Source organism: Macrotis lagotis, chromosome 2 (assembly GCF_037893015.1).
Source record: "Macrotis lagotis isolate mMagLag1 chromosome 2, bilby.v1.9.chrom.fasta, whole genome shotgun sequence".
Lineage (NCBI taxonomy): Eukaryota > Metazoa > Chordata > Mammalia > Peramelemorphia > Peramelidae > Macrotis > Macrotis lagotis.
The window spans coordinates 243962747-244106925 of NC_133659.1; the positions used below are offsets into that span (position 1 = coordinate 243962747).

General features: G+C 37.4%; 4 protein-coding genes across 6 annotated transcripts; all 4 read right to left on the reverse strand.

Moving 5' to 3' along the window:
* Positions 1-5761: 5761 nt before the first annotated feature.
* LOC141514624 (uncharacterized) lies at positions 5762-121478 on the reverse strand. 2 transcript variants are annotated; one of them, XM_074225594.1, is made up of 5 exons: positions 120433-121478; positions 119785-119910; positions 114606-115694; positions 61219-61684; positions 5762-22809 (listed from the first exon to the last, which is right to left on the reverse strand). In XM_074225594.1, exons 2-5 carry the CDS (start codon positions 119816-119818, stop codon positions 21162-21164), a joined length of 3237 nt encoding a protein of 1078 aa, XP_074081695.1. In that variant the 5' UTR covers positions 119819-119910; positions 120433-121478; the 3' UTR covers positions 5762-21161. The 2 variants fall into 2 exon arrangements, 1 of the variants encoding a protein (XP_074081695.1); XR_012476069.1 differs by lacking the exons at positions 5762-22809; positions 61219-61684; positions 114606-115694 and adding an exon at positions 115702-119467.
* LOC141514622 (zinc finger and SCAN domain-containing protein 23-like) lies at positions 49997-71917 on the reverse strand. Of its 2 annotated transcripts, XM_074225591.1 has the most exons (4): positions 71298-71915; positions 68100-68582; positions 67166-67304; positions 49997-50084 (listed from the first exon to the last, which is right to left on the reverse strand). In XM_074225591.1, the coding sequence occupies exons 2-4, from the start codon at positions 68505-68507 to the stop codon at positions 50068-50070; spliced, it is 564 nt and encodes a 187-aa protein (XP_074081692.1). In that variant the 5' UTR covers positions 68508-68582; positions 71298-71915; the 3' UTR covers positions 49997-50067. The 2 variants fall into 2 exon arrangements, with proteins under 2 accessions (XP_074081692.1, XP_074081693.1); XM_074225592.1 differs by lacking the exons at positions 49997-50084; positions 67166-67304 and adding an exon at positions 61945-62095 and having other exon boundaries at positions 71298-71917.
* On the reverse strand, positions 78066-81885 carry LOC141514621 (SCAN domain-containing protein 3-like). Its single transcript, XM_074225590.1, has one exon. The coding sequence runs from the start codon at positions 81647-81649 to the stop codon at positions 80201-80203; it is 1449 nt and encodes a 482-aa protein (XP_074081691.1). The 5' UTR covers positions 81650-81885; the 3' UTR covers positions 78066-80200.
* On the reverse strand, positions 91122-93288 carry LOC141514623 (zinc finger and SCAN domain-containing protein 23-like). The gene is made up of 2 exons (XM_074225593.1): positions 93162-93288; positions 91122-92484 (listed from the first exon to the last, which is right to left on the reverse strand). Exon 2 carries the CDS (start codon positions 92387-92389, stop codon positions 91961-91963), a length of 429 nt encoding a protein of 142 aa, XP_074081694.1. The 5' UTR covers positions 92390-92484; positions 93162-93288; the 3' UTR covers positions 91122-91960.
* Positions 121479-144179: the final 22701 nt, after the last annotated feature.

Here is a 144179-nt window from a genome sequence, read left to right on the forward strand (position 1 = left end):
TTTATCCACTACACCACCTAGTTGTCCCCAATAAAAGACAATTCTAAAAGACTTGTGATGGAAAATACCATCCATTTCCAGAGAAGGAACTGTGGATAGGCCTACTATCCTCAATTTTTAAAAGTTGTTGTATGTATAATGTTGTGTTTTTTTTTCTATTTTTTAAAAATTTAATTTGATTCTTCTTTCACAACATGATTAATATGGACCTATGTTTGGCATGGTTAAACATGGATAGTTTGTATTAGATTGCTTTCTTTCAGGGGAGAGAGGAGGTAATGGAGGGAGGAAAGAAAATGTAAAACTCAAAACCTTACCAAAAAAATGATTGTTGAAAACTACCATTGTATGTAGTTGGAAAAATCAACAAATAAAATACTAAAAAAAAAAAAAAAAAAAAAAAAAGTAGTCATTTGGCCTACATTTGGACTGTAAAATCTAACAACCTAGCAAATGTTTAGCTTTGGCATCTTTTACTAGCTACATATTACTGTAGTAATTGAGATCCTTTAACTTCTCACAATGCCATGGGGATATTGGGTAAAAGATAAAGATTTAGGATGATTCCTTATCACAACAAGTCGTAGTTTTTTTTAAGGAAAGAAATATCAATACTAGATATCAATACTAGTTATATCAGAAAAATGACTTGTGGTCCATTTTAAAAATTATTTTAAAAAGAGAATCATTTTTCAGCTAGGGGTTTTTGTTAATTTTAGATGAGGCTAAAGTTAAAAAGAAAAATTATTGCAAATCACTTACTAGACATATACTGATCTGAAGTAATTATCCAATGTGTATATTTATACCATCTCTAAGACTTTGGTTATAATTCAAGTTGATCTGGCAACTTTTAATGAATTTACTTTTGTATAAAATCCATATTCTTAAAAAAAGTATTCTGATATTAGTAGAAACTCACCTTCCAAGTATAAACTGGGGTTTGTTTTTTGTTTTGGGGTGTTGTTTTTAGGTTTTTGTAAGGCAAATGGGGTTAAGTGGGTTGCCCAAGGCCACACAGCTAGGTAATTATTAAGTGTCTGAGACCGGATTTGAACCCAGGTACTCCTGACTCCAGGGCCGGTGCTTTATCCACTACACCACCTAGCCACCCCTTAAACTGGGTTTTAATTGAATAATGAATGCCAAGTATAAAGAACTGAGTTTTCTATGCATATCAGCATGGTAATTGACCAATCAGGGTTGTAGATTCCCTGGTCTGGGAGGTTTCAAATTTTTCTAATAATGGGCCTGATTATTAAAATTTGGGTTGATACCCTTTTACCAGATATCAATATCTCTCCAGCTAACCTGAGCTGTAGGAAATCTCTTTGAGATCAATCCTGAATTGGACATGTCAGGTACACTGATTCAGTTACCAAATGGCTCAATCTTTTTTGAGATTTTTATTCTGTTTCCCTGCATTGCTATTTTTTCCCAGGTTCCTTTTCCTGGGGCTCCTGGCTTTTCTCCTTACTGGCCCCTATCTCAGTCTGGGAGCTAGAATTTAATCTTTCTTGTGAAGTTTATTTCCTCCAGATTACAAGTGATATATCTCAATCTAGTGGCCTAATCAAAATATCATCTTGTACCAGAATCTGGAAGCTACCCTTTGGATGATACCTCTGCTAAATCTTGGATGCTCTTCTGATTCCCTCCTCTAATAGAACTTGCTGGGCAGGGACAGCTCTTTTATCCCCTTTAAAGTTGGAAGTAGCTTCGGAAGTAAAGAGACTTTTGCCTTAACTCCCAAATGAATTTAGTCCTAAATTTTCTGAGTGGGGAATGAAGTAGGGAAAATATTGAACAGATAAATGTTTTATAATTAATCTGTACTCTGTACTGACCATGTATCTTCCCCTACCCTCATCCCACTGTACAAGTTAAAGAGATAAGGTATTGAACTTCTTGTCCCTCCCTGAAACCCTATCAACAAAACAATGGATCCCTGCCCTAGTCAGAAAGGATTACTTCTTTGAGCTCAGCTCTGCTCTCTGAGCTATTTGCTCTCCCATCTAAGTCTCCCTAAAAGCTCATCCTCTACTCAGTTGAGTTTCTTGTCTTCTGGTAAAGCTAGCCTACTCTCGGGGAGCCCAACTCCCCAGGTAACTTTTCATGGTCCTATACCTTTCCTTACTGCTTATCCTCTCATGGTGGCATATATCACTGACGTAACAGCTGCTACTGGCTTCCAGCTGCCTTTATTCTCTTTCCCTTAGTTTCTGTTATAGTATAGATGGATTTACTACAGTAATACTTAAATAAACCTTTTTGTCCCTTAAAAAAAGGTACTATTATTCCATTTCTAGATATGGAAGTTTGAGAAAGAGGTTAAATGATTTGCCCAGGATAGCCAGTTTCCCTGACTCCAGGTCTGGTTCTCTATAAACTGTACTATCTAGCTGCCTAAATTCTGGGTGAGCCAAGGAATACTCAGTTGATGGTTTATCCATTAATAAAAAAAAATCAAATAATACCGTACTTGGTGTGTTAGGACATTTCTAGCTTGGAGAAATGTTCAAACTGGTATGGCTCCCCATGCCCTCCAATATGACTCTCTTCCTCAAGACAATTTTAAATAACAATGATAAGAATCTTCAACAAGATAAAAATCATAATATGTTCAAAGATACTAGCATTCTAGAACTCACTATTCAGTTCCTTAGAAGCAGCTAGTAAGACTTGTGTTCAAGTCTAACCTCTACTAGCTGTGGAACTTCCAGCAAGTCCTTTAATCTCTGTCAATTTCAATTTCCTCAACTGCAAAATAGGAATAATAATAGCTCTCATTTAGTGTTGTTGGGAGGATAAAATGAGATAACATTTATAAAGTGCTTAGATGTTCAATGTAAATTAATAACGTGTGCTTAATTTTAAAGAAGTCAAGAATATGGACTTTGTCATGTAAGGCAGCTGACTGACTGAACATAGCAATTGTGTGGTCCCTTTGTAAGGTAACTTATTGATGAATTGGTGAATAGGATGAATCACAAATTATGACCCCTTCTGGGAAAAATCTGTGGATTCATGCGTAATAACTCATGTTGTTAACTGACTTGAATGCCTGGTTGTTTTCTACTATTGTTTAATTGCATTGGAATCAATAACACATGTTAGAAGTTTAAGGTTGCCTAAGATGTTTTGATTTAAAAGAATTCTGAAAGTAATCATTTGTATTCTGAAGATTGCTAGTAGTTGAAAGTTTTATGTATAGAAGTTTCTAGCTATATATGTAAACTGGGACTAAGCTGGTTATTTGCTTTGAAGGAAAAGCATGAGGAAACATGAGGAAAATAAAATAATGATGATGATTTGAGATTTCTCTGTGGTAGTCTCTAGCCAGTTGTTATGTGAAAAGTCTGGAGATGATGGGCAACCACCTAGACAGGAAATGTTAAGTTATTTTAAACATAGTTAATTACTAAATGGGTTCATTGCAAAAAGTTGATTTTAGGAAAAAATATGAATTTGGATTATTGCATTTTACATCTCAAAATCTGTTTTATTGCATTTCATTTACAGCACTGTCCAGGTATAGGAGCAACAATTGAATTATGTTTTTTTTCCCCCCTGAATACTGAGTTACAGCCTGGCACACTCTTGGTTCTCCTTAGTGCTTAAGTCACATGAAGCTCTGGTTGTAGGTAATTGCTATATTACAACATATTGATCATTGATATGCCTGACATCAGGTATGTTAAAATAAAAAGACAATATGCCAATGAAGCCATTAGCCCTATGGGGTTTGATGGTAAATGCTGCAGATGGAGTAAGTGACCTTTGAAAGATCACCATAGCCTCCTCTGGGGTAAGATTCTTTTAAAGGAATCTCTCACCTGGCTGTTTGAAAAGGATTGTCTGTATGACTTCATAAGGGAACATGTCCTTGTGTCCCTCTCTGCTCTGTAATAGCAAATTGCCATGAACATTCTAGGTGTATCATAATTAAGTATGAGAGTGAGCCAGTGGATCAGGATAATGCCTATTGGCATATTTTTTGACTGCTTTAAAAGAGAGATTCATTGTTCAACTAGAATTTTTGTTCATTCTAAACATGGCTAAAGCAAAATAGAAAATTTTGTTGCAAATTACCTTTTGGACATTTGCAGCTTTAAAATGCTTTTTTAGTACATTTGTTTATACTATTTTTGAGCTTTTGGCTCTGCAACTACATTCTCTCCTTATTGGAAATGGATGGCTGTAAAGGTCAGAAAGTTGACTAATTTCCTATTCCATACCATATATACTGATTTTCCTTTCCCTTAAGAATTTGAGGCCCCACACATACATCATGATAGATTTAGTTCTCTGTGCATTCTTTACAGGGTCCTCAAATCAGGGCCTGGACTCCCTTCATGAGGCCAAAGCTTTGGAAGGAACATTGTAAATAATAATGCATTGCAACCTGGCCCAAGAACCTTCAGGCCATAACTTTAAGGTCAGAAAGTGAGTGAAGTCACTATTAATGGCCCATACCTGGAAATTTAAGAAATTTAGGACCTCAAAGCAGTCATCTGGACCATAAGAAACATCTCAGCCTATTAGACAATCTCAGTCAGTGAAGACAGATTTTTCATAACATGTACACTCTAAATAAAAACATTTATCATTATAGCATTTTGCCATTTGGATAAATCAACTTTATGTTAACAAAATATACACGCACATAAGTGCTGCTCTTAATCTTAAATCAAATAACATTCTTTCTTGAAAAAAGCAAAGCATCTGATGCTTAAAACTACCTTATGTAGTACACCTTATAATTATTCACATTCTACAGATAAGGGTTACCCTAGCAAGTGTTCCCTGGTAGGATTTGAGATAAGGTCTATTGGGATTGAAAGTTCAATGCTAGGATATGATTTCTCTCTCATCACACCCAATTTGGATCAAGGTACAACATGGAAACAAAGTAAAGACTGACAGAGTGCTATCTGTGGGGTGGGGGTGGGGGGAGGGAAGCAAGATTGGGGGAAAATTGTAAAACTCAAATAATATCTTTAATAAAAATTAAAAACAAAAAGAAAGAACAGGAAAAAAAAAGAATAAAGTCCAATGCTGAGTCACCTATCTATTTTTGTCCAGGTGCCTACTTGGTAGAAAAGGTGATTTACAAGAACAATAATAGTGTTGGACTAGTTTCCAACCAAATTTTTTGTCCAGAAAAAACAATACTGCTATGTGAATTTTATTTAGGTCATTAACTAGCCACTACCAATAAGCCAGCCTAAATCTGAGAAAGATTTTACTAATGTTTATTCACTGAGTGTGACACATTTTGCCAGCAATTAATGGATATTCAATCACTAGTATTTATATCAAAGAAAAAAAAAGATGCCTGTTTATTACAGAGAAGCTGATTAAAGAAAAAAAAAGTGTGCTTATTAAAGGAAAATGTTTATCATTAGCTATAGGAAGATTGAGATTAATTATTAGTGTAGCTAGTTACACTAATTCAAAAGGAATTTATATCATTTGTCAGGCAGGATAAGGGAGGTGGACATTCCTTGGGTTTTTGAAGTCCTCCTTTTGTAGCAATTAAGCTTTTTTTTTCTATCAATTAGAGTAGGAAAGAAGACTTTAAGGGAACCAGCTGTTGGCAGCTGATTTTGTAGTTCATGAAGGGGTCAGTCAAAAAATAGAGAATCCAAACAAAATAGACTCCATTATGTCTTCCTCAAAATCCACTTTCTTTCTTTTTTTGCAAGGCAAATGGGGTTAAGTGGCTTGCCCAAGGCCACACAGCTAGGTAATTATTAAGTGTCTGAGGCCAGATTTGAACTCAGGTACTCCTGACTCCAGGGCAGGTGCTCTATCTACTGCGCCACCTAGCTGCCCCTCAAAATCCACTTTCAATAATACCAACACCAATAATTTTCTTTGTTCAAGTGAAATCTGCCAAGGACTGAAAAAAGGCAAGGAATTATAACCTTAATTACAAAAAAACCAAATATTGTAGATTTAGATGTCCTAGAATGGCTAGAAACTGAAAAGAAAAAAATCAAAATCCAACTGCCTGAAGGGTGGGAAAAAAGGCTACAGATAATTTCTAAACATTGTCAGGATGATCTAGTACTTCTCAAAAATTCCTCTCAAGGGGCGGCTAGGTAGCACAGTGGATAGAGCACCTGCCCTGGAGTCAGGAGTACCTGAGTTCAAATCTGACCTCAGACTCTTAATAATTACCTAGCTGTGTGGCCTTGGGTAAGCCACACTTAACCCCACTGCCTAGCAAAAAAAACTAAAAAAAAAAATTCCCCTGAATAAAGTATTACTTACTTATACTGATGAATGTAGGGGAAATACAAAATATAGTACCAAAATTTGTTAATGGACTGATGTAAACAGATTCTCAAAGCCCATTGGTATGGGACTTTCTCTTCATTGATGCAGATCAATGCCTCATGATTGCAGAGAGCAAGGAAGAATTAGGATAGGAGAGCACTCTTCTGTTATTTGAAGTTCGTTCATTCTCTTTGGGTGCTGCAGTCATTTCTGGGTGCTCTAGCTTCCATTTTTGTGAGGGTATTTGAATGATGCCAACCTCACTTCAGGGTGCTGAAGGAAAAGACTAGGTATAAGCTAACATGTGTTAGCTTCTATTATTGTCTTTATTCTCAGCTTATAATACTAGAGACTTGGAGGAGTTACCCTTTGGATAAGATCAAGGATTTTCTCTGGCTGGATAGAGCTTTATTATCTCACTCCCAATGGGAGAGTTCCTTCACTCAGTATTTCCTAGTATATATTCTTATATGTATACTTCCTTTGACTTCTGTTTTGCTACTGAATTGCAAAAATAGATTTCTTTGCTACTTACTATGTGTGTTAACTGTGAAACTGTGGGAAGGAAGTCAAAGTTGCTAATACTGGAGGCATGATAATCAGTAAAGACTCTACAAGCACCAAAGATCTGAGCCAGGGAATAATATATAATTGTTTTCGTTGTTGCTTTGTTTTTTTTTTTTAATAATTTCTGGTAAATTGACTTTCTTTGAGAAGCACCTTTTGAATCCTTTAACCACTTCTTTTAAGTAATGGCTATTATTCTTATATATTTGGATCAATTGTAATTAGGAGTTGAGCAACCACTTTAGTTGCCTGTCTATTGGAGGGTTGGAACACAGAAATAGGTTTGGATGGTCACCAGAAATTACTGGGAGAGGAAGGAGTAATAAAGAATTTTTAATATTTCTGTAATTATTATAAACTTTTACTATAAATTCTTCATAAAGTATAAAGTACCAGGGAAGGTGGTCACACAGTTATCTTTTTTTAAAAATTTCATTACAAACTTAATGAATATAAACAAAAATATTTCAATATGCAAAAAAGGAAAGAGGCTTATATATGATACAACTATAATTACAATTTTAAAAGTGTATTTTAGGGACAGCTACATGGCACAGTGGATCAAGCACCAGCCCAGGAGTCAAGAGGTCCTGAGTTCAAATGTGACCTCAGACATTTAATAATTACCTATAATTACCTAGCTGTGTGACCTTGGGCAAATCACTTAACCCTACTGCCTTGCAAAAACCAAAAATGTGTATTATATATAATATATATATATAATATATATATAAAACAAAACAAGACTGCCCTGTTTGTGTCCCATTCTGAACTTCCTTCTGCTCTCTTCTGGGTGCTTTGAAATGTTTCATTCTTCCCTTTTTTACCTCTGCATCATTATCTCTGCTCATTAACTCTCCATACCTTTCTTTTCTTCCCTAAACAGAAGCCCTCCTTCATAAAGTAAAAAGCATATATTAGTCGTGTCTGAAAATTCTGCACCTCTTGTCTATCACCTCTCTGGTAAGAGAGGAATAATATATCAATATGAGTCTTCCGAAGTGATGGTTGGTCATCTTTTAAATAAAAAAAAAACTTTTCTTAAATAAACACCTTTAAAAGAGAATTGTTTTCCTTTATATTATTTTGTCAATTTTACTCACTTTATCTAAATTCCTAAAGATACCTGGAAAAAGGCATGAATGAATGAGTCACAGTTCAACAGAGAGAAAGTAGAATATGTAAGAGGTTCCTGGGGAGTAAGGCATCTTTCTCTTTAGCTGTAATTTTAATGCCAAAAAGAGTAATGGATTCTGTGGTCACAATTAGATGTTTAGGGGCACTAGAAAATTGTATCACTAAGTACAAAGGACATCCATTCAAAATTCTTAACTGCACCTTAAGGAGCAGGAGACAAAGATACCAGCTCTCAGTGATGGTCATAGAGGTTGTTGCAGAAAGCAACCATCAAGGGTGCAATAGTTAAAGCTGGCATGAACAATACAAAACTGACCCAGGTAATCAAGGGAGACTACAAATAAATTGTGCTAGGGTTGCACCTATGGCTGTAAAGAGCAAAAGTCCCTACCTACTTAGAACTGATTTGGCCAGTCTGGAAGGCAGAACAAATATACAGACAGGGAAAGTAATTAGAGGCAAAATCGTGTTGTATGACCCTAAGCACTGGGAATACAATTATAACCAAGAAAGACAGGAATTTACAATCTAATCAGGAAGATAACATATAATAAGAAGTTGAAAAGGGGATAGGGGATTGATGGAAGTTCTGGGAGGCTTCCACCCCCTCAATGTGAGGAAAGAGCCCCCAAGGGCAGAGGGTACCTATGGGGCAGAGGCCATCCTTACGTCATTTGGGCAGACCTTACTGAAGAGGATCAAGTTGGGCTTGATGGGACACAAGGTCATGGCAACAAACAAGAGGTTTCTGATCACAGGTTCATTCTGGTTATTTTGGGAATAAAACCAAGAATGCAACCAAAGAGAACAAAAAAATATTTTGCTAGTGCTTGGAATGAAATAGGCACATGATTGCTGAATGCTTGAAAGGGGGATCCAGCATCTGGAAATAAACAAGAGTTGGGAACAGTCTCAAGAAGTTAATCTCTGCCTCATAAACCTTTCTTGGATTCTTTCCACATGCAATAGTAACAGTGTAACAGACTATGTAAGAGTAACAGTGAAGACAGAAGAGACACAGAATCTAGTTCAGTCACAGTGGATCCCAAAAAACAATTATAATCCAATATTATGAAAAATGCTGGAGGAGGCTCAGAGGTGGCTCTGGGTCTGGAGTCAGGATGACCTGAGTTCAAATCCAGTCTTACAAATTTCCTAGTTGTGTGATCTTGGGCAAATTACTGCTTGTTACTGAAGAAAGAAATGGCAAACTACTCTAGTCTTTTGCTATAAAAACTTTAGGGAGTCACAAAGAATTGGACATGAATGAACAACAATATCCTATGCGTCTCTGTGAACAGAGTAAGAAAGACTGTCTGTATCTGGGCTATATCACAATAAATTTGGAGCTTCCCAGGTTAAGTTTTAGGAATCATAGAAAAGGCTGACAGTATGGTCATATTATGTCCAAATCTAGGGTGTTGATATTAATTTGGACTCAACTCAAATGGCAGAAGCAATATTATCTACCAGAGTCACTGCCATGGATACTGAGCTAGATTTTCCCAAGAACTTGCCTCCTGCAGGATAGAGTAGTTTTTAGTTAATTTTTTTAAGGGTATTGAAACTGTCTTTTAGATTTGATTGGCTTAGGGGACTAAGGTTTAGACCATTGACATAGCTTCCTGGTACACTCATGAGGAGTTGTACTTGACTGGGAGTCAGTAGAACTGCCCTGATGACCAGACTGTATGTCCTTACTGAATATCTTTTCTATGAGATGGTTAAATAATTTTTTTTTTTGGCAAGGCAAGGGGGTTAAGTGACTTGCCCAAGATCACACAGCTAGGTAATTATAAAGTGTCTTAGGCCACATTTGAACTCAAGTCCTCTTGACTCCAGGGAAGTGCTCTATCCATTGTGACATCCAGAATATATTACGTTCTGTTAATTTATGGTACTGTAATCCTACTCAAACTGAGGCTTAGTTATCAGAATACCTCAACAATTTATTATCCTCCTGCATTCCTGCACAGAAGCTTTGAAGAGGACAGAGGACCATGATGACCAAGAGCCCTGAAGAGACTCAAAGTCTCAAGGTTGAGGCCAGATGCAGAATAGCTCTAATTCAGTGACTCTAGTGCCCTAGGCATAGAAGAAACTCAGCTCAAGGTCAAAGATATTTTCACTGCCTAAGTGTCCAAGGTATGACAAATATGAACTACCTTCATGACTCCTACCCTTTTAAACAGTCCCAAGAAATTCTCAGAAATGAATTAAGAACTTTTTGCACAAATAAAACCAATGGCACTAATACATTGTAGGTGGAGCTGTGAACTCATCCAGCCTTTCTGGAGAGCAATTTGGAATTATGCCCAAAAGGCAACAAAAATATGCATATCCTTTGATCCAGCAATACCACTACTGGGTCTATACCCTGAAGAGATGATGAAAAAGGGTAAAAACATCACTTGTACAAAAATATTCATAGCAGCCCTGTTTGTGGTGGCAAAGAATTGGAAACTGAGGGAATGCCCATCAACTGGGGAATGGTTTAACAAACTGTGGTATATGTATGTGATGGAACACTATTGTTCTATTAGAAACCAGAAAGGATGGAAATTCAGGGAAGCCTGGAAGAATTCAAGAACTGATGCTGAGTGAGATGAGCAGAACCAGAAGAACACTGTACACCCTAACAGCAACATGGGGGTGATGATCAACCTTGATGGACTTGCTCAAACCAACAGGGCAACAATCAGGCACAATTCTGGGATATCTGCAATGGAGAATGTCATCTGTATCCTGAGAAAGAATTGTGGAGTTTGAACAAAGACCAAAGACTTTCTAAGTACCTTTAATTTAATTTTTTAAAAATTGTCTTATTATGTAATTCTGCTATTATCTCATACTATATGTTTCTTCCTTAAGGATATGATTTCTCTCTTCACATTCAATTTAGATCAATGCATACTATGGAAATGATGTAAAGACTAACAAACTGCTTTCTGGGGGGGGGTAGGGGGGAGGGAAGCAAGATTGGGGCAAAAATTATAAAACTGAAAATAAATAAAACCTTTCTAAAATTAAAAAAACAAAAAACAAAAACCAATGTAACCAAGATTATTAGAAAGAATGCAGAAAGATTTTTCAAAGCTAGTATTTCTGACAAAGTACTCATATCTAAAATATAGAGGGAACTGACTCAAATTTAAAAGAATATGTCATTCCACAATTGATAAATTGTCAAAGGATATAAATAGTTTTCACATGAAGAAATTAAAGTTAACTACAGTCATGTAAAAAAATGTTCTATATCATTTGATCAGAGAATAAACTTTGTAAAACAATGTATCAACGGAATCAACAACTGTAAAACAACTCTGAGGTACCACCTCACAACTAACAGACTTATTATGGAAAATGTCATCCATATCTGGAGGGGAAAAAACCGTGAAGTCTAAATGCAGATCAAAGTATACTATTTATAATTTTCTTTATAGTTTTTTCTTTCTCATTTTTTCTTTAGCTCTGATTCTGCTGGCATGGGAAGGAGGGGAAATAAGAAAGGTAAGTTAAAAAATGTTGAATTCAAAATCTTATAAAAAAGACGAGTGTTGAAAACTATCTTTGCACGTAATTAGAAAAAATAAAATAACATTTTAAAGATAAAAAAAAAGAAATGCTATTCACTTCCAGAAAAGAAAAAAAAAACTATGGAGTCTGAATGCAGATTAAAAGCACACATTAAGCAGTGGCTAGGTGGCGTAGTGGATAAAGCACCAGCCCTGGAGTCAGGAGTACCTGGGTTCAAATCCAGTCTCAGACATTTAATAATTACCTAGCTGTGTGGCCTTGGGCAAGCCACTTAACCCCATTTGTCTTGCAAAAAAGTAAATAAATAAATAAACCTAAAAAAAAGCACATTATTTTCAAAAAAGAAAAAAATGAAGGAATTCATTTCTTAAAGGAGATGTTATTTGATGGCATAATTATATATAGTTCATGTTTCACCTATATTGGTATTATGAAAAGACTGGAAAGATTTGAATATTTATAGACTTGGATCATTTAGTATACCATTTCCTTGAGTTCAAGAAATCCTGCACTAACTGTAAGGCAGAAATTTCTAATTGTTAGATCTGAACAATGAATATCACCCATAACAGAGAAAAACAGATAGATAGCTTTCATTTGACCAGTGAAATTCTATTGACTTGAGAACATTTAGAAGACTAAATGCTTGTGAAGAAAGTAGTTATCAATTATGAACTACTTGGAGGTAATTTACCTGGATGGCTTATCATACTTGAGAAGACATACGAAGAGCATGAAGAAAAATTACTGATCTTTTTCCCACTTTCATATGGTTTTATTGGATTACTCTTCCTTACAGCAGACAATTCTAGATGGCTTCCTAATGATGGGTGCATGCTAACACATGTAGTCATAAAACAGGAGAACACTTCTTCTGTCTTTTGTTAACTAGTTTGGCTATTACTCTGCAATTAGCAATTCTCTAGGCCCAACAAAACCATGTTTCTTTTCTTCCCTAGAAGATATGTTATTGAAATAAAAAACTCTAAGCGGTTAACTTTAGAAACACTTAAGTTTATGCAAATCAAAGCATCTCTGAGGTACCACTTCACACCTCTCAGATTGGCCAATATGACCAGAAAGGACAATGATCAATGTTGGAAGGGATGTGGGAAATCTGGGACACTAATACATTGTTGGTGGAGCTGTGAACTCATCCAACCTTGCTGGAGAGCAATTTGTAACTACGCCCAAAGGGCAACAAAAGTGTGCATACCCTTTGATCCAGTAATGTCACTACTGGGTCTATACCCTGAAGAGATGATGAAAAAGGGTAAAAACATCACTTGTACAAAAATGTTCATAGCAGTCCTGTTTGTGGTGGCAAAGAACTGGAAATCAAGTAAATGTCCTTCACAAACTGAGGTATATGTACATATGGACACACTATTGTTCTATTATAAATCAGGAGGGATGGGATTTCAGAGAAACCTGCATGAACTGATGCTGAGTGAGATGAGAACCAGAAGAACATTGTACAACCTAACAGCAACATGGGTTGATGATCAACCTTAATGGACTTGCTCATTCCATCAGTGCAATAATCACGGACAATTTTAGGGTATCTTCATCAGAGAATACCTGTATCCAGAGAAAAGAACTATGGAGTTTAAACAAAGCCTAAAAACAATTACCTTCAGTTTTTTTTTTAAACCTCCACTTATTTTAAAAGGTTGTCTCAAACTCCAGTTGGAATAGAAACTGACAAGGAAAAGTAGATGCCTAGTAAATAAAAAGTTTTTGCTACTGATCATATGGGGGAAAAAAGAGAACTTAAATGAGATGAGCTGGAAACTGCTACTCATCTAAAGCTATCAACAGACAAACACAAGGTCTACTGAACCCCCATCAAATACATGGGATCTCATCATAAGCACCAAACCCAAAGAAAGTAGAAGCCATAAATACAGAATGTACATCTGAATATGAGCATATTAACTAAAACAAAGCCAAGGAATGAGGCACAAGAGACACTGGGATTTGATAGAAGCAGTTAAAATTTATTAGGAATGTTGCCAGAATCTAAGACAGAATGATCTTCCAGAGAAAGGACGCAGGAAAAGGGGTCATGATGATCCAGCAAGAGGCCACCCTTTGATCAAGCACTCATTCCTCCTTGCTTGATGGGATGTTTGAGTAACCCTTATTCTTATTCTTTGCACATGAGGATAACTTGAAAGAGATAAGGGGCCAAGGGATTGATAGAGAGGAGTAAAACTTTGTCCAATTGACTTTTAGTTTCTTATGTCATAGATATGGAGGTGCCAAGGATTGGCAATCCAGATCTAGTTGAGTATTTCATGGGACTGGAGGTTTCCAGCATGAAGGATTCCATGAGTGATATTGATATACCTCAAAAAAGCAATTTTGGACTGCCATAAGAGCTGTTAATACCATCACAGATGTCAACAATCTATCCATAGACATATGCCGAGAACCAGAAGCACTGAAGCAAAAAGTGACACACTAGACAAAATTCCAGGAGTTTTTGGAAATTACTGGGATGAAAAAAGCAATAAGACCTTAATGATCTAAGCTTCACATATGTAAAATGATTGGTCTTTGTCGATCCCTCCGTAGCATAGAAATGGCTTGAAGGCAATTTTGTGTCACAGAGATGGCCACTAAAAGCCTATTGAATTTGCCAGTCAGGGAATCATCTCTGATGATGAAAAATGGAAAATAAAATTCAACAAGCATTTACAAAGTATTTATTTTATCAAGGCACTGTGTTCTAAGTGCTGATTATACAAATTGAAACAAAATACATGGATAACTATTGCATAATTTGAGAAAAGACCAAATGCTAATCAAAAGGGGGATTGAAAAAGATTTTCTGGTTAAGGTGGTGGCTCAGTTAAGCCTTGGGGGATTTGAAGAGCATAAGTGAAGAGGAAATCCACTTTATAACACTACACAGGCTATGCAAAAAAGCATGGAAAGAGGAGTTCAGCTGAGAGCAGGCAAATGACTTAAGACTAGAAAGAAGAGTGTGAAAAATAAGGAAAAGTGCTATACAGAATAAGGTAGGCTAGAGTCCGTGAGTCAGTTACTCAATAATCACTTAAGTGCACATGATATGCCAGATAGTGAGGACACAAAAGGACAACTTAAAATGAAGCAATTTAGGGGGCGGCTAGGTGGCATAACAGATAAAGCACCAGCCTTGGAGTCAGGAGTACCTGGATTCAAATCCGGTCTCAGACACTTAATATTACCTAGCTGTGTGATCTTGGGCAAGCCACTTAACCCCCATTTGCCTTGCAAAAACCTTAAAAAAAATAAAATAAAATGAAGCAATTTAAGATATTAATTTGAGTTTATATTTTGTCCTAGAGGCAATAAAGGAATCATATGATGTCACTGAGAAGCAGAAGTCAACATAGTCAACCTCAGGAAGATGGCTTTGTCAGCTCTATGGAGGACAGATCAGAAGGGAAGAGGTTACATACAGGTAGAAAAGGATGAAGAGATTAAAGGTCTGAACTAGAAGGACATCTGTGTGTTGACAGAAAGGGATGAATTATAGGATTGGTTGAAATAGGCAAGTGACTAAGTATAGGAGAATAAGAAAGAATGAAAAGTTGAGGATGACTTCAATGCTGAGTGACTGAAAGGATGGTGATAGCCTCAAAAGAAATTGGGAAATTAAGAGGATGAGTGGGTTTAAGAAAAAGTGAACATGTTCTATTTAAGATATACTGAGTCTGAGATATCTAATATACAGTGGTGATTCAAGAGTTCAAGAGTTAGACTATAATGGGTTGTGTCAATTTTACACATCATACATTTCATATATATTGTGCCTTTTGTATTTATAAATTCAACTGCCCATTAAAATTTTATTTGTAATGCCAAGATCAGTACTTTGCAGTGATTCCAAACATGCCCCAAGTGGCAAAAAACAAGTTACTGGATGTAATCATTCCAAGCTGGGGTGAAACAAGGAGTCATTTTCACTTGTTTCAGTTTTTGTACTGTAAACAAGTGTTCTGTTTGCCATCTATTTAATGCCATATTTTTCATACTTTTGTGCTTTTTGTGGGTGATTTTGCTCTTTAAAATGGCCCCTCAAAGTAGTGCTTCAGTGTTATCTAGTGCTCCTTAGCACAAAAAGGGAGGATGCATTTTACTAAGAAAATACTTGTGATAGATAAGCTTCTTTCAGGAATGATCTATAGTGCTATTGGTTCTGAATGTTAATGAACCAATAACATGATATATGCAGAAAAAAAGAAGAGGAAATTCACCAATTTGGACCTGAACAGGAGGCTAATCCAGTAAGTATTAAAGTAAATGTAACCAGTGGCTCATTTTCCTTCAGAGAAATTGTTTAGTCTTCACTAATTCTGTGCTCATGCTGACTTTATAAAACATAATACCCACAAATGATAAGAATTAAGTGTAAATATAATAGAGATTATAATGAAACTGAGAGGTTATGATATCGTTGAGAGAGGTTGTAGAAAGAGAAAAGGAGAAGATGGGCTTAGTGAGTACCCTACAAATGAATGATAATCAAAAAAAAAAAGCCTGAGGTAAAGTCACATAATAAAAGAACTGATAATAATGTCATGAAAGCCAAAGCAGGAGAAAATACATCAGAGGAAGTAATCAATAGTATGAAAAGCTGTAGAATATCAAGAAGGTTGATTCAGTAATTAAGAGATCATTAATAACCTTGGTTGGAATTAGATATTGCAAAGAATTGAGAAGTAGCGAATGTGAGGAAGTAAAGATAATGAACTTAAGTGGCTTTTACTAGTAGTTTGGCTATGAAAGGAAGGAAAGGTATATTAAAAATATGGTAGGGTCAAGAAAAGGGTTTTTTTTAGGTAGAAGGGAATGAGCCAGTAGGCTTTTCAATGGGTAGAAGTTGCAAAGAGAAAAATTTAAGCTTGATGTCAAAAGTGATTTCCTTACAATTAGCAGTCAAGAAATGGAATGGGCCACTGCAAAAGGTAATGAATGTGCTTCCCTTCCTTTGAGGTCTTCAAGCAAAGACTGGATGGCCACTAGTCAGTTAAACACAGTAGAAGTTCCTTTCATAACAGGGCTGGACTATACCTGCTGGAACCCTTTCAAACCTCAAAATCTGTGATTGGCATCAAATGAGACATAGTTGGGGTAGCAGTGGGGGAAGTTGATGATGAAAGACACATACTCACAGGGGAGATGGGAGGGCATGGAAGTCAAATACAAGTAGAGGAATTGGCCTTGGAAAGGAAAAGGACCACAACCCTCCATCAGGGATTGAAACAAAGGAAAAGAATGGTGGATGATGATGTAATGGTTTGAAGGCACAAATAGAGGAGAAAAGAGAAATTCATGACCTCAGTAGTAGTAAGGTTGTCTGCTAAAAGAAAGCAAGGATTGGTGTAGAATCCTTGAGGAGAGAAGAGAGGCTCTGAAATATCTGTGATGTGATTTTCAATCAGGAAGCATGAAAGAGCTACTGTGCAGTATGAGGGAGGTGGGGGGGAATCAAACAACAAATTTGTAGTGATCTCAGTACAGTGTTGTGATTATGTTCATTGACTTCAGTTATGTGATGCACAGCATTGTTATTATCTGAAAAGAAATAGGAAATGAAGATGGTGAGAATAAAAGTAGGAGTTAGTAAAATATTAACAGCAAACTAACAAAGGGGACAAAAAGAAAATATCCTATGGTGTTTACTAGATATACTACTTATATGCAGGATCAGTATTCCAAAAGGGAACAAGTGAGTCAATAGTAGTTCTGACAGACTAGGAAAGCTGCAAAGTATAAGAGCTGGATGTTTCAGTGAGTATAAAGCATAGGTTTGGATTTGAGAGGACTTCCCATAGTTCTGGATAGTAGAGGTAGTAATTTTGTGGGAATTATGAGTCAAGGTATGGTTATCCCTGTGGGTATAGCTGAGATGGAATAAAGTTGCAGGTCATGGGAATTCAGGTTGATGAATTTGGCAAGCTGGATATTTTGGAGGATGCCTACTTATCAAAGTTTTCCAAATCTGAAGGTTAGAGAGAAGTAGAATACTTTAACAGGTGTAGAACTTTTTAAGATATAAGGAGATTAATTACAACCAGGGTCTAGATAGGATAATGCACATAAAGTTTACTTTAAATGATAACTGAGTGATAAAAAAGAAAAGGTCTGGAAGTGGTAATATGGAATAACATGGACCAAGATTCTGGTTCAGTGTATTGGAGGCTATAAAAGATGCCCCTAGTACTTGAATTGTGGCTGCAGGTGATTCAGTGTCTTCTAGGAAAGGTAAGACTTTTATTAGGATTAAATGATTAAAAGAAAGGAAGAGAAAGAAGTCTAAGACAAAGGAAACAAAAAAACTGAAGTTTCAGAGGGCTCAATTTAAGAGAACCAAGGAAGATAAGTTTTCACAGTAGAAGATATGGTTTTCACAGTACATAAAAGTCAAATGAATTCTGATAAGGAATAGTGTGGGCTAAGAAAGTTTCATGGCAGACAAGACAGGTAAAATTTAACTAAGAATAAAAGCTTTGAAGGGAAAGAAGATACAGAGCAAGAAAATGGAAACAAGAAAAGTTCAAGTTATGTACAGATATGATAAAGTAGATTAAAATGTCTTGACTGAAAGGCTAGTGGTGTCTAACTGAAGCTAGGTACACAAAAAAACAATGGAGCCAAATTTTCAAATATAATATAATGCCTGACTGAGTTTAGACATTATCTTCTAGGTAATGGGTTAAAAAAAATCTCATATGGAGGGTACTTCAGAATGAATAAAACCCTACCCATGTCTGAAGCAGAAATATTCTATACAAAATTACTAAGTAGTGGTCATTCTTCAAAGAGATGTAGAGCTCTCTAACTCCTGAGGCAGCCCATTCCAACTTTGGATAACTAAGTTTTTGAGTAAATTTTTCCTTATATTGAATCAAAATCTGACTATTACTTATCACCAATTGGCCCTATGTAACATCAACGAGTACAACCCTAATCCTCAACCTCTACTTAATGGCCATTCAAGTAATTTGAAGATTAGTATCTTAAGTCAGGAATCTGCGAAATTTTTTATATTTATAACTATTTCAATATAATTGGTTTCCCTTGTAATCCTATGTATTTTATAATTTTTAAAATATTATTCCAAGAAGGAGTCCATAGCCTTCAGCAGACTGCCAAAAGGGTCCATCACACACACACATACACACACACACACACACACACACACACACACACACACACACAAATTGAGAACCCCCATGCTAAATATTTTCTCCAGGATAAACATTCACAATTTCTTGAAAGGAACATCATATTGTATTTTCCAGTCCTCTTACCAGTCTAGATTATACTTCTCAATGAAGTTTCAGTTTTCCAATAACTCTTTCTAAAATCTGGTGACCATAACTGAATATGGTATAGTCTAACCACTGAAGGAAACAGCAGAATGAATAGTTTCCTTACTCTAGATGTCATACTTTTCTTATTGCTGTGTGGATACTAAACACTTATTATTTAAGATTAAATTAGCTTTTTTTTGTCTGCTGTATCACATTGTTCATTCATATTGATTTTATAGTCCATCAAAAAGTGTACAGACAATTCTCCATATTGGAAGTCTTTTTTACATGCACTTTTTCCTACAAATGCATAATCTATTCCTTGGTAGTTGAATTTTTCACCCCAAATGAAAGAGTTCACATTCTCCCCAACTGCATTTCATCCTATTAGATTTATTTGACTTACTGTTCATATCTGTAGTCTTTGGAACCCATGTCCCTCTTCAAAAATGCTAAAAGCATAGACTGTAACTAAACTGACAGACTGTGTAACTAAACCAGACTGTTGGCAAAGATTGGATGTTTGTATAACTTTCACCTACATAGAGGCAACTCTAAAAGCCTCCAAAGGAGAGTCAGTTCCCCTCTGTGGATCCTAGTTTTTTCCATCTGTAAAATGAAGGGGTCAGATTAGATGATTCCTAATTCTCTTTAGAGCTCTAAGATTCTATGACAAAGTGGGCAGTAGGTTGGAGTTACTGAATCCTAGGATGCCACTTAAATCACTTCTACATAGGAATTTTCCTGCCTACTATTTGATTAGTATTTGTTATAGCAGTCACAAATAAAAAAGTTTAACAAACCAGTCTCTTTCTATTGTGAACATTCTAAATTGTGTGAGGAGTATTAGATTCTCCTTACTCTTAACAGTTCCAGAAGTATTTGCTGATTCCACTTGAAAAAAGGGGTTCCCATCAGTAGCTTTGAATATTGCTTCACAGACCTGGAGAAAAGTCACTGGTTATATTACAATTTGAGATCTTATATTAGTCTTTACTTTTCTCTGGAGTTATTTCCTTTTTGAATAGTGAAGATATCCTCCTGACAAGGAGAGGAAAATAACTAACAAATAGTAGAAAATCCTTACCTCATACAGCATTACAAAACAAAAAACTAGTCTGATATTCAATCTCTATTTCCTTTTCTTGAATTCTATCTACTTTTTTGACAACTGGTTTCTTCAAAGATACTGAAGCAATACAGTATCTCTTGTATGTTAATTTTTATTAAGCTATATACTACTGCAAGTATCTTTACTTCCCCTATTCTACATTAACACAATAAATTCTATTAATAAATGTCAGATTACTTGGCATAAAAAAAAAAAACAATGGAGTAAAATGCTTTCCAGGAAGTATAGCCTGCTTTAGAGCTTTCTTCTTTTCTGAGTATTCATTTTCCTTCACTGACAGAGCTCACATTGACCCAGTTCAATTCAATTCAACAAACATTTATCAAGTGCCTACTATGTGCAAAATATTATGCCAGGCACTAGGGAAACAAATAAAAACATAAAAGTTTCTTCCCTTAAGGAACTTAAATTGTTCTGGGGTGATGATAACATATACAAAGATCAGTAAATTCAGTTTTTATTCAAAATTTTATCAAGCAATTTCAGAAGGGAAAAAGCACTAACTAGGGGATAAAAGAAAAGATCTTGTCTTATGAAGAAACTAAGATGAGCTTTGAAGGAAACTAGAAAATCTAAGAGGCAAGAGATGAAGAGGAATCACATTCTAATCATGGGGGACCTGCAAAAAAGGCCTACAGTGAGATGAAATGTCACACTAAAGGAGTTTGACAGTATGTGAGGGAAGTAATTTTAAATAAGACTGGAAAGATTGATGGTAGTTAGATTGTGTTGGACTTTAAATGCTGAGTAAATAATTTTCTATTTTATTCTAGAGGTAATAGGGAAGAGTTTTGAATAGAGTAATGAAAAGGTCAGATATATGTTTTAGGAATATCAAACTGGCAGAAATGTTGAAGATGGATTTGAGAGAGAGAAGAAATTAGAAGGGAGCCCAATTAGAGGACACTGCAGTAGTTTAGACAAGAAGCAATGAGAGACTAACCTTTAAGAATATAGTTCCCTATATTTCTGACTGCCCTACGGAGATAAAAGTGACATTACCTAATCGATGCCATTTTTTTAAATATGAAATGGATTGAAACAACACTGAAATTTCCACTTCTTAAAATAATTGTTTGGTATCATAAATTTGTTGCACTGAAACATGAAAGCTTATTGAAGACTTTCTCCATGTGAATTCTTCAATATTCAACAGTGTGGTATTAAAAAGTTTTTCCGTATTGATTATGTTAAACTAGTTTCTCTTTAGTATGAATTTTCTGGTGCTTAATAAAAACTGAGCTTCGACTAAAAGATTTACCACATTCATTACACTCATAAGGTTTTTCTTTAGTATGAGTTCGCTGATGTTCAATAAGGTGAAAGATCCGATTGAAAGATTTCCCACATTCATTACATTTACAAGGTTTATCTCCAGTGTGTGTTTTCTGATGGTCATGAAAAGTTGACTTGTGCCTGAAGGCTTTCCCACATTCATGGCATTTGAAAGGTTTTTCTTCAGTATGGATTCTCTGATGTTGAACAAGATGCTTTCTCAGACTGAAAGCTTTGCCACATTGATCACATATATAGGGCTTCTCTTTGGTATGAATTATCTGGTGTTTAATAAAAAGTGCACTTCGACTAAAAGCTTTCCCACATTCACTACATTCAAAGGGTTTCTCACCAGTATGAATTCTCTGATGTTCAACAAGACGGAAACGTCGACTGTATGATTTCCCACATTCATTACATTTGTAGGGTTTCTCTTTAGAATGAATTACCTGATGTCCAGTGAGATATGACTTTTTACAGAAAGCTTTCCCACATTCATTACATTTATAAGGTTTCTCTGTAGTATGTATTCTCTCATGCTCAATGAGGCATGAGCTATTGCTAAATGCTTTTCCACACTGATTACATTCATATGGTTTTTCTCCAGTGTGTATTTTCAGGTGACGTAAAAGGCCTGAATTCCTAGTAAAGGATTTTCCACACTGATTACATTCATAGTGCTTTTCCCCAGTGTGAGTTCTCATATGTTCAAGAAGTTGTGAACGGTGACTAAAACTCTTCATACACTTATCACATTCATATGGTTTTTCTCCAGTATGAATTCTTTGATGATCAATAAGGCGTGATTTGCGCCTGAAAGCCATACCACATTCATTACAGTCAAAGGGTTTCCCTCCACTATGGATTCTTTGATGATGAAAAAGACTTGAGCTATTCTTGAAAGCTTTTCCACACTCAGTACACCTATAGGATTTCTCTGAGTTGTGACTTCTCTGATGCTCAGTAAGGTTCCAGGACCGTCTAAAAGCTTTCCCACATTCTTTACATACATATGGTCTCTCTCCAGTATGAATTCTTTTATGTTCAACAAGGTATGAATTACAAATAAAACCTTTTCCACAATCATTACATTTATATGGTTTCTCTCCAGTATGAATTTTCAAATGCTGAAAAAAGCTCAAGCTATTACTCAGAATTTTACCACATTCCTCACATTTATGGAGTTTTCCTCCTTTGTGAATATTATGATGTCGAAGGAGACTTGAGCTATTTATGAAAGCTTTCCCACATTCATCACATTTGTAGGGCTTTTCTCCAGTGTGTGCAATCTGATGCTGAAGAAGGCTAGAACTATTACTGAAAGCCTTTTCACATTCATTACATTTGTAGGGTTTCTCAATGGTATGAATTTTCTGATGTTCAATTAGGCCTGTGTTCTGCCGAAAGGCTCTTCCACATTTGTTACATCTATAAGGTTTCTCTCCAGTATGAATATTCTGGTGTTCAAGAAGTGTCGATTTTCGCTTAAAGGTTTTTCCACATTCATTACAGGAGAAGGGTCTCTCTCCAGTATGAATAACTTGATGTCGAATTAGATCATAACTCCGGTTAAATCTTTTCCCACATTCATAACATTCATAGCGACCTGGTCCAGTGTGAAGGCTCTGGTGTTGAGTAAGATGGGCCATTGAAATAAAGTTTTCTCCACACTTCTGACAATCATAAGTTTCTACTTTAGTTTGAAATACTTTAAGTCCAACTATAGCTGAGTTCTGAGTGAAAGAATTTCCATATTCATTACACATGACTGATGGCTGTTCTTCAGTGTGTAATAATTGATAATTATTATCTAAAATTTCCTGCTTCAAAGTTGCCTCTTCATTTCTGGTCCTGGTCTCACCACCTGACATAATAAACAGAAAATACAATGTCACCTAATTCTTGTGCTAAAGTGAAGGAAGGGTCAATAGTCAATTCATAATTTGTAAGGATAGCCAAAGAAGTCTTTTGTATATTAACCTTGATTTAGTCCTACTTCATATCTTACATATGTCCATCAGAGGCCACAGAATTCATAGCTTTTACCTTCATTTGGCAGTCACATATAAAGCTACTTAAAGTAGCTATAAATACACCCACCATCCAAAATTTCTTCAAGATCCCCATAGAGCTTCCTATACTATCTTCCCATGTTACAACTGGCTCAACCAAACACAAATAATGGATGTACAGTTAGAAGTCTTTAGTAGTCATATAGTCTACCCCCTTATTTTATAGAAGAAACTGAGGTCCAGAGAAATTAAGTAACTTTACCAAAACTAAACAGGGATTAAGTGGGAGAGTCAAGATTAAAGATAGCTATATTCGCCTACCTCTTCTCTAGGCTAAACACCCCAAGTTTCTTCAACTCTTCTTCAGTCTTCCCCAAACTGGTTGACTTCCTCTGGTCAACTTGCCAACATTCTCCCTAAAATATGGTGCCAGAACTGAATAATATAATAAATATACCTTCCTACATAGAACTTTGTTTTATGCAGAAGAATATCTGAGGATAAAGGATGATAACAGTATTCTAAATAAGTCTGAGGAACACTCAGTTGATGGATCCCTATTTTGTTTCCAGGTTTTAGCTACTGTAAAGAGTACTTCTTTGAATGTTTTGTGTGTGTGTGTGGGGGGGGTGTATGGGGCTTATGTATAAAAGTATTGAGGTAAATGAGCACAGCAAATGATAAAGGAACCTAAGTCTAGTGGTGGATAGCAGAATAGTGAGTAAAAGAGGAAAGTGAATCAGTTGAAAGACTTCTCTGGGAGTTGGGGACAAGGTTAGACGTGCTGCTCAGACACTAAGGAGAACAAAACTGGTATTAAGAGCCAAGGAGGGGGGCGGAGCCAAGATGGCCACATGAAGGGATCCAGTCTTAGGAGCTCTCTGATAAAAACTCATAAACTAAGGAATCTAACTAAACTTTCGAGAGACAGAACCCACAAAGGGACCCAGTGAGGCAGTTCTCCTACTCAAGGTAACCTGGAAAAGAGCAGAAAGGCTCTGCTCCCCGGGGTCGGAGGGGCGGCCTGCCAGAGGGGTGGCCCACCAGAGCCAAAGAACTTCAGCCTCCCGGAGGCAGCCCCAGGGCACTGGGAGCTGCAGCTCACAGCAGCGGGGGAGTCTCCTGAGCTGCACCCCGGGGAGCACCGGCACAAAGTGGGGGAACAGCAGGGGACCTCTGCCAGAGCAAGCATGTGGAGCACAGCCCTCGGGGCACACAGGGAGCAGCTTGGTCTTTCTGCAGCCCAGAGCAGGAAACAGAAGCAGGCGGGGCCAGTAAGCAGGAGCCTCCAGGGCATGAGCCCATTGAGCTGAGGGAGGGGAGTGAAGAAAGAGACTGCAGAGCTCAGTCCTCTGCCTCTGGAACAGGACTCTGGGGCTCTGACCACATTCAGATCCTCATCCCAGTCTAGGCCCCCCCCCCCCCATAGAACAGGGCCCCCCCCACCCCACCTTGGCCCTGTGTCAGAGGGGGGCGCTTATGTTCATTCACAGACCAGGAGGGAGGACAGAACCTCACACACTGAGACCCTTGTGGGAGTGTCCCAAAAGCTCAGGAAGCACCTCAAAAAAACAGGCTTAGGCTGGGAAAATGAACAAGCAAAGAAATAAGAGGAAGACCACTGAGAAATATTTTGCAAATGAGCCCAAGAAGGATCAAAATACTCAGTCTGAAGATGAGGAAGCACAAGCTCCTACATCTAAAGACTCCAAGAAAAACAGAAATTGGGCTCAGGCTACGATAGAACTCAAAAAAGACTTTGAAAATCAAATGAGGGAGTTGGAAGAAAAACTGGGAAAAGAAAGGAGAGAGATGCAGGAAAAACATGAAAATGAAGTCAGCAGTTTAGTCAAGGAAATCCAAAAAAATGCTGAAGAAAATAGCATGCTAAAAAACAGCTTAGGTCAAATGGATAAAACACTTAAAAAAAGTTATTGAGGAGAAGAATGCTTTAAAAACAAAATTGGCCAGATGGAAAAAGAGATAAGAAAACTGAGGAGAATAAATCCTTCAGACAAAGAGTAGAATTCAGGGAGATTGATGAATTTACCAGAAATCAGGAATCAATACTTCAAAACCAAAAAAATGAAAAATTAGAAGAAAATGTGAAATATCTCATTGAAAAAAACAACTGATATGGAAAACAGACTTAGGAAAGATAATTTGAAAATTATTGGAATACCTGAAAGTCATGATCAGGAAAAGAGCCTTGACATCATTTTCAAAGAATTACTACAGGAAAATTGCCCTGATATTCTAGAAGCAGAGGGCAAAATAGAAATGGAGAGAATCCAACGATCCCCCAGAGAAAGAGATTCCAAAAAACCAACCCCTAGGAATATTATAGCCAAGTTCCAGAACTCCCAAGTCAAAGAGAAAATATTACAAGCAGCCAGAAGGACACAGTCCAAATATCATGGAGCTGCAGTCAGGATCACTCAGGACTTAGCAGCATTTACACTGGAAGCTTGTAGGGCTTGGAATACAATATACCGGAAGGCAAAAGAGCTTAGAATGCAGCCAAGAATGAACTACCCAGCAAGGCTGAATGTCCTCTTCCAGGGAAAAAGATGGACTTTCAATGAACCAGGGGAATTTCAAAGGTTCCTTTTGGAATGGCCAGAGCTGAACAGAAGGTGTGATCTTCAGGTACAGGACTCAGGTGAAGCATGGAGATTGGAGGAGAGGGGGGAAATATGAGGGACTTAATGAGGATGAACTGCATGTATAGAAAAATGATACTGATAATATTCATATGAACCATCTCAGTTAATAGAGCAGGTAGAGGGAGCTTTTATAGTTGAAGCACAGGAGAAAGCTGAATTTGAAGATAAAATATGGTGTAAAAATGGAGTCAATAGGAAAAAAAGGGAAATGTAAAGGGAGAAAGAAAAAGGAGAGGGGGAATAGTCCAAGATATTTCACATAATAAGATTTTTTTTATTACAATGAGCTACTGCAATGATATGGAAGGGGGGAGGCAAGGGGGAATGAGGGAACCTTTGCTCTCATCAGAGATGGCTAGGAGAGGAAACAGCAAATATGCTCAATGGGGTACAGACATCTGGAGTAAGAAGGAGTGGGGAGCAGGGGGAAGGGGTGGGGATGTGAATAAAGGAGGAGAGGATGGACCATGGGGGGACAGTGTTCAGATATAACACATTTTTTTTTACTTCTTGCAAGGGGCTGGGATTGGATGGCCTGCCCAGGACCATAGGGCCAGGTGGATTCTGGGCCTAAGGGGTGGTATGGGGGCTCAGGGCTTCTTGGCCCTAGGACCAGGGATGTGTCTGCTGCACCACTCAGCGACCCTACAGCAGAGTCAGAGTGAAAGGAGAGAGAAAATATAGTACACGGTAGTGGAGAAATAAGAAAGGAGGGAGTTGCGATCAGCAATGGCAATGTTGGAAAAATATGGAAGTAACTTTTGTGATGCACTTATCATAAAGAATGTGATCCACTCACGACAGAGTTGATGGTGTTGGAACAAAGACTGAAGCACATTTTTTGTTATTATTATTTGGGGGAGGGTGCAGGGCAAGTGGGGCTGGGTGGCCTGCCTGGAGCCACATAGCAGAATGATCTTTGGGTGTCTGAGGCCGGATTCGGACCCAGGTGCTCCTGGCTCAAGGACCAATGCTCTGTCTGCCACCCAGCTACCCCTACTATTATTACTATTTTATTTTATTTTGGGTCTTTTTTTTTCCCTTTCTTCTTTTTGGTTTTTGCAGGGCAGTGGGGATCGGGTGGCTTGCATGTCACATGGCTGGGTGATTATTGGGTTTACAAGGCTGGATATGGACTCGGGTGCTCGTGGCTCCAGGGCTGGTGCTTCGTCCATTGCGCCACCTGGCCATACCTACAATTATTACTATTATTTTTTTTAATTTTAATTTTTTTTCTCTCCCCTTTATTTTTTCACCCAAGCAAGTCTATTTATATTCATGGGGGGAGGGGTATTTTGTTTACTTGTAAACAAGTATATTTTATTAATGTAAAAAAAACACATTTATACGAAATGAGAATAAAAAAAAATTAGGAAAAAAAAAGAGCCAAGGAACCAGATGAGAGTTCCTGTTTCCTAGTGGGGTCTGAGAAAGTTAAAATTTAGTTTGAATTAAAGTATAAGCAAGGGGAATAGTAGAGGAAAGATTCTAGTAAAGGAACATGCTGAATCCATGCACATTGATTGGAATTTTGTTAAAACTTCCTCAGTGGGACAAAGCTTGGCTTTGTATATTTTTATGATTCCAAAACTGTATGCAGTTACAATACTGCCTCTGAGCAGCTGTCAGTAACTAAGATTCTTCCTCCATCTTTTTCCTTACTTAGTTTCCTGAAACTTGAGCTAGTTCTCCATCTACAATCCAAACACTGAACCCTCTAGTATTCTTTTACAGTTTCATCTGGGGGTGGGGGGGAGGGAAATGAGTGGAATGGGGAACTGTTATGGAGGAGGAAAGGGGAAAGAGATCAATGACAGTATTTCAAAAACATTATAAAAAGAAACTAAGAATGTGTGAAAGAAGGTAAAATGAAAAATCACACAAAAAGGAAAAGACAATATTTTGATGTACAAATAAATGAACTGATGACAAAGACATTTGTCCTTCATTCCCAAAGAAAACAATGACATCAGAAAGGTGATGCCATGACATCAAGTGAATTGAACTTTAATAAAGAGGAGAAATTCTAAATCATCAGCCTCATATGGGGTTCAGTGGTCAGATATGAATCAGGATGACTGGAGACAGCCCTGGATGTGAAGCAATCAGGATTAAGTGAAGGTCCTAGATCACATAGTGAGGGCCCAAGGTAACACAGCTAGTGAGTGTTAAGTGTCTGAAGTCACATTTGAACTCAGATCTTCCTGACTCTAGGATCAGTGCTCTTTAGACCATGCCAAAGAACTAGTAGAAAATTGTTCTAATAAATAAATTGGTTGAGAGAAAGTCTAAATCTATAAATGTGTTCCAGTTCCTGTTGAGAATTTAGAAATATGAGAGAGAAATGTGATACAGGCAACTAGCTTGGAAATCATCCAGGTAAGACTTCAAGATCTACTGATAGATGCTGATTTAGAATTTTTCTTTAGTAGGATAGCTGATAAAATAGCTCATCTGAGCTATGACTCATTACTTGTATTTCAGTTTCTACCTCAAAAATATGAATTACTCATCCCCCAAAACCCACTTAAACTTCCAATACTCCAATGAGGTCAAACATAGACATATTTAGAAAAATCAGGAAAAAAGTGGGAGGGGGTAATTATACTTACCTGACAACTCCCTATCTCCTGATTTCATCATTCAAAGAATTTTTTTTTATCTAATAAACTATTAGCCCCCAGCAATATGGAACAAAATAAGTTCAGTAAGGCACATATGAGAAATCCCAGCACTTTGGATTTTGAGGCAACTGGTCCAACTAATTTTGTAAATTCTATAAATCAATATTAAATTATGCCCAAAAGTTAAAATCTCCTCATACCTATCAACTTATTTTTTTTAATAAATACCCAAATAGTCTAATAACAGAAAGGTCTTTCTCATTTACATTAATGCTTTTATACATAAGCCACAAACCACACACACACACACACACACACACACACACACACACAAAACATTCAAAGAAGTACTGTTTACAGTAGCTAAAATTTGGAAACAAAATAGGGATCCATCAACTGAGGAATGGTTTAACAAATTGTGGTTTATGAATATGTGGCACACTGTGTCATAAGAAATAATAAATATTCAAAAACATAGGAAGACTTGTATGAAGTAATGGGGCAAAGTGAAGAAAGCAGAACTAACAGATACAAAGATCACAAAAAAAGTAAATGATAACCTTCCAAATCAGCATGAATGATGAATTTTAACAATTGATTGCAGCTCTAGAGAAATGAAATCAGGGAAATACTTCCCTGCTTCCAATAAAGAAGTTAGGACTACAGCTATAAGGTGCCACACATACAGTCAGATGTGGTCATTACGGTTCCACTTAAATTGCTTTTCTTTGTTACAAAGAAGGGTTTAATGGAAGGAGGAATGTGAGGAATATGGGGATGTTTGAGTTCCACAAGAATGCAAAGGGAGAGGCGGAGCCAAGATGGCAACAAGAACAGATGGTGTCTTAGGAGCTCTCTCATAAAACTTATAAGCTAAGGACTAACTAAATTTTCGAGAGACAGAACCCACAGAGGGACCCAATGAGGCAGTTCTTCTAACATTTCCAGGATTCCTTGCCCCTTTCCACTTGAGAGGGGTGTGCCATTTATTAATATGGCTTAATAAAAAAGCCATTTTTAATCATTCTGGATTAACTGTTCACTATTTATAACAAGGAGGTTTAAGGGAGATAACTGCAGTAAAAACATCCAAAACTTCTCAATGAGGGTCCTAGAAAAGGGTTAAAAGACCTATAATAGAACATTTGTATTAGATTATTTTTGAAGAAAGGGTTTAATAATTGTAAAACAAAAACAACTGAATCAACAAAATCTTTTTAAAGATAGTAAAAGTTATTTTAATGGTGTAGGAGGATCATAAAGAAGACTTGGAAATGAGGGTAGGGGAAAGAATAGGTATCAGAGAGAATGTAGTGATAAAGACAACAGAATTTGATAACTGGATGTGTGAAAGAAGAGAAAGAACTTCAGGTTTCAAATATAACCTGGGACATTAAATGTTCTTAGAGTTACTATAAAATATGAAAATATGCAGAATTAAATTTGTTAAAAAAAAAAAAAAAGAGGACATTTTCACAAGGTTACTACTACTGACAGCAGCTGGGTCAAGATCAACTGACAATAATTGACTGTAGTTCTAGTGTTCTACTAGGCAAGGTCTTTTGTGCAAACAATGCTACTTGAGGGATTTCATCAGCAGAGGAACTAAGAATGTGGGAATCTTTCCATCTAACAGAGAGCAGAGAGTTTTAAGACTTAGTATAAGTTGAAAAAAATAACTTGCAAATTTCAAGATCACAGGTTAGTTGTCCCAGTCTTGAAGCCCAGAATTCACTCTACAATGACACTGTTGTAGACAAAACTGGCCATTCTATTTTGATAATTTTTCAAGGATTTTGTGCATGAAGATAAAGCAAATAAAAAGCCAGGAAAAGTTTATCATAGCTGAAGCACAGAGATGAAGCATCTAAGGACCTGATTATCTACTGAGTATGCTTTCACTGATTGACCATCCTTTGGAACCAGAATCAGAGTGAAGTAGGGGAAACTGGACAAAGAAATATTTTATAGTTCTTAACCTATACCCTCTGTACTGTATTACTCTCTGTCCCCCCCCCCCCCATTCCATAGTCCAAGTTAAGAGAGGTCAATGAACTTTTAGTAAAGAATCTAGCCCCTCTCAGAGAAAAGACAAGCCCCTATCAACAAAACAATGGATTCCAGGCTTAGCCTGAAGGATTCATCTCTTCAACCTCTCATCTATATTCCTCTTATTAACTCATCTCTGCTCCCTGAGTTACCAGTTCCTCTCATTTCCACATCTAAGCTCTTTGAGCTACAGTCCTTGATCAAAGTACCTCCTCCCCACCTAAGACCTCCTTATCAGTTCAGTTCATGCCTCAACTGAGATGCTCCTCTGCCTCTGGAGGACAGCATCCTCTGGGGTAGCAACATCCCCCACCACTATTACTCTTCTTTATTATTCATGACAGCTTGCCTTCCTTTGCTCTTCTCTACTATTTATCCCATTTGCTTGTCTTCCTGCAGAATTCTGCTCAGGAGAGAATTATTCTCCAAACTCTCCCACTCTCTTCCTACTTCTACTGAAACTCAATATCTTGTTGCTTTATCCAATAAAATCTAACTGTTGGATCCAGGACCAGTAGAGACCCATTGATTATCCCTTCCTAAGGACACAAATCCTAACCTCCATAGAAACTCCAAACAATGTTCAGTCTCATCTTGGTGACCCCTCCCAAACAAAACACATTACTCATGGAGACCCCCACAGCTCCCATAGAAACCATACCCACCCTGCCTCCTATATCCAATACCTTATAAAAAGACTAGCTCTTTCATTACCCGCTGCAAGAGTCTGCTCAGGCCCAGTCAGCTGTACTTTCCTTCAATTAATAGCTTTGCATTCATTTCCATTTATAGTGCCATCTTCCTTTTTTATCTCTTTTTCCAACTTCAGTCAGACTGAAAAACATCTTGGTTCAGAGAAGTTAAATGAGTTAGTCAACTTCAGTCAGACTGAAAAACATCTTGGTTCAGAGAAGTTAAATGAGTTAGTTAAGGCCATACAAATAACAAAGAGTCTTAATTCAAACCTAGATTCTCAGACTCCATATTGTACAATCTTTACATTGTACCACATGTTCACATTGATGAGATCACATACATACAAGCTGGAGTGTAATTTCTATTCTAGAATAAGCTCTTAATTTTTAAATAAATCAGACCATTCAGAAAACATTTAGTTTAGGTTTAAACTAGGAGTCAGGACTTAATATACAAAGACAGATAAAAGAGTTACACCACTGTTATCAAAGAATAATGCAAGTGCAAAGAAGAATTGTAGGCAAAATTTTGTAAGAAATTAAGAAGAGAGATCACTGTCAGTGAGTTTTGAGAGGTAGTGTGAGAGAAGATGAATGAGGATATCAAGTAATTTAAATTTGATCTTGGAGCTTTAGCTTTTAGTAAAAGATTTTCAATTTCTTCTTGTGATGTTAAATTCTATTTGAATTCACTATCCCCACTGGGGGCAAATTTCTTCTATTAACAGCCATGTCCCACAACAATTCAAGAAGAATAGAAAATGGATTGTAGACTGTGTCTTATGAAAGAGTTCTCAATAATTACAACAAAAGATAAGTTACAGTTTAGAGGTACCTTCCTAAATTACCAATCAATTCATCACTCTAACAGTTTGCCACATAGACTTAACAACTATTATCACTTGAATAACTGTGCGCTACATAGATATGAAGAAACAAAGTTCTACTTGGCTTAGTTTTGAAAAGACAAAGAATGATGAGTAAAAAATTGTTATCTGTATAGCATGTTCTGTCAAGATAGCACCAAACATTTTGAGTTTTAATTTTTTACTTATGATTTTGCCTGAAACTTATGTAGAATCTTTGCAAATTTAGTTGTAAGAATTAATAAATATATCTTGATTTACTGAGAAAAAAAGAAAAAAAAAGAAAAAACATCTTGGTTCCTATTCTACTGATCCCTCTCAATTTTCTAAAGAATTTCATTATCTTATTGTATCCTATGACCTGACCTGAAGAGATCTTTATATTATTTTTTCTACTGGTATGACTACTGATGAGAAGGAAAGGGTCTGGGAAAGCTGCACAGGATCATGCACCTGTGTTACATAGATAGAATCATGCAGACAGTGCTGTAGGGACAACTGCTGTCCCTTGGAAAGACCCCAAATGGAATTACCAACATTCCCAAGATTTCATGCTGGTGATTACATGATTGCTTGCCTGATGGCTGGCCTGCAAACTGCAACTCAGAAAGCTAAAAACTTTGATAAAGTTAAGGATAAAGTTAAGCAAGGCCCCAGTGAAAACCCCACAGCATTCCTTAATAGACTTAAAGAGGTAACTACCAAATATAATAATGTTAATCTTGAATCTCCTGAAGGGATTATTTCTCTAAATATACACTTCATTTCTCATTCAGTCCCTGATATCCATAGAAAACTGAGGAATATGAAGGCTGACCCCCAAACACCTATAAGGAGATCTGGTTAATGCAGCCTTCTCAGTCTTTAATAATGAGAATAAAGAGAAAACTACATCCCAGATCAAATCTCTTCAGTCATTTGCATCTGCCATTAAAAGGTCCCCAAACTCCCAAAGGACAAGACTTAATAATGGCAATGATCACAGAGGTGGTTGTTTTAAATGTGGAAGGTTAGGGACATTGGGCAGCTCAATGCTCAAATCCCAGACCCTTCTCCAAGTTTTGCCCAAGGTGAGGCAAAAAAGGACCCTGGAAGTTGGATTGCACCTCTTTTCCTCAAAAGGGAAGACCTTGGGTGGCTAGGTGGCACAGTAGATAGAGCATTGGCCCTGGAGTCAGGAGTACCTGAGTTCAAATCCAGCCTCAGAGACTTAATAATTAAGCCTTGGGCAAGCCACACTTAACCCCACTGCCTAAAAAAAAAGGGGGGGGAGGATTTGGTCATGGATGACTGGATCTTCCTTGGCCCCTTGAACCCCTCAAGCAAACAAAAACTCAGGTAACTTATAAGTGGCAGGTAAGACAACATCTTTTTTCTAGACACAGGGACCACCTTCTCTGTCCTGTCAGATTATAAAGGACCCACAAAAAATTCATTTATTTCAATTATGATGACTGAGGGACTCGCCTCTAAACCTCTAATTACTCCTCCTTTACTCTGTTCTGTTGGGGTTTTCACTTTACTCATCTCTTTCTGGTAGTTCTAAGTTGTCTACACCTATATTGGGCAGGGATCTCCTCTCCCATTTAAAGGCACAAATCTTAATTCCTTGCCTTCAACAACCATATAAGTATCCTACAGGCATTTTCCTTGTCTCATTTTCTGACTCTCCCATTCATGATATTTTTCATTCTCTTGAACCTCTCTATATAAATCCTCTATGTCCTGTAGTATCTAACCAAAAATACTACTTTGCCTCATTCCCTCTTCTATCATACTATACCCAGTCTTAGATCTTAAAAACAGAAACCCTTGTCCTTCCTTGGCTTGACTGAATAGTTCCAGAACTAGATTCTCAACTTTGGGGTCCTCGTCAAACCCCTCTATGAGACATAAAAAGGACCTCTTTATGAACCACTACCTCCTGAAATTCCCATCTCCACCCCTTTTTACAAGCTCTGGGGCGCCCTTATTACACCCCTGGTCCTTTCCCTTCCTGACCTTAATAAGCCCTTCCTGCTTTATACTGATGAGAGACAAGGTAGATCTTGGTCAAAAGTCCAGACCAGACCTGAAAGTGGTTGCACACCTTTCTAAGCATCTTGACCCAATGGTCTGGAGTTGGCCAACCTGCTTGTGTGCCCTGGCAGCCACTGTCCTTTTGGACAAAGAAACCCAGAAATTAACATATTCTCAACCCATGACTGTGTATTCCTCCCACTCTATAGCAGATTTTATTAATAACCAAGTTGAATGCTTTCTTCACCCCCTCACGTCCACCTGGCCATTCTAAAAAGCTCTCATGTCTCTCTGGCTAGATCTACAGCTCTTAATCCTACCACTCTTCTCCCATTACTCTCTGATTCTTCCCCTCATTCCTGTCCCAAAGTTCTCTCTGATCTTTTCATGCCCTTCCCTCATATTTACAACCTCCTCCCTTCTCAGACCTTGATGATAACTGGTTCATCAATGGGAGTTCCTCAATGGTAAATAGGAAGCAGATAGTGGGGATATGCCACTCTTCCTCCACAGACTTTCTCTAAGGGAACAGAACTCATTGCCTTAATTTGAGTCCTTACTCTAGCAAAAGGGAAATGTATTAACATCTACACAGATTCCTGATATGCTTCTTCATATTTTACATTTTCATGCCTCTAACTGAGCAGAATGATTCTCCTATAAGAAAATGCTAACTTAATCCTTAAACTCCTCCCTGTCATGTCCTTCTCCTCTCCTTTGGTGGCAATGCACTGTAAGGGCCATTCAGGGCATGACCACCTCTATGACTACTGGGAATGAGGTCAACTAGGTAGCCAGAAAGGCTGCACATCAACTCTATACACACACTTTCAATTAATTACCTTGCCTTCCCTGAATCCAGAAAATACACTAGATGAAAAAGAAGCCATTTCTCTAAAGGGGCCATAGGGCAGAAACCCTGGCTAACTCAGAACAACTGCCTTCTCCTTCCCCAAAAGCAAGCAGACACCTTTCTTTCTCACTTTCATGATTCCTTCCATGTAAGACATAAACTCATTCTACAGTTTTCATCCTCACTGATTAAAAACTTCTGCTCTGAAACGTTCCTGAGACTTACCAAAAACTGTTGATTCTGTAACTGTACCTCACCTCAAAGAGGACCTTCAAATCCCCTCTTCTTTCCCAACTCAATGAGTCCATGGGTATGTCCCCATCCAAGACCCATGGCATGCCTAGTCCTCATGGATTCCCTCTTACTTTGGCCCAGGGAGAGGAATGAGTTTGTTCACCTCTTCTCTCTCTCTATCCTGGTATTTGCTTGAAAGGAGATGGGATCTTCTTCCTTTGTTGGAACACTGTATACCTATGTCTTCCCATCAACTGGACAGGTTTTTGTTCACTGGTCTACCTCTTGACTCATTCTGAGGTAGCCCCTAACAACCAGTCCCTTCCTATCACCCTCAAGACAGGCACAAGGTACCACAGAGCTCCTGCTCTCATTCCTTTCTTAGTGGCCATAGGCATCCTTTCTGGAGTGGGCATGGGGATAGGAGGCAGCTATCAAAGACTTTCAGTAAAGTCTTGATGGTATAGCCAAAAGTTTCCTACAAATTCAAGATCAACTGGTTACCCTAGTCACTGTAACCTTACAAAACAGACAGGGTCTGGACCTACCGACCCTCCGAGAAGGGAGGCCTCTGTTTGTTTCTGGATGGTAAGAAGTCTGGAATGATTTAGAATGCTGCTAAAATATTGACTAACAGAGCCTTAACACATTAAGAAAAAAATCAGGGGATACCTGGTCCAGTTGATTTCAGTCCTCCCACATATTCCCATGGTTCTTCCTACATTAATTCCACTAATCATAGTCTTTCTGGAACTCTTTTTAGGTTCTCTTTTCTTCCAGATGCTTACATCCTTCATCCAAAAAACACTGCAACATCTCAGATGGTCAAATCCATGATACTACTTCAGGCCCAAGGATACCAACAGTTCCATCCTTTACCCTTTACTATACCTGATGACATCATCACCCCAACTCAACTAGAAGCAGCTTCAGAAGAACTGACTTCTGACCCCAATCCCCCCTTAGTAAAATTAAAATAAAAAGGCTGGAATGTTGGATCCATCCAGGCCTGAGTTTCATTCTTGCCCAGTAGAAACCTATTGATCATCCCTTTCTAAGGACACAAATTCTAACCTCCATAGAAACTTCCATGTTCAGTCTCACCTTGGTGACCCCCCCCCCAAACAACACACATCCTCCATGGAGACCCCAACAGCTCCCAGTCCCTATAGAAACCATACCACCCTGCCTCCTTTATCCAATACCCTATTAAAAAAAACTTGTTCTCCCTACTACCCACTGTTGGAATCTGCTTGGACCCAGTCAACTGTACTTTCCTTCAATAAACAGTTTTGCATTCATCATCTTCCTTTTTTACCGAGGGTTTACCTTTTAACTTTTCACTAATCTGTGAGCTTTTTTTTGTTACTTGTGAACTTTTTTGTATTAATTTGTGGACTTTATATGGCAAATTGTAAACTATTTGAGCAATCTTTGAATTAAAATTTAAGCTTTCCTTACCTGCCCGAGTCTGAGATATAATGAATTCTTCACAAAACAAACCCACATTTATCATTAAGCCCCCTTTCTCCAAAACCCTACTTTCTCCATCTTCAAGGGGAATACAATTTCCCAGTCTTCCTACTTCTATTGAAACTCACTATCTTGCTGCTGCTCCAAAGAACCTATTTGTAAGCCTTTGTAGTAATTTGTGCAGTTTTTAAGAGTCACCTGTGAAGTTTTTATATTACTTTGTAAATTTTTTGTGGTAAATTGTAAACTGTGCAGCCTGTTAAAGTCTAAGTCTTTGTTTCACTCTTGAGTTTGAGAGATGGTGAGTTCTTCACCCCAAATAAACCTCATAGATCCAATCTTTAAGGCCCCTTTTCTGAACTTCCTTTCTCTGTCTTCAAGAGAAGTTGCAATGTCATCTATGATGGTCTGTACTTATACTATCCACAGGGACTTTATGCTTGTACCTTGTAGAGGGACTTGTGATAAAAATATGGATCCAGTAAATGCTTCACTCCTAAGAATAAGCCTCTCAGAACCATTCCCTGTCCTAAGGGGCTAGTTGTGCTACAAAAAATTCATACAAGTTAAGGGACCTTTAAATAAGAGTCTGGACATCAGCACTCTCTTTTCATGGTGCTTACCTGTTATATCTATATTCACCAGAAAAACAAAATTTCATTACAAGCAATTTAAAGCTTTTATAGGATTTGTTGAAACTATATTTTTAATCATATTTTATTTTGAAAGAGTCAAGATGATATAGTGGAAAGAATTCTATGTTTGGAGCTGGGAATATCTAGGTTCAAAGTCCTGCCTTGTAACCAACCCTAGGCAAGTAATTTAACTTCAACTTCCCTAGGTGAAATTAAATTCTCTCTATCTATCCTAAGTCAGACTGGCTAGTGGAAGGAATTTCCTATCCTAATGAACTCACAGATCCTTCAACTATTCACTTTTAAAGACATTCATTTTGGAGAATATATGATGGAACTTAGAGAATTCTAAGCTCTCTTACAATGTACTGGAAGTCATGAGAACAGGGATCTAGGCTTCTGGCTCAGTCATTAAGTGACTGGGTGACCTAAGGGAATTCATTCAGCAGTTATAAAATTCAATTCCTGTAAAGTAATGTAAAGTGATGGGGTTGAGTACAGTGATCTCACTTGACATTCCTGTCTTTCCTATGTCTTCCAGCCCATTAAAATGCCAGATCAAAACTAGGTGATAATAGTAAAAGTCACCACAATAGGAGCAGCATTCTGATTATAATGCTCTTTGAAGCTTCATTCTTGAGTAATTGTCTCTCTCTAGCTCTGGAATGTGTCTGCTTCCTCTGCTGCATCTTAAATTCTCTTGGACTGATTCTTCAGCTGCTGAATGAAGTTCCTCCTCCTGCTCCTTAATAACACAGAGAAGAGAGGGATTAAAGCTGACTTTATGGGAAAGATGCCTATTCTCAAGCAGTGGGATCTAAATAATGAATTATCCTTGACTGGGGTACTTGAAATCAAGAAAAGGTTCAAAATATTATTTTTTTCTAAAAAGATTTAGATATTTGATTCTTCTGTTTTTTACAGACCTGGTTCACAAACTTTTCAGTTTCACTGTAGGTCCTGACTTCTGTTACAAGCAAGTCACTGGTCTTTGTTATACCTTTTAAACTCCCTGGAGGTAGGATCCATGTTTTATTCATCTTTATGTGCCATGCCCTTCAATCACACAAAATAGACAATTAGTAAATTGCTGTTGATTAAAAGGATATCCCCCCCTTCCAGTTTCCCTTTTTTCTTTCCCTTCTTGAGACCTTAGAAGACTTTTTTCCTTCATATAAGCCACAAATCAAAACAATTGTTTTGATTTGGGAAATTGCTGCCATTTTATTTATCACATCTTTTTATTCAATATTCTCTCCATCTCACCATATTTCCTTTGGTTTTCAGTATTTTTTTTAAAGTTTATGTAGCAGTTATGTGCTTTATTTTCCTATTTTTTTGTCCAAAGAGTACTTTTATCAGATCATAAAATTTTAGAGCTAGGATGTGTCTCACTCCAAACTCAACTTTTTTTTTGCAGATGAAGAAACTAAAGCTCAGAGATCTTAAGTGATTTGCCTAAATTACAGTCCACTCCTCTTTTCTCTACACCAAGTTAGTAATGATGCATAAGACTTAACCTATATGTGCCCTGGGCCTATATTACATTTGCTTAGGTTAATATTAAAATTGTTTCCTAGCTAGGAGAATCACTAGCTGAGGGACAAATCCCTCAACATCTCAGAATCTCAGCATCTCAAGGTAGGCACCACTACTGAAACTTGAGGAAGACCTGAGCCACTGTACAAAGCCAGAAGCCAAACACTGCTCAAGGAACCCCCAGGGCTTAGCCAAGTGAAAATGAATAGGCAGAGGTTCACTTAATTGAATGGGTTTGGGGGGCCTGCCCTGATCTACTGTCCAAAAGCCCAATTCATTTCCCCCTCTTCCCTAGTACTTGAGAGAAAACTGATGCCACAGGTCCCTTGAGAGTGGGAGCCCCAAAGTCAAATAGTGCAATTTCTCTGTTTTTTGGCTGTCTTACCTTAAGGAGTTAAGATTTGCTAGCCAAAAAACAGATAAGTTAATATTAATAACAGTGATTTAATGTTAACAGTTACCTATGGAAAAAAAATCTTCATGTTCTACTACTTCTTTTTTCTCTCCAGGCTTGGCACACTCCTGGGTAGGATCTTCATTTTGTTCTACCCTTCCTTTCTATTTTACCTCTGGAATCCCCATTATATTGTTAAATCTCTGTTTCTTCAACCTCAATGGCCCTGACCTACTACACCTCAGCCAAAAAGAATAACTATAACTTTGATCTTATCATCCCCCATAAGACATCTACTCCTCCGATCCAAAACACTGAAATTTCTCTCATAGCAGTCTCCTATCCTTCCATCTCTCTCTCTGTCTCACTCTTCTTAAACCTGTTTTCCCCTCATTTAAAAGGAATTAAATTAAAAGAGGATAGCAAGATAGATCAAAGACATTCAGTTAAGCTGCACACTCTCTCACCCATACCATATGAAGCCATACACACCACCACCACCATGACCTCTATTTCTTCATTTCCTATCACATTAAAAATGCACTCATGGAGTGGGCTAGGTGGCACAGTGGATAGAGCACTGGCCCTGGAATCAGGAGGACCTGAGTTCAAATCTGGCCTCAGACACTTAATAATTGCCTAGCTGTGTGGCCTTAGGCAAGCCACTTAACCCTATTGCCTTACAAAAAAAAAACCCTAAAAAAAATTCACTCATGTATTTCAAAGCAATTATTAAGAGTCAACTATATGCAAAGCACTGATGTTAAAGATGAAAAACAATCCAATTCAATCCTGGTAGTGATTTCTATTTAAAGACACTGTTATTTCCCAGCAATAGCTTCCAACAACAGAAGAATCTTCCCTTGTAAACAAGTGTTAAGCAAATAAATTAACATTATTCCACATCTCTATGCTACCACCCCTCTGACAAGAGGCAATAGGCAAGTTTCACTGACAGCTGTCTGAAGTCATGAGTGGTCACTGCATTGATCAAAGATCTGAAGTCTTTCACCATGGTTTTCCTTTGCATTATTATTCCCACTCATTCCTTATCCCTTTCAGTCTGGTTTCTGACTCTCACACTTGAATGAGACTGTCTTCTCCCAAAATTACCAGCAACCTCTTTTAATTGCAAAATCTGATGGCCTTTCTCAGTCTTGATGCCTTATAGTCCAAAGAGCACTGGGTCTGAAGTCAGAAGACCTGAGTTCAAATCCAACCTCACACACTCACCATATCCCTGACCTCGGACAATTGACTTAATCTGTTTGGCTCAGTCTTCATAATTGCAAATTAGCACTGACTGCCAAGGGAGAGGTGATAATCAAATGAGATAAAATTTGTAAAAGCATTGGGTAGAACCATAGACAAATGATAGGCATTTAATGAATACTTATTTCTTTCATTTCTCTTTTGGTCCTTATCCTTAAGCAGCTTTTGCATCTTCTGCTTACTCCTAAATACTCTTTTTCAAGGGTCTTTGTGACACTCCCTTTTTGTTCTGGTTTTCTTCCTTTCTATGACTAACTCTCAGTATTTTCTGCTGGATGCCAGTTAACAAAATATAACTCGAATCTCAATGCTCCATTCTGGGACTATTTCTCTCATCATATCTTTTTTTTTAAACATTCAGAACTTTATTTGGCAGCACATAGTATCCAGCATAGACTAATGCTCCATCCCACAGTTCAGACTCAGAGCAAGCTCTATGAACCAAGACACCCCCCCCCACTTTCCACCACAGAAAGACAAAACAATGAACATCTTCTATGTAAATGTTTCCTCAGACTTGAATGATCTTCTTTCTGAGCTCCAATCACCATCAACTAACTTCTGGACATCTCTATCTAGATGTCTTAGGGGTATCTCAAATCAAACAGGATGTTTTCTTCCCCCATCTAAACTCTCCTTTCTTCCAAAGCTCCATTTTTGTTGAAATACACCACCATCCTTCCAGTCACTCAAGTTTGAAATTTAGCAGTCACCCCTGACTCTTTGTCATCCTAATCATCCACCTCAAATATCTAATCAACTTAAAAGTATGGTTGATTCTAACTCAACATCTCTTGTTTCCATCTCCTTCCTCCAAGCTACTATCCTGTTTTGATTATCACTTCTTACCTGGACTACTGAAATAGCTTCCCTCCTTACTGATCTCTAAGCTTCTAATCTCTCCCCTTTCTAATCCACCCTTCACTTAGCTGTCAAAATCTTCTTCTTAAAATACATGTCTGACCATATCATTCCCCTGCTCAAGAAACTTCAATGGTTCTCTATTATCTCTAGAATGTATCAACAGCCTGGTATTCAAAACATTTCACAATCTGTCTCCAGTCTAACTTTTCATATATATTTCACATCATTCTCCTATTCATATGCTGCATTACAGATAAACTGATCTATTTGTTGTTCCTGATTGTACAAGCTATCCAGCATGCATATTCTCCTTTTCTTTGCCAAACAATAATTGAAATTCATAAGTATTTTAAAGTTTACAAAGCACATTTACAAATATCTCATTTAAGCCTCTAAACAACCCTGTAAAATAGAAACCAGAGTTATCGCCCCCCATTTTATAGATCAGAAAATTGAAACTCAAGTGCTAAATGACTCATTTGTGGTTATATAAATGAAAAAAATTCAATGGCAGGATGAGGCCCTCTTTCTGGTCTTCCTGACCTCTCCAGCACTCTTATATCCATTATGCTCACGTTGCCTCACCTCCTAATGTCTATTAGAATTCTCTCCTTCCTCAAAATATCTTGTACTAATTGATCTGTGTTCTTCCTGTATCCTCACCTAGAAGAATGTGATTCCTTAAGGGCATGCCTGTTTTCCATTTGATCTTTGTATCCCCCATCACCTAGCATAGTGTTTACACACAGAAGTCACTTAATAAATGCTTGCTGAATTAATATGTAAGAGAATACTACTATTTTTTCCCCAGAGGTTTCTTGAGAAGAAAGCAATTCATTAACCCTAAAGTGCTATATAAAAGTGAGCTATTTTTTCTAAATAACATACTGGCTGGGAAGTAGATCCAGAAATGATCTAGAATTTAAAACCATAGAAGGACATTAATTTTAGTTTATATTGTAAATTTTCAGCCAACATGAATTCATGATTTAGTTGGCTTTGATGGGGACATGAATGCCCCACACAAAACCTTTGATTTCATCAATATAGGGAACTGAATCAGTGAGGAAATTTTCTCTACAAATACATGTCAGCAAACATTTTGAAATTGCTTGAATCACTGAGAAACTAAATGATTTGCTCAGTCACAAAGCCATTATGTATCAGAGGCAACACCTTGAACTCAGATCTCTCCTCTTACTACCCAGGTAGCCTCTCCTTAGTCAAAATAAATAAAATTTCAAATATTACCTTCTTCATTATCTCTCAAAATAAAAATAAGGAAAAATGAGAAATAACTCCTAATTAGCAATATCAAATTTTAAAGTTAATAATTAGAATTACCTTAGGTAAAATGTATGTTAAAGCTATATGATCTGGTCTAGAACCTACTATATAACTATACCTAGAGACATAGACAGCAGGGAAAAAACCCCTAACAAAATAGATTCTATTTCTCACCATTCTGTAGCAGCAAGTAGGGTTTCAGAATCACACATTCAGACTCATCTGTCACAGGCTGGAGTTGGAATTTCTTTGATTCCCAATCTGTCTGAGTCAAAATCTCTTGTCCAGGTGACAGGTCCAAGGACTGTGGACAATTAACATTACAGAAGAATTAAGCTGAGTTTAGTAGACAATTACCACGGAAGCTTAGAGTTAAAAAAAAAAATCAAAATATCCTTTTCCCTCAGAAATATCATAATCTTGTGTACTTAAAAGGTGACGGATCTGTCATCAGAAAGCCAGGGCCACTCTCTACCTGGGTGGTCCTCAGTAAGTCATTCTACCTCTGAATCTCACTTTCCTTACCCATAAAATGATGGGGTTGAACAAGATGACCTGAGATACTCTTCAGCTCTAAATCCTATAATTCAATAGATTTTATCCTACAGTATGTGTGTGTCTTTCATCTCCAGCAGATCATAAATTCCTTTGAGAACACAGATTATGTTTGAATTATCTCCTTTCTAGTTCCTTCCAGTGTGCTTGATTTGTTTGTTGAGTTTTTTGAAGCCAAAACAAGAAACTCAAATTTGGTCTGTTTTCCAAGGTAACAGGAAAAAAAAATAATATAAAAATCCCTAGACTCTCTCTTAACAAGGCACCGATTAGAGATTAATGTCTGGAGTAACACCATTAGAAGAAAAAAATATATTATTTACCTTATCATAAGGGCAAGAAAAAAACTTGAAATTTCCAGTCCTACTTTGTGATTCCTGACCAATACATAAAACATAGGTGCACTGATACCTTGAAATCAACTTTGGCTTATCTCACCACTTTATCTTTTTTTATCCTTTGGGTTTTGTTCTTTTTTTCCATTTCTGTTGCCATCATTCTAGACTAACTCTATGTCATCTCATTCCTAAATTACTCTTTTGAATCCTAACTAGCCTGCCTGCCTATTTCTAAACCACTGCATATTCCACCACTGCCTTCACATCATTCATCACAAACTTTTAATAGCTCACAAAATACTCAAACAATGTCTAAATTCCTCATTTTGGAGTCCTCAAAAACCAAAAAACTGACTTCATTGTATACATTGTATCATTACTCAACAGAACCTTCTGTTCCATTCCAGGTTTGTTGCTTCACTGTACAACAAAATCACCATAATTATAGCTGTTTCTGTTACTATGCTTATCATATCTTACTTATTATTCTACAACTATTGCCTCCAAAAAGCATACATACACCAGTTTACAATATTCTCTCCACTCTCTGAAATTTGGGGGGGGGGGCTTTTATATATCATATAGCAAAGAATTATATGAAATACTGTATTTATTTTATGAAACTGTCTTGTTTTCATTAATAGAAATTATTGATGATATTATTCTGGTTCCCCTGCCCCCCAGCATGGTACTTAACAAAAGGTATGTATCCTCTACTAATTTATTGGACTTCCTTAGAAATTGAAATTTTATACTGCAGTCAATGCATATACATTAATGAAATTCACCTAAGATGCAAAAGATTTCAGTTGCAAGTTGGTCTGCTGAATATTTTCCCCATCCACTCCTAGAAAAAGGAAGGCAGGAAAAGGAGGAGAAGGGGAGGAGGGGGAAGGTAGGAACCTAAAGAAAAAATAGCTTAAATAGAAAGAGCCATATTACATCAGCTAACACAAGATCACACCTGATAGAATCCTTCCTTCTCTGGATCCAAAGTTTGGGGAACTAGGGTAACCACCTCCCTTGAATTTTCTGCCATCAAGCCTGCTCTGGCTTGGAGTTTGTAATGTGGGAAACCAAACTGAAGTCTCCCCACTGTTTTATCCTGGCGTTTCCAAATGCGCTGGAAATCTGAGAGAGATATGGGTATTAACAAAACTGTCACAGGCACACACAGACACACACACACAGACACACACACACACACACACACACACACACACACACACACAGACACACAAACACAAACCCTCGATCTTTCCAGTCCCCATTACCACCCAGAACAGGATGAGGACAAGGCTTTGCAGCCGAGGCTCAGAATTATCACCCACAGGCCTAAGGACCATGGCCCAAATTGCCACACTGGGGTTTCAGAATTGTGCCCTGCCTTGCCACTTAGGTACTTAGGATCTGCTGTGCCCTGCATTGACCTAAGAATTCCCCCTGTAAGCCACCAGCCCCAACGGTGGGGATGGCAGGTTAGGGGTGAGCCCGGTTGGATGCCAGGGCAAGGAATGAGGAATTCTGAGGGTGCGGTCACGTGGGAAATGCCATCCTTGACTTGGCGGGAGACAAAGATGTAAGTCTGAAAGGGTTGGCGCCCGTCGGGAGCCGAGGCAGGGGCGCTCCGGGCTGCTTGACATTCTTTAGCTACCTCGGCGGGTCTGGAAGTCAGTGCCCCGCCCTCTCCCAATCCGTCCCCGCAGCCCCCCCCCCCCCCCCCCCCCCCCCCTGCAGGGACTGGGCAAAGCTTTCTTCCTCCGGCCCGGGGGCTTCTCTTCCTCGAGCTCCGCGGACCCTCGGAGTCAAGCCACCCCCTCCCCAACTTCCGCCCCCGAGCTTCGCCGCCACAGCGCCCGCCCTCAGGCCCGCCCCCAGCCACTAAAGTTTCCTCCCTACTTGGTCCCCGCAAGTGGACTCGATCCGTAATTCTGGACCCAAGCCACGTGTACCAAGAAAGGCGCTTCAGCCGGAAGTGGGGGCGGGCTCAGCGGCGCGCTCGCGGCTGATAGGGGCCCTCTGCCGGGCACTTCCGGCGCCGCTCTGGGAAGGGGGGAGGGCTCCGCGTATTGGTGGTTTCAGAACGGAACCGAAGGGAAAAGGGGCGGCTGCTTTAAGCGAGCAGCCGGGGGCTCACCCTGCCGCTGCCTCCGACCCGACCGCTCCCCCGTACCCCCGCGTACCCCCTCGTTTGGCCTTGGTTCTGGCCACTTTGTGTTCCAACCCTGGAGGCCTCCGATGCCGGAAGAACTCCCAAGGCAGTAACGGGATTCTCGCTACCTTAAGACTATTCAGAATTAACCGTGTCTAGCGCCTTCTGATGCTTTGCTCGGTTTTTAAAAAAAATATTCTCTTAAATTTGGCAAACATCATCATGAATTTCCTATACCAAAAAACCCCAGAAAGATTTAGAAGGAGAAAAAGGCGGAGGAGGAGAACAAGAACAAAAAGTAACACTTCTATGTCCCTTACTACATGCCAGGTACAACTAAGTACTTCCCAAATTCAGTTGATCCTCACAACCCTGGGAGGTAGATATTATTATTATATACATTTCACAAGTGGGAAACTGAAGCAAACAGAGGTAGTGACTGAATTAAGTGACTCTAACAGCTACTTTAAAAAACATGAAATAATCCACAACTCTGTTCTGTTTCTGTGCTCTTTTGTGTATTTGAATTTTTTTTCATTGTGCATTTAAAAATTTTTTCATCTCTTGCTTTTCATCTTTTTCAATATAACATTACTTCCCCACTTCCCATCCACATAAAATCTCATCTTTTTAACAAGTAGAATCAAACAATCAATTTAGAGTATGTCTAGAATATGTCTCATCTTATGTCTAGTTCATTTCCTCTTTACCAAGAATTAAGAATCATGAATAATTATTAGTCTTCTGGAGTAATGATTAATTATTGCATTTGATCATAGCTCTTGCTTCACTTCACTCTGCATCAATTTATGTAAATCATCCCAGGTGTCTCTGAATCTTTCCCTGTCATAGAATCTTAGTGCTTAGTAATGTTCCAATACGTTGTTATATTATAATTTGTTTAGATAGTCCTCAATTGCATATAGCTTGCTTGTACAAATTTATTTACATGTTATCTTACTCATTAGACTAAGAGTTCCTTGAGAGTAGAGACCATCTTTTCTATTACCAACACAGCACAATGCCTTATGTGTTCACAGTTTATTGACTGATTAATATAATTGTTTCCAGTTCTTTGCTACTAAAAAAGTATTACTTTTCTATAGTGCCCTCTTTCTTTTATTACTTTGGAGAATGTGCAAATTGGTGTATTTTGGATTGTAGTCTTAAATTGCTTCCCAAAATGACTAGACTAACCAAAAGCTCCAAAAAGGCATTAATGTGCCTTTCCTTCCACAATTCCTACAATAAATGTCTTTTTCCTCCATTGTTATCATTGTTAAGTTAATGATTAAGATAGGATCCTCAAAGTTGTTTTAACTTGCAATTTTATTATTAGTTAATGGGGCATTTTTTATATTTGACCTTTTTATGTTGGGAAATGATTCTTGTTCTAATAATATTTGTATCAGTCCCTTATATATCAGAAATCTATCACAAAAAATATTGCTTCAAAGACTTTGCCATTTAACTGTTTGCCTTTTAATTCTCACTTTTGGTTCTCAGATTTTGTTTATGCAAAAACTTTTCATTTTTATATAATCAGAATTTATTTCCTGTGAACTTGTCTCTTATTTGGTCAATATTTCTTCTATTCATATTATAAAAGATAACTTTTATTATTCCTCTAACTTATATAATTTTTTTACATCTAAGTCCCATAGTTTTTTTTTAATAATTAAGTCTATATATATATTTGGGGCATATGGGCGTTCAAGGAGGACTAGCATCTCTGGTGTAAGGGATAATTTTTATACTCTGCTAATTTACTTAAGTTATTGTTTCTATTAATTTTTTGTGAATATCTTAAGGTTCTCTAAAATATGATCTGCAAAAATATAATAGTTAAGTACCTCTTATATACTAAACTGAAGGCTAAATGCTGGAGATTGTTGACAAAAGTGGTAACACTATTCTATTATGGGCAAATAAATATAGTTTTTAAAATTACTTTATTTTAATTCTGGGCAGAGCCAAGATGGCAAAGCAAAGGAAGCATTTCAACTGAACTCTCCCAAATTTCCCATCCAACTTTAAAATAATATGTCAAATAAATTCTGGAGCAGCACCTCTGTGTTGTTGGCACAAGGCTCAGAATAGGATTCTGTTAGATCACTCCATTGCTCAGACTACCCCAAGTATGTGAAGTCTTCCACTGGTGGAATGGGTGGAGAAGAACAATTCATTCCAATGGCCATGAAGTCAGTTGAAGTAGGTCTGTGGAGCACTTAGAGCTTGGTTAGACACTGAAAATAGCAAAGTGAAGACACTGTATCTAGAGCCATCACCAGACTCTGTCTTGCCATGCTGGATCATGCTGACTTTGGAAGAGAGAGTGAGGCGGTTGTCTTCATGCAGCTCCTCTTCACTTAAATCCAATGGATGTAAGAGTGACAAAGGCAATGTGTGGTGCAGAGTACTGGTATAATCACCTACTGAACCTTTCTAATTGAAATATTTACACTCAACCAAAGCGGTAGCCCCAGGGCAAAATGAATCCTAGAAGAATTAATGTCAAGAGATTAAAGTGTCTCTCTAAAAGGGAACAGTTTGTCACTAACTTGGAGAGCAAACTGTGCCAAAACACAGTTGGCAACAGTGGAGCAGAAAAGGAGTGAGCAGCTTTGAGATTTGGTGTTCAGCACTGCATGTGTTCATCTGGGCCAAAACACTAGTAAACACCAAGACTGGGTTGATAAAAATGATGGGGAAATATATAAGCTGCTAAATGAAAAATGAGCACTCCACAGGGTATACCAGCATGATAGTTCATCCATTTCTAAGAAGGCAACATTTAATTCCATCAAAAGTAAAGTACAAGTGAAGCTTAGAGAGATACAGGACTCTTGACTCAGGAAGACAGATGAAATTCAATTTTATGCAAATAGTAACAAACCAAAATGCTTTTATGATGCCCTGAGGATTTTTTATGGGCCAAAGATAATGTGGTGCATGTAGATGGATCCACATTAATTAACAATAGGGATATGATCCTAGTGTTCAGTGTTCTTATCAGACTTATCAGTCTTATCAGACTGACATTAATCAATGCAGAAACCTTTGACCATTTACCTCAAGTTGAAGTCAATCGGTCCCATTGAATGCCATTAAGCTCCTTTCAAGTGACAAAAAAAACCTGGTGCTGATTCTATTCCAGCTGAGATCTACAAGGTGGGGAGTCCATTGCTCATCCAAATATTGACTGAAATTTTCCAGGTTATATGACATGAAGGGGTTATCCCCTAAGAATTCAAGGATGCCTCCATTATCCCTCTCTGTAAAGGTAAAGGGAATAGATTTTCCTGTGACAATCACAGGAGTATTTCTTTTTTAGTCATTGGTGTTAAGATTCTGTTTTGTTTTGTTTTGTTTTTTGCAAGGCAGTGGGGTTAAGTGACTTGCCCAAGATCACACAGTTAGGTAATTATTAAGTGTCTGAGGCCCAATTAGAACTCAGATCCTCTTGACTTCAAGGCTGGTACTCTGTCCACTGTACCACCTAGCTGCCCCTGGTAAGATTCTTGACAGAATAGGCTGATCAATAGGTTGATCCTTCACCTGAATGATGGTCAACCTCCCTGAGAGCCAGTGTGGCTTCAGAAAAGGTTGAGAAACAGTTGATATGGTGTTTGCTGCCCTACAACTCCAGGAAAAATGCAAGGAATAGAACAGAGGTTTATATACAATGTTTGTAGATCTGACCAAGGCCTTTGATACTGTCAGTCATAAGGATTTATGGAAAATTATGTGAAAATTTGGTTGTTCATCAGTATTGTATATCAATTTCATGACAGCATGCATACCTGGGTTCTGGATAGTGGCTGATGCTCTCAAGATTTCCCAGTCACCACTGGAATAAAACAAGGATGTGTCCTTGCTCCCATACTTTTTAGCATGATGTTTTCAGTTATGTTATCAAATGCCTTCAATGAGGATGAACATAGCCTCAAGATCAGCTACTGGACTGTTGGCAAATTCTTCAACAAGACCAAGTGGAGGGAGTGTTGGTGCATGCTTATTTACAGATAGCTATAATTGCAATATCTGAAGCCAAGATGCAACAAAATATGGATCAATTCTCTGCTGCTTGTGCTAATTTTGGTCTAACAATTAACACCAAGAAAACACAAGTGCTCCATCAACCAGCACCACACCATCCATATATGTGGAACCATCTATTACAGCAAATGGAGAAATTTTGAGTACTGTGTTCAAGTTCACTTACTTTGACAGTGTTCTTTCCAAGGAGGTACACATTGATAATGAGGCTGACACACACATTGGCAGAGCTAGTTCAGTATTTGGGAGGCTCTGAAAGAAAGTATTGGAGAGAAGAGGTATTAGATTGACCACCAAATTGAAAGTCTACAGAGCTATTGTGCTGCATTGTTGCTATATGCTTATGAAACCTGGACCATCTACCAGCACCATGTGAGGAAACTGAATCACTTCCATTTAAATTGTCTTAGGAAGATTCTAAAAATTACCTGGCAGAAGAAACCAGACACTGAGGTCCTTTCTTGAGATAAACTGGCTAGCATTCCAACATTACTACAAAAAAATGCATCTATGATGGACTGGACATGTTGTTAGAATGCCAGATGTATGTGTGCCAAAAAAAACCTATTTTATAAAGAATTCACTCATTTTGTGGAGAATTCATTCATTGTTATGGCAAGCACTAACAATGGGGTCAGAAGAAGCAATACAGAGACACCCTGAAGATCTCATTGAAGAATTTTAGAATTGATTGTACAGCTTGGGAGACACTGGCACAGGACTGACCAACATGGCATGCCTTCAATCAATGAGGGTGCTGAAGTCCATGAGGAAGACAGAGTTGAAGCGTCTCAAAGGAAATGTGATGTTCATAAGTTTAGTGTGCCCAACTTGTAGTAGAGCATTCTGAGTTTATCTGATCAGCTACAGTCAGGCGCACTGTAATTTGTCTTATACACAGTAATATCATTTTGGTCTTCTTCAGTAATGAAGGACAAGAATCTACCAACCAATCATTGCTCAGTACTCATCTACAGTTTGCAGTTCTAGGGTGGAAAGGAGTGCTAGTTTTTGTGGTTGCAAGGAAGCAAAGCCCCTCCTTGGCCCTCATCAGAGAGGGGGCTGCACTCTATGAGGAAGGCAGAATTGAAGCAGCTCAAAGGAAACGTGACATTCATAAGTTTATAGTACCCACCCAGGTATTCTCATGAACTATTTGTGTTCAAACTGTGGTAGAGCATTCTGAGTTTGTATTGGTCTTATTTGCCACAGTTGGACACAGATGTGTAATTTATCTCAAACACAGTAATATCATTTTGGTCTTCTTTGAAAATGAAGGACCAACCAACTCAGATCCATGTTGCAATCTGGGAACTTATACTGCCATATTGGAGCAAGGACCCTCCTCACAATTCCAAGGTCAGAGGGGGGTGCTTGTGGTCTACCACAGGCCAGATCACAGGCAAAGCCTCTCATAAGACCTTGAAGGAATTGGGGTGGGGTAGGTGTCCCTGAAAACAGGTGCAAAAACCCTCAAAATCTTGAGAAAGTGTGTCCTCCACTCTGGAAGAACCTTAATAAAGAGTTAAAATCAAGTCATAGGCTGGGGAAATGAGCAAACAACAGAAGAAAAAGAATCTGACCTTAGACAATTGCTTTGGTCCCATGGAAAATCAAAATACACACTCAGAAGATGACAAAGACAAAACTTCTCTATCCAAAGCCTCCAAGAAAAATATGAATTGGTCAAAGACTATAGAAGAGGTTGAAAAAGATTATGAAAATCAAGTAAAGGAGATTGAGGAAAAATTGGGAAGAAAAATAAGAGTGATGTGGGAAAATCATGAAAATCAAGTCAGCAGCTTGGTGAAGAAGATTCCAAAAGATACTGAAGAAAGTAACATCTTAAAAATCAGTTTAGGGGGTAGCAAGGTGGCACAGTGGATAGAGCACCAGCCCTGGAGTCAGGAGTATCTGAGTTCAAATCCAGTCTCAGACGCTTAATAATTTAACTACCTGTGTGGCCTTGGACAAGCCATTTAACCCCACTGCCTTGCAAAAATCTAAAAAAAAAATTCAGTTTAGGTCAAGTGGAAAAAGTAGTTCAAAAGGTCAATGAGGATAAGAATACCTTAAAAAGCAGAATTGGCCAGATGGAAATGGAGATACAAAAGCTCTCTGAAGATAATAATTACTTTAAATATAAAGGAACTAAGGGAAACTGATGACTTTGTGAGAAATAAAGAAACAATAAACAAATAAAACAAAACTAAATGAAAAACTAGAAGAAAACTTAAAATATCCCATTGGAAAAACAACAAACCTAGAAAATAGATCCAAGGGAGATAATTTAAAAATTACTGAGCTACCTGAAAGTCATGACCCGGAAAAGAGCCTAAAATATAAATAAATATAGGATAATGCACCATGATCACATAGGATTTATAGGGGACTTTCCAAGAAATTCTCCAGGAAGATTGCCCTGATATTTTAGAAGCAGAGTGAAAATAGAAATTGAAGGGATCCACCAATCACTCCAAAAAATAATTCCCAGGAATATTATAGCCAAATTCCACAACTCCCAAATCAAGATGAAAATATTACAAGCAGGTAGAAAGAAACAATTCAGATAGCATGAAGCTACAAACAGGATTTAGCAGTGTCACCATGAAGGGTTTGTAGAACTTGGAATATGATTCTGGAAGGCAAAAGAGTTTGAATTTCAACCAAGTATCAATCATCCAACAAAACTGAACATACTCTTTCGGGGGAAAAGATGGATATTCAATGAAATAGGGGGATTTTCAAACTTTCCTGTTGAAAGAGCTGAACAGAAAGTTTGATCTTCAAGTGTAGGACTCAGGTGAAGCATAGAGTGTATGGACAGAAAGGACAAATGATGAGGGATTTAATGATGTTGAACTGCTTGTATTCTTGCAAGAAAAGATAACACTCATAATTCATATGAACCTTCTCATTTATTAGGGCAGTTAGCAGCAGCATATATAGGAGGGAAGTGAATACGAAGGTATAATAAAAAGATGAGTTAATGGGCGAGAAAAAAATATACTGGGGAAAGAAAAAGAAGAGGTAGAATGGCTAAGATATTTCACATAAAAGAGGCAAGAAAAAGCTTTTGCAATGGAGTGGAAGGAGGGGAAAGGTGAGAGGGAAGTAACATACACATTCAAAAGGGTATAGAAATCTGTCTTACCCTTGAGGAAAAAAGGAAAGGGATGAGAGAGGAGAGGTGAGGCAATGTAGGTAACCGAAGAGAGAGAAGTTCATGGAAGAAGGTGATCACTTACAAGACACTTTTGAGGATAGAAAGGGTGAAAGGAGGAGGGAGGGAGGGAGGGAGAGAAAGAGAGAGAGAGAGAGAGAGAGAGAGAGAGAGAGAGAGAGAGAGAGAGAGAGAGAGAGAGAGAGAGACTAGAATAAATGGGGGTGAGGAGAAATAGGATGAGAAAAATAATTTCAAATCAACTTCTCTGATGGATTTATATGATAAAGAATGTGATCCATCCCAAAGACAGAGTTGATGGCATCTGAATACAGACTGAAGCACACTTTTTTTCCTCTCACTTTGTAAAGTCACCCAGAATTATAAGCTTGTTCTTTTTCAGCATATTGATGATGAGGGTTTCATAAAATTTTTCTTTGACTTCATGGGTTTATCATGGTGGGAATATAAACACTGATGTTGGTGGAATGGTGCTTTCTTCGAAGTGGCAATTGCATTTTTATGAGCCTGTCTTTCAGTCCTTTTGGTAGGCATAGAAACTTGTTGACTACATTAATTTTGGTGTTGTTCAATGAAATTTTTTTTGTATTTTAAAATTCTCTCCCTTTATTTTTTCCAATTACATTTAAAGATAGTTTTCAACTACATTCAAAGATACTTTTCAATATTCATCCTTTTGCAGGATTTTGAGTTCCTCATTTTTCTACCACCCTCTCTTTCCTTCCCCTCCCCATGATAGCAAACAATCTAATATAGGTTATACATGTACAATTGTGTTTAATATATTTCCATATTAGGAATATTGTGAAAGAAGAATTAGAACTAAGGGAGAAAAAAGGTCATGAGAGAAAAAACAACTTAAAAGAAGTTTTTTTTCCCCAATTGATATTTTATTTTTCCAATTATATATTATGAAAGTTTTTCAACATTCATCCCCATACATATGCATATTAATAAGTTACATAATTTCCTTCTACCCTTCCTTACCATCCCCCTCCTCTGAGCAGCAAAGAATCTAGGGAACATTTTACATATACATGTATGTTTGTCATGTTTACAGATTAATAATTTTCTGTATGAGGAACTAGGACTAAGGGAAAAGAAAGAAAACCACGAGGTAGAAAGGAAAAACATCAGAGAAATTTTTAAAAAGTGAATGTAATGTTCATTCGGATTCTGTAGGGGTTTTTTGTTTTGTTTTATTTTGTTTTTCTTCCTCTAAATTTGGATAACATCGTTTATAACAGGTCTCCCAGGATTGTCCTAGCTCTCTCAGCTGCTATGAGGAACTGCATCTATCAAGGTTGATCAACTCACAGTGTTGTTATTAATGAGTACAGTGTTCTCTTGATTCTGCTCCCCATGCTCAGCATCAGTTCCTGTAATTCATTCCATGCTTCTCTAGAGTCTGACCATTCAGTTTCTTATGGAACAATAGTACTCCATAACATTTATATACTGTAACTTGTTCAGTCATTCCTCAATTGATGAGCATCCCCTTGATTTCCAACTCTTTGTCAAAACAAAAAGGGCTGCTACGAATATTTTTGAACAAGTGGGTATGATCAGTTTTATTACTCTTTGGACATAGTTCCATATTGCTCTTCAGAATGGTTGAATTAGTTCACACCTCCACCAACAATGCATTTGTGTCCTATTCTACCCACAACCTCTCCAACATTGATTGTTTTCCTTTGCAATTCTCTAATCAGCATTTTTTCATATGATTATATATAGCTTTAACTTCTTTGTTTGAAAACTAACTGTTCACATCCTTTGGTCATTTATCAATTGGGGAATGACTTGTAAGTATAAATTTGATTCAATTCTCTATATATTTTAGAAATGAGACCTTTATCAGAATCTCTAGCTGTGAAAATTATTTTCCAGCTTTTTGTTTTCCTTCTGATCTTGGCAGCATTAGTTTTCTCAGTGAGAAACTTTTAAATTTAATAGTAAAAATCATCCATTTTGTAATTTATAATGTACTATATTTCTTGTTTGGTCATAAGTTTCTCCCCTTTCCATTGATCCAACAGGTCTATTAATTATTCTATGATATTGCCCTTTATCTCTACATCCTATTCCCATTTTTGACCTTATTTTGGTATAGGGTGTGAGATGTTGGTCTTTGACTAGTTTTTGCCACACTGTTTTCCAGTTTTCCCAAGAATTTTTGTCAGATAGTGAATATTCATTTACTATTATTTCTTTTGAATCTTAATCCACTGGTCCATTACTCTATTTCTTGACCAGGCAGTTTTGATGACTGCCACTAATTATTGTATATTTTTAAATCTGGTAGAGCAAGGCTCCTTTTCTTTTTCATCAGTTCCCTTGATATTCTTGACCTTTTGTTGCTCCAGATGAATTTTATTACTATTTTTTTCCCCTAGCTTGTAAAATAGTCATTTGGTAGTTTAATTGGTATGGCACTGAATAAATAATTTGTGTAGAATTGTCCTTTTTATTATATTAGCTTGACCTAACCTTGAACAATTGACATTTTTCCAATTGTTTAGATCTTTGTGTGAAAAGTGCTTTGTAATTGTGTTCATACAATTTCTGAGTTTGTCTTGGGAGATAAAATCCCAGCATTTAATATTATCTGCAGTTACTTTAAATGGAATTCTTTCTATCTCTTGCCCTTGGATTTTGTTGTTCATATATAGAAATGATGATTTATGTGGGTTTATTTTATATCCTTCTAATTTTCTGAATTTATTAATTATTTCAAGTGGTTTTTTTAGATGATTTTCTCAGGTTCTTTTAAGTATACCATCATATCATCTGCAAAGAGTATAAGTTTTCCTTACTCATTGCCAATTCTAATCCCTTCAATTTCTTTTTATTCTCTTATTGCCAAAGCTAACATTTCTAATACTATATTATATAGTAATGGTGATAATGGGCATTCTTGTTTCACCCCTGATCTTATTGGAAGTATTTCTAATTTATCCACATTACATGTATTTGTTGATGGTTTTAAGATAGATACTGCTTATGATTTTTTAAGGAAAACTCCATTTATTTCTGTTCTTTCTAATATTTTTAATAGGAATGGGTGATGTATTTTGTCAAAGGCTTTTTCAGCATCTACTGAGATAATCATGATTTATGATGGCTTTTTTATTGATAATGTTCAATTATATTGAATGTTTTTCTAATATTGAACCATTCCTGCCCTATAAATCTTAAGTGATCATGGTGTATTATCCTAACTTGCTGAAATCTCTTGGCTAAAATTTTATTTAAGATTTTTGCATCAATGTTCATTAGGGAGATTGGTCTATAATCTTCTATGACTGTTTTGGTTCTTCCTGGTTTGGGTATCAGCACCATATTGGTATCATAAAAGGAATTTGACAGAACTCCTCCAATTTTTTTTAAAAGTTTATGTAGAATTGGAATTAATTGTTCTTTAAATGTTCCAAATCCATCTGCATCTGGAGACTTTTTCTTAGGAAGTTTACTGATGGTTTCTTCAATTTCTTTTTCTGAAATGGGATATTTAAGTATTTTATTTCCTTTGATGTTAATCCACACCATTTGTATATTTGTAAATATTCATCCATTTTACTCAGGTTATCAAATTCATTGGCATATAGTTGGGCAAAATAGCTCCAAATTATCTCTTTTTCACCTCATTGGTGGTGAGTTCACCCTTTTCATTTTTGATAATGGTAATTTGGTTTTCTTTTTTATTATCAGATTAACCAAATGTTTATTAATCTTTCCTTTGATTTTCAGAATTTCTAATTTGGTATTTAATGAGGGATCTTTAATATTTTTTAAGATTTTTTAGTTGCATTCCTAATTCATTGATCTCCTCTTTATTTTATTCATATAAGCATTTAGAGATAAAGAATTTCCCCTAAAAGTTGCTTTCTATGCAACCCATAAATTTTGATATGATGTCTCATTATCATTTCTATGATTTGTTACAAGGTGGTATGGGACTCAGTTTTAGGAATGTGGTAAAAGTAAATACAATGAACCTAGGGTGTATACAATCTGAGGGTACAAGGCGGTGCTATACACAAAAGAAATACACTTTTATCTGGGGAAACTAACCACAAGTAAGATGAGCTCTGAAGGAATCTTAAGGTTCTAAGAGATGGAGCTGAGAAAATATTCCAGGCATGGCAGACAGCTTAGACAAAGAGAGATGAAACACCATATGTAGTATTACTGTTTAAGGACAATTTGGTTGGAGAACAGTGCATGAGGTGATGTATCATCATTCTGAAAAAGACAGACTGGGACTAGATCACGTGAAGGGTTTTAAACTCCAAACCAAAGATTTTATATTTAAAGACACTGAAACTTCTTGAAGAGTTGCATGGATAGACTTGCATATTAAGAATATCATTTTGGAAGCTATGTGATGGTTGGATTGAAAGAAGAGAAACTGGATTCAGAACATAATTAGAAATTTATTTTAACAGATCAGTTGGTAAGTGAAGAGATAGCCTAGCACATAGTAGGCATATAATAAATGTTTGGAGACTTCTGACTAACTGACTGGACTAGAGTAGTTATACTTTTTTATTGTTGTTGTTTTTGTATGGCAATGGAGTTAAATGCCTTGCCCAAGGTCAGACAGCTAAGTAATTATTAAGTGTCTGAGGCCATATTTGAACTCAGGTCCTCCTCACTCCAGGGCCGGTGCTCTATCCACTGCACCACCTAGTTGCCCCCTAGTATAATGTTGATAAGAATGATGTTGAGGAGGTAGAAGAGTCAGATTGATTGGATCTGAGTACTGAGGGAGAAAATTGAGGGTGACTCCTAGATTGTGAAAATGAGTGACTAGAAGAATGGTGTGCCTTTGACAAAAATACTTAAGTTAGGAAGTGGGATGGTTTTAGAAAAAAAAGATGGATATATTAAATTTGAAATGCCTATGGAATATCCAGGTGGAGAGGAATAAAACTCAAGAGAGTGATCAGGATTGTATTATCTATATAGATCAATGATAGCTGAATCCATAGAACCATCAAGAGAAGGTATAGAAAGAAAAATGTTAAGAATGAACTTTTGGGGCATACTCAGGCATAGGAAACTGAGAAGGATCAGACTGGAAGTTCAGAAGTAAAGCCTGACAGAAGACTGTCAGAAAAACCATGCAGGTGTGAATATTCAGAAAGAAGAGCATAAGTAACCATCAAATTTGTAAAGCAATAAAGAAGGATGAGGACTGGGAAAAAGGCAATTTTGAAAATAATTTCACTTTTTTCTATCATCTCCTAAGTTATCATCCTCTGTCTTTCTTAGAAAAAGCTCTCTCCATTCAGTTTTCTTGACCTTCTCATCTCACACACCTTTTTTAAAACCATTTTAAACTGGCTTTTAAGAAGTCTAGTTATGTTGGCACCATCCCAACATAAATTGTTCTTGCTAAGAGCAATCCATTGCACCCATCTAGCACCATGAACAGGAGCAAAAAGATCCACTTCAAGAAGCAAATTTTTATTTCTTAATCCTAGGAATTTGTAGATTTGAAAGGAAGAGCTATCCTGGAGATTGACAAGGCACATTTATTATCTTTTTTTTCCCTTAGTTATGCTCTCCACTCTCCCTATTTCTAAATTTTATCCATTTCCTCATGACTTAATCAAGATCATGAGTTTAGTGGCAAAATTGAGGTCTCCTAACTTCCAGTTTAGGATTCCTTTCTGCTCTGCCATTCAGCTTCTCATCTTGTGTCCTACACATGAGTACTTGAATGTTGCTAAGGAAAACTTGGTCCATTTGATGAATCACAAACATTCCTCAAATCATATTACTAGTGAAGGTAAGCCTTTGTAATTTTCAGCTAGGAAGAATGTAGATATATCCATTTCTACCTCTTTGATAGACTTAAGGGCATTTCCTGAGACGGTATTTGTTCACCTATTCATGTCTCATTGAGGATGGTGCCTCAGTGATTATAATTTGATTGACTCTAGTATGGATCTGTATACCAGATGAACAGTATATCAGACCTATAAAATTTATGAGACAGACCTATGTAGATCTCTTTGGAGTTCAAATCTGGCCTCAGACACTTACTAGCTATATGAAGTCTGGGAAAATTACTTAACCATGCCTCGGTTTCCTTATCTGTAAAATGAAGTAGAGAAGGAATACCATTCTAGTATCTTCACAAAGAAAATCCCAAATAGCATCATAAAGAATTGGAAACTGAACATCAAAAAAATGATGAGACTTCCTGCTACTCTGTCGCTAGGGGATTTGAAGCTTCTGTTACTCATAGTCATTCTTCACACACACACAAAAAAATCCCTTGGGGAAAAAAAGGAGGAAAGATGAAACAAAGAAAAGATTGAGGATAATACAGGGACTGGAATTATCTCTTGGTATGCTCAACTCCCTCTATAGAGTTTGCATTTCACTGTCCTTAAAGAATGAAAAGAAAAGCAAGGTTATTATCATGAAGAAATCAGAGAGCAGGTTAGAATATTTCTCTAAACCTTTTATGGGAAAGTGGCTTCCACCCTCATAAGTTCTGTTTTGGTTCCTTTAAAGGAAATCTCTATCACTATGGTTCTCACCTTATAACCTCACAGGGGATCATGAAGGATGTCTAATCTATGAATTCAATGTCATAGAAGAAATCTCCATTCTTTCTACAGGAAGTATCACTTGTGCTACAGTCAGAAACACAGTTCTGGTCTATGGATAGTTCTCTTAGTCTAACACTTAGACAAATATCTTAACATCTATGGACCAACATTCACATAAAGCAATGGAATACTTACTACAAATAAAGTTATTGAAGACGTATATTAAAAACTTTTTTCTTGATTTAATTGAAATATTATTTCTTTTGTTTAAAGTTCTTTCCAGTTTAAATTAGAAGGGAAGTTTATACCACTTAAAACTTCTCAAAAAATAATGCCCTCCACCAAAATTTCTAGGAAAGTGCAAAAAAATTAAGGTCCTGGGCAACAGATTAAGGGAACAATGAAATTAAAGATGAAAACAATTTTTTCTAAAGATATTTGGGTATTAATAAGATGGAAGAAGTCCTTTTAATTACATCAAATCCTCTCTTATTAGATGAGAGAAGAACTCTTGAATGATCAAAAGGGATGAGAAATTTTAGGAGAAATATTGTCTAAGTGACTATTGTTTTATTAGATCAAACACTATAAAGGCAAAACTGTGTTTTATCATGCTATAACATGATTTCAAAACGTTTTTTGGTTTTGGGGGGTTTTACAAGGCAATGGGGTTAAGTGACTTGGCTACAGTCACACAGGTAGATAATTTTTTTACATGTCTGAGGCCAGATTTGAACTGACTTCAGGGCTGGTGCTCTATCTCCTGCACCACCTAGTTGCCCCCAACTTTTTTTTTTGTTAAAAAGATGTCTGAAGGCATTGAGGGGACACTGCTAGTTTTGATATTTCTCTCCAAGAACCATACTTGAATATAGGATGTTAAAACTGTTTTTGGAGAACAGTATTAATATTTAGATAATGAAGCATATTAAAAACTTCCCTTTCAGTTTCTCTAAAAACATTAATACTTCTCTAACCTAAAAACTCTTTCCAGACTTGTCCCACTCGGAAGGTGGGTTAGGTCAAGAACAAAAACAAAAAAGGCCTTTCTTAAGGAAACTAGATAAGAGCAGAAACCCAATTTGGGACAAAAGTTCCTCTTGTCTAGTTTAGTTTATTGCTTTCCCCCATCTCCTGAAAGTGACTGACTGACCAACCCGGGGAAATGCCGTCTTCTTCATTCAGAAAGGATTAAAATATTGATCCATAAAGAGATCAATTCAGTACTTAGGATTTTAGTAGTTCCTGTAAAAGTGTAAATGATTTGTTTTTAAACAAGAATTATATTTGAATATATTGCGATATCCTCCTTGTTCAAGATTCCTATACATCATCTCTCAAATTGTCTTGAGTAAGAGACATGTCTGAGAGCATGTTCAGGGGAACGTTATCAGTTTGAACATTTCTGTAAATAGAAATGCTAATATATTAAATTTAAATCAATAATAGTATTAATTTTTTTCTTGTACACAGACATGGAGATACAAGCAAAAAGTTCATTTTTAAGTTTAGACTCAGCATACTTCCTTTGGAATTAACCAAAGTATTAATCTGTCACCAAAAATTCTTATATGTGTTACATTCAAAAGGTTATTTTCTGGTATGAATTCTCTGGTGTTGAATAAGGCCTGACCTATGCCTAAAAGTCTTTTTACATTCATTACATTCGTAGGGTTTCTCTCCAGTGTGAATTCTCTGGTGCTGAGTAAGGGCTGAGCTCTGATTGAATGCTTTCCCACATTCATTGCATTCATAGGGATTTTCTCCTGTATGTATTCTTTGGTGCCTAATAAGCACTGAGATTTGACTGAAAGATTTCCCACATTCATTACATTCATATGGTTTCTCTCCACTATGAATTCTCTGATGTCTAATAAGCTTTGAACTCTGACTGAAAGCCTTTCCACATTCATTACATTCATAAGGTTTCTCTCCAGTGTGAATCCTCCGATGCTGAATAAGATCTGAGCTCCCCCTGAAGGCTTTACCACATTCATTACATCCATAAGGTTTCTCTCCAGTATGAATCCTCTGGTGTTGAACAAGATGTGAGCTCCACCTGAAGGCTTTTCCACACTCGTGACATTCATAGGATTTTTTTCCATTGTGAATTCTCTGGTGTTGAATAAGGGCTGAATTTTGTTTGAAGGTTTGGTTACATGCATCACATCTATGAAGTCTTTCCCTTTGATGTATAACTAGGGTTGAGTCAAAATCATAGCTTCTTTCACACTCTTTTTGCTCAAAATCTTTCTTAAATGGGGGGATAATGCTGTGAGTAACTGTCACTTGCATGAAATCTTGCTCCTGAAAATCGGAACCATTGAGTCTTTCCCCTACAGGATTTCTATGATGCTTTTCTAAGGTGCTTTCACATTCATGGTCTTTTTCAAAATCAAGTCCCTGGGTTATGCCTCCTTGGGATGTTTCTGATGTTACCCTCAGTGATTCTACTTCAAATATTTTCTGTTTTTGAGCTGGCCATTTATTTTTAGTCTTACTCTGATTACCTGAAATAATAAATAGAACATAATAGATGTCATTTGTTTCTTGTATTTAAATTAAAAAAATTCTCTGTTCTCGAACAGTGTAATCTCATTTTTTTTTTAGGTTTTTTTTGCAAGACAAATGGGGTTAAGTGGCTTGCCCAAGGCCACACAGCTAGGTAATTATTAAGTGTTTGAGACCAGATTTGAACCCAGGTACTCCTGACTCCAGGGTTGGTGCTTTAACCACTATACCACCTAGCCGCCCCGTATAATCTCATTTTGAGATTAATACCTTCTGGGAATAATGAAAAGAGGTAGGAATAAAAATAACACTTTCAGAACTTAAACTATTATGAGCAACAGTCACCAAAACCATCTAATACTGTTTAAAAAATAGGTAAATCACTACAATAGACTAGAGAAGAGAAAATCAGAAACTATGACTCAGTGATCTAGTGATCAATAAACCCAAAAACAAAATATTTAGAAAACAACTCACTATTTCATAGAACTTGCTAGAAAAACTGGAAAATAATGTGACAACAATTAGGCTTAGACAATAATTTCACAGTGGATTCTGAACAGATATGTAACATTAATATTTGTGATCATACCATAAAAAAACCAGGAGAAAAACAGATCATATACCTTTCCCAAGTATACATAGGAAACATATTCTTAACCAATCAAAAAAACAGAACTATGGAAAAGAAAAGAAAATGATTATATGAAACTGAAAAATTTCCATACAAACAAAATTAATGTCTATAAGGATAAGAAAGAAGGTAGTGAATGGGGGGGGCTTTTTTTAAAATCAAATTTCTCTGATATCCAGGATATATAAACCATACATACATATACACACACACACACACACACACACATATATGTATGTATGTATATAACAACAAATACCTCCCAAAAGAAAAATAGTCAAATGATATGAACATGTAATTCTTAAAAGAACTGTGAACTATTAACAACCATATGGAAGAATTTTCCTAATCATTAATAATAAGAGAATTAACTGCAAATCAAATAAATCCTAATGTTTCACCTCAAATCCAGCAAGTTGGAAAAGATGCTTAAAAACAGTTCTCAAGGGGTTGTATATAGGAAGTTAGACAACCTTCAAAGCTACCTCTGCAAACCTGGAAGTCATTGAAAAGAGCTCCCCGTTCCAAACATCAAAGTTGCCCACTATCATTGGTCAGAGGACTGTTCTATTCTGACTCTTCTCTGTTGCGTAACTCAAGTTAGCATTAAGAAAGGTTCAGTGTCTTTATATATAAGAAGTTTTAAGCTCTTCTGTATAACATTTAGTGATTGCCTGTTAGATAACAAAAACAGAACTAGACTGGGGTAGAAGTGTGGTCATAGACAAGATGGGAAAAGGTGGTGAGAGATCTTTTAATTCAATCTTTTGCCTTAAAGTAAATTAATACTGAAATCATTTTGAAATGTTTGTTGAGTTATCCAGGGATCAAGAGTCCACAAACAGCTCCCTTTAAAGGATAAGAAAGATATTTTTGATCCAACTAAAAATTCTATAAATTGAACATCCTCAAAGAGGGCAAAGTAGATTTGCATTTTTCTCATAAAATTCTTCATCAATTTTAATATCCTGCCATGCCTTATCTATCCTTTTGTATTCTAGATCAGTTCCTTTGGACTTTCTCACAGATTTATTTTCTATCCTGATAATAATTTCAGTCAGTCTTTTCTGAGCTTACTCTAGTTTCTCCATATCTTTGTAAAGTACGTGAAAACTAGATTCAATGATCCTTATTAAGGGGCTGACCGAGCCAAGTAGAGAATTAAATACCAAATTATAAATGACTTTCTGCTTTTAATATTTCAGTGTCAGGATGGCCTTTTTACCCCAGTGGTGCTATGCTGCTAACTTACTCATTTTGTAGGCAATTATAACTCCCCCCACCATTCTCCTCCCACCCCCCCCCCAGCAGGATTTTTCTTCTGTGCTTGTTAATTCTTTTTCTATCATGTATGTGTTTTATTAGGCATTCTTCCCTCTACATGCAGAACCTTATTCTTTTTTTTTTTTTTTTTGCAAGGCAAATGGGGTTAAGTGGCTTACCCAAGGCCACACAGCTAGGTAATTATTAAGTGTCTGAGAACGGATTTGAACCCAGGTACTCCTGACTCCAGGGTCGGTGCTTTATCCACTACGCCACCTAGCCGCCCCACACTACGCCACCTAGCCGCCCCACGCAGAACCTTATTCTTATTATATGTCATGGCTTTTTTTATCTGTCAAAAATCATCTTAAAATTCATTCCAGTTTTCTGAAGTATGAACAGCCCTACCTTTGTTATTATTTGGAAACATGTTGAACATGTTGATGACTTTTGACTTCTCAACATTAAAGAACCACAATGTATAGGTATACAGGAATGTTTGGTGGGGTATTCCACCTATTTGTTTATCTACCTTGAAATATTATGAAAATAATATTCAATCCAAAAAAACCCAAAACCAATATTCAAGATATCATTTACCAATTCTTCCTTGTCTATGAGTTTTATGATAACAATAAATTAAATTGATATAGCATAATTTGTTCTTCCCGAAACAAGGTCACCTCATCCATAAAATCTTCTTATATTTCACTGGTTATTAGTGACATCTCTTCTTCCCCTACTTCCAAGACCCCAACTACAGCTGTAATACTGTACACTAAAGCTAGCTGTGTTAGTATTTAATTCCCCTACTATTCTTAAAAGCCACCTCCTCCCATCCCAGTGCCTGATGTTGTGTTCTTTATCAGTAATACATTGCTATGAAATATCTTATGGTTTTTGCAGCTGCAAATTTCTGTACAATTTGCACTTAATACCTTTGCATTTCTCATTATTAAAATTCAGGAATTTTGAAAATCATCCTCTTGTCTTCCACGACAGTACAAAAAATGATGATTAGAAATATGGCAGAATTTGTCAAATATCCTAGACTTCATGCCAGCAGTCCCTGTTGATGTAAATAAATTCAGGTTTTCTAGTTACTCTGTTTCTCTTCCTATTTTAGTACTACTAGTAGTTTGTCAGTTCAGCCGATTAAAACATTGTAGTATTAATGATGACAAGACAATGTTCAATTAACATACAAGCCAGACAGCACTGCACATCTAAGTCGTGGTTTACCAAAAATTTATTTAGTCCCATGGAAGACAGAAAAAGAAAATATAAAATGATCAGCAAAAATCCCCAATACTGGAAAAGCAAAAGGCTAATGGAAGTACATTGGCTGTATCATGTCAAAGATGGTATTATTTTAGTTTGGATTTTCATCCTGTATTGAATCAGGAACATTTCAGAGAACTGTTCACATCTAGAAAGCCTCTAATAATTATTGTCACTGATATTCCTATAGTATTTTAAAGTTTGCAAAGCATTTTACATATATCATTTCATTTGATCCTTCCAACAACCCTATGAGATTTATTATAAGTATAATTAGCTACATATTACAGATCAAGAAACATTAGCTCAGAAAGACGAAGTGATATGGTTAGAGGGAGGATTTGAACTCAGTTCTTTTTGGACTTCTGAGCAAGGCATTCTTTCCACTAATCTCAGTTGTCTTTTTTTTTTTAGGTTTTGTTTTGTTTTGTTTTGTTTTGTTTTGTTTTGTTTTTTGCAAGGCAATGGGGTTAAGTGGCTTGCCCAAGGCCACACAGCTAGGTAATTATTAAGTGTCTGAGATCGAATTTGAACTCAGGTCCTCTTGACTCCAGGACCAGTGCTCTATCCACTATGCCACCTAGCCACCCCCTCAGTTATCTTTCTACTGTTATCATTTACCCCATTATCATTAAGTTCCTTTCCTTATAGCTTTCCTCTCTTTGAGGGAAGATCTTTTTTTGATGAATATATTCAGTCGAAGTTATTTGAATATTAACTATTTAGCCTTATACAATTTCTACTGTTATCATTTACCCCATTATCATTAAGTTCCTTTCCTTATAGCTTTCCTCTCTTTGAGGGAAGATCTTTTTTTGATGAATATATTCAGTCGAAGTTATTTGAATATTAACTATTTAGCCTTATACAAGAGTTAAGTTTGCCCAGTCCTTCAGGAATAGCTTTCAAAGCAGCTACCAGTTCTTAAATTCTTTTCATTTTATTTTTACTATTAGTGTCCTTATTACAATCTGTTTTTAAAGTTCATGATTTTTATTTTCTCTTAGAATTTTGTGGGACCTTGTATGTAATCATTTAAGAAGCCATTTCCCTCCAGGTTTCACATCTACTTTTAATACCTCAATTTAATTCTCCCTAATGGTAAAATTTAAATCAATCCCTTCTCTAGTTGATTTTTCTGCACAGAAAGCATAGTGGCCCCCACACAATTCCAAAATCCACTTGCATATTTGCCTGAGAAACAATTTACTGGATCATACTTTTCCCATTAGTGAAAATCTTCTATTATTACCAGATCCTTATTACCTTATTATCTTATTACCTTATTACCAAAGGCAATTTTCCCCACCTTTTTCACCTAACTTGAAGGACTAAATGGGTAATAGATACCTATCATTTTGTGAGCCTTGTTTTTTAAAAAACCCTTTGTCTTCAACCCAAATAAGTTATAGTGGCATTACATAAATATTTCTGATATACAGGCTTATTCAATCTCCTCTTTCCCAAAAGACCTCCCTAGTCTAATACTCCAAGAATAAATGCTATCACTCCTAAAGATGGAAAAAAAAGAGTAGACAGGAAGCAAACAGACAGAAACAAATAGGATGGAAGAAGAGATGGGAAGAAAAGGGTTATGAATAGATTAGATATAGATAAATCTTGTTTAGAAAAATGGGAAGCCACTGAAAAACAAGTTTTTAAAAAGTGATACAATTCATCCAATTCACTCCCAAAAGTCTCAGGAATCAGCCTGTTATCTGAGAGTTGCTAGCAAAAGGGGACTACATCTTTCTAAATATCAGGAAGGATGCTATCAGGTAAAGAATTAGAGACAAAACAGAAGAAAGAAGTAAAAAGAGCTTCTGGACAAAAACTTCTAATAATACTCCTCGCCTTCTTTGTTCTTCCCAAATAGAATGCCACTCCTTACCATTCTGTAGGTGATAAGACTCCTTAGATTCACATTTGAGATGGGTTTCAATGGGTTGCATATTCAATGATTCCTTTGATGTTCTTAGAAGTGGCATCTCCTTCCAGACTACTTCTTGCCCATTTCCATGGATCTGAACCTGGAAACAATGGGGTTCTGTTTGGTTTTTGCTGGATTAATTATGGGAAGTGAAGCTAAAAATCTCTTAAGAATGAAGAACAGGAAATATTCACCCAAAGGCCAGAGAATAGATGAAAGAAACAAGATTACTTTTTCCTCAAGAATGATGGGGAGACAGGACAGAAGAAAAACTAGAAACAAAACAAACATGAGCATTAACAATGCTAGCTATGTCTTTTGTAGTTTAGTCCTTTCAGTTTTATCTAATTCCTAATGACTCTGTTCTGTTTTTTTCTTGGCAAAGATACTAGAGTAGTTTGTGATTTGCTTCTCCAATTTATTTTACAGATGAGAACAAACAGGGTTAAATGACATGCCCAAGGTCACACAGCTAGTAAGTATCTGAGGCCAGATTTCTCAGGTCCTCCTGACTTCAAGGCAGTATGCTATCTGTACCACTTAGCTTCCCTAGCTATGTCAGATAATAGGCTTAAAATGTATAACTCTCTTCCCACTGGCATGAAGTTATCCTCTTGCTGTGGTCCATGTTCCAAGGCTTTGCTTTTTTACCTTTATTTTGAAAAAAAATTTAATTTATATCTTTTTTTCTTATACCATTCTCCAGTGATTACTTGCTCCTTCCCCTTCAACAAGAAAACAAAGGAAACTGGTTAAGTTAAATTGATAGACAAAGCAATTATCTGACAACATATACAAATAGTGTCCCAACTTCCAAAAGGAGTAAAGTGTGTTTCATTATCTATTCTTTTGTCTTTTCATTTCTGACATCAGATTGTATCAATTTCCTTCCTACCTGCTGGCCTGGTTCATCAAGTTCTTTCTCCAAATCCTCCAGCACAGTCACTGCCTCTTCTCCACTCCCTGGACGATGCTCCTGCACCCAAGTCTGGAGTTCCTCTGGAAGGATGATCAGGAATTGTTCCAGAACCAACAGCTCTAAGATTTGTTCCTTTGTGTGCATCTCTGGCCTCAGCCACTGATGACAGAGTTCCCGGAGTCTACTTAGGGCCTCCCGAGGCCCAGGGGTATGGTGGTAGGCAAACTGTCTAAAACGCTGACGGAAGATCTCTTGACAGGGGGGATTATTTCCTTGTAAGGAGGATTCTTGTTCCCAAGTATGGTCCTCCAGATCTTCCATCTTCACTATCCAAAGTCCCTCTTGTTCTGGCAGAGAAGGGGTCCTGCCATATTCTGCTGACATTCTGGGTTGAGCAGGTCAGGAGAAGGCTCACTCCGGCTGGGCTTTAAGTGTTGGGAAGAGATTATCTCTAAGAGTCTATACTCCAAAGGCATAAAAAAAGATCATCAGTGTTCAGAAAAGTAAGCAACTAAATTAGAAAATGTCAGTATAACACTTTTCTTTTATCTAGTCAGGATTCCTTCAGGTCTTCTATAGACTGGCAACCCCCCCCCCCCCAAAGGCAGCTTTGTAAGTAACACACGATATCTATATTTTGCCATGATTCTGCTCTATGGGCAAACAAATGTTATGCTTCAAGACTATTTTACAGGTCTCAGGGCTCAGTCTGGCTCCCTAGGTACCCATTCCCTTCCCATTATAAATGAATAATATCCTTTTCATGAGTGATTAAAATAATCTGTTATCTAAGTCTGTCAAACTGAGTAACTCAGTCTTGAACAGACTAAGACATAACAATCAATCCTATCCAACCACCAGAGGTATAATTTGTAATGATCCCACTGATTTTCACTATAAAGCATGAAAAGGGAAGACAGGTAAGAAACCTGATGCCATGAAGATTAAACAATATAGATCTATGATTTCACAAGTACAGAGAACTACCAGGTGAGTAAACTCCCTTTACCAACGAAGTTTGGCACCTTCTTTACAGATTTTAGGGATTTGCCTAGAGTAACAAGAGATTGTTATTTGTCCAGGGTGACAAAGTCAGTACTTGTCAGAGGTATGACTTGGAATCTGGTATTCCTGCCTTCTACTATGCCAAGATGCCTCTCAAATCAAACATACTCAAAATATAATTTAACCTTCTCCCAAAGCCAGCTACTTTGCCTAGTGTCTATCTCTTTCTCTTACAATCTAGACATTCATGTACAAATCCTTTGATGTTATTTAAAACTTGCCTTCTTGTTTATGTTTCTTGCCATTCCTATGTGCCTTCTCCCAAGATCCTTATTTCAGTTAATAAGTCTGTTGATTTAGGATATCGTTTTTATCTGCCATTCTTCTATATTCTACTATCCTAGTAAAAGACCTGCAGTTAAATAGGTTTTTTCTGAGTTTGAAACTATTGGTCACATTCATCACAAAGATTAAATCAAACTGAATGTCCCAGAGATAAAACATGTTCAAAACTGACCTCATTATTTTTCTTCCCAAACCCTCCACTCTTCTCAACCTTTATATGACTCTCTTGAATGTATCGCCATTCTCCTGATCATCCAGGTTCACAGTCTATGTGTCATCCTTGATTCCTCTCTCATCTCCCAAAACAAATCTGTTTCAGGGGTCTGTTGATTATATATTTGTATTATCTTTCATATATGCCCCATTCTCTAATGTGAAACTATCACCATTCTGGCATAGGTTTCATTATCTTACATCTTTTTTTGCAATAGTCTGTTGATCTTCCTGCAATAGTCTCTCCTCTCTTGAGTCCAACCCCCTACTCAGCTGTCATAGTATGCTTCCCAAAAGTGCATGTCATTCCCTTTATGATAAACTCCAGTGGCTTCCTATTACCTTCAGGATCAAATATAAAATCCTTGGCTTGGCATTAAAAGCCATTTAAAACCTGTCTCTGCCCCCCCAACACACACACCCAGCCTTCACCTTTTCAATATTCCTACACCTTGCAAGCCTCTCCTTGGCTTTCTCTCCTTGATCTTAGAAACGGTAACACTGGTTTCCTTGCTATTTCTCTCAAAAGATGATTCTTCTCTCATGCCTGGAAAATTCTCCCATCTCATCCTTGCCTCTTGGGTTCAAGAATCATCTAAAATCTCAAGATGCATTGGGCCTAGAGTCAAGAAGACCTGAGTTCAAGTATGCCTTAGTCACTCAATAACTGTGTGATCTTGAGTAAACCACTTAACCTGTTAGCCTCAGTTTCCTCATCTATAAAATGGGGATAACAGCAGCACCTACCTGGCAGGATTGTTAAGAATCAAATGAGATTGTTTTTTAAAAAGCACCCAGCACCGGTTTGCTATTACTATTTATTACACAAGAAGCCTTTCCCTGATTCTTAATTCTAGGGCCTTCTCTCGATTGGTTACTCTTATTTATCTTGTACACAACTTAATTGTGCGTAGCTGTTTCCCCGCGGTCTCCCCTTACCCCCGAAGACCTAGAGAGCTCCCAGGGCCCCGGGGCTGTGTTTTGCCTTTCTTTGAATGTCCAGGTTTAGCAGAGCATGTGCTGCTGAGCTGCCCAATCACCCTTCCTGAATTTTTTGTTTCTCCAAATAATGAAGGGCTGTACTTAGCACTGAAGATGCTTATATTCTATTGGCAGTTTTCATATTTGATGGCAGTCATTTCTCAGAGGTTTTCAAATAAAAAAGTTGATCTGCCACCAATGAAAGAGACGGAGGTGGGGGTGGAGGACTACCTGTTGGGTCATGGAGGGATAATTCCTTTCCTGGCCTGGAGACCATTTCTCACCTTTGTGAAGCTAAGGGCCCACCTCTCAATAGGGTTGAGCGCAGGGTCTTACAGAGCTTCTCTCCCTCCCTCCCCTCCATCTTGTCCTCGTCCCTGCTCAGTCCAAACGCAGCTCGAGGAAAGACGTCACGGGCAAATGCTATTACCATGGTGACCGCAGAACACACCCCCCCCCCCCCCCCCCCCCCCCCACTGTACATCAAAAGTAAGGACCCGAGGCTCATCCCCGGGCTTCCTGCAGGCCAGAGTGGCCGCCTTTCCGCAGGCGGGGGCCGGGATGCGCTATGGGGACCAATAAGCTGGACCACCGGGTCCGCTGGACCACCGGGCCCGCTACCCGACTCACCGCACAGGCTCTACGGACTCCGCGCAGCCGATGAGGTGCCGAGGCTGGGACGGCTGGGACGCTCAGCGCGGCTGCAGGCTCTGAAAGCTAGTGCGCTTGCGCAATGTCTGCACCACGTTTTCCAGAACAGTCACTCAGAGGTCTCTGCTACTGTGAGTTTAGAGACGGCCTCAACCTCCTTAGGTGGTACAAGCTTCTGACTCCCCTCCCCAGTCCCTGCAAACATCTCTACTTCTGTCTTCATGACAGGACTGAGCATGTGCAGGCTGCAAGTCTGTTCTAGGGAAGAGTTGTAGAGACTAGGGCAAGGCTCTTTGCTACTTAAAGCCAGGGCAACCACTTCAACGTCTTCCTCTTTGCTCTTTCTACTTTGCCTTGGTTTTAAATGGTTAAAGTTTCTCACTCCAGGTCACTTTCAGTCGTCCTGATGAATCTTTCCGTTGGCACTAGAAGGCTCCAGAGGAGAAAGTGAGGCTGGTGCCCTTGCACAGCCCCTCTCTCACTGAAATCCATCTCGCTTGCACGTCAGGCATCACTTCCCTGATATCATGGTCCTCTTCAAGAATGAAAGACAAGCAACCTCTGTGAGCAGAAGTAGGGGACCCAACTGGAACTGGACAATTAAAAACACAGCTTTCTTTCTTTTTTTCTTTCTTTCTTTTCTTTTCTTTCTTTCTTTCTTTCTTTCTTTCTTTCTTTCTTTCTTTCTCTCTCTCTTTCTTTCTTTCTCTCTTTCTCTCTTTCTCCCTTTCTCTCTTTCTTTCTCTGTCTCTGTCTCTGTCTCTCTGTCTCTCTCTCTCTCTCTTTCCCTCCTCCCCATCTAGAAAAACAAAAGGTAAAGAATTTCAAGGGAACCAAGGGAAAAAACTGGGAAGGAAGGTGGCTTAACTGTACCAAATCTCAAACTGTATTATAAAGTAGTAATTATTAACACAATCTGATACTGGTTAAGAAATAGATTGATGGATTCAGTGAAATAGACAGGTGCACAATACATTTTAGCAAATGGCTATAGTAACCAAATCTTTGATAAAAACCAAAGGTCTAAGCTTTTGGGGGAAACAACCTCATTATTTGGCAAAAACTGCTGGGAAAATGTCACCAATTGGGGAATGGCTAAAGAAATTGTGGTATATGTATGTTATGGAACACTATTGTTCTATTAGAAACCAGAAGGATGGAATTTCAGAGAAGCTTGGAAAAACTTGCATGAATTGATGCTGAGTGAGATGAGCAGAACCAGAAGAACACCCTAACAGCAACATGGGGGTGATAATCAACCTTAATAGACTTGCTCATTCCATCAGCCCAATAATCAGGGACAATTTTAGGGTATCTTCAACTGAGAATATCATCTGTATCCATCTGTGGAGTTTAAACAAAGACCAAAGATTAATACCTTCAATTTTTTAAAAAAGTTGTCTTAATGTACTACATAATTTTGCTATCTCTAATATTTTATTTCTTCCTCGGGGATATATTTTTTCTCTCAATACTTTCAATATTGATCAATGCATAGCATGGAAACAATGTAAAGATTATCAGATTGCCTTTTGTGGGGGAGGGAGAGGGAAGAGGGGGGAAATTGTAAAATTCAAAAACTTACAAAAAATGATAGAAACTACTATTGTATATGATTGAAAACAAAATATTTATATAAAAACTGCTGGGAAAACTGGAAAACAGTATAGCAAAAACTAGATATAGATCAACATCTCACTGTAGACCAAGATAAGGTCAAAATATGTACAAGATTTACACATAAAATTTGATATCATAAGCAAATTAAGAGAGCATGGAATAGTTTACCTGTCAGATCTATGGATATGGGAAGAATTTAGTACCAAATAAGTTTTAGAGAGCATTATAAAATATAAAATGGATAATTTTGATTATATAAAATGAAGTTTTTGCACAAACAAAACCAATACAATTAAAATTAGAAGGAAATTAGAAAATGGGAAAATTTACAGCAAATATTGAAAAAAAGCCTCATTTCTCAAATACATAGAGAACTGAGTCAAATTTATAAGAATACAAGTCATTCCTCAATTGATAAATGGTCAAAGAATATGAAAAGGCAGTTTTCAGACAATGAAATCAAAGCTATCTATAGTCACATGGAAAAATGCTCTAAAAACAATTCTGAAATACTGCTCCACACCTATCAGATTGGCTAATATGACCTCTTTAGTTGTTCCATATGTTTACCTCTGTGGTCCAGACTAGATTACAGGCAACTAGTTGGCTTGGAATCAGGGAGACTCATCTTCTTGAGTTCAAATCTGATGCTGGCTGTTTGACCCTGGACCAGTCACTTAACTGTTTGCCTCAGTTTCCTCATGTAAAATTAGCTGGAGAAGGAAATGATAGTATCTTTGCCAAGAACCTTCCCCACACCCAAATCAAGTTCATGAAGAATTGGACATGATTGAAACAATTCAAAAACAACAGCTTGACTAGTTTATAAACTCCTTGTAGGTGCCATATTTTAGAACACTGCATCCACTGGCCCAGTAATGGGCACATAATAATAGACAATAAGTACCTATTGATTGATACAAAGAGCAGAACCTGGACAAATCCAATGAACCCTGAGATATTCTATAAGTTTCCTCTTATTGTTATACCTCTGCATCTTATTCTAGGTTTGGGACCATAATTTTATTTTCCCACAACAGATCACATTTCCCTCTCCAATTTGAGGCTGGGATCATCAGGCCCTTTCCATTCTCTTATCAAATTCTGCAGGCATCTCTATCTAATCAAGTGCTGGATCATTTTTCTTTATTTTGCAGTATTTATTCATAGAGGTTTGAACTCAAACTCTGGAGGCCATATTTCCTTGTTGCTATTGTTTTACCTATTGATATATCTGTTTATGTTCAAGGTTTTGGGTACTTTCAATCCCCATCTCTTTTTATTCTTCACACACACACACACACACACACACACACACACACACACACACAGACATATTTTTTTGTTTGTTTGGTTTTTAGTTTTTGCAAGGTAATGGGGTGCCCAAGGTCACACAGTTAGATAATTATTCAGTGTTCCAGATTCAGTGTTCCAGATCAAATTTGAACTCAGGTCTGGCCAGTACTCTATCCACTGTGCCACCTAGCTGCCCCCTGCCCCCACATCCACTTCTTGTTTCCTCCCCTCTAATTGTGGTTTCCTTGGCAATAAGTATCTCAGGCTCCTCAGTCAATTCACAGTTCATCTATTTGGGTCTCTACCCCAAGCTGACATTTGGAAAATCAGAACTGGCCCCAAATGGATTGTGCTCTTCCCTCAGGCTTGGTGGAGTATTGCACAGCCCCACCCCCTGCCCCATATGCATAGTGTCTGTCCTGCTGATCTTGTTCACTCCTTGTGTTCCTCAGTTCTCTGGTCTTACCCTGGAAGTTCAGAGCCTGTCCTCAGCACTGGCGATTCAGAACTCTGCAGCACTGATGTTTCCATGTTTCCACAGGTTCCTACAAACTATAGTTCCTGAAGGGAAATGGCAAAGCTGATTCCTGAGCCCCAAACAAACTTCCACAGCCTGGAGTCTTCATAGCACTAAAAGAGGGTAAGTTTTGATGTGAATCTGTGTTGTGTCCTTGGGTCTGCTAGTATCGCCTTGCTACAAATAGCATAGGAGGTGGGAGAGTGAACTCAGGATCCATAAGCCTCAGTTTCTGGGTTTGCTTTATAACTTTTTTTTGGAAGTTGATGTATAACTTCTTTGAGTTTTTTTTAGTATTTTCAGAGTTAACAGTCATTACACAATCTCTGTGACTCTTTGGTAATTTATTTTCTGGGTTTGACATTTGCCATTTCCTTCTCTAGCTTATTTTACAGATGGGGCAGCTAGGTGGTACAGTGGATAGAACACTAGCCTTGGAGTTAAGAGGACAGGATTTGAATATGACCTCAGACACTTGTCACTTAATTGTGTGGCCTTGGGCAAGTCACTTAACCCTGATTACCTCGCATCCAGGGCTGTCTCCAGTTATCCTGATTCAAGTCTGGCCACTGGACTCACATGGCTCTGGAGGAGAAAATGAGAATGATGACTTAGCACAGCACCCCCTCATCAAATCCAATTCACATGCTTGTCATGGCATCACTTCCCTGATGTGGTCTTCTTCAAAATGAAGAACAATCATTATTTATTTTTTATTACTTTACATTTGAGGAAGCTGAGGCAAACAGGATTAAGTGACTTGCTCACATAGCTAACAAATGTCTGAGGTCAGATTTGAGCTTAGGAAAATGAGTCTTCCTGACTCCAGGTCTGATACCCTATCCACTATGTCATTAGTGGTGTTCTACATTCTTCCCTTGCTCCTTTGCAAAATCCTTACGCTCCATTCTGGACTACTCACTGTCCCAAATTCAATATGCATTTTCTACTTCTAGAACGTAAAAATCCCATTTCCTCAAATTGGGGTGCTCCTACATCCTATTTGTTGAAATCTTTTCTGTCCTGCAAAATCCATTCCCTTAATGAAATCTTTCATGATCAAATTAGTCAGTTCTTTCTCTAGAATCCTATAGCACATTCTTTTTTTTTGTCTATTCATATGATACCTGATCATAAATTCAGAGATGGAATGAAGTTTAGAAATCATCCATTCCAACCTCCCCATTTTATAGACAGAAAAAGTAGGGCAAACGAGAATAAATGACTTCCCTGAAGTCACAAACAGGTAGCAAGTGGCAGAGCCAGGATTTGGACCCTGGTCATTTGACTCCAAATCCATGGAATTTTCCACTATACCATGATACCTTTCTATTTTATACATGTCTCACTACTTGGATATCTGGTTCATTGAGATTTTTCTCAATTCCATGACATACATTTCTGAATTCTCTGATAGCACCTAGCACACGATAAGTATTCAAAAAAATTTGTTGAATGAATGTATAGATCTGTAATCAGATATACAAATATAGTGACATTCAGAGACACTTAGACATTAGCATATATATTCTCTTGCACAGTCACATATATACATACATATATGATGTTTATGCGTAAGAATTTTATGTATTTTTTAGGTTGTTTTTTTTTTTTGCAAGGCAAATGGAGTTAAGTGGCTTGCCCAAGGCCACACAGCTAGGTAATTATTAAGTGTCTGAGACCGGATTTGAACCCAGGTACTCCTGACTCCAAGGCCGGTGCTTTATCCACTATGCCATCTAGCCACCCCTAGAATTGTATGTATTGCTTAAAATTAATCCAAAATAAAATTAGATCCCGCCCCCCCCCCAAAATATGCAGAGAGGAAAGGAAGTTAGAATTTCAGTGGTAGGAAATCTACAATTATCACTGAAAATAGAAGCCAGATTTAGGAATTCAGAATGTAGAAAGAGAAAGCAGAGTGTCTAGAAGAGAAAAGAAAAATCTATATTGTTTGACCAAAACTATTTGTAGATAGAGAAATTAGTGGTTTAAATACTCTTCTATGAGGGTATAGAAAGGCCATCTCTCAAAATATTTCCTCAAGGATAGCATATGGACTATAATTAGATTTCTTCATGAGCTTCTTTAAAAATTCAAATGCTACCTGCAAGTACCTGTGGGAAAATAACACACTGAGACCATTTTGAAGGCTTAGGGACTCCATCTTTTCATTAGACTAATGTAAAGTAGACTTCTACTTGATCTCTCTGACTCAAGTCTCTCCATGCTCATTCATCCCCTGCACAGCTATGAAAGAGAATAGTCTTAAATAAAGCAGAGATCTGGCCATCTCACTACACCTTTCAGAAAACTTCAGTAACTTCTTGCTCTATGGCAAAATACAAATTCTGTCTGGCATTTAAAGTCATTCACCAACTGGCTCTAGACTCCATTTTCAGATTGGTTAACAATGACTTCCCTTCCCATACTCTGACCTTCATGTACAATATTCCATCTCCACTGTGCCTAAAATGTACTGCCCTTCTCCCTTCTATGTCTTAGGACCCTTGATTCTTACAAAGCTTGGATCGAGTACCAACTCCAACACAAGGCCACCTAGCTGTTAATCCTTTTCTCTTTCCAGATCAAAGGAAACCTTTATAAAGCTCCTAAGAAATAGTAGATGCTTAATAAATCCTTGTTCTGCAAATGGTTTTGTATTTATTATGTGTTCATGTTTTTTCCTTAAATAGAGGTGGGATTTTTATATTTAGGAAGTCCCAATCTGACACCTAGGTAGTACTTATAAAATAATGAACATAATGATGATGTTTATATAATACTACATGCTAGGCACTGTACTAAGCACTTAATACTTATTTCATGTGATTCTTTTAAAATCCTGTAGTGCTCTTATTATCCTCATTTTATAGATGAGGAAACTGAAGCAAAAAGAGGTTGTGACTTGCCTAGGTTCATACAACTAATGTCTGAGGTCAAATCTGAACTCAAGTTTTCCTGATTTTAGGCAAGACTTTTAGGTCTCAAACCCTAGACAGTATGTTTTGATTGACTGATAATATTCTCCCTGATTCCTCAGTTGCTCTAGAACACTAGGTAACAGTTTTCCTTAAAATTAAGGAAAATGGCAAAGGCTAGGGAACTAAGGGGGAAGAAAAGAAAAATCACTTACTACACATTCTTAACCAAGGTTCTTATATTGAATGCTAAAGACAACTATTTGGAGGCAAGTGAATGAGACCAAGGTCCTTCTGTTAATAACAAATAAATGAGACAAATAAAATAGTTATGAACAAGAAATGGAACTTCTAAGTTTTTTCATAAGGCAGTATCAATTGCCTTTTGGGAAGTCGAAAATCTTGGCTAAACATATAAAAACTGAGCATTAGATTATATGTTCAACCTCCCATATCCAATCTTTTCCCAAGTCCTATTCCTTACTAACATCTCTTGGATGTAACCCCCTTCTCAAAAAGACATTCCTATCTCTTGAACAGGCATTTTGACTGGCTATCTCCCAAATATGCCATGTTATATATCTTCATCTAGTCTTGGACTTTCTTCAAATCCTAGCTAACACATGACCCTTTACAGAAAGCTTTTTTTTTCTGACCTTTAATGCTACCACCCTTTCTCAATTCATTACATTCATCTGGTCCTTTCTTTTTTTTTTCCTCTGTCATCAAAGTCTGGCACATAGTAGATACATATTCTATCATTGTGGACTTCACTTAGCAGTTACTAGAAAGAATTAAGAGAAATAAAGGAGAAAGTAAGATTTTTTCTATCAAAGACCCACAGAAAAACAGCAATAAAAAAATTGGAACAATAGTGTTAAAAGTAACTTTAGTCAATCGTTTAGTCCAATTTCTCAATTTAATAATGAAGAAACTGGATCCCAAAGAGATTAAGTGATTTGCCCCAAGCAAGAAAATGTTCTCTGTCTGCCAAGCTGACACTCTGTTGAACATATAGGTACTTATATCTTTGGAAACACATCTTAATCTCCACACTTAAAAAATTTTAAACCTTTATTCAATAAATACAACAGGTTAAAAAAACAGACTTCAGTTCTAGATTATGAACAGTTAAAGGAAAGAGATGTCAAAGTAAAGAATAGGAAGAAAGGTACCTTAAATCCCCCCAAACAGAATTCTGTAAAGGCTATAAGGTTTTAAATAAAATCAAAATACAGCTATAACACAACTGTGGTTGCAGAGCTGGGTTAGAAAAATCTCTTCCCTCCCAGTTCATCTTTTGGAAATCCAGGCCATTGTCACTTTTCACATTTCTATTTTAAAAAATGGTATTTTGAAAAATAAAAAAATCATTAATTTTACCTAGGCACCTTTCAGCCTCACATTGCAGAATCTTATTTTCAATAATGATTTTAGCATATTCCATATTGTAGATATACCCAACTCTCTCAAACACCTAAATCCTCACTCCCCCACAGGACCTCCAATGCCTGACCTGACATTCTACTCATTCACTAATCTGTGTGTGCCACTTTATTATCTTTTCCAAAAAATAACAAAGGCTGTAGCCAATCAGAATGGCAGGGATGCAATATAAAAAATACTTTCCTGCTTTCAACTCATTACCTTGGCCCAAATACATGACCTGAAACACTGTGCTCAAATTCATTTAACTACCACAGTCACTCATCCTGATTTGCTTCAAAGTGTCCACCTCATATTCTTACTCCCCAATTAAAACTCCTTGACCCACCTCCCAAATCCCCTACTTAACCTGTATCCACCTGCTAAATGTACTATTCCTAGATGATCACAGTTTCCACCCAAAAGACCCTCCTGCCTGAATTTCAGACCTTTCCCCAATTTAGCACAAGTTTACCTTTCTAGGTAAAAAACCCTGACCTGAGAACATCCCCCTTGCTTAATCTCAAAGTCATTGTTTGACTTTAACTCTCCTCTGTCTAAATTTAAGATTGGAATATAAATCTGAAATGTTAAGTCCTTGCTGAATGAAACTCTAGCCTAAATAAATCAACCTGTCCTCTCTATACTCCTATTTCCCACCACAAGTCAATACTTTCTCTTACCTGACTTCCCTACTGGATTCACCCTCATTCCCTTACTTCACGTAAAATCGTTCCCAATCTCACTTTCATCCCTCCATTACAAAAAGATATGCGCACAGACATACACACACCTTACACTCATCTTTGGATCCTTGTTTCTAAGCTCTTCCAGTGATTTACATCAAAAAGGAACCACAGATCTAAAATCCACAATGCTAGGCCAATGTGATTGAAAATTATAACCCCTAACTTTCTTCTTTAGAAACACCATTCAAAATCATTAGTTTTTCTATGCAAACATTGACTTTACATTGGAGGTAATTTCCAAGAACTTTGTTCCAGTCAAGCATAGTCCAGGTCAGACTAGTGCAACTTACCACTCATAAAGATCACAGTTAAAATGCTTCTAGGTTTCCACCAGCCTCAACCTATATTAGATTTTCAAACTCTCACCAAATCTCCTACTTTTTCTGGGGAAAACTGGGACTCTGCTTGTTTCAGCATTTTGGAAGCTTGGGGAGGCAAACTCCCATGGGTCTTGATATGTTTCCTTTTCATTGTTTGAGTCCTACAGCAAAAACTGCATGTGACTTTTGGGCTACATCTCTCCACCTCATCCCAAGAGGATATGCCACAGATTGCATGGACATCCCTACCACACAGTATACAACGAGTACCAGTCCATTCTTTTTCACAAACCACACAGGATGAAAAATTTAAGCTGTCCTGAGAAGTGAGTTCAGCTACTTTAGGAGCTGGTAAGTCAAGGTTTCCTTCCACATCACTATTGTCAGTTCCAGCTTCATTAACTTTCAAACTATTTTCTGCTTTTTTTTCAGATTGTTCTAGATGACCCTCTGTGTTTAGATGGACAAGGTCTTCACCTAAGTTACAAGTAGACAGACCAACAACTTCACACTGAGTATGCTGCATGCTTCTGTGGAAGGGTTGATTTTTCATCATCTGAATGAACCAAAGACCTTCAGACCAGTGCAGGGAGTTATTCTTTTGCATCCAGGAAATTATCATACTCTGGATGTCCTCCTTAGGTTGTACCACAGAACTATGGCCCTGACAGGGCCGAGGTTTTCCATGGACAATTTTCAGTTTTGACCACATCATGCTAAGTTCATTGACAATCTGGCTTGAAAAATCTCTTCCATGTTTAGACTGTAAAACACTAGGTGCTCCAATAATTGTGAAAATATCTAACAAAGAATGCGCCACTTCCTCAGATCTTATTGATTTTAATGGCCGTAAAAAACTTAACTTTGTTTGGTGATCCTGATAACTCATAATAAATTTATATTCCCCATCGGGATTTAACTGCATGTCAATGAGTTCGACTTGGCATCTTGAATTAACTTCCTTTATGGGTTTAGACACAATATAGTTTTTTGGTGGTTTTGAATTCTTTTGTTGACAAGGCTTACAAAGAGTTAAGTATAACATTATAACCTCTTTTGTGATATTCTTGTATTTTGATTGTAACTCTTTTTCCATGCGGGTACGGCCACCATGTCCAATACTGAGATGTGTATCATGCAAGATGTCAAATAAGTCTTCATTGTGTAAGTAATATCGTATTTTGTTTGTTTCTCCATTAATAGCCTCAATCAGTTTCTCATTTCCTTGTACAAGGATAACATCAAATCTGGCCAAACGTCGATAATCAACAGATTCCTTTTTTGCCTTTGCTTTAGCTTCTTTTACTTCCTTTATGAGTTGATAATATTTCTCTTTAGAAAATATCTTTGTGTTATTACTTTTGCTTTTCAATAGATTTGTGAGATCTCTAAGAAACTTTTCTCTCATGATTTTTGGCTGTATTTCCACTTGATTTCCATTTGAACTACCAATATTCTCATCTTCTGCATTTTGAGACATCATGGAGAACCACAAAAATGATCCTAAAAACAAAAAGCAACCATTTAGAACTTTGAGGTGTGTAATAAGGAAAGTAAATACTGCCTAAGTAGCCCTTAGAGCCTGTTGGGAGGTAGGGGTTAAAGGGGATAAAGGGGAATTACAAAAACCTTAGCTCAAGAAGGCCCACCTGAAAATATGAACAGTGAATGAAAGGAAGATTAAAGTAGGAAAAGAATCAAAGAATGATAGAATTTGAAGGGAAAAGAATCAAAGAATGATAGAATTTGAAGGGACTTTAAGTCCCTTCAATCCCCCCATCTTATGGACATGGAACTGAGAGATACTCAGGAGAGCTATGATAATGATCCAGTTTACCTGAAATTAGTCTGGTTCCTGTGGCTTTTTGCTCCTAAGGGAGAACTGATATTAGAGAGTGATGATAAAGGTGGGGGGTTGGGGGGAGATATTCCAGGGAAGTATCATGGACTAGTTTTAAACAAAACTTCTATATGAAATGGGAAGATTGTTAACATTATTATTAACATTAATTACTCTATAGGGAAAAGTCTCTGGCCAGAAAAGGTTGGATATGTAATTAATGTCCTCTAGTTAATATCCAAAAATTAATCATTATTTCGGATTTGAGACAGGGAAGATGACTGTTCTGCCCACATTTGGAGTCAATGCCACAATTTTTATATCTTAGTTCTATAACTTTATTCGTAAAGACCCAAATTATTAATAATGAACTAAGGGGAGGAGTATGGGAAGTCAGAAAAAACTAGTGGAAGGTTTTAATTATGGCTCATTAGGCTTATTTCTGTCAAGTATGTAGAGAAATTAAAGTTAAACATATAATGCATTGTCAAGTAAAAGTCCCTTGGGAAAAAATTTTTTAACGAAGAGACATGGATCACTCTGCTTATAGCTGAAAAGAGTTGGCTAATATTTATCTCAATTTTTAAAAAATAATATAATTACTATTATTTTATATGCTAGGCCCTTCTAAAGTTAAATTTTTTACTGAGCCTCTGGTCCAATGTTCATAAATTAATAGTCAACTGTAATGCAGGAGGTTTGATTCTTCTGAGAAGCCTTCTCTTGAAGACTCCAATAACAGAGGTCTGTCTTCTCTGAATTCTTATGCAGTACCTTTATCACATAGGTTTTGTTTTCTATAATGGTTCAATATTTGTAAGTTGACTCCCCAATAACAGTGCAAGATTCTTGGGAGAATCTTGGGAGATCTTATTTAATATGCCTCATAGGACTTAGCACAGTGTTGGAATACTGCTGTTCAAACACAATTGATTTATTGACTTCAAAATAGAGACAATAATACTGATATCAAGTTCTACACTTAAATTGCAGTTTAAATACATGTTTGGCAATACTGAACTACTATGTGATAAATTTTATTGTAATTTATTGTCTGTATATTATATTGTATAAGCTGACATTGTCTAAAAGATTACATAATTGTGTAACAGTTTAAATGCTAATGCTTTGTGACTGTATAGCTTTATAAAATGTTTAGCACAGTAACATGAAAATCAGTTGCTTAATAAATGCTTTTTGATGATTCAATAAAGGAACTGATGTATATAAAAAACTATGTTAGTGACAAGTACCTAAACTGGATGATGAGCACTACTATAAAAGTATGAACATAGATAATGAAGGGATTGGGAAAGAATGAATGAAGAGATACCAGTTGAGAATCAAAAGAAAGCTGGAAATAAATGGATTCAGAAATCAATGGAACCAGTATCAAAGAATAAAGTTTAAACAGAAGAATAAGTAGTTAAGATAAGTGACAAGGAAAAGAAAAGATGTTTTCTTTATCACAAATTTTTATACCCAAATAAGAAATAAATGACTAAGAAGATTATTGATCAAAAGATTCTTTTCTGTACTCAGATGTATAGAATTTGTCATAATTAAAGATAAGATAGGTTATTGAGTTAGTTAAGGAAATTAATCTGCCATAATTTTAAATTGGCTGGCTCATCATTTTAGCAGTGCCTAGAAGGGCAAAAGCTTATTGGTTATTGATTAGGATGCATATACTCTAGTCCAATGGTTTTCAAACGTTTTGTCCTCAGAACCTTTTTATACTCTTAAAAATTGAGAATCTCTCTCTACCACAAAGCTTTTGTTTATATGGGTTTTATCTATCAATATTTACTGAATTGGAAATTAAGAAATCCAAGTATTATGTTAGACCTTTGAAACTATCTCACTTTGAGAACCTTGGTTCTAGATTCACAGGTGGATTACCCATAATACAGATGAATATATAAATTAACAGTCATAAAATCTTTATCTGTCTCCTGTTGGTCTACCATTTGATTTGCTTAATTCTTTTGCTAACATTATCATTATTTCTAGAAGAAATAGAAAAATAGAAGGAATGGATGTCTGACATTCTCTCACTGAGCATTTTCCCCAACCAACTTTCATTCTTTTCCCTAGAAGAAATCCCATTCCTCACCATTGCCTTGCAAGGTATTTGGCTCTGGAGCTTCACATTCCAGATTGGCCTCCATGGGTTGGAGCTGGGTACCTGAAGATTTCTGGCCTTCTTCCAGAGGCACTAATTCCTCCAAGATCACTTCCTGTCCATGAACACCTGATGGGATCTAAAGATAATTAGGCACACTTGGGCTTATGATGGAATTTCTATAGTAAATGGGATTAAAAGCTCAGAAGAGACCCCAAGAAATATCCCTTAGAAAACAGTTTTCAATAAATCCTCAAGGGTAGTGGAGAACATGACAAGAGAATAACAGACTAATATATAATAGAAAAGAAAGGGATGTATGACTTTTTGGTACTGTGAGGCATAAAGTAAATGAAAATGGCAGCTTATAGACCCAGCTACATGAGTCCTTCTTATCTGAGAATTGTAATTTGATCATTATCATAGACAAAGTAAAAATGGAAGTGGCTAAATTGAGATGAACTTTATTAGCTAAAACCATGTGGTACCTACTTTTTATACTTACTTGCAAATAAAAATCAGTAACATAAATAAATGAATAAAAAATTCACAATCACTGAACTGAAAAATAATAAAGAATTCATATAAGGCCACCTTTTCCTTAAAAAAAATTATTAGTGCCTTTTGTCTGTCAGGCAGGCATTTTCTATCTCCTCTTCAGATTGAATCCTCCCTCTTGATAAAAAAAACTGATAAGTAAAAATTCCAAAACAAAGACCATGTTTGATAATATATAAAATATTTCATCTCAATAATTCTCTGCCTCTGTACTATGAGGGAGGAGATATATTTCATTTTCTTTTTTTGGGGGGGACTTTAGTTGCCACCTCATTTGCTTGAGTGATATTCTCAATAATCAAGTTGGTAGGCTCTAAGAGGGTGAAAAATGTAACCTATTAGTTAAAAAAAAAAAGTTTTTGTAAAGGAATAGTGCCTTGCTTTGCTATAGGAGAAAATATACATGTGAACAATCTGTTCAGAATTTCAAAGGGTTTTTACCCAGACTAAAGACCAGACTAAAGAATGAAATAACCACAGGATAGGGAGTGTTTTGCAGGCAGCTAAGTGGTGAAGTGGATAGAGTGCCAGACTTGGAGTCAGGAAGACTCTTTTGTGAATTCAGCTCTGACCTCAAAAACTCACCCTAGGCAAGTCACTTTTTGTCTCTGTTCCTCATCTGTAAAATGATTTAAGAGAAGGAAATGGCAAACTACTCCAGTATCTTTGTCAAGAAAACCCCAAATGGGGTCACAACAAGGGAATGTTTTATCATGAATAGAGAAATGACTGATTTAACAGGAAACAGCTTAGATGTAAATATGCTTTCAATTTCAAAATTATTACTATGCTCTTTACAAATGAAAAATGGCAATGATTATTATTTTTCCTTATCATAATAAATGAAATAAGTATTTCTTGGAACAGATTATGTGTTCATTTTGATGGGGCCTCCAGGGATCTCTATACAGCTGTAACTTAAAATTTTGCCAATTCTCCTGAAGGAGTGCATGGTAAATCTTCAAGTCTGGAAAAGATACTAAAATCTTCCATGCAGATAGAAATGAACTAAAGGAATTTCTCACAAAGCAAGATGAAGTCCAAAGAAGAGTCATAGGGAAGCTTCAATTAGAGGAAACGGAAGCAGATCCATTGAGGGGGAAAAAATAATCAAAATGATCGTAAAATAATCAGTTCTCAGCTATCTCAGAATTATTGCAGATTATATGTTTAAGATATCAGACCTAAGATTACAGAAGCCAAAAAAGTCAACAAAATGCTATACCTGAAATGACCAAGAAGTATTACCTTATTCTTTTACAAAAATATGATTTGCTCCTTACCAGTTATTCTGTGTGAACCCCACTTTTAGAAAAATACAAAGCTGAAAAATGATCAAAGAAAGGTGGTTAATATGATTGAGAAGTGTCCATGTGAAGGCCAACAAAAAACATTAGGGCTTCTCATTTCAGAAAGATGAAAACTTATAAGGCATATACTCAAATTTTGTAAAATGAATGAAAAATAAGGATTCATTTGCCAAATCTCATATCAAAACTGTCTCAATCAAAAAAATATTCAATGAATTCAAGAACATTGCAAAGTTCAAAATTAACCCCTAAGACCTGCTTATTTACTAGCAATAAAAGGGGGGGGATAGCATAAAATGAAACTATTTAAAATAACAAAAAATATGAGGCATTAGTGTAACCAGAAATATATGAGTTCATGTGAAAAAGTGTTTTGCAAATTTTTAAAAGTATGATTATTATAAGAATTATAAAAGTGTAATGATTGGAACAAAAGACATTTATAGTTAAGAGTAAAGAGTTCTTAACCTACAGACTCATTAGTTAATTGTGATAACCATTTCAATAAAATTGGTTTCCTTTGAAATTCAATATATTTTACTTTGTGTATTTAAATACACTATTTGGAAAAGGAACTAAAAGGATTGACAAAACTGCCGAAAGGATCTATAAAGCAAAAAAAGGTTAAAAAATCCCTGAGTAATATTATCCATGTTCATTGGTGGATCAGATTCTTAGGAAGAAAATGACAATATTCTCCAAATTAAGTTATACGTTTAGTGCAATAACAATGAAAATACCAAGAGATTATTTCAAACATTTGTAAAAAAGTATATATGGAAAAATACATATGGAAAAACAAGCTAAAATTAAGACAAACTGGAGGGGAAAGTCAGTAGTTCTATATTCCGAGACTTTAAAATATATTATAAACTGGCTATCCTCAAATCTATACGGAATATTAAAATAATATTAATAGCTTAATGGTACAGAACAGAGAAATCATTATATAAAAACTTATAAAAGATTAGTGTTTGATAAACTTTCATGTGGCAAGAGTGAGGCATATTATGAAATAAACTATAAGCTTCATTACTACCCATTCTATGTCACAAGAACTAAATAAAGGTGTTTGTATGTTGAATAGATGCCCTGTGGAAAATTGGAGGATATAGACAAGATCTGCTCAGGATAACATGGGATAGGCAAGTTAAAATCTACATTACTGGAGAAAGTACCTACATCAAGGAGTTAGTTCAGAGATTCATTGTAGTAATATCAAAATACTAAGAACAAATATAATTGGAAAAACTGGCTATCCTTGGAGCAGAAAGTGGATTTAGATCACCACTGTATACCACAAAGTACCTCAGTGAATCCCAATTCAATGATTTATAATTTTTTATTTAAAAAAAAGAACTACTAGAAAATGGGAAAATGTGATAGAAGAACGTGGTATATTTTCTCAGTTGTGGAGAAATAGTTCTTTTTTTCTGTTAAATAACTGGAACAAGGAATTGCTAAGGGAAGATAAATGGGTATTATAATAAAAAAATTTCTGCACAAACAAAACAATGTGATCAAAAGAAAAATGACAGATTGGAAAAATATAGTAAATAAAATTTGACATTTAAAACATAAGAAATTGTTTAAAATGAACAAAGATGGGTCTATGGTCAAAGGACAATTTTCAAAGTGACAGATTAGAAAAATGTGGCAAATAAAACTTGACACATAAAATGTAAGAAATTGTTAAAAAAAATGAACAGATAGGTCAAAGGTCAAAGGACAATTTTCAAAAGTGGAAACATAAATTGTTAGGAATCACTTGAAAAATACTAATAATTAAGTACATAAATACTGAAAAAAATAATTAATGGCTGGCCCTCATTCACAGCTGATATAATTGCAAACTTGTAGAATTTTTTTGGGAAGCAATCTAACAGTTTACGACTGAAGTTATCAAAAAAAATTCTTTGACTCAATAATTTCATTATTAAGAATATGATCATACCACTACTGGGTCTATACCCTGAAGAGATCATGAAAAAGGGTAAAAACATCACTTGTACAAAAATATTTATAGCAGCCCTGTTTGTGGTGGCAAAGAAGTGGAAATCAAGTAAATGTCCTTCAATTGGGGAATGGCTTAGCAAACTGTGGTATATGTATGTCATGGAACATTATTGTTCTATTAGAAACCAGGAGGGACAGGATTTCAGGGAAGCCTGGAGGGATTTGCATGAGCTGATGCTGAGTGAGATGAGCAGAGCCAGAGGAACACTGTATACCTAACAGCAACATGGGGGTGATGTTCAAACCTTGAAGGGCTCGCTCATTCCATCAGTGCAACAGTCGGGAATAATTTGGGGTTGTTTGCAAAGGAGAGTGCCATCTGTATCCAGATAAAGAGCCGTGGAGTTTGAACAAAGTTCAAAGACTATTCCCTTTAATTTAGAAAAAAAAACAGATATCTTATTGTCGGATCTTTTATTTCTTAGACTTTTTGTCTCATCTTTAAGGATATGATTTCTTTCTCATCACACTCAATTTGGATCAATGTACAACATAGAAACAAAGTAAAGACTGACAGATTGTTTTCAGTGGGGGGATGAGGGAGGGCAGTAAGATGGGGGAAAATTGTAAAACTCAAATGATATCGTTAATAAAAATAAATTAAAAATATGCTCTAAGTATTCATAATACTTGCAATAAAAAGATTGATTTTTTTAAAGAATTTTATAGCTGCATTATTTGTAATGACAAAAAACCTGGAAAGAACCTAAAAGTCTAAAAATAAGGGAAATGATATGTTAATATCTTGGAAACTTATGATGCAAATAAGATTAAAAATACCAAGAATGTAAATATAGAACTTTATGGAGTAAGGCAAAACCAAGGGCCAAGAGATCTCACTTGATTTGCAGCTAAAACTACTCTATATGTTGTAATCTCCTTGAGAAAGAAGAACTGTCTTTTTTTCCTATTTATACCCAGTGCTTAGCTCATAATAAGCACTTAAAAATTATCTTTTCATTCATAGCTAGGTTCAAAACTATGGTAGATAAATTGTGTGTGTTAATCCTCTAATTAGAAACAATAGTTCCTAGATGAATCATTTGTTTAATTTAATAATTCATCTCTCATGTTCTAAAATTAATTTACTTTAATACATTAAAAGTATACAGGGAAAAAGCATATGGGGAGTAACTAGGATAAGTAACTAGTCACAGTGGATAGAATAGTGCAGTAGATAGAATGCAGGAGGAGCCAAGTTCAAATTCAGCCTTAGACACTAACTGTGTGATCCAGGGCAAGTCATTTAACCTTGATTGCCTCCTCACTTCCTGAAAAAGTATAAGAGAGTGGGCATAATCCTAAAATCCCTGATACTGGAGAGTCTGAGACAGGTGAGCTCAAGAAATCTGAGGTATAGGATGCCAATTTTGTATCCACACTAAGTCTAGCACCAATAGGGTGAGTTTTTTGGAGCAGAGCACCAATAGGGTAAGGCTACCTAAGGAAAGATAAACTGACCCAAATCAGAAATGGAGTTCAAAATTTCCAAGCTGATCAGCAGTATGATAGGGTCCTTGAGTGACCTAAAGTCTCCTAAGTGCACAGAAATAACATAATTAGATTAGAGATTTTACATAGAAATCTCCAATTTATAAATAGTGACTCCTATCTAGTGATTTACTTCCCCACAGAGGGCAGTTAGGGTGAAGTGAATAGAGTACTGGTCCTAGTCTGGAGGATGGGAGTTTGAATCCAGCTTCAGACACTTGACACTAGTCGTATGACCTTGGGCAAGTCACTTAACCCTGATTGCCTTGGATTCAGAGCCATCTCCAGTTGTCCTGATCCATATCTGGGCCACTGGATCCAAATGACTCTGGAGAGAAAGTGAGGCTGGTGACTTAGCATAGCTTCCCCCTCACTCAAATCCAATTCATGTGCTTGTCATGGCATCACCTCCCTGATGTTGTGGTCTTCTTTGAGAATGAAGAACAAAGATTGTCACTTCCCACAGGCAGTGAAAATGATTGTGATTCCCTCTCAGTCAGAAGAATCTTTTGTCTCTCATTCTTCCACCATTACTCTTGTTACCAAATGCCCAAAGCCTCATGTTCCTCAAAAGTCACCCTCTAAGACCTGGAACCCTTCTCTACTGCTCCAAATCCCTAACTGCTATAATTGGTATAAAAAAATGGAAAAGGAAAGAATGCCTAAGGACTAGGATTCTGAGTATAAATGGTGATTTCTTTTGGACTGAATCTGTGATTCCTTTGATGGGGAGCTTCTGATAAAAGACTTCCACAAGTGAGAGGTTTAATTAAGGGCCATATGACACACAATTTGTATGTGGAAGAAGTAACACTTGAATTCAGATCCTACTGACTTAGTATGGTGATTAGATTATATAACACTATTAGTTCAGTTCAGTTTCATTAAGGGATAAGTAAACTTTTATGTCCTGCATTGGGATTAGAATGACAGTTAAGTTTCCAATGGAAAACTCTTAACCACTTCCACATATTTAATTTAGGAATGAATTTTTAGGACATAACCTAATGACTTATTAAGTGTAAGAATTTCATTCATTGATTAAGATTGTAACTTCTCTGTGTCAAAAGCTGCTGTGGCTAAACAATTTGCCATCCTTGAACCAATCCGGTGATAAGATTTTATGTATTTAGCTAAATTGATTTTTAGATGACAGACATACAGCTAAATCAATGGTGTCACATTCAAATTGAAAGGGAGGCCATTATGGTGTACATAAAGATCTCCCCCAGTCACATACTTGAAAACTACACATTATTAACATCATCTATGTTTTACGTATATATTCCCCAGTTACATTTTAATTTTAGTCTGTTTGAGGTTCCATCCTGGAAGGATGCTAGAAGTATGTTTGATAATTATGAGCTAAATAACTTACCTTTTAGCTCAATAAAATATTTTCTAGTGGCAGAACATTTGCATTTGGTTAAAATTTTCATTTGATATATCAGCTGTGGTATTCAGACATTAACAGCTATTTGTTCAATTTAAAGTTATAGATAAAATCAGAGATAAAAATAACTAAAGTTCTATAGTTTCCACTTAGGAATTGTTATTTCATTGATTTCCCAGAATCTCAGAATTAGAAGAATTTAGAGGCCATCTAGGTCAACTCTTACTCCAGCTATATTCCCCACATCTCTCATAAGGAATCAGATCTTGGAAGACAGATTCTTAAGAGAGCTATAAATTGGTCCAACCATTCTGGAAAGTAATTCAGAATTATGTGAAAAAAATAATTAAATCGTTCATAGCTTCTGACCCAGAGATCACATTGCTAAGCATATGTAGCCCAAGGAGATAAAGGATTCTTTTTACAAGGCTTCATATAAATCCAAAATATTGATAGCAGCTTTTTTGTAGAAGGAAAAAACCTTGAAACAGATACCCATTTATTGGGGCATGGCTAATCAAGGGGTGGAAGATGAATGTAATAGAATATTACTATGCTGTCATAAATAATAATATGAATGCAGAGAAGCATGGGAATTCATATGAACTAATACATGGTGATAAGAATCAGGAAAACAATAAATCACTACAATAATGTAAATGTAAGGAACAAAAATACCAGAAATTGAATGCTGTGATATTAGATCAAGCTTAGCTTCAAATAAGGGTGTAGAACACTGCATATGTTGAACTTTTTAATGTGCAAGTTTTGCTGAGCTATTTTTCTTTTTATTTTTGTGGAAAGCACAGGAGAGGGATATATTGGGGAAATGTAGCTGATGTAAAAACAAAATATATAGACAAAATTTATTTTTAAAAAAGAGATGGTTGAATATAGGAGTGAAATGAGGTCACAGGGTCAAACACTGCCAGTATGTTGATTTGTTTACATAATTGTGCTTTGTTTACATGAGATTTCTCTGGGACAGGGATGAGGTAAGGGGAACCATTAAGAATGCAAGTGATGTCATTTTTTAGAAAGGGCTGTGATAAAATATTTTTTTAAAAATCATCTCTTCTTCCCACCTGCTGTCCTGGTTCATCAAGTTCTCTTTCCAAATCCTCCAGCACAGTCACAGCTTCCTCTCCATTCTCTGGATGATGTTCCTGTACCCAAGTCTGGAGCTCCTCAGGCAAGATAGCTAGAAACTGCTCTAGCACTAACAGTTCCAAGATTTGTTCCTTGGTGTGGATCTCTGGCCTAAGCCACTGATGACAAAGATGCTGAAGGCGGCTTAGGGCCTCACGGGGTCCAGGAGTCTCTTGATAGCAAAACTGTCTGAACCGTTGTCTAAAGAGGTCTCTGGTGTGTGAGAGAGTACCTTTCTGCTGCCATGCTTGGTCTTCCTCTACCTTCACTGTTAGAATCCTCTCCTGATCCTCTGGGAGCTGAGGACCCAGGACTATGAGTTTCTTGGATGCCGCAGTCATCCTGCCTGGTAGTTGGGAGAAGGCTCTCTTCAAAAGGGGTCTATGTCTGAGGGGGATTTCCCTCCAGATTTCTTTTCTTTTCTTCAAGCAAACCCCTGACACATGAAAAATCATCGTTACCACGGAGTCATGGCAAGCTCTGCTAATCAACTCTATGAAGGAAAAGCAAGCCTGCAAACACAAGGACGGAGGTCATGGGGCAGCAGAAAGCTGGCTCTGCCGAGGATCTCTCCCTCTTTCCCAGGGTCTCTCTGTCTCTTGCTTCCCCGGGGATCTCTATCTCTTTCCCGGGTCTTTTCTTTTTCTCCTTCTCTTCCTGTCTCCGTCCTCCAACCCCCTTCTCCCTCTTTCGTGGAATCTCTGCCCCCCCCCCATGTCCCTAGTCCTGGGGGGCTCCATCTCTCGGCCCTCCAGCCGAGCCTCTCCTCCTCCGCGGCTTCCTCCGTACATCTGTCTCCTCCTCTCCCGCTCCCCGCCCGTCCTCTCTTCCCTGGGGCCTCTCTTCTCCAACACTGAGGCCGGCCCCGGCCCCGGCCCCGGCCCCGGCCCCGGCCTGTGTCTCCCTCCTTCGCCGCATCCCTTCGGCGCCTCCCTCTCCTCGCGCTCTCCTCCCCATTCCCTGGGCTGGGAGTGGGAGTGGGCGGGAGCGCCTCCGCGCGCGGGCGGCACGACCCCTCCCCACGGCAGCTCCGGACCCAAACAGACTAGTCAAGTGTCAGAGCGCCCGGGGGGCGGGGCGGGGCGGGACGGAGAGCGAGGACGCCACACCCACCCACAGCGGCGGCCGCCACACTGGCACCGGTGCCAGTCTCGCAGAGAGGGTAGCTTCCACTTCCGGGTCCCTCCCAGGGCACCGGAGGCTTCCCCTCCTCGGCGGTGTGAGAGTGGCTCCGTTTTCTCTCCCGAAGCTGTTATTTTTACCCACCCTGCCTTTGTGCACTTCCCGCCCACCACAGGGAGCCAGTCTTGCCCTCGCTTTGATCTTGCCCCGTCGAGGTACATTATCATTGGCTAAATAGGTTATTGATGCTACCAGCGTCTGGCAAATCAGCGAGGCAACAAATACTAAGTCCCTACTATGTACCGGTCGTCATCACCATTCTAGGTAGGTACCTATAGAAAAGGAAAGCAAAGTTAACCCCTGCTCTCCAGGAGCTCACAGTCTAATGCCCAAATGCCCAAACTGCCCACAGGATCCTTTACAGATATATATATATATATATATATATATATATATATATATATATATATATATACATATATATATATGTATATATATATATACATATATTTAAATAATGTTTTCTCCTTCATTTTCGAAGAAGACCACGTCAGGGGTGATGTCATGATAAGCCCCTGGATTGGATTTGAGTGAGACGGCCCTCCGGTTGTCCTGAGTCTTATCTGGTCACTGGACCCAGACGGTCCTGGAGCTGAAGGTGAGGCTGGTGACTTAGCACAGCCCCCCTCGCTCAAAACCCTCCATTGGCTTGTCATGACGTCACCTCCCTGACGTTGTGGTCTTCTTCGAAAATAAAGGATTGCTATCATCACTGAGGGCAGAGAGAAAGACAGAGGAGAGAAGGGGGGAGTTTGTGTGAATGTGTTGTTTCTTCTTGTGCAAGGAGGCCTGTGTCAGAGAAGTTAAGGAGGTTGGGTGGGGTGGGGCTAAGGTGTAAGAAGACTAGAAAGACTGGAAGAGGTTGGGTTCTGAAGAACTTTGGCCCTCTTAAGAGAAATTTATATTTGATCCCAGAGATGTTAAAAGTTACAGACATTTATTGAAGGGAGGGGAGAATGGGGAGGGGGATGACATTGACGATCAATTTAAGAGTAAAATATCTGGGGCAGTTCAGTGGGACAGTGGGGTCAGGAGGACCTAAGTTCAAATCTGACCTCAGACTACCCCCATTTGCAGGGATGTGTGAGCCTCACTTGCCAAAGGTAGATGTGACACTTAATAGTTTTGTGATGCTGCACAAGTCATTTAATCCTGATTGTCTTTGTAAAAAAAAAATAATTCTGAACTTTTAAAAACCCACACTATCCTTTGGCCAAGAGCAGAGAAGAGACTGAGACTGAAAGCATGATCTAGACCAAAGCTGGGGATTAAGGCTTCCCCAAAGTGATTCACTGGAAGGCTTCCACCATAATCTATCAAATACTTGAATCAAATCATTGGGTATATAATATTTGAGATGATGCAGAGAATGCAATCAAATTTCCTCAGTGAATCTGAATATTCTTTTTGTATTCACTAGACAATTCAGTGGTTTTCAAAGATATTGAAGGAAGACTTTTTCACACTTACTCTAAAACCTATGATCGATTTGTAGCTTCTGGCTACTTGGGTTCGATTCTGTCTGTGAGGAATTACTATTAGACCAGGGAAAGCAAGTGTGGAAATAAAACAAAAATTTATTAAAAGAAGTTACAACACATAAGAAAGTGGAGGTAAAGAGAGACAGAGACAAAAGAGCAGTCAAGCAGAGCTGACTGGGCCAAGGAGTCAGAGAAGATTGACCCAGAGCAGGGGTTCAACCCAGATTTTTATGGTCTTGCCCCTTATCCAGAAGGAAAAAGGTGAATTCCCTTCTCCCTTACTGGCCCAGGAATTAGGTAGAGGGTTGAAGCCTTTTTACATTAAACAATGAAATAATGGTAGTTGATTTACATCTCAAGAATGGGGAACCTCCACCCAATTTAACAAGATTACAAACTTTCTTTCCTGCTACATTCATAATTCTCTACTTGTAGTCTTGTAGTCAATTTACATCTCAAGAGCAGGAAACCTCCACCCATTTTACAAGACAGATTCTGTTTCTGCTACATCCATAATTTTCTTTATCTTTTCCCTGCATCAGATTCAGTACTTTTTTTTCATACTTGGGAAAATCACTATCTTGTTATTTCTCTCTTTTTTCTTTTTTTTAACAAGGCATTTGAGTTAAGTGACTTGTCCAAAGTCATACAGCTAGTTAAATATTAAGTATCTGAGTTCTGATCTGAACTCAGTTCCTCTTGACTCCAGGTCTAGTGAGCTATCCACTGTGCCATCTAACTACCCCAATCTTGCTGCTTCTCCAAAGAACTTAACCTGTGAACTTTATGTAGTAATTGGCCCCATGGTCAGAGTAAATTTTCTAAGGGCTACTCGGTGGTGCAGTGGATAGAGCACTGACCTAGGAGTCAAGAGAACAGGAGTTTGAATCCAGTCTCAGATGCTTGACACTAGCTGTGTGACCTTGGGCAAGTCATTTAACCCTGATTGCCTCATATCCAGGACCATCTCCAGTTGACTTGATCCATATCTAGCCACTGGACCCAGACTCTGGAAAAGAAAATGAGGCTGGTGACTTAGCACAGCAACCTTCACTCAAATCCAATTCATGTGCTTGTCATGGCATCACTTCTCCCAATGTCATGGTCTTCTTCTAGAATAAAGGACCCCAATTATTAAATAGTCAAAGGATATGAACAGACAGTTTTCAAATGAAGAAATCAAAGCTATCATATGAAAAAATGCTCCAAATCACTATTGATTAGAGAAATGCAAATTAAAACAACAATGAGGTATCATCTCATAACTATCAGATTGGCCAAGATGAGAAATAAAGAAAGATGATTAAAGTTGGAGAGGTGGTAGGAGGATTGGGACATTGATGCATTGCTGGTGGAGTTGTGAATGGATCCAATCTTTCTGGAGAGCAATATGGAACTGTGCCAAAAGAGTGATAAAACTGTTCGTACCCTTTGACCTAGAAAAATCCCAATTCTAGGTCTATGTCCAGAAGAAATTATAAAAAATGCAAAAAGTCCTACATATTCCAAAATATTCATAGCAGCTCTTTTTGCAGTGGCAAAGAATTGGAAATTTGAGACGATGCCCATCAATTGGGGAATGGCTAAACAAGTTATGGTATATGAATACTATGGAATATTATTGTTCTATAAGAAACCATAAAGGGTTGAACTCTAAAGAAACATGGAATGACTTACAGGATCTGATGCTGAGTGAAGGGAGTGGAACCAAGAGAACAATGTACACATCAACAACAACATCATAAGATGAACAACCTTGATAAAAGCAGCTCCTCTCAGTAGTCCAGAGACCTAGGACAACTGTATTTGACTGGTTAGGGACTATATTGTCCCCAACCAGAGGAAGCAAAGCAAAACAAAACACAGAGGAAAAAAACAACCCTTCTAAATCTGATGAACACTATAAAAATTATCTCTTATTTATCTCTTTCCCTTAATCCTATTCTTTGTGACAGAAATTACCAATTTGTAAACATGTTTTTTTTAAAAGAATCTTTTTAAAAAATCTTTTATTTATGGCAATGAGGTTAAGTGACTTGCCCAAGGTCACACAGCTAGGCAATTATTAAGTGTCTGCAGCCAGATTTGAACTCAGGTACTCCTGACTTCAGATCCCGTACTCAATCTGCTGTACCACCTAGCTGCCCCTAAACATGTTTAACAAAATGTGTATTTAAAATGCTAACCTGACTGTTCCCTGCTGAGGGGAGGGAGTAGGAAGGGAGGGAGTAGGAAAATTTTGTAACTTGGAAATATACATGTACATATGGATGAATATAAATAAATTTTTTAAAAAAGAGAATGAAGGACAAACATCATCATGTGGTAACTTATGAACTTTCTGTAATAACCTGTGAAATTTTGCAGTAACCTGTGAATTAAAATTTAAGCATTTCTTACTTCCCTGAGTCAAAGATTGATGAGTTCCTCACAAAATGAACCCATAGATAGAGCTTTACACCCCCTTTTCCTGAAATCCATTCCCTCCTGTCATCAGTATCAGGGTAGTCTCTAGTCATTTACTTTTAGAGGGGTAGAGTAGTTGTTCTAGATTCTCTTCCCCTAGCTCTTGGCAGCAGAACATGGCTGCTTCTAAAGCTGTTTTTTTAGAAACCATTATTTTAAGACTTTCTCAATATATGGGTGCCTATTTATTAAAATTCCAGATGATCTTTTGGATGGTCTGCTTCTTGTCTGTTCATTTGATTAAGAACAAATCCCCCCAAATCCCCTGATACAATGAAAGATAATACTTCGAGAGTGAGATTTCTAGCTGGCATATTATGGGCTAAGTATTAAGAGGGCCACATGTGAGAGAGAAAAAGAATGATCCTCACAACAGAGGAGAGGGTACATATAGATATTCTCTTTAAGAGTTTTCCTTTTTTTAAGAAGAGCAGGTGGCCAGTCTGTCTCCAAACTCCTTATTTCCATCCTGGCAGGGATCAAAGTCTCCCTTAGAGAAGGATGGGTGGAGGAGACACTAGAGATATTTATTCATGCTTCTCTGAAAACCACATCTGGAAAAATCCAGATGAACCCATACGGGCAACAAAACAACAAGGAGATGTTACTAAGTGATGATGAGAGTTAGAGACTATGGAAGTAGCAATGGAAACCAAGGAAGATTCTGACTCCACTAATATTATCATTGAGTCAGGTTGTATGGATGACAATATATTCAGGACTTGGAAAGGTAGCCATGGATGTCATCATGATTCAGATTTTGGTGAGAGTCAGGAGATAGAAAGAGTGGGAAAGGAAAAAGTTTAATCAAGGAGAGGGCATTCTAGAAAGCATAGTGAAAAGGGAAGGAAGATCTTTAGTGGGATAGCCCTTTGTTGTGCGTGAAATTGGTGTGGCATCATAAAGATGAAAGTGCTTGAGAATAAAAAACTCACTTTCCCTGGAGGTAGAGAGCTTAGCATTTTTATTTCACAAGTCTGCAAAGTTCACAGATTAAACCTTTTTTTTCCCCTGAAGAGATATTACATCACTAGTAAGCAGCTTAAGGACAAGGTGAATAACAAAGTTCTAGGTGAGGATGCCTGAGAGTCAGGGAGAAAGGAAAAGCAGCCAAAATAGCTGGCCAGTTTAGACTCTAGAGAGTCTGGTCACATGGAACAGAGGTCATAGTTCTCCAGTGGACAAGGCTGGGAGCATATGTTCTAACTTAGAGAAAGAAAGTGGTCATCCTGCAAAGAAGAGAGGAAAGAAAGAAAAAGAACTTTAGTTAAATGTATTTCCTTAGTGGACTGGACAAGAGTGGTGAGCCACCAGCTGCCCAGTAGACAGGGAGTGATTGAAAATCAGTGAGAGAGTAGGGATGATAGAGGAGACAATCTGCTGGAGAAGACAGTAAGAAATGGGATCACTTGTACATGGAGAGAGGTTAACCTTGTCAAGAAGAGAAGTCACTTCTTCATTTTGATATGGGTAATGGAGGAAGAAGTGGCAGAAGATGTCTGAATGGTGTAAGATGAGGAACAGAGAAGAGAGAGCTCTCAGAAAATGGCCTCATTTTTTTTCAGTAAAAAATGAGGTGGGGCAGCTAGGTGGCGCAGTGGATAAAGCACTGGCTTTAGATTCAGGAGTCCCTGGCTTCAATTCCGGTCTCAGACACTTAATAATGACCTAGCTGTGTGGCCTTGGGCAAGCCACTTAACCCCACTGCCTTGCAAAAACCTAAAAGAAAAAATGAGGCATGATTTTCAATTGAGAAGATAGGGAGAGGGAGAAGATAGGGAGAGGGAGGCTTTATTAAGTAATAAATGAGTTAGAGCAAAGGCAGTGGATTGGGAGAATAATAAGGCTGAGGTATAAAAAGGCAAGAACTTTAATAGGATAAGGGACAAGGGACTGGAGAACAGGACAGTGTACAGCTGAACTTAATCTTGTCATAAAGGGGAAGAGGGTTGGTGTGATGGCCTGGGAAAGAACTGAGGGGTGCAGAAATCTGAAGTTATAGTGAGGATAAAGAAGTTACAAGGCAAGGGGAGAAAGGGAATGAAAACAGATTATGATCAGATTAAGGAATTTGAGATTTCCTGAACATGGGTGTGGAAGATTTGTGGGTAATGCTAAAATCTTTGTAAAAGGTCATTGGAAATGAATAAATTGAGGAATTGGGAGATAATGATATTTGAAGGAACATCAATATACATAAGGATTTGAGTTGGGAAAAAGAAAGACTATGGTCAAACATTGAACTCATTGAGGAAGAAAGAAGAGTGCTCTGAAACTACTTTTTTTAGTATTTCTGAGGTGGTATTTGGAAAAAACCCACAGTACTTTTAACTATAAAACTCAAGAAAGCCCCATTCTCCTCAAAAATGCCTTTCAAATGGTATTTTCTCTCATCCAATAAATCACTGTGTTTATACATATATAAGATTCCACTATGCCTGTTTGGCTATAAAATAGACTTTACCAGTGTCTTATGCCAAAATCAGATGTATTTCTTTGAAAGATGAAACAGAAGTAACTGTACAATGATATTCTTTTTATAGTAAATAAAACAGGGAGAATTGCTGAAGGTATTTTTCTCTGCTATAGAAGATGTCATTAAGGACAAAGATTTTAAAATTTTTATTTTGTTTTAGTATTTCCAGTATTAGCACCAATGTCTTACACATAGTTGCACTTAATGGGATTCATGATTACTTAAAATAATTTGGCCTAACTTAAAAACGAAACCTAAATGAAGAATCCCTTTATCTAGACTATGGTACATACTTGGATGGACAACCATAGGTCTAGTTTATCAGTATGTATATCTTTTTTTATTAAAGATTTTGTTTTAAGTTTTGAGTTTTACAATTTTTTCCCCCCTAATCTTACTTCCCTCCCCCATTCCCCACAGAAAGCAATTTGTCAGTCTTTACATTGTTTCCATGGTATACATTGATCCAAATTCAGTGTGATGAGAGAAATAATATCCTTAAGGAAGAAACATAAAGTATAGAGACAGCAAGATCAGACAATAAGATATCAGTTTGTTTTTCTAAATTTAAGTTGATAGTCCTTGGTCTTTGTTCAAGCTCCATAGTTGTTTCTCTGGATACAGATGGTATTCTCCATTGCAGAGAGCCCCAAATTGTCCCTGATTGTTGCATTGATGGAATGAGTGAGTCCATCAAGGTTGACCATTGACCCCATGTTGCTGTTAGGGTATAGTGTTTTTCTGGTTCTGCTCATCTCATTCAGTATCAGTTCATGCAAATCCCTCCAGGCTTCCCTGAATTCCCATCCCTCCTGGTTTCCAATGAACAATAGTGTTCCATGACATACATATACCACAGTTTGCTAAGCCATTCCCCAATTGAAGGACATTTACTTAATTTCCAATTCTTTGCCACCACAAACAGGGCTGCTATGAATATTTTTGTACAAGTGATGTTTTTACCCTTAATCAGTATGTACATCTTAGACGAGACAGATGGATAGTGAACAAGACTGAAAATTGAGTAAGACAATAGACCAGATTGACTTTGAAAAACTACACAATGCATTTGATGGCCTCAAGCTGCTTTCTGAAATGACAACAACAAAAATCCAATGTCTTCCATAGGTGTCCATGATATGTTAAGAAATCCAGGAGATAATTCAAATCATGGTATAGATTCTCTGAAAATTTATGAGATTACGGGATCGAGTTGCATAGAATCAGAAGAAATGAATGATTTACTATCTCAAAACTGGTTGGTGGTATAGGATCCCCACACATATAAAAAACTGAATAACTCTAGATAACTCTAGGCCCTACTTCAAACTTTTATTTTTTTTAAAGAGAACTATTTTTTCCCAACTACATGCAAAGATAGTTTTCAAAGATAGTTCATTTTTATGAACATTTTAATTGTTTTTCCAATTTCATACAATGGGCAGTTTCTTTTTTTAATTTGACTGAATGTTTTATTGTTTTGCTGATTATCTAAAGGGGTGTGTGTCTTTGAGTCAGGTGTTAAAATATTTACAGCATGGTTAGAAAATTAAGAAATTACTGAATCCAAACCTCATTTTATAGATAAGAAAACTGAAAACTAGAATCTGAACCCTTTTAATCTACCCCTTCCACTATGCCATTTATCATCTGTCAATTTTGTGCTAGGCTTGGAGGTTACACTCATGTAAAACATCCCTACTTAAGTTCTATAAGGAGAGAATGCAAACATGAAAAATATAACTTTTTAAAAATTCAAATGTCTGCAATTCCATAAATCTGGAAATTCTTTCCAACACTGCCTATTAATTCTTCCCATGTTCTCCCTTAATACATTCACAAGTTGATTGGTGGCTTTCAATTTCTGTTAGCAAAGGAACACTGATTTTTAACTGTTATCCTTTGCCATTGACAAACAGCCCATCTTCTCTTTTCATCAGTTGTTGGAAGCTATATACTTCCTTTGCAATTAAACAATAAATTTGAAATTACTACCATTCTTTGTCTCCACTCACCCAATCCTGTACCTTATTGCCTTTTATTCATTTTTAATCCTACGATCCATTAATACACATTGCTCTAACATTGCTATTAAAAAAGGTCATTGTGGGGCAGCTAGTGGTGCAGTGGATAGAGGACCAGCCCCTGAAGTCAGGAGGACCCGAGTTCAAATATGACCTCAGATACTTAATTGCCTAGCTATGTGACCAAGTGACTCAACCCCATTGCCTTAAAATAAATTAAAAATATTTTTTTAAAAAAGGTCATTACTTGTATTGCAATAGTTCATAAGTGAACACTAAGTTGAAAAAGACACTTGATACAGCCACTATGTGTGGATAGCAAAATCAAATGTTTGAATTCTTTTTTGTTTGTTTGTTTTTTACAAGGCAAATGGGGTTAAGTGGCTTGCCCAAGGCCACGCAGCTAGGTAATTATTAAGTGTCTGAGACCAGATTTGAACCCTGGTACTCCTGACTCTAGGGCCAGTGCTTTATCCACTGTGCCACCTAGCTGCCCCAAAATGTTTGAATTCTTAATGTTTCACTAGGTTCAGAACAATGTTTTGAAAACAATGCCATCCATCTACCAATAACAATCTGATTCAAGAGGAACTCTACACTCAGAAATTCCTTTTCAAATTGGGACCTTTGGTTAGATCTCCATAATAGTGGCACGTTTAGTGGCCATAGTTTTATATTTAGGATTAGGGGATTGTAATCTTTCAAATAATTCTGAAATATAGTGGGGAGACACCTTCCTGGAAAAGGTCTTTTAAAGCAGTGCTATGAACTTTTTGTTATACTGTATTGAATTTTATTTGTAATCAAAAAAAGAATAGTGTTCCTATATCCCATTAGTTAATTGTCAAGATCATTGCTTGCTAAAGATATTTATTCTTACTTTTCCCTCATTAAGGATGCCCTTAATTCTTGTACAAATGATCCAAGTTTGTTTGTGTGTGTGCGTGTGTGTGTGTGTAGTTGACAGAATAGGAATTGATGTCCTCACAAAACCTGCAGTATATATCTCCTTCCTTCAATCTGTCTTTCACCCTTGTTCCCTTTTTGAAGCTTATAAACATAACTGGGACTGGGATGTTCAGTTAGTATGGTAATTTCATTGTCCTAGTTCAGAAATTTGTAAAATTTCTTTTGCATTTTTCTGCTTGACCTTCCATGTCACATATATTCAAAAATGTTTGTAAAGCATTAAACAATATCGAGACTACAGTCAGCACATTTCATGATTGGTTCCTTCCTAAAGTACTTAGTAGGAATCTTGAAAATTTCTTGTATGAAGGAAATTTCTACTAAGCTTTGAAACTAAAGATTCTAAAAATCAAGGGGGTGAAGTGTGTAAAAAAGTATGTGAAAATGCTTAGAAATGCAAGATGGCATGTTCTGTGAGAGAACCAGGTGAATCTGACTGGATCATAGTAGGGAGTTTTAAGGCTAAAATGGATTTTCAAAGCTAGAGTAGTTTGTATTTGACCCTAGAGTTAAAAGGGAGAGCACAAAAGGAATGACATACTAAAACTTGTCTCATATCTCTTGGGTAGGTTGAGGCAAGTTATCCCGGTGCCTAAAAAGTAACTTCCAAGTTAGATCCAAGATCCAATAATCCTACTGCAGTAGTGCAGCTAAGACATAGGGATATAACTTGATAACTGTTGGTGATATAGGAAAAGTGAAGTTGATCCTCAGGTACCAAACCTAAGGAATTTCAACTATATAATGTTAAGTGCTACACCTGGGTAGCACTTTAAAGTTCAGGATCAAAGGAAGGATAATTCTTAGGGAAATGTAAGCATCTTATCAACCCACAAATTCAATACAAACCAATTATATGAAAGCAGCAGGGAAAAAAGCAACCAGTTTAGTAGCTAACATTAATAGTACCAGACACTATGTCAAAGCATTTTACAAAAATAATCTCACTTGATTATTGCACTGATGGAATGAACAATTTCATCATAGTGATCATCATCCTATGTTGTTGTTAGTGTATATTAAGGTACTTCTGGTTCTGCTCATCTCATTCAGCATTAATTCATGCAAGTCTTTCCAGGCTTTTCTGAAATCCTATCCCTCATGATTTTTTAATAGAATAATAGTGTTCCATCACATACATAATACCACAATTTGTTCAGTCATTCCCAATTAATGGGAATCCCCTCAATGTCCAATTCTTTGCCACTACAAAGAGAGCTGCTATGAATATTTTTGTACATGTAACATTTTTATGCTTTTTCATGATCTCTTCAGGGTACAGACCCAGTAGTGTAGTGGCACTGCTGGTTCAAAGGATATGCACCCTTTTTTTGCCTTTTGGGCATAGTTCCAAATTGCTCTCCAGAAAGGTTGGATCAGTTCACAGCTCCACCAACAATGCATTAGTGTCCCAGATTTTCCACATTGATCATTTTCCTTTCTGGTCATATTGACCAATCTGAAAGGTGTGGGAAGTATCTCAGAGATGGTTTGCATTTAGAGCAATTTTTCATATACTATAGATGATTTTGATTTCTTTGTCTAAGAATTACCTTTGCATATCCTTTGACCATTTGTCAATTGAAGGAACTTTCAAAAATCTTTTTAAGGTTTTGAGTTTCATGTTTTTCTCCCTCCTTCCCTTCTCTCACCCCTCTTCTAATAGAAAGCAATATAATAGAGGTTATATAAGTAAAACTATTCCAAACATACTTCCATATAATCTTAACATGAAAGAATAATAAAAGCAAAAAAGAAAAAATGTAAAACAAATTGAAAAAAATTGAAAATAGTAAGTTTTGTTGTGTATTCAGACTCCATAATTCTTTCTCTAGATGTGAATGGTATTTCCCACCACAAATCCTTTAGAAATGTCTTTGATTATGGTACTACTGAGAAGAGCAAGTCCATCATAGTTGATCATCACATAATATTGTTATTAAATATGTAGTGTTTTGTTCACTTCAATCAGCATCAGTTTGTGCAAATTTTTCCAGGCCTTTCTGAAGTTCCGCCCCTCATGACTTCTTTTAATTTAATTTTTTGAAACAATTGAATTTTTATTTTTTTTCACATTACTACAATAGTCTTGTTGTAAAGGTATACACAATCCCCACTCCCCCCACAAAGAGAAACCTGAAGAAAAATAAAATGAGGGGGGGGGAAAGTGTGCTTCAGTCTGTATTCAGATACCATCAACTTTGTTTTTGGGATGGATAACAATAAGTCCATTCACCTGAGTCCTGTATTTTAAGATCAAGCTTTCTATTCAACTCTGGTCATTTCATTGAATGTCCATCTTTTTTTCCCCTGAAAGACAATGTTCAATTTTTGATCCTTGGTTCTCAATTGTAATCCAAGCCCTTTTGCCTTTTGTAATATCATATTTCAAGCCCTATGAGCCCTTAATGTAGATGTTATTAAATCTTGTGTAATCCTTACTGTAGCTACACAATATTTGTATTGTTTCTTTCTGACTGTAATATTTTCTCCTTGACTTGGGAGCTCTGGAATTTGGCTATAAAATTCCTGGGAGTTTTTATTTTGGGATCTCTTTCAGGAGAGGATTGTTGGAGTCCTTCAATTTCTATTTTATCTTCTGTTTCTTGATATCAGGGCAATTTTCCTGGAGAATTTCTTTAAAAATTAAGTCAAGGGGGTGGCTAGGTGGCGCAGTGGATAAAGCACCGGCCCTGGAGTCAGGAGTACCTGGGTTCAAATCCGGTCTCAGACACTTAATAATGACCTAGCTGTGTGGCCTTGGGCAAGCCACTTAACCCTATTTGCCTTGCAAAAATCTAAAAAAAAAAAATTAAGTCAAGGCAATTTTCCTGATCATGACTTTCAGGTAGCTCAATAATTTTTAAATTGTCTCTTTTGGATCTGTTTTCCAGGTCAGTTGTTTTTCCTATTTTACATTTTCTCCTGGTTTTCATTCTTTTGGTTTTGTTTTATTGTTTCTTGATTTCTCACAAAGTCATCATATTCTCTTAGCTCCATTCTACATTTGGAGGAATTATTTTCTTCAGAAAGCTTTTGTATCTCCTTTTCCATTTCTGCTTTTTAAGACATTCTTCTTCTCTTTGACCTTTTGGATTGCTTTTTTCCATTTGACCTAAATTAGTTTTTTTTTTTTGTTGTTGAGAACCACAGGTCTTTGACCATGATGGTTGAATAAACCCTCTTGGTGGAAGGAACCTGCTCTTTATCTGGTTTGGTTCTCCATCCCAGGAAGCTTAAGTAGTTACTTTCTAGCATACAATGTTTCTGGAGGATAAGCAGTTATGCGGTTATAACACACTTGATATGTCAGGACATACAACATGGCCTGGGAACAAGGGAAGTACTCAATGTTCTCAAGGGATTAAATAAAAAAGGGACCTTGTGGTTTTTGCAATATATAAGCTTGTGCACAGCTCAATAAATCAGACTCTCTTTTCTATCTTGTCAGAGTCCCATCTCTTTATTAGACAGCCTTCAGTCTTATAACTTTGTAACTCTTTCCTTGTTCCACCATAGGTTGGTGGGGCTTCCAATAGTTTTTAAGATTTTATTTTCTTCAGTATATTTTTGTTTCTCCTTTATCAAGTTGCTGACTTGGTTTTCATGATTTTCCTGCATCTCTCTCATTTATCTTTCCAATTTTTCTTCTACCTCCCTTACTTGATTTTCAAATCTTTTTTGAGTTCTTCCATAATCTGAGACAAATTCATATTTTTCTTGGAGGTTTTAAATATAGAAGATTCAACTTTGTCATCTTCTGAGTGTGTGTGTGTGTGTGTGTGTGTGTTTTGATTCTCCATGGGATCAAAGTAATTTTCTGTGGTCAGATTCTTTTCCTTCTGTTGTTTGCTCATTTCCCCAGTGATTTTAATTTTTTGTTAAGGTGAGGCTCTGTTTCCAGGGTGGAGGGCACACTGTTCCAAGGGTTTGTGAGGATTTTTGCAGCTGTTTTCAGGGAAACACCTCCCTTCTCCCCTCCCCCACCTCAGACCTTATGAGAAGATCTGTCTGCACTCCTGGCCTGTGCTCTGATCTATTGATGACCACAGGCACTCCCCTCTGCCCTGGAACTGTGAATAGGGTCCCTGCTCTGCTATGGTAGTAAAGTTCCCCTTTCTGAGACCTGGATCTGGGTATGGACAAAGATAGCAGAGAAACCTCTTCAGTCTCCTCTGATCCCCTTACCATCCATGGGTTGAGTGCTCTGGAAGCAGCTGCCGGGTGGTTCCACGGGCTCACTTCTGGATCCTGGGGCTGAAGCCTGTGCTGGACTGGGCTCTTAGCTCACTTTGTGGTGGCAGAGTTTTCCTGCTGACTTCCAAATTGTCTTTGCCAGTCTCTGGGCTGAGAGGTCCAGAAACCACTGCTGCCATGTTCCTGTGGATCTTCCAAGTTGACTTGGCTGGAAAATTGTTTCATTCAGTCTTTCTCTGGGTTCCACCACTCTAAAATTTTGTTAGAGTTATAATTTTAAAGTATTTCAAGGAATTTGGAGAATTGAGGGAGAGCTTCTGAGATTTCCTGCCTTCATTCTGCCATCTTGGTTCTTGCCCCATCCCCAAATTTTTATTTTTAATAAATTTAATAATTAAAACACAAACAAGTAAAACAGCATACTGCACCTACAAAAAAATTGCAGTTTTACAGGAGATATCTCACACACTATGCAGAATTTTTATAGCTTGCAGATGTAACTTAAGCAACCACGTCATGGATTTCCTTCTCCTAGAAAAGTCCAAGATTCAAAAATGACTTTGGGTAGGAGTGTAGGGGCACACATCATGTGAGAGTTGGATGGAAGACAAATAGGAGGTATTAGTTAATAATCAGCAGTTCTTTAGCACTTTTAAACTTTTGACAAAATTTAACTGTATATTATAAATTTATGATAGCATGTTGATAGCAGAAAGTAAGGAGGAATTAAGAAGACTTTTGATGAAAATGAAAGAGGAGAGCATAAAAGCTGACATTAAGCTTAATATAAAAAAATAAGATCTTGACAACTGGTCATATCACTTCCTGGCAAACAGAGAAAGAAGAAATGGAAGGAGCATCAGATTTTATATTCTTGAGCAAAACGATCATTCCAGATGGTGTCTGTAGCCATGAAATGAAAAGATGCCTGCTCCTTTGGAAATCAGAACAGCATACTAAAAAGCAGAGACAGCAACTTGCCAAGAAAGGCCATTTTTTTTTCTAGTAGCAATGCATGACTTAAGAGGTGGAATATAAGGAAAGTTGAGTGCTGCAGAATCAACCCTTTTGCACTATAGTATTGGAGATTTCTGAGAGTCACCTGGACATCAAGAAGGTCAAGTCAGTCAATACTTAAATTCAGGCTATTCATTGGAAGATCAAATTCTGAAGCTAAAGCTTAAATATACTGACCATATAATGACAAGTTGGTACACTCATTGGAAAAGGTCCTAATGTTGGGAAAGATTCAGGGCAAAAGGAAAACAGTATGACAAAGGATGGGATGAACAGATAGTATTGAAGCAGGGAGAATTGCTTGAGGATGGGGGCTTGTAAGGATTTTGGAGATCTGTGGAACACTTGAGAAAATCAAAGGTAACATTAACATGAGTATGGAAAGAAGCTTACTTTTTAGTCATAAGTACTGCATATTATTAATCTATTCTGTCATGTGCTACCATAAATATTTGTGTGTATCTTTAGTCATTTAGTCTGGCTCTCTGACTCAGGATAGTAAGAAAAGGCCATAAATTTTAATTCACAGGTTACTGATAAGGTTACTAGTTAATTCAGAGTTCTTTAAGAAGTGAGTTTCAATAGAAATAGTGAAGTTAAGCAAAGAAAAAAATCTACAGACTGGGCTGGTGAGAACATCAAGGACAGTTAAAAAGGGGGAAAAGGGGGGGGGGAACAGCCATTGTAGCTGGGCTAAAATCAACATGGATTCAGCATAAATAAGAGGGTGAGCACAGCTTATATAGAGAGCCTTGCTTACCTCCTCTACAGGGAGGATTAAGAGGGAGGGGTCAAGGATTGACCTACCTGGATATGACTGGAGTCAAGCATATTCCTTGGAAGACTATGTTAGGATGAAAGGAGATTAGATTGAACAGTTGGGGGAAAGAGGCCCCAGAAAATGCCAGACAAGCATAGATAACATTTTCTTAATATTATAGGAAAGGTCAGACAAATATTTCCCTAATATTTCTCCTTCATCAATATCATGCAAGCAACGAATATAAACTTGGACAGACTTTGATAGTGGAGGATAGAAGGTACTGGTGGGTATGTAATGGCATCACAAAAAGTTGGACGATACTAAATGACTGAAGATATACACAAATACTTATGATAGTAAATGACCGAATAGATTAATGATATATAGTACTTATGACTTTTTTAAAGTTTTCTTTACATATCCCATGTTACATGGCTCCTTTGATTTTTCCAAGTTTTCCACAAATCCCCCAAAATTCCCACTTAATTATCCATGGTTTGCCCATAAATAGCCATGAATGTTGAGGAATGACTATTTGTTTTTGCATTTCTTCAAACACTTATTCCCCAGGAAAGTATACTATCTTATATAGTATTAGTTTAATCAGTTAATGAAGATCAAAGGATCCAAGGGCAGCAAACAATGCAAGGGTTAGATAAGAAAAATATTTTTTACAAATAATTTGTAAATTCTGCAGTGAATCTAGATACCATGTACAATTTGTTTTTGCCAATAGAATTTGTCCTTTTAGTCCTTCTAAAAGGTCCATCTAGTCTAGTCTAATCTCTAACAATGATATAGCCTGGATATGTTGTGGAAGGACATGGCTATCTTCTTGAATCTCAACTTAAAAGGGTTTATATAATCCCAAATACAAGTTTTGATATTTTTAGATCTAATATCCTAAAATATATCTAAACTATTTTTGAAACTGTATATATTTTCAGCTACTTTGAAAGAAAAAGTTTTATACTCATTGCTGTAATATAATAATTCTTAGTTCTTTCAAAGTTGAGGGACTAGATTTTGATTAGATTCACATTCATGCAATTCACAATTTTGTGATTGCTCTGGAAAAACAAAGAGTTTTAGTGTTTTGAGTCTAGTCTTTCTAGTCATTTGAGGCAGCCAATTCCTATCCCTTTCTCCAAATCCAACTAGAAATGGAAATAGTATTCCAGATTCTGATATCTTATCTTTTAATGCCATTTCTATCCCCTATTCCTGGTGGTTCACTATACTGATATTTTAATTAGCTTAGCTCTCTGCAGTTCAGAACTTCAGAGTTCAAGGTTAGCCTCAGCCTAACTCATTAGCAGGATTAATTACAGGTATGCACTACCCTGACAGGCTTTCTAAGTATTTTTTTATTCTTTTTTATTTATTAAAGATTTTATTTGAGTTTTACAATTTTTCCAAATCTTACTTCCCTCCCCCCACAACAGAAAGCATTCTGTCAGTCTTTTATTTATTCTTATTTTGTACAAATAATTTTTTTATACACTACTAAAATATTCTTGTTTAAGAGTAAACATAATACCCCCTCCCCCAAGAAAATATAGACTCACATAAACGATAAAGTAAAAGGGAGAGAAAAAATTAAAATTAAAACATAATAATAATAATAATAATAATAATAATAATAATAATAATAGGTATGGCCAAGTGGCACAGTGGATGGAGCACCAGCCCTGAAGCCAGGAGCACCCAAGTCTAAATTCAGCCCCAGACACCCAACAATCACCCAGCAGTGTAACCCCATGCAAGCCACCCCAACCCCACTGCCCTACAAAAAGCAAAAAAAAAAAAGACCCAAAATAAAATAAAATAGTAATAATAATAGTAGGGGCAGCTGGGTGGTAGACAGATCACTGGCCCTTGAGCCAGAAGCACCCAGGTCCAAATCTGGCCTCAGACACCCAACAATCACCCAGCTGTGTGGTCCCAGGAAAGCCACCCAGTCCCATTTGCCCTGCAACACCCCCTAGAAAATAATAATAATAATAATAATAATAATAATTAATAATAATAATAATAATAAATGTGCTTCAGTCTGTGTTCCAACACCACCAGCTCTGTCTCAGGTTATCACATTCTTTAGGATAAGTCCAACACAAAAGTTACTTCCATATTTTTCCACCATTGCCATTGCTGATCGCAACTCCTTCCATTCATACTTCTCTATTACCATGATCTATATTTTCTCTCTCCTTTCACTTTGTCTCTGCTGTAGGGTAGTTGAGTGGCTCAGCAGACAGATCCCAGCCCTGGGGCCAAGAGGCCCCGAACCCCCATACCACCCCCTACCCAGCATCCACCTGGCCCTATGGTCCCGGACAGGCCATCCAATCCCAGCCCTTCACAAGAAGTAAAAAAGAAAATGTGTTATATCTGACCACTCTCCCACCATGGTCCATCCTCTCCTCCATCACTCACATTCCCCCCCCTTCCCCCTATCCCCCTTCTCTCCTTCTTACTACAGATGTCTATACCCCATTGAGTATATATGGGGTTTGCTCTCCTAGCCACCTCTAATGAGAGCAAACATTCCCTCATTCCCCCTTGCCTTTCTCCCTTCCATATAATTGCAATAGCTCATTGTAATAAAGAAAAATCTTATTACATGAAATATCTTAGCCTATTCCTCCTCTCCTTTTTCTTTCTCCCATTACATTTCCCTTTTATCTACTGACTCCATTTTTATATCACAATATATCTTCAAATTCAGTTTTCTCCTGTGCTTCATCTATAAAAGCTCCTTCTACCTGCTATATTAAATGAGAGGGTTCATATAAGTATTTTCAGTATCATTTTTCTATACAGGAATACATGTAGTTCATCATCATTAAGTCCCTCATATTTTCCTCTTCTCCTCCACTCTCTATGCTTCACCTGAGTCCTACATTTGAAGATCAAACCTTCTGCTCAGCTCTGGCCATTCCAACAGGAACATTTGAAATTCCCCTGGTTCATTGAAAGTCCATCTTTTTCCCCTGGAAGAGGACGTTCAGTTTTGCTGGGTAGTAGATTCTTGGTTGCATTCTAAGCTCTTTTGCCTTCCAGAATATTATATTCCAAGCCCTATGAGCTTTTAATGTAGTTTCTGCTAAGTCCTGTGTGATCCTGACTGCAGCTCCATGATATTTGAGTTGTGTCCTTCTGGTAGCTTATTTTGTACAAATAATTTTTTTTAATATTTTTCTCTTTGACTTGGGAGTTCTGGAACTTGACTATAATATTCCTGAGGGTTTTTTTTTGGATTTATTTTTCGGGGAGATTGGTGGATTCTCTCCATTTCTATTTTGCCCTCTGCTTCTAGACTATCAGGGCAATTTTCCTGTAATAATTCTTTGAAAATGATGTCAAAGCTCTTTTCCTGGTCATGACTTTCAGGTATTCCAATAATTTTTAAATTATCTTTCCTAAATCTGTTTTCCATATCAGTTGTTTTTTCAATGAGGTATTTCACATTTTCTTCTAATTTATCATTCTTTTGGTTTTGAAGTATTGAGTCCTGGTTTCTTGTAAAATCAGCAATCTCCCCGAGTTCTATTCTTTGTCTGAAGGATTTGTTTTCCTCAGAGGACTTTCTTATCTCCTTTTCCATCTGGCCAATTCTGCTTGTTAAAGCATTTTTCTCCTCAATAACTTTTTGAACTGTTTTATCCATTTGACCTATGCTGGTTTTTAACATGTTATTTTCTCCTTGACTAAGCTGCTGACTTCATTTTCATGTTTTTCATGCATCTCTCTCATTTCTTTTCTCAATTTTTCCTCTATCTCCCTCACTTGATTTTCAAAGTCTTTTTTGAGCTCTGTCATGGCCTGAGCCCAATTTGTTTTTCTTAGAGTATTTAGATGCAGGAGCTTGTACCTCCTCATCTTCAGATTCAGTGTTTTGATCCTTCTTGGGATCACAGGTGAGACGAAGTATTTCTCAATGGTGTTCCTCTTTTTTCTCTGCTTACTCATTTTCCCAGCCTGAACCTGGTTTTGGGGTGCTTCCTGAACTTTTGGGACACCCCCACAAGGATCCCCATGTGTGAGGCTCTGTCCTCCATCCTGGTCTGTGAGTGACCATAAGTGTCCCCCTCTGCCACGGGGCTGAGGTAGGGGGGGCGGGACAGACTGCAATCAGGATCTGAATGTGGTCACAGCCCCAGAATCCTGTTCCAGGGACAGAGGACAGAGCTCAGCAGTCTCTCTCCACCTCCCTCCCTAGGCTCAGCGTGCTCATACCCTGGGGGCTCCTGCTTACCAGCTCTGCCTGCTTCTGGTTCCTGGATCTGGGTTGCTGTGGTCAAGCTGCTCTCTGTGTGCCCTGAGGTCTGGGCTTCACGTGCTTGCTCTGGCAGAGGTCCATCCCCACCCCCCGCTTTCCCCCAAGTTGTTTCTGGTGCTCCTTGGGGTGTAGATCAGGAAACTGCCCCCAGGTGGCTCCCAGCACCCTGGCCCTGCCTCCAGGAGGCTGAAGTTCCTTTGCTCTCTTTCTAAGTATTTTTACTGAAGTAAACAAAGGAATGCTTACAATAATTCCCAGGTCTGACTCAAGCTACAAAGAATTGAGAACATAAATACAAAATAGTGGGAACACAGGCTATTCTAATGGCCATAACACAGGTCATTTCTAAGGCCCTGCCACCTGCACTCAGTCTGAGGAGCTGGCATGCCACCCTGAAAGATAAGGTGCTCCAGAGTCCTTGAGAGCTGGTCTTTCCAACCCACAGCCCAAGGGCACAGGACACAGCTGTGTTTTACCACCTCCCCCTAAGGTACCCCCTTATCCTGTAACGTAAAATGCTGCATGTAGAACTTTCACCCCCCCCATTCCCTCATTTTCCTTTGTTCTACCCTGGAAGACCTAACAGCAAATATGTAGAAGCTAAGCAGTAATAAAATTGAGCTGGAGACATAAGACAGTGTGGCTTGACTCCTTATTCTCAGCTCCTCTCTGGGAGGGAGGTCATAGCTGAGAGGGCCACAAGGTGAAGCAAGCCCCAACAAAATAGGGTATTGTTTGCAAAGGGTAGGCCAGCAAAAAATGAATACATAAACATTGCTGAATGACAAAATTCCAAAGTTCTTCTAGACTCCAGGGTAACTTTTTTCAAATTAAATTTTATTTTTTCCAATGAATAAAAATCATTTTCTCTCCTCTCTACTTCCCAATAATTGGTAGAAAAAAAGAGAAAAGCAAAAGATTTTTAACAAATTGGAACAATGAAGAAAAACAATACTCCTCCACTGGCTAAAACACATCTCATTCTGCATCTTGACTCTATAAGGACAGTAGGCTTCATTATCAGTCTTCTGGAATCATGGTTCGTTATTGTGATGATCAGAGATCTTAAGGCTTTTAAAGTTCTTTTTACAATACTACGCCTATAAAATAATTTTTTTTCTTGTTTTCTTATTTCCTTGTTTCATTTTGTAACAATTCATACAAAGTTTAGGTTTCACTGAAATTATCCTTTTCATCATTTCTTATGACACAATGATTCCATTATATCCATTGAGCATAATTTATTCAGTCATTCCCCAATCAATGAAGGTAATTCCCCCTTAATTTCCAGTTCTTTGCTACTACAAAAACAAGTAATATATTTTTGTACATTTAGCTTCCTTTTCCTCTTTCTTGGATCTTTTTGTGATCCTTTTTTGACATAGCTGGGTTGAAAAGTATGCATAATTTAGTAACCTTTATTCCAAATTTTTTTCCACAATACTTATTAACTTTCAAACCCCAATTAATGAAAATTCTTGGAATATGTGATTATTGGCTTGTCAAGAGTTGTTTTTGTTTTTTAATAAGGAGTTCAGTGATGAGTCTTTAATCAAGTCCCTAATGTTTTAAGGGTAGAGTTACAACTGAGACACTTCAAATGAAATGCATTGTCATTATGGTGCCTTTTCTCAAGTATCTGCTCCCTTATGGAGTATACTCTGAAAGTTTTACTTACTAGTTTTATAAGGTTTCCCTTTCTCTAATATGAATTTTCTTATGTCTAGAAAGATTTGAACTATTATGGAAGGTTTTCTTACATTCATCACATTTGTAGGGTTTCTCCCCAGTGTGGATTCTCTGATGTGAAATAAGACCTTCTTTTTGACTAAAGTTTTTTCCACATTTGCTACATCGATAAAGTTTTTCCCCTGTATGAGTTCTGTGATGTTTAATAAGGTGTGAACTCTCACTGAAAACTTTCCCACACTCACTACATTCATAAGGCTTTTCTCCTGTATGGAGTCTCAAATGTGATATAAGACCTGCATTTTGACTAAAACTTTTCCCACATTCACTACAGTGATATGGTTTCTCCCCAGTGTGAATTCTCTGATGTTTAATAAGGAGTGAGCTTTGATTGAAGGCTTTCCCACACTCACTGCAGTTGTAGGGTTTCTCCCCAGTGTGAATTCTTTGATGTTTAATAAGGTCAGAGCTCTGATTGAAAGCTTTCCTACAGGCATTACATTCATAGGGTTTTTCCCCAGTGTGGATTCTTTGATGTTTAATAAGGTCTGAACTCCAATTGAAGGCTTTACCACACTCGTCACATTCATAAGGTCTATCTAATGTATGGATTCTGTAATGAAGAATCAAGTTGGAACTCACACTAAAGGCTTTCCCACATTCATCACATTTATAAGGTTTCTCCCCAGTATGGATTCTCTGATGTAGACAAAGGCTAGTACTTCCACTAAAAGCCTTCCCACATTCTTTACATTTATAGGGTTTTTCTCCAGTGTGGATTCTTTGATGTCGAATAAGATTTGAGCTCTTAGTAAAGAGTTTCCCACATTCATCACATTTATAGTCTTTCTCTCCTCCTATGGGAATGATTTCTCTGATTTCCCTTGAAACTTTCTCCTGAGAAGGGGACTTCTCCCTTCCCTCCATTGTGGGAATTTCTTGATGCCCTTCTAAACAGCTCTCAGTTTCATAAGTTTGTCCAGATTCAGGTGTCTGGGGATCATCCACTATGACTCTTCTTAAAAGCAATGAATGAAGTTCCATTAAAGAAATTTCCTGTTTTAGAATCAACTTCTCATTCTCAAGCCCAGACTCATCACCTGAAGCAACAAATAGTCACAAATGTCACTAGGTACTTATGCTACCAATAAAGAAACAGCTAAGAAATCTGATTCAATTCAAAAACTTTAAGTGCTAAACTACATTTAAAAGATTGTGCTTAGTGCTGGGAACTCAAAATCAAAAATGAAATTAATGCCTGCCATCAAGGGATGGTATCTTCTACTGGTGGGAAAAAGGGAGAGGGAGGGAACTTAAGGGTAAATAGATAAATAAAACATAATTTGAGGAGAGGAAGATTTAGTATACTTTTGTGTTGGAGGTGGCACCTAAACTGAGCCTGGAAAGAAATTAAGTTTTAGCCTGTCTAAAGAAAAAGTGGGAGAGAGAATGCTGAGGAAAAAATGATTTATTGGACCCCTATTTTATTCCAATCAATATTAATCAGTTCAGTGTGATTGCTTAGGGGTAATGATTGTTAGCAATTACTAGTGATACTCACCATTTAGTCGATTTAGTCAACTACCAGTCTAAGAATAACTTATATTAACGCATATCTCATATACATATATATATTACAATATTACATAGGGATAATTATGTAAGATAAATGCTTTCTTATATTAGGTCTCAAACTTAAAAGTTATAAATTCACTGTTTACTACTTATTTACCAGCTATAAAGTTCACTTGCATAATAACCACAAGGATGCTGATGAAGGTACCTCAACCCTATTTTGTTCAATTAACATGGCCAAGTCCAACCTGGAATAATACTGAAAACCTCCCCAACTTATTTCTATATCTTCTTACCACCCTCTTTTTCCCAGTATGAGGAGGAGTCCATTTCTAACCACTTAATGGGCAAATTGATTGATTCATCAACCAATGAGATTTTGTATTTTACTTTGTCTCTTCAGTATGTCTGAGTATCAAGTCCTATGTAAGGGGGCATCTCAGATCATAAGATTGGAGATCCCCTTCATTAAAGGGGGCCAGGTCCCTTGAACAAAATGCTACTGGCTTGGAGCTCTGCCTCAGTTTCTATTAGCATAGTTTGGATTATTTTGGACTCTGCAAAACTGACTTCCAGGAACTTAGCTTGGTGGGAATGTAGACTAGATTAGGAAAGGCAGTAAATATCAGAATGCAAAAACTGTACTAGGTGGCATCAAGGATATAGCATTGAATTTGGTTTCAAATAGTATATCAGAAACTTACAAGTTGTGTGGTCTTGGGTTTAACCTCTCAGAGCCTCAGTTTCTTCATATACAAATTTATTAATACAAAATATTAATATTACTAAAAAATTAATAGAATCTACCCCCCAAGTTTGTTGTGAAAGTCAAATGAGCTAACATGTTAAGTGCTTTGTATATCTTAAATTATTGTTAGGATGAAGATGGTGATCATCATCATCATTTCTATCACTCACCTCTCTAAGACTTAGTCTTCTCTGATTTCTGATTTTCAGAACCAGTAGAGCAAGCAAGAAAACATGAAATACTATTCAAAGAGAATATGAGACAAGATTTCTATACAGTTGTATAGAACTATTCAGAAAAATAATCTCAAACCATCATGTCTGTTATGTTCAGATGTAAAGAAAAACATTTTCACTATGTCAGGAATAACTAAAGTTATATAAATAAGTCTCAGTGTAGAAAGGATCTTTATATTTCCCCAGTATTTAATATTTATTGAGTTTAACTGAATTGAATAAGGGGAATCAAAGACAAGTTTCTAGGAGGACTGGATTAAAAACCGAGATTTGATGTTAGCTACCTTGTCTTTTTCTTATTAAAAAACTAATTTTCTCAACATTTAACTTCCATTAAACCTCAATAGCTACTTCTGCCTACTTTACATTACCAATCCCCCTCAGGTAATATGCCTTTCTAGTTTATATCCTGATTTTTTTTTTGTAAGGCAAACGGGGTTAAGTGGCTTGCCCAAGGCCACACAGCTAGGTAATTATTAAGTGTCTGAGACCAGATTTGAACCCAGGTACTCCTGACTCCAGGGCCGGTGCTTTATCCACTACACCACCTAGCCGCCCCCATATCCTGATTTTTCGATGTTATCCAATATTACCCCAAACTGTACTCAAATCAGATTCCTTTCCCAATTCTCTTTCCCCCATTCCATTCAGTCCTATCCCTTCCTGAGTTACATCTCCCCAACCTATAATCTACTGAGCTTTCTGGAATCTTCAATCTATTTATGTATTTTAAAGAAACTTCCCCCAAATCCCTAATCTCTTTCAGAGGGTCTAGGTAAATAATCAAAGCTAATCCCTCCAAATTGTGCTCTGGGTTCTACCTCTTAACCTTCATGGGTTTAGAGATCTTATTCCCCCCAATTACTTTTGTCATGTGCCTGGATCCTTTACAATGGTCAACAAAAACTGCTCAAATCTCCCTAACTCATAAAAATTCAACCTTTCTTCAGCAAATTTCTTCTTTCCTTCAACAAACTCCTAAAGAATGGTCTTCTACATCTGTTGGAGGGCAGATCAGTCAGGGAAGCTGATCAACTAAAAGATTATTTCACTTAGTAATTCAAACTAGAGATGATCAGAATCAGAACTATGATATTATCTGTGTAAATGGAGAAAGAGGGACATATGTGAGAAATGTAGTGGTAGAATAAACAAGGTTTGTCAATTGGTTAGATATAAGGGTAAGGAAAGTTATGAATTAATGATTTTGAGGCTGTAAACCTTAAGTGACTCAAAGGATATTGATGCCGTCAACCATGGTGGAAAAATCTTGCTCTCAAATTCCAATTTTTGTTGGTAGTGTCACTGATTGAAAGAATGAAAAGTACTTTTAAAACATTTGTCTTTCTTTTGACCTTTCTGAAGTTTTTGACAGTAGGATATTATCTTTCCTCTTGGTTTTTGTCATACTGCTCTCTCCTGGTTCTCCTATGCGATCATTCTTTTTTTTTTTTAAGGTTTTTTGCAAGGCAATGGGGTTAAGTGGCTTGCCCGAGGCCACACAGCTAGGTAATTATTAAGTGTCTGAGGCCAGATTTGAACTCCTGACTCCAGGGTCAGTGCTCTTTCCACTGTGCCACCTAGCCACTCCTAGCGGATCATTCTTAATTCCCCTTTGTTGCCTAAGATGACAGTATGGTTTCTTTGATTAAAACATTCAGTGGCTCCCTAGGAGCTCTAAAGTAAAATATTAAATCCTCAACCTGGCATTTACAGTCCTCCATAATCTGGCTCCCAAATACCTTTCCAATCTTATTTCATATTGCCATCTACACTGGTCTATTGGCTATTAATATTCCATCTTTTGCATCTATGCCTTTGTGTATATGTATATCCTATGCCTAGGATGCACTACCCTTTTCGTCTCTTCCTCTTAGAATCCCTATATTTAAAAGGTTTAGAAGAAACCTCCTATACAAAGACTTCCCCAATTTCTTTAGTTAGTGTATTCTCTTTTTCTCCTGAAATTACTTTGTATTTATTTACCTGTGTACATACTAGATCTCTACCCTAGAATGTAAATTACTTGTTTGTTTTATACATCCATTCTTGTATATAGTAAAACTGATAATATTTTGTTGTTACTGCAGTTGTTCAGTCATTCAGTTGTTTCTGACTCTTGTTAATCCCGTGGACCATAGAATATCTGTGTCAGTGAAACACTGACACTCTCTCTTGAAGTGGTTCAAATTCACGTTTGCTGTTTCCATGTACATCCATATAGTTTAAAATCATATAAAGATCTGATGCTCATAATAACTCTGTGAAGTAGGTGCTATTACTATCATCATTTTGCAGAGGAGGAAACAGAGACCTGAAAAGGTTAAATGATTTGCTAAATGTTACAAGTGGTAAGCATTTGAAGCAAGATTTGAATCCACATCTTCCTGACTAGAATTCAGCCTTCTACTCCCAAAATCATGCTGCCTTGTCTTGGACATTTCTTCCCCTAAAGCTGTATCCCACAAGACTGTCATGGTCTAGTATAAAAGGAAAAAGAAAAAATACCAGTCCTTGAAACAATTAACATACTGTAATTCATATTCCAAGTTCTTAAAATAAGAATTTCATCACTACCCTCAGAGGAGATACCTATTCTCCTGGTTCCTCAGATTATTTTCAACTCCTCACCTATTTTTTGTAAGAGATGGGATGTTGAGGACATTTGAACTGAGTCTCCATAAGCTGCAGTTGGATGCTCAATAACTTGTGTTGTTTCTTCAATGGCCTTTTCAATCCTTTTGCATGGACCAAAACCTAAGGAAAATTAGATAAGAGTTGAACTTCTGAAAATGCACTATCAGTATTAAAATTCAAACTTCAGACAAGAGTTCATGGAGAATAAAGGTTTAAAGAATGGAACAAGGAAAGTTAGAATTAGAATTTTCTGGTAGTCCCAAGCTAAAACCTTATTTTCTATACGGGAAGCATCCTCCAAACCAGTGCCTTCATTGTGTTAATTACGTCCTATTTATCGTGTACAAAGGTTGCTCTCTATATGCAGACAAAAGTTTGCAGATTGTCTCTTATTAGATTGTAAGTTCCTTGAGAGCAGGTACCGTCTATTGCCTCATTTTGTATCTCCCAGCACTTAATATGGCCTGGCAACTCCTATTTAATTAACAAATATTTACTGATTGATAAGAAAAAAACAATGAATACTTAATCAAGTCTAGTAGAAATGAAAGAAACCCAAATCTCCTCTTTTAATTCTACTTTCTTAAGTGCTGTGGGCTCTCCTTCTTTGCTCTCCTATAATAGGTTACTTCCCATTCTCACCTGGTGCCCTGGTTCATCAAATCCTCTCTCCAAATCCTCCAACATGGTCACCTCTTCTCCACTCAAAGGATGGTATTCCTTCCCCCAAGACAAGTTCCTCAGGCAGGATGGGCAGCAGCTGCTCCAGCACCAGCAGATCCAGGATTCATTCGTGTGTGTGTGTGTGTGTGTGTGTGTGTGTGTGTGTGTGTGTGTGTGTGTGTGTGTGTGTCTGGCTCAGCCACTGATGGCAAAGTCCCCCAAGTTGACTCAGAACTTCCTTGAGGTCCAGGGGTCTCCTGGTAGTGAAAGTGTCTGAAATCTTTGCAGAAGATTTCTTGACCGCAGACTGTTTTTTAGCAACTGAAATTCCTGCTTAAAGATAAGGTCTTTCTCTTCCACTCATTGCCCTGCTCCTCAGAAATCTGGAAAGCCTTCCTCAGCTCAGTCATCTAATGGACAACAGCACTGAAGGCTCACTGTCCTGAGATTCTCTGGAGTATTTTTTCTTTCAGGAGTGGTTCTAAAGTATTCTCTGTTAACTTAGACAAATTATTAATGCTTCTAAGAATTTGGAATTGCAGCACTCAGTAGTCACTTAATAAATGCTTAATGATTTAGATCAAGGGTAGGCAGATCAATTTAGAGAAAATAAAGCAAAAAACTGGGGTAGGAATCTGCCAAAAGTTTTCCACTTTAGAACAGAAAATCAAGGTTTGGCACTCCCTATGCTTTCACCTCACTAGTTTTTAGGTTTGTAAAAAAAACGAAAAAAATGACCTGGCTCCCCATTTGTCTGCACACGGGTGGGTCGAATTAACCCTCTGTTTCTTTCTCAAAATTAGACACGAGGGTGATGGGTTACACCGAACCATGCCAGGCCACGCCGGCTCAGAAACCATCCGTCCCCACAGGCCGGGGCTCAGCAATCCTTGTCCCGGATTTTGCACATGGTCGAGGGAACCCCGGGGGCCGGCGAGGTCTCTGGACCCGATGGCTCTGCGGCTCCGCAAAGCCCCAAGGCCGGGAGGAGGAGGCCTTGACCTCGGCGCAACCCGCCCCCCCCCCACGGACGCACGCTTCTGGCTCTCTGGGCGCGCGGCGGGGGACCCTCCGCCCCGCCCGGCGGCCCTGACCCCTCCCCCACAGGCCAGGAGCCTGCCCCACCCCCACCCCGGCACGCGACCCCGCCCCTCCAGCTCCGGGGCTCCGGCGGCCGGAAGTGCGTCATCCCACGCTGGTCTCTCTAGCCGGCGTGGAGGGTCGCTCACCTCGGGGGTTCCGGTGGCCCGCTCTCCTTTCCGCTCCCCCGGGCGGGCCCCGCCGCGCCCCTGTCGCCACCAGATGGACGCCGGCCTGCCGCGAGGGGCTGACGCTGCAGGTCGAGCGCCCCAAGCTCTCCGAGTGCAACCGGGGCACAGCCCTCTCCCTATCCGGAGAGAGTTGACTACTGCAGCTTGTCCAGGATTCACATCCCATCCTAGTCAGATCCTTTAGTCTTTCTGGTATTATCTTCCTTATTTTTAAAATAAAGAGATTAGCCTTCGGGGCCCCCCAAAGTATCTAATGGTTATAAAGCCACCGTCCGATTGTGGCACCTCCTCTAGAACCCCTTTCCCAAGTCTCCCTGGAACCAAGAGATCGGGGTCCTTCACAGTTGTCAGTGTGAACCTGTGCAATTCCTGTTTCTACTACTACTATATCCTCCATCTGGTGTGTTCCTGAATTTCAATCAACCAGCTGATTTTTTCCCTTTAGAAGTTTACTAAGAAGATGCGGCAAGAGCAGTAGTTACAAAAACATTTTCCTACACCAAGAGGCACTCTCTCCTTGCACAAACAAGATTCTAAGGGCAAAAGTGGGCTCAAACTCAGAGTGCAATGAGAATAAAGCATATGTGTAGTGTATGTAAGGTGGAAGGGTACCTCAAAACTACCAGCCCCAAGAGCCCTCTCTCCCTTTGTAGAGACCTCATTTGCTTTCCCCTTAGGCTTAGATTGTGACTCTTGAGTCTAAGTCTAGGTCCGGAGGGTATGACTCTGGCTTTGGGAGGAAGAGGTCCCGGATTCATATTTTAGGAGGCCTAACACTTTGGGCAGCTAGGTGGTACAGTGGATAGTAAGACTTAGAATCAGATTTAGGGTCAGAAAGACCTGAATTCAACTAGGAACTTAGACACTTGTTAGCTCTATGACTCACTTAACATTTTTGCCTCCATTTCTTCATTTGCAAAAGAAATGGCAAATCATTCTAATACCCATGCAAGAAAATCCCCAAAGTGGTCATGGAGAACTGGAGGCCCCTGAAATGACAAAGACTTACGTCTCTGCTGGTCTCTGAAGGCCTTTCTAGAGTACATGGCTAATATCTTCCTCTATCATTGTGGTCCAAGTGACTGTCCTTCTCTGGGGACTACTTTTTCCACTTTATTTTTTGGGTTTTTTTAGGGCTTTGCTGGTAAATGTTTAATAATTGGCTTGGGAGGTTGGGGAAGATGAGAATGTTCACATGACATACCTTTAAGTTTAATTAGCATTAATATTTTTTCCATTATTTCCTTTGGATTAAATGATGTATAAAATTATCCTGATTTGTAGCATTTGCTGATTTCTAAAGTGTAAATGCTTACTCTGAAAACATAAACAACTGGCTTTCCAGAGCCAATGTGAGTTGACTACCAGCACAGTCCTGTATTTCCTCTGGAACTGGCTACTACTTTTAGTTGATTCTGCTCCTGACTCTGACCTTTAAAGGATTTCACCAAATGTCTGAGCACTCTACTCTTAGAACCTCCTTCATCCAAGATCAGAAAAGAATAAACACAAAATAAACAAACAGTTGCCATGAGTCAGAAAGCAACATAAAGAACTTGTCCTTCCTCTTACCTGGAAGTTCACAGTAGCGAACCTCACTGCTGGGAAAGGCAAGAAACTGAAAGGTCAAAGGGCCAAGTCACTTTTTATATATGTACTTTCAGTTCTACAATGAACAAATTATTCCTTTTTTGTATGTACATTTAATTCCAGCACCAGATTTTGAATCATTTCCAGCTGCTCAACCATCCAAAAGATTTCAATACACACAGAATCAGCCATCAAGAAGACTTATTAGAGTCAGGTAGGGAATATCTCTGATGCTCATTATAACTCTTAAAAAGGACAAATCTGAGTATTCTGTAAGGAGTTCTCAGGTCCCCATAGTCCAGCCTTCACTCTCAGCCCCAAACTTGATGTATCTGCTCCTTGGGATTAGAGGAATGAGTGATGCCCAGAAGAGGTTAGACTACCAGTCAAAAACATGAAGCAATGAAAAAAAGGCATTGATTTTGAATCTGATGATCTGAGTTCATATTCTAGCACTTTAACCTACAAACTGTATGACTTTGGGCTAGTCAGACTCCCTGGGCTTCAATTTTCTTATGTGTGTGAGTAAAGCCCAAGAGTATTTTGCCATTAAAGGACCCCAGTTATAATGTCATATAGACTGAAAGATAACTTGATTTCTCTTTTGGTTTTTGCACGGCAGTGAGGTTAAATGACTTGCTCAAGGTCACACAGCTAGGTGATTGTTGAGTGTTGGAGGTCGGATTTGAACTTAGGTCCTCTTGATTCCAGGGTCAGTGCTCTATCCACTGTGCCATCTAGCTGCCCTGATAATTTGATTTTTAAAGAGAGAGGGTTTAGTTTTTTTTCTTGGACACAAGTTTAGTCACTTTCCAGACCAAACTAGGCCAGAAGGCATTTCATGATGAGATTGAAAGTACATCTGAAAATGGAAAATATCTGTAAAAAGTATCTATTAAAGAGTATTTTCACCTACAGTCATTATGGGGTCATTGTATTTGAATCTAACAGTGTAGTACCTACTGTGTTGTATGTACTTTTGAAGCCAGAAGTCAAGTCTAAAATGTACTTAATACGCAGATACTGAGATAAACATACAAAGGAAGGAAAAAAAATAATCGTTGTCCTGAAGGAGTTTACATTCTAAGAGTAGAGATAAAATACAAACAAAAAAGAAAAATTATGTACAATAATGGAACAAGAAAAGGCTATTTTTAGAAGGCGGGATTTTAACTGAGAATTAGAGAACTGGAAGAAGCCAGGGAAGCCGAAGAGAATTCTAGCCAGTGAAAATACTTCAGGTCAGAGATGGAGTATTTTGTTCAAGGAACAGCAATGAGATCAGTGTCACAGGATTAAAGAATATGTTGAGTGAAATAAGTGATCAGAAGGCCAGAAACTAAGGGGTGGCTTATAAAAGATTTCAAACACCAAACAGGATTTTACATTTGATCCTGGATGTAAGATGGAGCCCTTGGAGTTTACTTAATGGAGGAGCTGGGGTGACAAAATCAGCAACTGTGCTTTAGGGAAATCTAATTGTCAGTTAAGAGGAAGATCAATTGGTGTGGGAAATATTTAAGGCAAAGAGAATAAACACTAATGCAGTAGTCGAAGTGAAAAGTAATAAAGGTTTGCATCAGGTGGTGGAATTGTCAAAGGAGAGAAGAGCCATATAAAAGAGATATTTCAAATATAGAATAAACAGGACTTGACAACAGATTGGATATGGGAGGGGGGTTTGAGAGAGAGTCAAGAGTCATTTCAAGCTTGGGTGACTGGGAGCCTGAAGGTACCCTAAACAGTATTATGGAAGTTAGAAAGACAGGATAGATTGGAGAAACAATCATGAGCTCTGTTTTGGACATGTTGAATTTAGGATGTCTATTGGAGATGTGAATTTAGAACTGGATAAATAGATCTGAGAATCATTTGCATAGAGATCATGATTAAACCCATAGAACCTGAGGAAATCAGGCAGAACAAGATGAAGGGAAGAAGAGCAGGAAAAAAAGAAGCTGCAATTTAAAAGTTCTTGGAGAAGAGGAACTAGAAATGATGCTAAAGAAAATAAAATGGGAAACAGTTATACCAGACTAAACATACAAGAGGAGATCCAAGGTAAAGGTGACATGGTTCTGAGAGCACTGATTCTTAAATATAGAAAAGCAGGGGATCATACCAAACTCTTATGCAATTTAGGACTCCCTTAATTTTTTTTTTTGATTCAGATGAACCAAATCCACTCCTAGCAACCAACTCCTAAAAGAAAATATCTCTCTGAGGCACTGTTAGAATTACTACAAAAAATTTCTTAATGTATTTATGGTATCACTCATGCCTAGGTTTTCCTCGATTTGGGTAGGAGATGTCAATGAAACAATATGATCATGAAGTATGGGACAGCCTTTAATTCAAAACAAAACATGCAGAAGATGCAAACTACTTATGAGTGCTCCTAGAAAGATACAGAATCATATAATTATAAAACTCCAATAATTCAATGCTTCCTCTTGAAAGGAACTAAATTTGGAGTTACTTTTGAAGCAAACTTTGAACACCCAGTGGCATCTTCTTTCTCACAGAATCCAACATAGTCCCCCTGTAGTAAATCAGTTTTGATTCAGGCTATCCTGATAATTCATGTATGAGATGGAAATAAATGATGCTTATAGAACACCTGACAATTAACAAAAGAAATTTTACTTACTCCTGGCAGGGGAAGAATAGTTATGAAAGATGCAGCATTGATTCAGTTGCATTCAACTTGCCTGGATTAAACTTGGGTCATGCATAACCTCTCCTTACTAAAATACAATTTATGTGCTTGTCATGGCATCACTTCCCCTAATGGTCATGATCTTCAAGAATGAAGGACAGAGGGGCGGCTAGGTGGTGCAGTGGATAGAGCACCGGCCCTGGAGTCAGGAGTACTTGAGTTCAAATCCGACTTCAGACACTTAATAATTACCTAGCTGTGTGGCCTTGGGCAACCACTTAACCCCATTTGCCTTGCAAAATCCTTAAAAAAAAAAAATGAAGGACAATTGGGAGAGCTAGGTGGTGCAGTGAATAGAGCACTGGCCCTGGATTCAGGAGGATCTGGGACAGAGGCAATCACATATTCATGGGCTTCCCACAGGTTTAAGGGAGTTGAATTTACTATCTTATGGTTATAGCTACATCTGGGGAAAGGGAGGAAGCAGGAATTTTACAGATACAGCAAAATGATTAGGTTAACAAGAGTGCTGTGTGAAACTCAAACAGATTTATGGTGTATCTTGTGACCCCAGAGTCAACCATTTGGGTCCAATCAGAATATTCTCAGATCCAAAAGGCACCTAGCCAAAGTTTTATTTCTGTGAAGTTTCTCAGGGTCCAAAAAAGTGTCAAGGACCCCTTTTATACAGGGATTGCACAACTATTAATATTGTACTTCACCTAGAGAATTAAAAATCCCTTTTTTGGTAGAGAATGAGGATTATACCAGGAGAGAAGAAAAGAAGAGGTAGAACAGAATAAATTATCTGACATGAAGAGGTGTGAAAGACTTATTACAGGGAAAGGGAAGATGGAAGGGAGAGTACTGAGCATAACTTGAATCTTAGAGGGAATAACATACACAGTTGGGTATAGAAATCTATCTTACCCTAGAGTGAAGTAAGAGGGGGAGAGGATTAAATAAAGGAGAGACCATTGATAGAAGAGAGGGCAGAAGGGAGGTGGTGGTCAGAAGCAAAATACTGAAGATGGAAAGGGTAAAAGGAGAGAAAGAACTGTGAATATAAATGGAATGAACTATCCCATTAAACAGAAGCAAATAGCAGAATGGTTTAAAAAGTATAAAGGTACAATATATTGTTTGCAAGAAACATACTTGAAACAAAGAGACAGATTAAAGGTAAGGGGTCTATAGCAGAATTTATTATGCTTCAGCTAAAGTAAAAAAAAAGCAGGGGTAGCAATCACCATTTCAGATGAAGCAAAAAGCAAAACTAGATCTAATTAAAGGAGACAAGGAAAGAAACTATAGTTTGTTGTAAAGGTAGCATAGATAATGAAGCAATATCAAAACCAAATTTTTATGCATCTAGTGGTTTAGCATCCAAATTAAAAAATTTCCCCCAATTACATGCAGATAGTTTTCAACATTCATCCTTTTGAAAACGTTTGAGATCCACAGTTTTCTACCACCCTCCCTTTCCTCTCTTTCCTTCCCCTCCCAATGGCAGGGAACAATCTGTACATGTACAATCATGTTAAACATATTTCCATATTAGTCATATTTCAAAAGAAGAATTAGAACCAAGGGGGAAAAACATAAGAAAGAAAAAATAAAAGTTTTTAAAAATGAACATGATATGCTTTAGTCTGCATTCAGATTCCATTTCTCTAGATGTAGATGGTACTTTTCATAATAGTTCAGTTAGGATTGTTTTTTTAGTTTTTATTTTTGTAAGGCAAACGGGTTTAAGTGGCTTGCCCAAGGCCACACAGCTAGGTAATTATTAAGTGTCTGAGACCAGATTTGAACCCAGGTACTCCTGACTCCAGGGCTGGGTGCCTTATCCACTGCGCCACCTAGCCGCCCCAGGATTGTTTTTGATCTCTGAATTGCTGAGAGGAGCTAAATCCATCATGGTTAATCATCTCCCAATGTTGCTGTTAATGTGTCAAAATTCTCTGGTTTATTCACTTCACCCAGCATCAGTTCTTAAAAATCTTTCCCTGCTTTTCTGATGATTTCTTTTTTTCATTGAAATTTTATTTTATTTTTCCAATTACATGCAATGATAGTTTTTCAACACTCATTCATTTGCAAATTTGCACTTGTACATTTGTGTTTAACATTTATATATTAGTCAGTGAAAGAGAAGTTAGAACTAAGGGAAAGGGAAAAAAACTATGAGACAGGGGAAAAATAAAGAAGTTGTAAAAAAATGACCATAGCATTGCTTTACTCTGCATTTAGACTCTGTAGTTTTTCCTCTGGATATGGATGGCATTGACCATAGCATTGTCTCACAGGATTTTTTTTTTTGACCTCTGAACTGCCGAGAGGAGCTGCATCCATCATAGTTGTCCATTTAAAATATTGCTGTTAAGGTGCACCATGTTCTCTTGGCTCTAATCATTTCACTCAGCATCGCTTCTTTTTGATTGTCTTTTGCAAAGCATTAGGGTTAAGTGACTTACCCAGGGCTGCAGAGCTAAGTATTAAATGTCTGAGGCCAGATTTGAACTCAGATCCTCCTGACCTTAGATCTGGTGCTCTATCCACTGTCACTTAGCTGCCCCTTAGCATCAGTCCATGCAAAACTTTCCAGGTTTTCCTGAAGTATATGCACCTCATGATTTCTTATAGAACAAGAGTGCTTCACATTCATATACCATAATTTGTTCAGACATTCTCCAAATGATGGGCATTCCTTCAATTGCCAATTCATTGACACTACAAAAAGAGCTTCTATAAATATTTTTATATATGAGTCTTTTCCTCTTTTTTTTTATGATCACTTTGGGATACAGCCCTAATGCTCGTATTGCTAGATCAAAGGATATGCATAATTTTATTGTCCTCCAGAATGCTTGAATCCATTTATAACTCCACCAACAGTGCATTAATGTTCCAGTTTTCCCATATCCTCTCCAACATTGATCATTTTCATTTTTTTTCTGTCATTTAACCCATCTGATAGGTCCGAGGTGGTGAATGTGCATTTCTCTAATCAATAATGATTTGGAGCATTTTTTTCATATGATTGTAGATAGCTTTAACTTCATGTGAAAATTGTTTGCTCATTTCCTTTGACCATTTATTAATTGAGGAATGACTGTAATCTTGTAAATTTGATTCAGTTCTCTATATATTTTAGAAATAAGTCTTTTATCAGATACACTGTGAAAATTGTTTCCCAGCATTTCTTATCCTTCCTAATCTTGGTTGCATTAGTTTTATTTGTGCAAAACCTTTAAATTTAAAATAGTAGAAATTATCCATTTTACAATTTATAATGTTCTTTATCTCTTGTTGATCATAAGCTCTTTCCATGATCTGACAGGCAATTCCCTGTTCTCCTGACTGGCGTATGATATCATGCTTTATGTCTAAATCCTATACCCATTTTGATCTTATTTTGGTATAGGGTGTGAAATATGGATCCATGCCTAATTTTTGCCATACTATTTTGCAGTTTTCCCAGAAGATTTGGTTGAATGGTGAGTTCTTCTTTGAGTGATTTTGTGAATGAGGAATTATGAATAAGGGAAAAGAAAGAAAATAATGTGATAGGAAGGAAAAACAGAAGAGAAATTTTAAAAATGTGAACATAGTATCCATTCAGATTCTGTGGTTTTTGTCTTTTTGTTGTTGCTATTATTTTCCTCTGGGTGTGGATGATCTCCCAGAGCTGTCCTTGATCTCTGAACTGTTGATAGGAGCTGCATCCTTGAAGGTTTATCAGCTCACAATGTTGTTATTAATGTGTACAATGTTCTCTTGATTCTGCTCCCTTTGCTCAGCATCAGTTCATGTAATTCTTTCTATGCTTCTCTAAGATCTGACCATTCATGGCTTCTTATAGAACAATAGCACTCTATAACATTCACATTCAGCCATTCCCCAAATGATGGACATTCCCTCAATTTCTGGTTCTTTGCCATTTCAAAGAAAAACATCCCACATATTTCCAATTTTTTAATGATTTCTTTTGTATATAGGCCTAGTATTGATATTTCTGGGTCAAAAGGTCCATCAATTTTATTGCTCTTGGGCATAGTTCCAAATTGCTATCCAAAATGTTTGGACCAATTCACAACTTGATCAATAGTGAAATAATGTCCCCATCTGGCCACAGCCTCTCTAATATTGCTCATCTTCTCTTTTTGTCATCTTAGCCAATCTGATAATTCATAGTTGTTTTAATTTGCAATCAATAATGATTTGGACCATTTTTTCATATGATGACAAATAGCTTTAATTTCTTCATTTGAAAATTGCCTGATCATATCCTTTGATCATTTATCAATTGGGGAATGACTTATAACCTTATAAATTTGATTCAATTTAATATTTTAGAAGTGGAATCTTTAGCAGAACCATTAGCTGTAAAAATTGCTTACTAGTTTTCTATTTTTCTTCTAATCTTGACTACATTGGTTTTATTGGTATAACCCCTTTTTAATTTAACAGTTAAAATTATCCTTTTTGTAATTTATAAACTACTCTATTTCTTGTTTAGTCATAAATTTCTCCCCTTTTCAGATCTGACAGTGTATTTCTTGATCTCTTAATTGGTCTGTTATCTCTCTTTATGTCTAAATCCTGTATTCATTTTGACCCTGTTTTGGTATAGGGTATGAGATGTGGTCTATGCCTAGTTTTTCCCATGTACTTCTGTAATAAACCTATCATTGTTCCCCTTTCATTCCATCCCATCCCCTGGGTTGTGAAGGCAGTTCTCTGATCTCTGACTTGTGTTCAGAAAGTGAAACAAAAGTATAGGAAACAGGAACTTGAGGTCCAAAAGCTCCTCTGTCAAGTTACCTGGGCAAGTACTTGCTGTGCAACAGATACTTCTGCTGTGTCTTGCCTCCTGGAAGAAGGAGGGAAAAATTCTTATTTCCTCTTCATTGTACTATGGAAGTAAGAGCAAGAGAAAAGATGAAAAGGGAGCCCTAAAGAGAGCAAGAAGAAAAAGATCGGGCTGGTGTGCCAATTTGCTTTTATAAATCATATAGATAGTTGGCTCTTTTGAAGTCGGTCCCTCTAATTCTCAATTATCAGGAGATCCCCAAGTATTTATACCCTCCACAGGGAGGTGCTCTTCAAATGCTTTTAAACCAAGGTCAGTGTTTTGTGATTCCATCAAACTGGGAGATAAATCAACTTCATTATCCCCTTTAATAAAATTTGACCCTGCAAATCAAAGTTGGGTGCTTTCAGGCATAATGGTGCATATCCCCAATTCTGAATAGCTCTTTGGCAACTTGGGAAAGCTTCAGCTATTACTCTGTTTTTCTCCCCCTTGACTAACATTAATAATGTTCTAAAAATGTCCCAGATACAGACTTCCACAGTATTAATAGCTTTCTGTGGGACCTCTCCAAGCTAAAAAGCCCAGAGATTACACTCACCTCCCCAAAATATAGGTATGCCAAATCAATAAAAAAAAATTGAAAATTTCTCATGCTTTGGTATTTGTAGGAGCTTTTCCAAATCCAAAATAACTAGGAAAATAAAAAAATCAACATTAATTAAAAGATAAAACTTTTTTTAAAGAACTTTTCAGAGAGTTTTAGACCTAGATGTTCTTTTTGTTTTTTTGAGAGACAAGGAAAGTTTTTTATTTTTCTGACTTTCACACAAACCCTTTTGCTGAAAAGCATAAAACACATGCACAGTGATTGTATTTTGCAAAAAATAACTAAGCAATAATTAAGCTGTAAACAATAATGATACAAACAAAAGTTTAAAGGGATATTTTATGAGAACACTTTTCTAAAAATAAAAACAAAAAATATGAGCATGGGGGCCCTTGACTTTAATAAGGAAAAATTCAAGTTAATATCAGTGCATGTGAAGAGCAACTACTTTTCCAAACATTTTGATACATAAACAAATGAAATTATAAAGCAACAATAATTTTATTAGGCTTTCCCAGAGTGTGTGAGTATAGTGTGTCAAGTGTCGATGTTGGATGTTAAAATGATTTTCATTCTAGTCACAATATTGAATATAATTTAAATAATAATGCATTTTAAAAATATATCTATGGTACAGCAACTGGATACCCAGTTATTAGGTGAAAAATAAGTACCATAACTATTTTTTTTAGGTTTTTTTTTTTTGCAAGGCAAACAGGGTTAAGTGGCTTGCTCAAGACCACACAACTAGGTAATTAGTAAGTGTTTGAGACTGGATTTGAACCCAGGTACTCCTGACTCCCGGACCGGTGCTTTATCCACTGCGCCACCTAGCCACCCCTACCATAACTATTTTAATGAAATTTGATATTCTAACTTTAACCAATGGCGGTGGTGGTAGTGGAGTCAGTCTGTGTGTGTGTGTGTGTGTGTGTGTGTGTGTGTGTGTGTGTGTGTGTGTGACAGTGAGAGAGAGAGAGAGAGAGAGAGAGAGAGAGAGAGAGAGAGTACAGTCTGTCTGTCTGTGTGTCTCTTAAAAAAATTTCCAAAGAAATTTAAAATTTGCTCTAAATTTTATGTGAAAGGAAGTTTAAATAAGTTTGTTATCAAAACACTGCACATAGGTCTGCCTATGTCAGAATTAAACCAATTTTATGCTGCTTATGTATGCCACACTTGGGTCTTCAGAGTTGTTACTTAAAAGTTTACTCACTCTGGTTTCAGAGAAGCAGATTATATTGCATTAAAAATTATTCACTGTAATTGTTTTAATGACGCATCATGATTTAATTACCACCTCCTGCCTTAGTCACTAACACTGTAAATCCAACAACAAAAATTCAGGGCCAACCTAATGAAAGATTTTGAAAATGTAATAAAACAAAAGTAAAATACTTATTGCAAGTCTATCTTGTTCTAGGGTTGATGAGCTTAATGCCTCAATTGCCAAAATGTAATTTCTTAATTTGATTCAAGGGGGAAATGTTAATCTTGTACTTTGTGGTCAGGTCAAGGTTTTCCAACTGAATTAGAAAAAAAAAACGCCACTTTTTAAACAAAGATATTCTTTTAGTCCTAACTGGATAGAATAAATATCCCACTGCCTCTAGGAACAAGAATTTCTTGACGTGAGACAACTGCAAATAATATTGGCAGTAGCAGTAAGAACTTCCATACAAAGTGTGGTGACTGAGGAGACAACAACTTAGAAATGGTTCTAGTTTAAAATATTTGACAGAAAATATAATATTTTAATGAATCTGTATTCTTACCATTTGGGTATTCCCTCCAACAAGTGCAGATTGCAAAATATACATACCTTTTCATACAATGTGACTCTTTTCCATACTCTCTGAGAAATTCTTCATAGGAGATCCATCCAGTGGGTTTCTTGATAATTACAAAGATAACAATATTGCAACATGGCATGCTCCTCCTCCTTTCAGTTCTGGACCCATTTCATTGTCTATTTGCAATGACTGTACAATATATATTAATTTATATAAACTACTGCTCAACAAATCCCTGAACACCAGCAAGGATCCCACTCCATTTCAGGCAAAAGAAGGAAGGAGACTGATGTTTTCATCTTTCTCCCCAGACTAGCAGCAGTCTTACCCTCATAACTGGGCTCAGCTTCCTCTTTTGATCTTTGTCTTCTCTAGTATCCACTGTCAATACTCCAGCTAAAGTGTGCTAGAAACTGGGAGGTGTCTGGATTCAGGAAGGCATATGAATGATTAGAAGAGAGACTCTGGGCTCCAAATTTACGTGCTCAATCTCCCTTTGGGCATGAATGTTCTGGATCCATGGAGAGAAACAGGTTCTGGCTGAAAGACATGTTTTGAGATTGACTAAGTAATCCTCTATTGGTCTCCAAGACTGTGGTACATATGAAAGCCCAGAAGCTCAATCACCCATACAGGAAGCTATAAAAGTAATTATGGAGAAACAATTTTCTCTCTTTTTCACTTTTTGGAACCCAGTATTTAGGATTCAGGCCTTTTGCCTCTTAGCAAAGGGAGGAAGGACCATAACCTTTCCCCTTTATCATCAGCAGTTATGGTAGCTATACTACATAGCAATCAGGACTGTTTTTTTGAATAGGTGAAGGTGAGACTGGACCTCAGGTCCTTGACTGCCGTTTCTATTTTGTATTTCTTTCCTTGACTAAAATGACAGAACAAAGATTGTGAGATATATTAACTAAACTTGTCATATACTCATGAGCTAGCAAATTCAAGAGTTTGAAAAGTGGGTACTGATGGCTAATGGGAGGTAATTCTTAAAACTGCAGTTCTTATCAGAAGAGATTAGCATCTTTGAAAGACTTATGGGAGTGCTGAGGAGATTTCATTTGCTTCTCAGTCTTTTCAAGCTGCAATTTAAGATCTAAAGCCCAGAGTTTCTAGTAAACTAGAATGTGGCTTTAGTCCTTCAGCTACAGAATTGCAATGACAATGTTCTTCTCTGAGAAATGTTGTATTTGGAGGAATCTTTTTCCACTGATATTCTCACTTAATTACAGATTTTTACAGCTCATGAGGTAATAGTGAAAGTTAGAAACATCCATCTCAGAATCACTAAAAAGTTGTTCATGCTCAGGGTAATAAATACAAGCAGAAAATGCAGTTAGGGACTTGAAGTCCAGTCTCATCCTCATTGAAACAAACATAGCCTCATTGTCATGTGCTTGTAACTATCATAACTGCAGGGTAGGAATAGTAATCCTCTATCCCCTTGAGAAGTCCAAAGGAGAGGTTGTCTGAATCTTAATTGACATGACCTAGAGAACACAAGAGAGAGAAGTTGTTTCTTCTTTGTTCTCCTTATAATCTATTGAATGGGTTGTTCTTCCTGGCTCAGTCACAAATAATCTTTGACACAGTTCCACAGATCAACAAGAGAGTACTATGTTATTCTAAAACACAAAACCTCAGTGTTGAACCAGAGTATGTCTTTCCTCACTGAGATCATTCTCATACTCAGTGCTATGCCCCACTTCCTTCTCCTACCCTCCCTCCAGGAAATGCTTAGTAAATTCCTTCCTTCCATTTTTCTTTCAATCCTCCCCAGGACAGTAGAAAAGGGAAGATTCCCTTGCTCATGACCCAGTTCACATTTCTTATTCAGTAACCAACAACCCCACCCTTTCAACTAGATACATTTCAAAGACAGGGAAACCAATCTTCCCATTCCATGCCTGCAATGTGTCCAAGATGGTAAAAAATGAGATACTGCAGGGGGAAAAAAGAGCTTCACTGGAAAAAGAAGCCCAGCAATAAGGGGTTCAGGAGGAATGAGAAGACAACAGCAAAAACAATAAAGCACCAATCATAAATCAAGTATCCTGTGGAGGGAGTGAGAATCTGGGCTGGGGGAAATGGAGTCACTCCTCCCTTCCTCAGACAATCCCAGAATTCAAAGAGAAATAACAGCTAAAGGAGTAAGAGGTCAATGACTGACCAGGGTTAAAAGTGGTAGGTTATTATAAGAACAGAATTTAGAACTCCAAGTGACTAGGCCAAGAAAGGAAGTCCATGGAAAATGAACACATCTGGGTAATGGGGAGGGATTCTGGAGGTGTTTACTGAAGTATACAAGCTCATCTTGTTCTTTTAACATGCCATCATTTGAGCTGCTTGTTTGTATTGAATTTTGTTTTCCTTAGGGCTCTTCTACTCCCAAACCACCAATTTATGCCACTTTAACCAATAATTAATAGCCTCCTCAAGAAATAAAGCCTAGGACAATGTATAGACCAGGACCAGGACCCTGTTTACTACCTGCTAAGTGTCAGGGTTTCTAGCATCCTCCTTCAACACAGGTCTCCCAAGGGCTACAAAACACCACTTTGTTAGAGTATGAAAGCTGTGCCCAGTAAGGGGAGATGGTGGCCCATCTTAGCATAAGAAAGCCCATGAGGTTGAAAGCGAGGGTCCCAACCCAACACATATCCTTTAGATCAGCTAACAAAAAAAAATAAATTTTCCCTAGTGACGGAAAGAGATAGTAATGGGACTGGTACATACCTCCATCTATTCCCTTACCATTATTATTACACAGCCTATGATTTGTTCTTCCAAATAACTCTACCAGTAGTTCTGAGGCATGATGAAATTGGAGGTCTGTTTTCTTTCAAATCTTTTAAACAGGATTTGTCGCAGTATGGTTCTTTACCTTTTATACAATCCTCACTCTGGCCACCTCCAAATCTCTATCAAATAGCACCCCCATCCTTAACAGTATGCTCCTACTTCACTAGTCCCTAACTTCTCTACACTATAGTAAACATACACACACAAACACACACACACACACACACACACACACACACACACACACAGAGTAATCATTTTTCTCTCCTTTTTTGACTATTTCCTCCATTTTAAGGGCTCTCAAAACTCCTAACAATCTAGATTATTTGCAACCTGGTTCAAAATTTAAAGACTTTTCTGTCTGAGACCACAAGACTTCAAGAGATTCTGTTTTTCCTCAAATCTGTCATCCATGACAGCCCTCTACCCACTGCTTCAGGAACTCAGTAGGTTTAATAACTATTTGATATATTAAAAGTTCAAACACTTGAAGATAGGAATCAATTTCTCTTTTCTGTCCACAAACTTTTTCTTCCCCAATATACCTACACTCAATCAACTATCATATAGCATAGTTTAAAGTCTGGTGACATAAAGACAGCATAGTATAGTGCCCAGAGCACTGCATTTTGAGTCAAAGTACCTGAGTTCAATTCCTGCCTCTGTAAATTGTTGGATGACCCTGGGTAAATCATTCAATCTGTTTGGGTCTCCATTTCTGCACCTGTAAAATGAGGGGTTTAAACTAGTTGGTCTATAAGATTCCTTTTATCTCTAAGTCTGTGATGAAAATTCCTTCTCTATACTGGTTACCTTTTTCTGGACATTTATCAGTTTGTCTAATCATTCTTAAAATGTGGCATTCAAAAATAAATACAAATATGGTCTGACCAAAATAAAAGTGCAGGGTGCAGTGGAACTATTTACCTCCTTATTTCAAGTGTTCTATTAATGCAGTAAAAGATTGAATTACTTTCATATTTTTTAAAATTAATTTAAGGGGCAATGGGGTTAAGTAACTTGCCCAAGGTCACACATCTGAAGCTGAATATGAACTCAGTTACTCCTGACTCTAGGGCCAGTGCTCTATCCACTGCGCCACCTAGTTGACACATGAATTACTTTCTAGATTACCATATTACATTTTTTACATGTTGTAGCTCTAGAACTTTTTCAAAGGAATTATTCATTAAGTCAGATGTCCCTTTTCTGTATTATATTATTTGAACTTAAGAAAAAAACTTTCCCTTTTATCCTTATTAAATTTAATTCAATATTCCAACATATCAAAAACTTTTTTGAATCGATTCTATCATTTAATGAAGTGTATATTATTCTCATGTTTTTGTTATCTAAAAACCTGATAAGTCTTTATTCAGGTTGTTGATAGAAACATTGAAAAGAAAAGATTTGGAGACATTAAGGACTATACTCCATCATTCTTACCTCCAGGCTGATATGAAATCACAATAGATCTTATTAATATGGGTAACTCCCTCTGGAGGCATCAATGTCTTCTCCCTCCATGCATTTTTTTTAATTTTTTGCAAAGCAATGGGGTTAAGTCACTTGCCCAAGGACACACAGCTAGGTAATTATTAAGTGTCTGAGGCTGGATTTGAACTCAGGTACTCCTGACTCCAGGGCCGGTGCTCTATCCACTGCACCACCTAGCCACCCCACTCTATGCATTTTTAATTCATGTTATTCTATACATCTTTCACAGGGTGTTTGGCAAGTGTGCTGGAGGCTTCTATTAGGTTTCTTGAGTTTATGTGGATACCATGGAACTTATGTGTTATCTCTCACTCTCCCTCCATAACTAACTAGCCTCCTTTTCCAGTCATTCATCTCTTTGATGATATCTTATATGCACCTTATATTGAACAGTTTTTGGTTGGACTTATACTGATGATTTCTCATAACTACCACAAATTTCTCCATTGCTTTGTGGGTTACTGTTGCCTTAGAGTCCCAGAACAATGAAAACTACATCAAGGTAGCAAAAAAGAACTATTAAAAGAGCTAGCAATACAATGGGAAGCAGCAGTAGGAAGTCATAGAAAAGTTCTGCGATGTATTCATCAAAATTAGAAACTTCTGGCATCATAGTCTCCAACTGGATATAAGCCAATGCGGTCAGTCCCTTTTATATGAAATAAGTTTATATTGCCCTTATGTATGCAACCCAGAGAATCATATAGATCATTACAGAGCTAGATGACAGTTACTGGGAAGGAAACCAGCAGTATTAAATACTTGTATGCAAGGCACTGTGCTAGGCTCTTTACAAATATTATCCCATATGATCCTGACAACCTGTGAGGTTAAATGTTATTATTATTTCCATTTTATAGTTGGGAAAACTGAGGCAGACAGAGATTAAGTGACTGGTCTTCCCAACTCCAGGTCCAGAGGTCCATCCACTGCCTAGACTTGTCTAATAGTTTGATATCTTGGATGTTACAAATAAGGGAATACTCCTCGATGGCTCAGATAGGTGCTGCTACCTAACAGAATATGTGCTGTATATAAGAAAAACAGGAGACAGAGAGACAGCTAGAGACAGAGACAGACAGAGATAGGGACAGAGAGTCACAGAGACACAGAGACAGAGATCCTTGGTTCAGCCTGTATTTCAATATTAAATTTCCAACACATTGATTATTTCTTACACGTAACCCACAATTTAATTCTTGAGAGGTTATGACAGCTCCTTACTTATAGTCATATAGTTGCAGTAGAAGAATATTGAAAAAAATGGTTTTATTTCTAGGAAAAGCTTATGGTCATAAAAAATCTTGTGGATTTACCCAAATGCAATTCTGCCTGCTCTCTTTCTTTTATTCAGTTCAGGGTCCAATTCATAATCCCTTGACATTGTCTATATGAAATATATACACTGATAGATGTTCTATGGTCTGTTCATCTAACAGAATAACACAATGTAGAAAATAAAAATTCTTCCATGTGACTGATAGTGTATGGAAAATAAGGTTAACCCCCCCTTTTTTTTAAGTTTTTACAAGGCAGTAGGGTTAAGTGAATTGCCCAAGGTCACACACCTAAGTAATTATTATGTGTCTAAGACTGGATTTAAACTCAGGTCCTCCTGATTCCAGGGCCCGTGCTCTATCCACTGCACCACCTAACTGCCCTTAAGATTAAGCTCTTTAGTTATCTTGAATCTCAACAGGTTCCTTCAGTGTTCTGGAATTTTATGCAATCAGCATAATAACATCTGCAAATAAGGATCCTCACTATTCACAGCAATCGTTCTTCCAATTGGACTGTGAACAAAGCATCCTCTATGATAATTGCAAATACCTTTGGTAAGCATCTGTCTCCCTTTTAGGATTTGTTTGAAATAATCATAGACTGTTAAACAAAGTTATCTACTGTTGCACTTTTCATGGAATCTCGAATGACTTTGACATATGCATAAAATAGCTTGTTGGAGGAGAGCCTTTTAAGGCAACTCTTTACTTAATCAAATTTTTTTTTAAATAGTCAACAGTAGCATCTTGTACTCTCCATCTTTCAGTCAATTGTGTGATTATAAGGATATAGTATTCTATAGAATGTTTATCCTTCATTCTCAGAGAATACCAAGACATGAGGGGAGGTAATTTCATGACAAGTACATGAGTTTGATTTGAGAGAGGGTGTTGTGCTGTCACCAATCTCACTTTCTCCTCCAGTGTCATCTTGGTCCAGTGGCCAGATATGAATCAGGATGACTAGAGAAGGCCCCGGATGGTAGGCAATCAGGGTTCAAAGTTACACAGCTAGTAAGAATCAAGATTTGAACTCCTATCCTCTTGACTCCAAGGCCAGTGATCTATTCACTGAACCATCTAGCTACCCTAATATACTACAGAATAGTGTTCACAAAACTCTACTTGTTCCTTTCTCATAACTTCATCTAGGATTCCCCCATTATACATATGAATTATCTTCATAAAGAATTTATAGAAAAGGATGAACAATCATGAGTTAGTCCTGATTTTTAATTGTCATTTTCAGCAGTAATAATATACAAAATTTTCCCTCTCTTCTCCTACTAAACATATGGTATCCTTCCTTCTTTCACATTTCCTAGGTTTCTGCTGCATGGAAAAGGGTATGCTAGACATTAAAGATTTAGATAAAAACAGTGCAGGCCTCAAGGAAACTTCTTACTACTGGAATGAATGTGGCCAAGAGCTGATGAGAGCCTGAACTAGATATGAGTCCTAGTTTTTTCACTTACTGTCTGTGTGTTCTTCTATTATTCATTTAACTTCTTTAACAGTTACTCTATCTATAAAATGGAGCTAGTATTGTTTGTACTACCTACCCTCTAGGGTTATTTGAGGAAGAAATTTTGTAAAGCACAATTTAAATATAAACTATAAAGTAAAAACCTCCAATGAAAGAATGGGTGATGTGTGATTTCTCAAACCATCCAGGTTCTAAGGTCTTCTAATTTCCTTGATTTCCATTCCAAATTACCTTCTTAAGTTTCTCTCTTACAACTCTTCTTCTTGATCCTATTCCCTAAAAATCACTCCTCCATACTTCAGAACAGTATCTCTGAGAGCATTCCCAAAGTAATATTTGCATCATTCATTGCCTAGAAATATTGACCTGTAGCATTATTAGCAACAGAAAGTAACAAGAAACCAACTCTCACCCAAATGAGATTATCAGATCTCTCCCTAATCAGGATTAGGATTGGTGTGATCCTTCTGAAAAGCAATCTAAAATTGTTGTCTGACAACAGCAATAAAACTAGTTTTGATTCAGTAATCCCATTACTGAGACAATAACCTAAAAAAATAAAAGGTAAAAATATATGCATAAAGATGTTGCTAGACTATATGAAATAGCAGAACTCTGGAAAAAAACATAAATGACTTACAGATGATAGTGAATGAAATGGAATTTTAATGGAACAATAAAATGAAAAATGTGAAGAATATACAGAAATGAGGAAAAATTACTAAAAAATATTTGAAGTCCATCATGGTTGATCATCACCCCATGTTGTTGTTAAGGTGTATAATGTCCTTCTGGTTCTGCTTATCTCATTCAGCTTCAATTGATGCAAGTCTTTCCAGGCTTTTCTGAAGTCCTGTTCCTTCTGATTTCTTATAGAGCAATAGTGTTCCATTACATACATATGCCACAATTTGTTCAGACATTTCCCAATTGATGGACATTCCTTCAATTTCCAATTCTTTGGCACTACAAAAAGAGCTGCAATGAATATTTTTTTACTTATAATATTTTTACCCTTTTTAATGATCTCTTCAGCGTATAGACCCAGTAGTAGTATTGCTGGATCAAAAGATATGTACATTTTTATTGCCCTCTGGGCATAATTCCAAATTGCTCTCCAGAAAGTTTGGATCGGTTCACAACTCTACCAACAATGCATTAGTGTCCCAGATTTCTCATATTCCCTCCAACATTGATCATTCCTTTCTAGACATATTGCTCAATCTGAGAGGTGTGAAGTGGTACCTCAGAGATGCTTTAATTTGCATTTCTCTAATCTATAATGATTTAGAGCAGTTTTTCATATGACTGTACACAGGTTTGATTTCTTTGTCTGAAAATTGCCTTTCCATATCCTTTGACTATTTATCACTTGGGGAATGACTTTTTTTTTTTTTTATAAATTTGACTCAGTTTTCTATATATTTTAGAATTGAGTCCTTTGTCAGAAACACTAATAAAATTGTTAGTTGCTAACATTTCTTAAATAGGTCAAAGACAAGTGGCACCCACAGGTATCCTTGTTTCGGGACTGCTTTTTAACAGAAACACTTTTGGTATTCTTCATTGCAAATAATGTTCAGCCTTGTTTTTCATACTGAAAAAATAAACAGAAAACAAAAGCCCCCAAAGTCTTCTTGTAGAACTTTCCTTATTACCCAGAAACTCCCTTCCAGTCAGTTGAGACAGCCAGAAGCAAATAACAGGAGGCCAAACCTCCTTTGTCTTTTTATAGATGTGGTACAATGGTCCCCTCCAATCAAAAAAACAGAGAAGTGACTGACCTGATATAACTAAATTCTTTGTCCCTGCTGAGTTTGAAAACTCATGTCTTTTTCATGTCTACAGGTTCTAACTACCTTTAAAACATTTTTTTAACCATTTTCAGCCAAAGTAGAGGTAGTGAGAAAAAGAGCAAGCATCTTTCCTGAACCCAAGAATTTCTGTTGTGTAGGGTACTAGATTTTTGCTCCAACATACTACTTACATCTGCTGGATTCTGTAAAGTAAAACAGAAAATCACATCTTACTTTTCAAGTTCAGTAGTAGAATTTTTCTATTCTATGAATGATTTTATGGAGAGGGACCTTATCAAGAAGTTGAGCAGAAGAATGGCAGAGTGGCAATTTGCTTTAATAGAAAATCATTTAATAAGTTTTAGCATAGTAAATAAGCACTAAGCACCAGACACCATTCTAAGCAGTGGAGAACACAAAGAAAAGTGGGGGTGGGAAACATACTTGTGCTCAAATAGCTCACATTTTAATAGGGGAGACAACATACAAATACAGCATATAATATAGTATATATATATATACTTGAAATATATTCATTTTAAACAGAATTATACCTCAGAGGGCAGGCACTTGCAGCTAGGGCAATAGGAAGGAATTCCTGGAGAAGATGGGAGGTGGGGATAGAGAGTATTCCAGGCATGAGGGTCAGCTAACACAAATGCATGGAGTTGGAAGATGGAGTGTTGCATCTGAGAAATAGCAAGTAGGCCATTGGAGCTTAATTGTAGAATGTGTGGAAAGGAATCAAATAGTATACTAGAAATGCAAGAGGTCAAGTTGTTTATGACATTGCATTTTTATAATTAATTCTGGAGACAACATAGAGTCACTGGAATTTTAGAGAGTAGAGTAGAGGAGATGACAGCAAATTAGGAAAACAATTTTGGCAGTTAAATGGAGAATGAGTTGAAAACAGAAAAACTTAAGTCTGGGAGACCAATTAGATTAGGTAAGATGTGGTAAGGGAGCCTACACTGGGGGGGGGGGGGGGTTGATGGCTGTATGAATGGAGAGAAAGGAACATATACTAAAGATACTTTGGAAAAAGAAATGACAACATTTTACAACAGACTGGATATGGGGGAAGAAATTGAAAACTTAGGGGACTGGATAATGCTGGTGCTCTCAAAAACAAAATTGAAATTCAGAAAAGAGGAGTGTTGTGGAAAAGATGTGTTCTGTTAGACAGAATGAATTTAAGATATCTATGGCATATCCAGTTAGGGATAATTGAAAAGTACTTGGTGATAAGAGACTAGAATTCAGGAAAGAGATTAGGGCTAGATATATAAATCTAGAAATCATCTGAATAGTGATGATAGTTAATGCCATAAGAACTGATGATAATCAGGGGAGAGAAATGACACGAAAACGTAGAAAACAATGTCCAAGAGGAGAGGGTGACAGTCAGAGGCTACAGAGAGGTCAAGAAGGAGGCTGAGATACTGTGAAATCCAACCACCAAGGAAAAAACTTTGGGACTCAAGAGAAATGAGTTTTCACTGGCTATGTGACCTCAGATAAATAATTTTGTATCTTTGGGGCCCAAGGTGCACCTTAGTTTCTAGTTCAAAATAAGGAGGTCAAGCTCCAGGCTCCTTCCCAGCTCCAGTATTCCAAGATTATGTGACCTCTGTGCTAGGAGGTAATACAAAAATCTATGATTTAACTATATTCCTCAATGTGAGGAATTTAGGGGTGTTTGGGTTCCACAAGAATGTGAAGGGAGATTGTTAGTTTACATTACAAAGACTGTGGGTCTGCTTATCTTGGTGTCTATGGGCAGGTATGTGAGTGTAAGACAAAAGATTTAGCCTGAACCTGATCAAAAACTGAGATTAGATCAGGTCTTCCCCCTAGTTCTGAGTTAACTTAGGGTCTGCCATCCTTCTCCTTTGTATATGCTCAAGGAGTATATTAGTATAATGAGCAGGGCAGGAAAAAACGTATGAGGGCAAATGTTTCAATTAGACGGTGACTCTAGTCACAAACAGGCACAAAGTGGAAGGACTTTCAAAGTGTATATAACACCTAGCATTTTTGGCTTTTGGTGCCCGTCTCCCCTTAAGAGAGAGGTGGACCTTATTTGCAAAGATGTATTAATAAAAGACCATTTTAATCAC

Bases quoted from the DNA above. Each gene is read 5' to 3' on its own strand.
- LOC141514622 (XM_074225591.1), bottom strand. From the start codon at position 68,507: ATGTCAGCAGAATATGGCAGGACCCCTTCTCTGCCAGAACAAGAGGGA. The intron at 67,305-68,099 runs GTAGGAAGGAAA...CATTGTTTCCAG, and splicing joins TTGATGAACCAGGCCAGCAG to GTTCAGATCCATGGAAATGG.
- LOC141514621 (XM_074225590.1), bottom strand. From the start codon at position 81,649: ATGATGTCTCAAAATGCAGAAGATGAGAATATTGGTAGTTCAAATGGA.
- LOC141514623 (XM_074225593.1), bottom strand. From the start codon at position 92,389: ATGACTGCGGCATCCAAGAAACTCATAGTCCTGGGTCCTCAGCTCCCA.
- LOC141514624 (XM_074225594.1), bottom strand. From the start codon at position 119,818: ATGTCCTCAACATCCCATCTCTTACAAAAAATAG. The intron at 115,695-119,784 runs GTGAGGAGTTGA...TTGTTGCTTCAG, and splicing joins CCATCTCTTACAAAAAATAG to GTGATGAGTCTGGGCTTGAG. The intron at 22,810-61,218 runs GTCAGGCCTTAT...ATTTAACCGGAG, and splicing joins AAAAAGACTTTTAGGCATAG to TTATGATCTAATTCGACATC.